The sequence below is a fragment of the Carica papaya genome, chromosome 3 (assembly GCF_054855325.1).
Source record: "Carica papaya isolate Zhongbai chromosome 3, ASM5485532v1, whole genome shotgun sequence".
NCBI lineage: Eukaryota > Viridiplantae > Streptophyta > Magnoliopsida > Brassicales > Caricaceae > Carica > Carica papaya.
Window position 1 is genome coordinate 34657267 of NC_142311.1, and position 142206 is coordinate 34799472.

The 142206-nt window shown below is 36.0% G+C and overlaps 15 protein-coding genes and 1 pseudogene across 36 annotated transcripts in view; 6 read left to right on the forward strand and 10 right to left on the reverse strand.

Annotated features, from left to right (window-relative positions):
• LOC110824635 (uncharacterized) overlaps positions 1–836 on the reverse strand; it is a 987-nt gene extending 151 nt beyond the window's left edge. Inside the window, exons 1-3 of the mRNA XM_022055172.2 lie at positions 414–836; positions 207–308; positions 1–90 (exon numbers count right to left, since the gene is read on the reverse strand). The exon at positions 1–90 is cut by the window's left edge and continues 151 nt beyond it. Coding sequence (XP_021910864.1) covers positions 4–90; positions 207–308; positions 414–650 — 426 coding nt within the window. The 5' untranslated portion in view covers positions 651–836 and the 3' untranslated portion in view covers positions 1–3. The remainder of the gene's footprint in view (positions 91–206; positions 309–413) is intronic.
• A 3405-nt stretch (positions 837–4241) lies between these two features.
• On the forward strand, positions 4242–10271 carry LOC110814740 (DNAJ heat shock N-terminal domain-containing protein). Of its 2 annotated transcripts, none has more exons than XM_088216760.1 (9): positions 4242–4570; positions 4937–5065; positions 5149–5278; positions 5654–5774; positions 7382–7463; positions 7866–7919; positions 8616–8654; positions 9299–9398; positions 9960–10271. In XM_088216760.1, exons 1-9 carry the CDS (start codon positions 4280–4282, stop codon positions 10085–10087), a joined length of 1074 nt encoding a protein of 357 aa, XP_088072886.1. In that variant the 5' UTR covers positions 4242–4279; the 3' UTR covers positions 10088–10271. The 2 variants fall into 2 exon arrangements, with proteins under 2 accessions (XP_088072886.1, XP_088072885.1); XM_088216759.1 differs by having other exon boundaries at positions 4258–4570; positions 9957–10271.
• Positions 10272–13057: 2786 nt separating this feature from the next.
• On the reverse strand, positions 13058–14067 carry LOC110814846 (DUF1685 family protein). Its single transcript, XM_022042428.2, has one exon. It carries the CDS (start codon positions 14011–14013, stop codon positions 13303–13305), a length of 711 nt encoding a protein of 236 aa, XP_021898120.1. The 5' UTR covers positions 14014–14067; the 3' UTR covers positions 13058–13302.
• Positions 14068–31845: 17778 nt separating this feature from the next.
• Positions 31846–42969, forward strand: ARA-2 (Ras-related small GTP-binding family protein). The gene is made up of 2 exons (XM_022042305.2): positions 31846–32254; positions 42267–42969. Exons 1-2 carry the CDS (start codon positions 32034–32036, stop codon positions 42700–42702), a joined length of 657 nt encoding a protein of 218 aa, XP_021897997.1. The 5' UTR covers positions 31846–32033; the 3' UTR covers positions 42703–42969.
• An 866-nt stretch (positions 42970–43835) lies between these two features.
• On the reverse strand, positions 43836–49095 carry LOC110814739 (3-isopropylmalate dehydrogenase 2, chloroplastic-like). The gene is made up of 11 exons (XM_088216761.1): positions 48857–49095; positions 48571–48700; positions 48346–48457; positions 47272–47347; positions 47087–47175; positions 46690–46776; positions 46169–46285; positions 45943–46050; positions 45758–45811; positions 45504–45656; positions 43836–44189 (listed from the first exon to the last, which is right to left on the reverse strand). Exons 1-11 carry the CDS (start codon positions 49068–49070, stop codon positions 44115–44117), a joined length of 1215 nt encoding a protein of 404 aa, XP_088072887.1. The 5' UTR covers positions 49071–49095; the 3' UTR covers positions 43836–44114.
• An 858-nt stretch (positions 49096–49953) lies between these two features.
• On the reverse strand, positions 49954–52271 carry LOC110814688 (pentatricopeptide (PPR) repeat protein). The gene has a single exon (XM_022042236.2). The coding sequence runs from the start codon at positions 52113–52115 to the stop codon at positions 50139–50141; it is 1977 nt and encodes a 658-aa protein (XP_021897928.1). The 5' UTR covers positions 52116–52271; the 3' UTR covers positions 49954–50138.
• Positions 52272–52792: 521 nt separating this feature from the next.
• LOC110814738 (ATP-dependent zinc metalloprotease FTSH 2, chloroplastic) lies at positions 52793–56838 on the reverse strand. 2 transcript variants are annotated; one of them, XM_088216763.1, is made up of 5 exons: positions 56680–56838; positions 54427–55622; positions 54042–54355; positions 53641–53881; positions 52793–53266 (listed from the first exon to the last, which is right to left on the reverse strand). In XM_088216763.1, the coding sequence occupies exons 2-5, from the start codon at positions 55618–55620 to the stop codon at positions 52925–52927; spliced, it is 2091 nt and encodes a 696-aa protein (XP_088072889.1). In that variant the 5' UTR covers positions 55621–55622; positions 56680–56838; the 3' UTR covers positions 52793–52924. The 2 variants fall into 2 exon arrangements, with proteins under 2 accessions (XP_088072889.1, XP_088072890.1); XM_088216764.1 differs by having other exon boundaries at positions 54427–55614; positions 56680–56827.
• Positions 56839–58039: 1201 nt separating this feature from the next.
• Positions 58040–60530, reverse strand: LOC110825265 (RING/U-box superfamily protein). Its single transcript, XM_088216776.1, has 3 exons — positions 59673–60530; positions 59338–59417; positions 58040–58742 (listed from the first exon to the last, which is right to left on the reverse strand). Exons 1-3 carry the CDS (start codon positions 59802–59804, stop codon positions 58100–58102), a joined length of 855 nt encoding a protein of 284 aa, XP_088072902.1. The 5' UTR covers positions 59805–60530; the 3' UTR covers positions 58040–58099.
• A 150-nt stretch (positions 60531–60680) lies between these two features.
• On the reverse strand, positions 60681–64599 carry LOC110822068 (Peroxisomal membrane 22 kDa (Mpv17/PMP22) family protein). 2 transcript variants are annotated; one of them, XM_022052076.2, is made up of 6 exons: positions 64301–64599; positions 63518–63673; positions 63282–63414; positions 63146–63185; positions 61021–61173; positions 60681–60898 (listed from the first exon to the last, which is right to left on the reverse strand). In XM_022052076.2, the coding sequence occupies exons 1-5, from the start codon at positions 64574–64576 to the stop codon at positions 61086–61088; spliced, it is 693 nt and encodes a 230-aa protein (XP_021907768.1). In that variant the 5' UTR covers positions 64577–64599; the 3' UTR covers positions 60681–60898; positions 61021–61085. The 2 variants fall into 2 exon arrangements, with proteins under 2 accessions (XP_021907768.1, XP_088072903.1); XM_088216777.1 differs by having other exon boundaries at positions 60681–60933.
• A 185-nt stretch (positions 64600–64784) lies between these two features.
• LOC110822057 (F-box protein At3g07870-like) lies at positions 64785–84970 on the forward strand. Of its 3 annotated transcripts, XM_088216765.1 has the most exons (4): positions 64786–66272; positions 66424–66494; positions 66635–66686; positions 84871–84970. In XM_088216765.1, the coding sequence occupies exons 1-4, from the start codon at positions 64939–64941 to the stop codon at positions 84878–84880; spliced, it is 1467 nt and encodes a 488-aa protein (XP_088072891.1). In that variant the 5' UTR covers positions 64786–64938; the 3' UTR covers positions 84881–84970. The 3 variants fall into 3 exon arrangements, with proteins under 3 accessions (XP_021907757.1, XP_088072891.1, XP_088072892.1); XM_022052065.2 differs by lacking the exon at positions 84871–84970 and having other exon boundaries at positions 64785–66272; positions 66635–66910; XM_088216766.1 differs by lacking the exon at positions 84871–84970 and having other exon boundaries at positions 66424–66521; positions 66635–66770.
• LOC110822077 (Nucleotide/sugar transporter family protein) lies at positions 68547–88490 on the reverse strand. 9 transcript variants are annotated; one of them, XM_088216773.1, is made up of 13 exons: positions 88304–88489; positions 86761–87374; positions 86471–86640; positions 85982–86067; positions 85797–85846; positions 82135–82202; positions 78787–78887; positions 78632–78644; positions 77290–77474; positions 77017–77103; positions 70995–71089; positions 69335–69492; positions 68547–68805 (listed from the first exon to the last, which is right to left on the reverse strand). In XM_088216773.1, exons 2-12 carry the CDS (start codon positions 87303–87305, stop codon positions 69369–69371), a joined length of 1524 nt encoding a protein of 507 aa, XP_088072899.1. In that variant the 5' UTR covers positions 87306–87374; positions 88304–88489; the 3' UTR covers positions 68547–68805; positions 69335–69368. The 9 variants fall into 9 exon arrangements, 8 of the variants coding, with proteins under 8 accessions (XP_088072899.1, XP_088072898.1, XP_088072900.1 ...); XM_088216772.1 differs by lacking the exon at positions 68547–68805 and having other exon boundaries at positions 68996–69492; XM_088216774.1 differs by lacking the exons at positions 68547–68805; positions 70995–71089 and having other exon boundaries at positions 68996–69492.
• A 7038-nt stretch (positions 88491–95528) lies between these two features.
• On the reverse strand, positions 95529–97125 carry LOC110822046 (cytochrome P450 94A2-like; annotated as a pseudogene).
• Positions 97126–100588: 3463 nt separating this feature from the next.
• Positions 100589–104794, forward strand: LOC148268602 (uncharacterized). Its single transcript, XM_088216111.1, has 6 exons — positions 100589–100888; positions 100946–101804; positions 101952–102971; positions 103689–103787; positions 103932–104078; positions 104187–104794. The coding sequence occupies exons 1-6, from the start codon at positions 100589–100591 to the stop codon at positions 104792–104794; spliced, it is 3033 nt and encodes a 1010-aa protein (XP_088072237.1).
• Positions 104795–106611: 1817 nt separating this feature from the next.
• LOC110814808 (lateral signaling target-like protein (Protein of unknown function, DUF593)) lies at positions 106612–111326 on the reverse strand. Of its 3 annotated transcripts, none has more exons than XM_088216781.1 (5): positions 111232–111326; positions 111073–111118; positions 109063–110390; positions 107502–108953; positions 106612–107114 (listed from the first exon to the last, which is right to left on the reverse strand). In XM_088216781.1, exons 3-4 carry the CDS (start codon positions 110261–110263, stop codon positions 107524–107526), a joined length of 2631 nt encoding a protein of 876 aa, XP_088072907.1. In that variant the 5' UTR covers positions 110264–110390; positions 111073–111118; positions 111232–111326; the 3' UTR covers positions 106612–107114; positions 107502–107523. The 3 variants fall into 3 exon arrangements, with proteins under 3 accessions (XP_088072907.1, XP_088072905.1, XP_088072906.1); XM_088216779.1 differs by having other exon boundaries at positions 107502–108956; XM_088216780.1 differs by lacking the exon at positions 111073–111118 and having other exon boundaries at positions 107502–108956; positions 111232–111304.
• Positions 111327–112778: 1452 nt separating this feature from the next.
• LOC110814841 (pfkB-like carbohydrate kinase family protein) lies at positions 112779–117612 on the forward strand. Of its 2 annotated transcripts, XR_015818093.1 has the most exons (6): positions 112779–113358; positions 114082–114332; positions 114472–114763; positions 116248–116400; positions 116700–117366; positions 117446–117612. XR_015818093.1 is itself a non-coding variant. In XM_022042426.2 (5 exons), exons 1-5 carry the CDS (start codon positions 113014–113016, stop codon positions 117084–117086), a joined length of 1428 nt encoding a protein of 475 aa, XP_021898118.2. In that variant the 5' UTR covers positions 112779–113013; the 3' UTR covers positions 117087–117612. The 2 variants fall into 2 exon arrangements, 1 of the variants encoding a protein (XP_021898118.2); XM_022042426.2 differs by having other exon boundaries at positions 116700–117612.
• A 902-nt stretch (positions 117613–118514) lies between these two features.
• MUG3 (MuDR family transposase) lies at positions 118515–122136 on the forward strand. 6 transcript variants are annotated; one of them, XM_088216786.1, is made up of 4 exons: positions 118515–118666; positions 118831–118868; positions 119459–119557; positions 119679–122136. In XM_088216786.1, exon 4 carries the CDS (start codon positions 119768–119770, stop codon positions 122030–122032), a length of 2265 nt encoding a protein of 754 aa, XP_088072912.1. In that variant the 5' UTR covers positions 118515–118666; positions 118831–118868; positions 119459–119557; positions 119679–119767; the 3' UTR covers positions 122033–122136. The 6 variants fall into 6 exon arrangements, with proteins under 6 accessions (XP_088072912.1, XP_088072910.1, XP_088072911.1 ...); XM_088216784.1 differs by lacking the exon at positions 119459–119557 and having other exon boundaries at positions 118515–118752; XM_088216785.1 differs by lacking the exon at positions 119459–119557 and having other exon boundaries at positions 118515–118725.
• The last annotated feature ends 20070 nt before the right edge of the window (positions 122137–142206 follow it).

The following is a 142206-nucleotide window of genomic DNA, read 5'->3' on the forward strand; positions in this document are numbered from 1 at the left end:
CACTTACGGAAATGGAATTATGAGCTTCTTTCCGGCATAAATGGTGTCCCCTGTAAGTCCATTAGCTTCCTTGATTGCATCAATCGAAACCTAAAATCACATCAACATTATCACCAAAATGCACTCTTCTTTCCGCTCATTCATTTTCCTTTTTCCTCTGAATCAATCACACACATGAAATTGGTAAAAAAGATTCGAATCCGTACCTCGTATTTTCTCGACAGACCCCAAAGCGTATCTCCTTTCACAATCTCTACTGTCCTCCCAGACGACGCTCCCGCATTTGGCTCCAAACAGTTACTCGATTTCTACAGTGTGTGAAAAAGAAGAACATATATGACGCCAGATCAGGGAGAAGTAACAAATGAAAACCTCGGATTGGGAGAGGTTTATGTACGTATGTATGGATGTACCTTGGCGATGATAGGCTCTGGAGGAAGCGGAGATGAGATATCTGGAATCGGCCGAGTCGACTCACTGACTAACGGAGTAGTTTGATTTCTGTCTTTACTGAAAGGGTTTAGGGTTTTAAGAATGCTCACTGCAATGCCCGAGAACACCACGAACCCTGCAGTCTTGGCAACGGACAAATCCTTATCGCTGCCGGAGCTTTCATCGCCGTTACCGGAAGCCGCGAGTGGGTTCGACATGGAAGCTTCTTCAACTACTGAGAGAGTTTGATATTTCTTGTCCGGATTTGGGATTTGGGATTCAGACAAGAAACTACGCGTCGTTATCTGGTTTTTATCGAGAGGGTTTCTAAATTGCAGTTTACGCGTGAGCTCACGCGTTCATAGATCCCTTTCTCGGGCGCCTGTAACTGGGAGGGAAAATCATCTGAATTCTTCCCAAAACGAATCGTTTAAAGCAGGGTGTTTATTTTTTTTTTCCCCCATTTTTAGATATTCCAATTTTTTGTTATTATCATATAAATGTATATATTAACAATAATATATTTGAATAAATTTTAGAAATGTAAATTAAAATATTATAAACTAAATTAATTTATTAAAATAGTTATTAAACATGTGATAATTAAAAATAACATCATTTATAATTTATTAATTAAAATGGCACACAAAAATAATTAAATTAATGATATAACAATAATATATTTATATTAACTGAATCATATTAATTTTTGGATACATCTAATTATATTAGTTAAATACATAATTTAAAATTACTAAACTGAAAATTTTTAAGAATGACATACAATGTATATATTAATGATATATTACTTAAATATCTATACATATATACAATGTATATATATAATTAAATTAATCAAAATAATAAAAAGATACATGCATCTAATTACTTAATTAATTAATTGTACAAATAATTAATAATGTTTTAATAATGTGATTAATTATATATATGTTTATTTCAAAAAAATCATATATTATTTACATGCATACACAAGATACAATGCATTTATAATCACATTAATTAAATTATTTAATTTAGCAAGATTAAATGTTTATGTAATGCTCAATTAATTTTTATGTAATTTTAAATTTATTTATAAATATAATTTTTTATTTTTTTATTTTAATTTAATGTAAAAAAATGAATGAAATTAGGTGAGGGATGAAATTGAAAACAATTTTGAAAAAAATGAATGAAATTTTAGATTCTGAGAGTATTTTTAAAAGAAAAATCTGAAATTGATGGTCAAAACGAAATTCAAGAAAATTGTACAACGTACGATGCCCAGTCAGCAGCCCCGATGAACCAGAACGCGCTGCGTGGCAAGGGACATTGACGTGGTGCCACGCAGGAGGCCAGGCGGACAATCCGCGTGTTTGCGATCGAATGGCCCAGATCCGCTCCCGCACGCATGGACAGCCCGGATGCGTCCCCTCCCCATACGTGATTGGACGGTTAGATTTAAACGCGATCAACGGTCCAGATCTACTTCTTATTTAATCGCGATCGGACAGTCCGGATCAAACGCGATGAGCGGTCAAGATTAAAAGGGAACGGATATCAGTAACTATCTTCACACTAAACCCTAACCCTAGTCGTCAGACACCCTCACTGGAGAAGAAGACTCAACCGCCGGGAAGGAGAGCCGTCGCCACCCGCCACCACGCCGGAGCCATTTCCAATCTCCAAAAAAGGTAAAAATTTTCTCTTTTGTTCGAAATTCAATTTTAAACACTTTTATAGCTAAATCGGAGCCAAAAGACTGGCGGATTGACCGAAAACCACAGACAAATTCCAGCAAAGCTGCCGCAGGAAATTATAAAAAACATATCTGATGAGTCCCTTCCCGATTCCCGTTATGCGTAATTCATTCATCATTGTAACCATCGTTTCCTCATCTACAGATTGACCGAAGTAAAACATCCAACTGCAAAGGTGAGCAGGCGGAGTCGTCGCATCAGAGAACTCCGCCGCCGGTGAGTTTCGATTTTTTATTTTTTTCCGGTCAACTGAGGTCCCTTAATGTATTTTATCGCAGGGATTGATGTAAAATTGACCGAAAATAGCTGACCTGAGACAAACCAACATCGCCGGAGCACAGCGGAACTACTGTGCCGGAATTTTGAAATTGGCCAAAAAGAGGTCATGACACCAATTTGAGATTTTTGGGATATTTGTAGGTACTTATAGTGCGTTTTAATTTCTGAAAAAAATTCAGGGAACTCAGGGACCGCCAGTAGGCGCAGTCAACAAATTTAGCTTTTCGGGCATCAATTTTAGTAAGAATCTCTCACCTTATTCTCTGTTATGGAACTGAAGTCAAATTAACAATAATACGATGTTTGTACAATTTAGAAAATATCCATAATTAATTACGGGTTACTAACGGAGTCAGAACAAAAAATTATTCACTGTTGATTCTGTTTATTGATTTTACATTTTAAATGCATGATAATATCTGATTGATCGATTTTATAGTTTTAAATGCATGTATTGTTTGTTTTATGTGATTACGGTTGAATTGGAAAACTGAAGATTAAGTAAACAGGGAACTGCGTTATTAAGTAAATAGATGAAACAACATACTTACTGGATATCTTGGAAGATAATGGACGGATCAGGTACATTCGGAACCCTATCGTGAATGTTGCCTCATATTGGACGGGGTATCGAGGTTTGGTTATTTGGTGCTCATACTAGAAAGGGTATGAGAACGACCCGTTTCACCTTCATACCAAATGGGATATCAAAATTTAATAATTTAGCACTCATACCGAATGGGGTATGAAGACAACCAGTTAATTAAAAATATTAAAAGAAAAGGTTCACGCGTTGTGAAAACATCCATATGAACTCCCATACATACCAGTAGACTGATAAAAGAGAAAATTGTTATTCCAACCGATTGCATATGAAATTATAAAATATGTTATGTTATTGTTTTTATAAGTTGTTTTGTAAATTTCGCAACTGTAAGTAGGCGGTAAACGATTTTGTTTGTGATAAATGAATTTGCTTAATTGAGAGCTGCATTAGCTGTTTTAATTTTTCTACCAACTTTCATTTATGTATCGGTGAGTAGTATGATATTCTTAGTAGGTTAGTGTAACTCATTCTTTTATTAACAATTTCAGATTAAGAGGATCAGGATCCAAAACCCGATCCACAAAAGGGTTGTGAGTAGGATACTAGTTTCATTTATTTTCTGTTTATTTACTTAATTTTTATTCCCTTCAAATATAATTCCCGTAACACTATTTGAGACTTTAAGTTTTTGTGTAAGAAATATAAACTTTAACTATTTATTTTACTTCCGCACTAAATTTATAATTTATTTTCTTTATAATTTCCGGTATCTTTACAGTTTAAACCCATTAATTAAGTTTAGTTTTAGTAAATTATGATGATAAATACTTTATAATAGTTGGATTTTTTAATTAGAGAACCACAACAAGATAAAAATGTGTTAAATATTCAGAAAAAAATAATTAAATTAATTAATTGTATAAATAATTATACACATATATAATATTAGCGGATTGAGAATCAAATAATTACTGAAATTTCTGAAAAAAAAAAGTAGATTTTAATATTTTCTTTATAATAAATTGTAAATTTTTATTAAATTTATTTATATTATACAATTACAGTGCACGAACAAGAAACGTGGAGGCAACAATTTATCCAGAAGCTAACACGTGCCGCACGAGCGAAGCGAGCAGGAGAGCGCAAGTTTCCAGATTCAAAGGAAAGCGTCTGGTTCTCATCTTCCCACATCAGCATTTCACCCTTCCACGCCTAATTTTCCCTCTCCTCAAATTTATTATAATAATTATTTTTTTCTCCCATGGATGAACGTAATGAAATATCTCTGTGTTTCTTTGAAAAACCAGAGTTTCTTCCATTTGGCGGCAGAAGAGACTTGCATGTGTCAATGGCTCAGTTACTCTCTCCTGTCTGCACAGATGTTCTTAAATTCTCGACACCGTGGCGCGTGCAAGTTAAGGCTACTGCTCTTCCTTGGAGCTTAACGGCCCAAAATGGCAAGAGAAGAGGCTGTGCGAGGTTCAAAGCTGCAACAAGAGATTCTGCTTCCGTCGAGAACGTTGCCGATGACTACTATGCCGTTTTGGGCCTGGTAAGAGTTGGGTTTTCGATTTGCTTCTCTTTGCTCCACTAGGAAGTGTATGAGCAGGAACATATCATGTTCTGAAACTAATGTCTGTGTCATTTCCGATTGAAGTTAGACTTGTTTTGATAAATATGGTGAGCGATTGCTCGCGATTGATCATGCGATTATAAGATGAATTGTACTTGAAGGAGCTCTTCATGTGTTTTTGCTGTTACTGGTGTATGTTCAACTGATTATATAGCAGTTTTTTCTGCTATACATGAGAGTTTAGATATTGAATTTTTGTTTTGGGAGATTCGTAGTTGTAAGCTGTGAAGTTTCAATTATTACTGTCTGATACATCTTACTTCTTGTTGTCTGTGTCTCTTATAGCTGCCAGATGCAACACCAGCGCAGATCAAGAAAGCCTATTATAATTGCATGAAAGCTTGTCACCCGGACTTAAGTGGAGATGATCCTGAGACCACAAATTTCTGCATGTTCATTAATGATGTCTACGAGGTGGGTTCTACTTTGAAATGGAGTGGTTTAAGTATGAACTTTTGTTAATGTGCTTCTGTTATAAATGGACTATTGCAGTGCAGGTGCTCAGTGACCCCGTGCAGCGTATGGTCTATGATGAAATACACGGATATGCATTAACTGCTATCAACCCTTTCCTGGATGATTCCTGCCCGAAGGATCATGCATTCGTCGATGAGTTTAGCTGCATAGGTTTGTCTCTGTTCGCATTTTTATTTGCACCTAGTTGCATATTGTATGTCCACTTGTTGGGTTTGTTAAAACATCATATCTTTCCTGGGTATTACAGGCACTGACATTGGAAATTCTTGTCGTTTTAAGTGGTGGTTAACATCTTTAAGTATTTAATATTGACTAGATCATATCAAGGAATGCCATGGCCCTTTCCAACTTAAGTTGAGGTTAATTGCAAGCTTTGTATCTCTCTTATATTTATTGTTTTTTAATTTGAAAATTATACTTGTGAAGACATATTGCTTGCTGTGCAAAACAAGTTTTATGGAGGCACAGATTATTGCAGCCAAAACCTTTAGAAGTGCTAATGAATTTGTTCTAATTTCTTCACAGGCTGCAAAAATTGTGCTAATGTGGCCTCGGATGTCTTTGGAATAGAGGAAGACTTTGGGAGAGCTAGAGTATATAACCAGTGTGGGAACCGTGAATTGGTGCAACAAGCAATTGACAGTTGGTAGGTTCTCATTTTTTATTCTTTCATTTTTCATGATACGCTAAACATACGTACATATAAAAATATCTTCATATCCAAGACAAGGTAACGCGAACTTTGTACTTGTACAGTGGGTTCAATTTGTTTTAGGTTGTTAAAGTGGAAATCTGAAACATTACAAGCTAATTTCCTTTAGATCATTTTTTCCCACATTAAATTGATTCAATCTCTGTACTTCAAATTTGTATTTAGAAGGAAAGAAAGGGGTTTATCGATTAAAATTTTATAAATAATGTATTAGTGGAAAATTATAATAAGAATCGCTAGAAAATTAGTCTGGTCACTTTTGAAAACAATGAGCACATGATTGATTCCCTTTAATAACCTGTGTAACATAAACAATTTTATTGTCAAAATTGAGCACCTTATTTGTTCCCACTATATAGCCATGTAGTCAAACTTATGATGTAATAAGATTATAGCTAAAGTTATTATCATGATTACAGCTCCACCAACTGTGTAATCACTACATCACATTGTATTGTGAAATTAATTGTACGCATGACATTGCAAGATTATTAATCCAACCAAAGTGTAGAAACTTATATTTTCTTTTGTTGTTAGTGTTGTTATTCCAAGTATTTTCATTGGCTTTTGTGTTGGTTAGAGGTTAGTGTTAGTTTTAGGGATGTTTTAACAAACGTTACCATAGAAATCAAAGAATTAATATTCTGGTGCTTTGCTTGTAATCTGTATCTTTTCTTTATCTGCTTTTGTACCCTTGTTAATCATTTTGCTCCTTCCCCTTTCCAACTTGTGAAGTCTACTAAAGTACTCTTGCAAGGGAACTCTTTTATTTATTTGTAATAGAAAAATGAGTATTGTTAAAGAGGAAAAAAGATAATTACATTTGAGGATAAGACATACTCCATGAACCTTCAAAATAGAAGATTCAATAAAAGATACATGAGAAGCATACAGCAAACAAGCAATGAAAACAAGAAGAAAGTAAAGCCCTCCCCTAAGAATTATGAGATTATCACATCCCAATTCTTGTGAACCGCAGGTGGAGCTATATCAGAAAACTTCCCATGAGCTTTTCCCCATAGTGTGGCCAAAAATGTCATTTGATCCCATAGATCCTGGCTGGGCCAGAAGTAATCATTAAAAATCTGCCAATTCTTTCAAGCCATAAAGTTAATAGTTGCACGGAAATTGCCCCCTCTCTACAGGGTTTTGGTGATCTTTGGAATCCCCTCCATGTATAGAATAACTCAAGAAGCACTCCGCCGAAGGGGGAGTCTTACAAAGAAATTCTCATCTTAGATCCTGTTCGTTATTCAAGTTTAGATAAGTTATTGATCCTTCCTTATTTTCTGACTATTAGTTTTGACAACTTAGATCAACTAGGTAAGTTACTATAAATCAGAGGTTAAGAAAATGCTAGAAAAGGTGGGGTGCTGCTGTCTTTGGTTCACAGATGATAAAATAAAGTATCATTTTCGTTTCATGTGGATACTTGCAACTAATTTTAAGCAAGAATCACTTTACATGTATTGTAGTGTCCATATAGGAAGTCTATGACAAGACGTGTACAGAAATTAACAACAGATATATTCTATTTTCAGCCCAGTTGACTGCATCCATTGGACTTCTGCTGCACAGTTGTCCTTGCTTGAAGATGAAATGCGCAGGGTGGAAAGAGTAAATGTAAGATACATTTACTTATTGGCTTCTTTTCTTCTCAGCTTATAGGCAATATTCCTCTCCCCCTCCTCCCCCTTGTTGACAAGGGCTAGGGTGGGGCCGATTTTGCATTCCCCTTCCATGTCTATGTTGCATTTTGAATCTTAATTGAAAGTTAACAGTCTATTTCTTTGTTAGGAGAGATTTGGATCATAATTGAATTGCAACTCCTTTAAAGAAGTGGTATTAGCCTGGGTTAGATTTCTCTAGTCACATAAAACGATATTTGATTGTCCAATTAAAGTTAGTACCATTTTGTGATAAGTGTATTTTCGTTCCAAATACTACCAAATGATGACTACTGCAATTTGATTTACATGGGGTCTCTATGAGAGAAAGATTTGAGGATTTCTAAATGATGATCAGGTTGCATTGATGCTTTCTGGGATGGGATCTGGATCAATTGATGTCTTCAGGATGGTAAGATCACCTTTATTGTTTCGGTTATCATTTTGTAATCCGTTTACTTATAATTTCATGCAAATAATATCTACAAGTAATAATGACCTTAATAACTTTTCATCCTTTTATGGATGGTCTAAAAAACTAAAAAGTGTGACACTAATTTTTGGATGGATAGAGTTACTTTTTTTTTTTTGGTTCAGAAAATTCTTCATTAAAGGAGATTATAGGTATGAAGATGAGATATATATAACTGGAGAAATTTCTTTGTCCTTTTTTTTATTCCATTCTTGTGTTTTGTATTTGTTTAAGTTGCTTGCACTCTTGTAGAAGTTGGAATGCAGCATTTTTATATTTCTTATTTAAGCAAACTTTGTAACAGAAACAATTGGACATTTGAAATATGATTGCCTTTTTAATTTGAGATGCTGAACCATTGTATTTGGCATCTTGGTATATGGAAAAGGCAACTATACCCCTTAAAAATTTCATTATTATACTCTTGGTACTTCTGTTGCAGTCTTTGCATGTAGCCTATGAGATGGAACTCATCTTGTGAAAATAATATTAGCACTCTTTGCATGTAGCCTATGAGATGGAACTCATCTTGTGAAATTATTGATAATATTAGCATATTTAAGTATGCATTAGTTTTAGTTGCTTATCATTATCTGTTTTACCATCTTAATAAGATCAAACTTGACTGTGTGCCAGGCAAATTCCCGGTGGGAAAAGAGGCAAGCAAAGGTCTTGGTAGGAACTCTTATTCTCATTCATCTGTATATGGTTTCAAGTTTGCACATAACACAAGTGTATCTTAGTACAAGTATTCTATTTATTTATTGATTTATTCTGCTCATAACATTGTGTAATATGCATAATAAATTATGTAACTGTGAATTACTTTGGTTTCTGTTAACAACATCTTTCAACAAATCATTAAAAGTTTTGCTAGATGTACTTGCACACTCATGCTGACATGATTAGCTTCATCTAGTTATCTATAATTAATTTTATCAAAACTCACGGCAAATTTGGAGGATGGATATGACTGACATTTACAATTAATGATAAAAATAGAAGCCTCTTTCAAACCAGTTGAATAAAATCCTAGAAATTCATAATTTCAGATTCATGTCAATTGTTAGCTCAATAAAATTTAGCAGAAGCTGATATTACAATGAGATACTGAAGTTTGGACCAAGTTGCTTAAAGAATAAGCAAGGTTTCTCTCTATTGTGTTTATTTTTGTAACAAACTTCCATCTAGGGGCTACTCTTGATAGAAATTCCCTTGGAAGTTTTTGCTGGTGTGGTGTGACTAAAGTTGTAAAATACTATCTTCTGTTTGTTACCATTACTTTAAATACTGAGTGATGGCTGCTGACTGTGTTTCAGGAGAAAGCTAAAGTTAGGATGATGAAAAAGAAAGAGACAGGTAAAGCTGACTCATACTGGAGCAACCTTTGGGGCAAACCAAAAGACTACAAAAATTCAGGTAAGAGGAATTTTATAAGGAAAATTGCAGTGTGCCGAATTTCTCAGTGGGAAAATCTGCAAGCATTTCCCTTTTGGATGTCTCTCTTTGGTAGTTTTATTTCCATTTTTTATTTTCTGCTTATAGAACAGCCTACTGCCCATATATTTATGAAAATTTCTAGTCCATTTTCTGCATTAGTATCTATCCCATGGATGCTAAGGTCTCTATTTTTTTGGTTGATGAGATCTAAAGTTTGACCTTTTGGCTCAAATTTATGGCACTCTTCGTTTGTGCTAACATTGGAGCAATAAAGTTGAAGCTATAAAATAAAAATTGCTATCCTATTGAATGTTGCTAGGTAACAATTTATCCAAATGGAGGGTATAAAACCTTTATTAGCAATAATTTCTGAGAGAGATTTAGTCAAAATTAAGCCTCTAACGCATGGCTGCTAAGCTGAGAACTTTTTTGCTGTTGTTTGATTGACTCTGTTGTTGAGCTTTGTTTCATTGGATGTAACTGGTTAGGTTTGTACTTAGTAGACAAAAGCAAAGCTCAAATATTTGTTTGGTGCAGAAGAGGAAATAAATCAAAGAGCAAGGAGAGCTGCTGCAGCTGCTCGACGATGGAGGGAATACTCTAGAAAAGGTGTTGATAAGCCTCCGACATATAAACTTCCAGAAACAATCGCCAACGAGGAAAAGTGAGTCAAATACACTTTAGCATTGTGGTCATGTAAATGTTATTTAATTTATCCATTTAGAATTCCATTGAATATCCTCATTGTTCTTTTTCATCACCTAATCATGTACGACTTATATTTCATCCTTGAACTCTGTATATATGACGAAAGTAATTATACGAAATATAGATATAATTTTTTACAAGAAACATGGAAGCTCATCCTGTTGTTGCCCTGAGTTTTCAGTGGTGGTTGCAAAATACTCTCTTAGTTGCGCTGCGTTGTACTCCCCTTCGGGTAGTTTGCTTATTTCACTGATCTAAAGTAAGAAACAGCATTCCCTCAGGGTCAAACCCTAGTTTGTTAAAAGATAAAAGGTCAAGGGACATTTTGGTAATTTCACTTTTGCATATTTCTGAGAGAGATTTAGTCAAAAGTAAACCTCTAATGCGTTGCTGTTGCTGTTAGGTGGAGAACTTTCTAGCTGTTTTTTTTTTTTTGATTGCTTGTGTTGAGACTTTGATTGGAGCTAACTGGTTAGGCTTGCATGTAGTAGGCATAGAACTCAAAACTGATATATCTGGCTGGAGCAGATACTACAAATCTCTGCTTTGGCTACCTAGCTGCTATTGTATGTCATATAAATACATAAGTATGTTTATATATAGATACCTTGAAGCATGAAAATATAAGAGAATGGAGTTCTGCGAGATCAATCTTCATTCAAGGTTAAAACTCACAGAACAAACTAATCACAATGAACGAGAGATCATGTTGAAATGCAAGCTTAGTCTTCTCAAGTTGTTTTTTTTTTTTTTTCTAATTTCATTTTTCATTGATCTATGAAGTAATCTAACATTCAGGGTGGATAACAATACGATGCTACTGTGCTTTTAGTTTCTTCTTCTATTTCTACAACCTATTGTTAGAAAATAGTTACATAGACCAGAAAATAGAATAAGAATCCTCAATGATAAGTGTCGTTGCCAATGTTTAGTATCAAAAAGGAAAGCTAGAAATCCCACTATGAAAATTCATGACTAATGGCAAACACTAAAAGGAAAAGCTTAGGGCTCGATGATGACTGTCTAAATCCTAATGCTAAACACAATGTAAAAAGTCCATGATGCAACTTAGATCGAAGGCAAACAATGAAGTCAAAAGAGTCATATGAACTCAATGATGAATGTTTAAGGACGCGTAGATGAAGAGGGTCCAAAATGTACAACTACAAGATAGAGGAAGAACCGAAGCTTAGCCTTGACAGGACATTAATGGGGGAATCCTAACTACCAACTTGAAGGCCACCATCTTTATTCTATCTACTCTATTTATGACATGATTAATCTTTCAAATTCCACCTCATCACAATCATAAATAGTTTTATTATAAAAGAAAATATATATATTTCAATAATTAATTAATATATAAATATCAATAATAATATAACTAATGATACCATAACTTTTTAGTAAGTACACACCATATGTACAGTCTAATTTGAAGTCACGCCCTCATGTAAAATGATGGAAACGTCGTCTAAAGAATGATTGATAATTAATAGTTGATTATCAATATTTAAATTTTTTAATTAATTATTATTTAATTTAATGGTTAGTTTATTAAATTTTTTTTTTTATAAGAGATTCATTTAAATATTATTTTTATTATTATTATTGATATATGTGTATTATTTAATTAATAAATGTGTCAGTTTATTTATAAAAAAAAAAATCTAAATCTTCTTACTCTTTAACCGCTTTATTATTTTTAGTATTTGAATAAAGTATTTTGATCAATATTGGATATAAAGAACAACTTTATGATTTTTTTCTCAAACTTAAATCTTTAATAAATTAAATTTATGTAATTTTTACATGGATCGTTCTAAGAATTCGAAAAGAAGAAAACTTCAATTACTTGATCTAACTTTGTCTAATGAAACTTAATATAAATTTATTTCATTATATCACCATCTTTCCCAAAGATTCTCTAGTAACCCTAATAATTTTTCAGAACCTCTATATGCAAACGAATGCCTTCGAATGAAAACCGTTGTTGTTGAATAACGTGGTTAGTATCATGTTCCACGAAACATATATCAAATTCAAATTATTAGAAAAATTACCATAGCCTTTTGCAATAGCCAAATTTTTATCTTCCTTACAATAAAAGAACATGAGTAGAGGTTTATATAATAAGACTCATAACTCTTATGAACTATAACCTTATTAACCTATTTCACATTCAAATTTTTTCTCTTCTTAGTTTTCAAAAAAAAAAAAAATTGATGGTTATATATGTTAGTTCGATTTAGCTCCATTCATTACCTGTTCACTAGTTCGATTTATTTTAATAATTATTAGATATGTAATAATCAAATAATAACATAAAATCTGTATATTAATTTAAGTTAATACACATAAATAAATAATTAATTATATGCCATGAATTTATTTACATTTATTAGGTCATATAACTTAAACACATCACTGAAATACATAAAATAAAAAGAATTAGATTAAATTAATTTTTTAAAAAAAATTGATGTAGTTCTATATGGTAGCACTTACACCAACAACTAACCTCTATATATACATATATATGATGAGATAAGATGATTTGCCAAATGGGTATTTTTTTTAATGATGAAATAAAGATGATTTGCCAAATGGGTCTGTATTTTAATGATGAGATATGATGATTTGCTAAACGGGTAATTTTCTACTACATGTTAATGTATGTTAAAACTTTGATTTCTCTTTTTAAGTTATAATTCAAATAAATGTGAGAAGAAAAACCATTGATTCCAAATGGGTACTTTGGATTCATGAATTAACATGAACACACGAGATGGTATTTTATTTTTGAAACTTCAAAAAAAAAAAAAAAAAAAAATTGAATCAAGAGATGCCCATGAATATAGAAAGTATTGAAGATATACTGACAGTTGAGTATAAAAAGGAAATAGCAGTATTGTAATGGTGTATTGCACTTGCATGGGAAAATACCTTTGATGAATCATATATTCTTTTCAATGAAATCCAAGGGAAGAGCTTTGTCTTGTTGGACCTCGCCAATTCCTATCTTCTCCTCCCTTCCCTTATCGCGCGTGTGTGTGTGTATATACATACAAATATATATGATTCTTATCAAAAGTGGAGTTCTTGACATTCGGCACATACAAACACAAACGTATTAAAATTAAAAATAAAGAAAAAAGAAGCAAGAAAAAGGAAATTATCTAACAGTGGATGCAACAGTATGAGCCCAAAACCTGAGATGATCTTTCATGTCCACTTCATTTCCCTCAGCTGGAAATCTCCAATTTCTCAATGGCTTCCTCACTATTCCTTTTCTTTTATCCCCCCACGCCTCCGATAGATACGGCCTCCTAACCCTAGAATTTGTCTCTTCTTCTTCTTTTTCTTCTTCTTCATTTATTTCCACATTGTTGCTCCTTCCCAATCGCTGTAACCCTGGAATTATAGAAACTAAGCTTGAATCCATGTCTTCCGCAGAAAAAACAAATCCTAGATCCATAAATCCCTTCACCTCCTCAAACTCCAAATCCGATAAGCTCTTACTACTTCCTTTCCTTCTCCTCCTCCTCCTTTCTCTCTCCACTTTTTCCTTTATAATTTCCACCTCCTCCGTCACTTCTTTGCCAGAAAGTATCGGTTGCAGCTTTTGCATCCTGAGAACCGAGTTTGGCGATTGAGAATCCGACGAAAAGCTCGCTCCGGAGCTTAAATTATGGTCGCTCAGAGACCTTTGATGCTGGATTGGTAAACGACGAAACTCTCTATTTGCTTCTTGTATAACTCCTTGGTCGATTTCAACCGCTGGATTTACTTCTTCCTGTTGCTCTAACGGTGATTTCTGATCTGTGAAGCTCGCTTGTCCAAACCAATACATATCGAAAAGACCTAGAATTTTTTCCGCAGCCATATTGCGTTGGAGAAGTAGAAGAAATGAGAAGCTTGAAGAAGATGATTTGAGGGAAGAGGAGGAGATACTGAATTTATAGGAGGTCAATTTACAGTAATACCCCTGATTTCATGTTAATATTACGGTTGTGTGTTATCACGTGTATGTTTAATTAATACACTCTTTGTTTTAAATTAGCAAGCCATCTTATATGACTTTTTCAACCTTTTAATAATAATTTTTTTGAATCATATTATAATAATAATTATTATATAATTACCCTTATGTTACATATTGTTGTAATGAAGTAATAAAAGGTAGTATAAATATATTTTTATTGTTTAATAGTTAAAATTTTTTATATTTTATTTGAACCTCACAAATTTAAACTTTATAAAAAATATAAAATTCGTTATTTCGTAAATATATTATAAGTTGATGGTAACTGATTTATAATATTTGATTTAATAATATTCAAAACTTAACTCACTAATGTAATGTATTTGTAGAATTATCATGACTAAATTAGACTTAGTTTCAATAAATTTATTATCTTTTTTATAAATAAATATTTTGTGATAATTAAATTCACATAATTAGAATTAAAATTAGATTTAATTTTTTTATTAAAAAAATAATAATAAATGTGACTGATTTATAATGTTTGATTCAATAAAATTAAGAATTTAATTCACTAATGTGTTGGCGAGACTGTCATGACCATAATTTTAATAAATTTATTATCGTTTTATCAAATAAAAATTTTGTGATAGCTAAATTCGTATAGTTAGAATAAAAAATTGAATTTTAATTTTTTATTAAAAAATAATAATAAATGTGACTAGTTTATAATATTTGATTTAATAAAATTAAAAATTTAATTTATTATCGTATTGGTAGAACTTTCGTGATTAAATTGAATTTAATTTCAATAAATTTGTATTTTAAAAAAAAAAATATTTTGAGGTAACTAAATTTATATAATTGAAATTAAAAGTCTGACTTAATTATTTTAGAAAAAAATAATAAAAAATGATGATAATATAATATAATATAATATATACTCGTTAACACGTAATATAAAATTTACAAGTTGGTCAAAGAAACGTGGTAAATATGTTGTGAAAGTATTTTTTTATATTCATGCACACGGTTTAGATTAGTTATGAGACGGTTGTTTTTTTATTATTATTATTATTATTTTTTTTGGAAATCTCAATACGAATAAAATTAAATTTATAATTTTGATACCTTAAAAAAATTTATCATAACTATACAATTAGCTTAAACTTACAGTAATAGATATGTTTAATATTTTTAGAAATAATATATGGTTAGCTTAGATTTTAAAAAGTCAATTCCACGTGCACCTAACTTAAAAATATTGTATTCCCACATGGGGAGATATATATATATACATATATATATGTACATATATGTAAACACGTGTTGACTAATGTGAAAAGAAAATAATAAAAGAGAAAAATAAAACTTCATTATATTCTAAAGTAGATATCCTAATTTTCCACACTTATTGTAAATTATAAATAATTAATTTATAATATTTAATTTCATAAATTTATAGATTTATTAATAGTATGATATAATTATAATATGTCTCTTAACATATCTAAATAAAAATAATAATTAAATTTTCTTAATTAAAGTAATTACTATAATTAAAAAATATTATTTTATTGTGTTAATTATTTTATAACCAAATTTATTTTCTTAATTTCTCTTTAATCCAAAAAGTTTAAATTAAGTGAGGATGGTTTAAATTTTAATTTTAATTTTATAAAATAAAATAATATTTTCATTTCAAATATTAATTTTGTATTTAATTTAAATTAACTATTTTTCTGATGCATTCTTAATGGATAAGATTACAAAATATATTATCACATAAATAAAGAATATAAATATAATTAATTCAATTATCTATAAATACTATAATTAATTTTGCAAATTAAATAATTAAATGAAAATAGAATAATGTAATTAATACACCGGATTAGTAATTATGATTAGTAAGAAGGGCTTTTTAGTAATTAAGCAATTTGGCACCTCGAATCTATAGATGCTCATAATATAAAATGGGCCCCAACAATATGTATATATATAGTTGGGGAATCATATTCATATCTTTTTTTTTTAATATATATATATATATACATATATATATATTTTGACCCCATACTCAGCCAAGAGTCGTCCCCCCTTTCTTCTCTTCACTATTTCACCAAATTACATGTGTCCCACCATTTTACTATAATTACAATTTCACCCACATATGACAAAAACTTTTGCTCTATCCCCTTATTTCGCGCTCGATTTATAGTAGACAAAACCAAGTTCATACACTTCCCACCACTTTACTATAATTACAATTTCACCCACGTACGACAAAAAAACTTTTGCTCTATCCCTTCATTTCGCACACCATTTATGGTAGACAAAAACCAAGTTCACATGTGTCCCACCACTTTAATGGAATTGCAATTCCACCCACATGTGATAAAAGCTTTTGTCCCTTCGTAAGATCACACTGCATAGATGATATACACGACCAAATGAGAACATCGAAAATTTTGGGACTCTTAAGATAATCATACAAAAATATTATAACATATTATTCACATTAAATAAAATCTATATCAGTTTCATTCATTTGGTGGTCTCACCTCTTTGTGTAACACATTTTTTTTAAATATAATATTTTTTAGGTCAAAGATAAAATATATCTTAAATAGTAAAATACTTCATAATTTGACACTTGATTTCTTGAAATTGAGCCTAGGAATGAGGCAGTCAATTTTTGTTCAAGATTTATACATACCCAACAAGGGCTAAACATACCCAACAAGTTTTAAAATAAGCTAAAACTTTATATTTAGCTACTAGAGCTTGATTAAAGATATATATATATATATATATTTATAAAGTTCAAACTACTTAGATGCCTAAGTAAAGTAAAAGTAGACTAACATAAAGAATTATATCTATGTCACCTGTTGTCTAACTGACCCTACTAGAAGTTCTTAAGAAGTTGAGTGATTTGCTTGCGAATGGTTTAGAAAAGAGAGAAAATGAATATAATATATATAGACTGAGTGGCTAACATTACTTAGATCACGGTAACTCTTTTCATTTTAAATACAATGTAATCTATATCAATCTTGCATAGATGAAAAAATAAAATTTAAATCTTTAATATAAGTAAAACCATGACTAACTATTGGACCGAAATTTATTAATTCTTGTAATACATTTTTAATGTCTTCAATATTTTAATTGATAAATTTAAGACATCCATAATACACGTCTTTAACTATAAATTATGTTTTTATATAAAAGTATATATTTTATTAATATAGTGGCATATTTATACTAATTATAGTACAAAGTTATTCAGAGAGCACATTAAAACATATAAGTTGACTCGAACCCGGTAGAAAAAGGACGTATAAATCATTATGATCAAAATATTTAGTTGGCTATAACTATATTATTGTTCCTTGTCGAGACAAAAATCATCTTATTTAGTTAATTACCATCTAAACGTTAATTATTATGATTAATTATCTTAAATTTTTGAATCAACAAAAAATCATTAACCATATCAAAAGACATCAAAATTGCCATCATTTCAATATTGAAATCATATGGATATTTCTATCAAGCAATTATTTTATGAAGGAATTTCCATCAAACAATTAACAAAGGCTTAGTGATTAATCATTATCAAACTATAAATAAATTTAAAATAAATGATAATTCAAAACAACATTGAAGCATTTCATGTATCAAGGGATTTCTGTTGAAATAATGCCTTCCTTGGTTTCAATGATGGATTTTTTTTAAAAAATAAATTAAACTTTATTTAAGAATTTAATTAGCTTATATTGTATAGCATATAAGCTAATTAATAATTATGTTTACGTACCTTAAAATATTTAATTTTAGATGGTAAAGTTAATATTTCATGAGAAATTTACTCGTAAAATTATATACGTGCAATCAACGATAAATAGTGAAATCCAAAAATTTCTTCATTGGAACAACTTGATTTTTTCTGTTATTACTATTGTAGTCTTCGTTTCTTTGTAACAATGAAAGTTAATTTTGCTCGATGAATCTCCCTAAACATTTCTATGTTGATGAATGCATATGAAACCCGTGTTAAAAATGTTTCTTCCTTTAAGACTTTCATTAAAATGGAATTTCATGAAAATTAATAATGTTTTTGTTTCATTTATTTATTTTTTAGTTTGTTTTGTAAAAGCCCAAAACTAGGAGAATAAAATAATACTGAAATTTATTAATTAGCAGAAACAGTTTAGAGTTTATGATTTACATTCCTTACACATTAAATTTGGATGCCCAATATGGAAACGAGAATGTCCCGTAAAATAGATTAAAATAACAGAAATAGAAATGTAATTAGAAACCTATAGGGTCTATGTAACGGCCCCGGTAATTTAAAAGGAAATGTATATAAAGAATATGAATGTGGAAGCGAAATGAAAGGTTCTGATTAATATCTCTTACACAATAACTTAATACGTACTAACAATATCAGAAAAATAAGTTCTCTAAAGAGAATACTAGAAATGAAAGACTATAAAAGAAACTAATAAGCATCTAGGTATCTACTCGCCGTCTTCTTGTGGATCGGGCTCGGGAACCTAGTCCTCCTGATCTGAAATGTAACGGCCCCAGAAATTAAAAAGAAACATATATATAAAAATTCTAAGTGCATAAGTGAAATAAAATATTATGATTAACATCCCTTATACAATAACCAAAACGTATTAAACGTATGAAAGAATAAGCTAACTAAAGTAAATATTAGAAATGAATACTATAAGGAAAATTATAAAATTTTTAGGCATCTACTCGCCGTCTTCCTGTGGAACGGACTCGGAAACCAAGTCCTCCTGATATGAAATAGTGAAGTAAGGAATGAGCTACACTAGCCCAGTAAAGATGTCACACTATCTCACTATCACAGAAGTAAAGGTTGGTAGAAAACAAAAACGACTAATGGAGCATAATTTATAACAAATTCATTTATCAATAATAAAGCTCTTTACTGTCCACTTACCTCGGTGAGATTCATGAAAACAATTTATAAAAACAATAACATTATAATATCATGAAATCATACGTACTCTGTAACATAACACATGTCATACTTTTAATATTTCAATCATCAGGCAACAAATTTCCTTTTTTATCAGCCTACCAGTATCCATGGGATCCATATGGGTCTCTGCTACACGTGAACCATTTACTTTAATAACTTAATTCTAGGGTCGTTCCCATACCCCGTCCGGTATGGGCGCCAAAACGATGAACCTCAATACCCCGTCCGGTATGAGGGTGAAGCAGGCCGTCCCCATACCCCGTCCGGTATGAGCGCCAAAACATTTAAGGTCTCCATACCCCGTCCGGTATGAGAGACAACGTTCCCGGTAGGGTTCCCTATGGACCCGGTCCGTCCACAATCTCCCAGGATATCTAGTGAGGCTGTCGACTTATCCATTTATCAATTCACATACATTTTCTATTCTGTTCCTAGTTTTCTGTTTCTCATATAATCATGAATATTTAAACCAGTAACGAGCATCCAATAATGCAGGCATATCATTGAATTCACAAAATCAAGCCATAATGAAGTAAACAGTGGTGTAAAAATTACATCGAACGGGAATCAGGAAGGGCCTCATCGGAGGTAAAAACTGAGAAAATTCGCGGCGGCACCGCTAGGCTTCAGCGGTATTTTTCGGCCAATTGGCCGGTGGTTTGGCTTCGATTTGGCCATAGGTGGGTTTAGCATCGAAATTCGAGCTAATGAGAGAAATTTTACCTCGTTTGGCAGTCGAAAAGTGCTCCAATGCGGCGGCGGGTGGCGGCAGTCGGTTCCCCCAGCGGCTGGGTTGTCTTCTCCGGTGAGGGCTCTGGTGGCTAGGGTTTGGGGTTGGGTGTGGATGAGATTATTTATAACCTTTCCCTTTTAATCTAAGTCGTCCATCATGATTTAATCTGGATCGTCCGATCGCGATTAAATTGGGAATGAATCTGGACCATCCATCGCGATGCGATCTGGGTCGTCTGCACGCATGAAATTTTGGTCGTTCGCACGCGCTTTTGATCTGGGCCGTCCGTGCGCGGGGGAACGGATCTCAGTCGTCTGATCACGCGCACGCGGATCACCCACGTGGCTCCATTCCGCGTGGCCTTCCGCGTTAACGTCTCTACCACACGGCGTGTCTTGGTTGGCCGGGGTTGCTGACGTGGCTGCTGACGTGGCGCAATTTTTCTAAATTACGTTTTGACCTCTGGTTTTCGATTTTCTTTTCAAAAATACTCCCAGAATCCGAATTTTCACTAATTTTTTCCAAAATTATTTTCAATTAAATTTCAAAATAATTTTACTCCTTTTTATCATCATTATTATTTTTATTTCCATTTAATTAAATTAAACTAAATTTAAAACTATATAATTATTACATAATAAATCAATTAAAATAAAATAAACTAAAAAAATAATTCTAATAATAATAATAATAAAAGAATTAGGGTGTTACATGAAATGGTTAAGTAAGAAATGAGCTACACTAGCGCAGTAAAGACATCACACTATCTCATTATCACAGAAGTAAAGGTTAGTAGAAAACCAAAAACAACTAATGGAGCACAAATTTTGAATAAATCCATTTGTTAATAATTAAATCATTTATCATCCACTTACCTCAGTGAGATTTATAAAACCGACCCATAGAAACAATCACATCATAAATATCATAAATTCATACATAACTTATATTATAGTACATATCATACTTTTACATTTAAATCATTAAACAACAGTTATCCCCTTTTTATCAGCCTACTAGTATCCGTGGGATCCATAGGGATCCCCGCTACTCGTGAACAATTCCTTTAACAAACTTAATTTTCAGGGCCGTCTCCATATCCCGTCCGGTATGAGTACCAAAACATTTAAAATCTCCATACCCCGTCCGGTATGAGACAACATTCCCGGTAGGGTTCCCTATGGACCCGGTCCGTCTATCATCTCTCAGGATATCTAGTGAGGCTGTCAACTTATTCATTTATCAATTCACATGCCTTTTTATTTTTTTCCTTAGTTTTTCGTTTCCCACATAAACATGAATACTTAAACAATCGAGCACCCAACAAGGCAAGCATATTATTAGATTCACGAAATCAGGCCGAAACAAAGTAAGCAGTTATTCATGCATTCAAAATCATAGAATAAATAAAACAGATACCATAATATATTTAAACTGTAAAATAAACCAAACAGGAACTGACAGAGAAATATATCCAGTTCGGGCTCCATTAGCAACCGTAATAAATTATGTGTATCTATATAATTCATAAAATACAGTTTTATCATTTATTAGACTTTAATCCCATGATAAGAAATAAAGTGAGGGGTCTTTACCTAATTCGAAGTCAAAAACTGGATTTTCACTACGCCTACGGGCAGTCCCAGGGTTTCTTGAATTTTTCTCCGGGAACTGAAACACGCTTATGGTACCTACACATATTATTAGAGTGCGGTGGCGATCCGCCTCCGGTTGGCCATTTTCGACCGTATTCGGTCAAACCTGCATTGGTTCCTATGAGAAAACACCCATAGGGCCCTCGATGGGCCGAAAAAAACACCGAAAACAAAAACTTACCGGCGGCGGGGCTCTCCAGTGCGGCAGCTCCTCCGGCTCGAGTCGCGATTTGGTGTTTTGCTCCTGTCAACCTGTAGAGGAAGGAACGATGGTCACAATGGTGTAAAAATTACATCGAACGGGAATCGAAAAGGGCCTCATCGGAGGTAAAAATTGAGAGAACCTGCGACGGCGCCACTGGGCTTCGGTGGCGTTTTTCGGCCAATTGGCTAGTGTTTTGGCTCCGATTTGGCCACAGGTGGGTTTAGAATCGAATTCTGAGCCAAGAGGAGAATTTTTACCTTGTTTGGCGGCCAAAAAGTGCTCCAGTGCGGCGGTGGGTGGCGGCGGTCGGCTCCACAGTGGCTGGACTGTCTTCTCCGGTGAGGAGCTCTGGCGGATAGGGTTAGGGTTTGGGTGTAGATGAGATTATTTATAACCATTCGCTTTTAATCTGAGCCGTCCATCGCGATTTAATATGGACCGTCCGATCGCGATTAAATAGGAAATGAATCTGAACCGTTCATCGCGATGCAATCTGGGTCATTCGTGCGCAATTCAATCTGCATTGTCCGTGCGCGTGCAATCTGGGCCATCTGTACGCGTTTTTGATCTGGACTGTCTGTGTGCGCAGGAATGGATCTCAGCCGTTCGATTGCGCGCACGTGGATCGCCAACGTAGCCCCTTCTGCGTGGCCTCCCACGTCAGCGTCTCTGCCACGCAGCGCGTTCTGGTTATCTGGGGCTGCTGACCGGGCAGCTGACGTGGCGCAATTCTTCTAAATTATATTTTGACCCCCGATTTTCAAATTTTCTTTCAAAAATACCTACAGAACCCAAATGTTCACCCCTTTTTTCCAAAATTGCTTTCAATTAAATCCCTAAAATAATTTTACCCCTTTTTATTAGTATTATTATTATTATTTCTATTTAATTAAATTAAACTAAATTAAAATCATATAAAAATTCATATAAAAATTACAAAAAAAATCAAAATAAAATAATGCTAATAATAATAATAATTAGGGTATTACAGTCTACCTCCGCAAGGCAACTCTGATGGGAAGCGGGATGTAAAGAACTAAAATTTAAAGAAAACGAATTCATATTTTAATGGTGAAAGCAAACAATAATGTTAAGATTTACATTCCTTATATAGTAAATTAGAGTGCCCAATAGGGTTACCGAAATATTTTTTTACAACGGTTCGTAAATATATATATATATATGATTGAAAACAAGTAAATAAATATTTTAGGAGGTTAACCTCCACTAGCACTTGATGGATCCGGGAGGTAATCTACTCACAACCCTCCTGCTGATCAGAATCTAGATCTTGGTTTTCTTTATCTGAAATGGTTAATAGAAGGGTGAGTTATACTAGTCTAGTAAGAATATCACATTAATCACTGATATGAAAATCGAAGGTTGATAAAAATCATAAAACAACTAATAGGGCTCTTAATTTAAGTAAATTCATTTAACATCAAACCGTTTATTTCATACTTATCGTTACATACTTTTCAAAATAAACCTATGAAGACAATAACTCAGATAACATTATGATTTCATTTACAAGTGAAAAAACATAACAATTTTCCTTTTTATCTCCTTACTGGAACCTTTTGGAGTCCATAGAGATATTCCTTTGCTCATGAACCCAATATTCAGATTATGTCAATTAACCCGACCGTCTCCATACCCTATTCGGTAATGGACGCCAAATACATCATCGCCTCGATACTCCGTCCGGTATGAGGGTAAACCATATCTCAAAAACCCTTTCGGTATGGGACTTCTCAGTCTCGTACGACTGATGTGATGTCCACAATAGAGTTCCCTATGTATTGGGTTTGTCCACCCTTTTTCAAGGTACCCAGTAAGCATTTCTTACATAAATTCACACCATAAACTAATTATCAATTATATACCAATATCTTATAATTTACATATCAATAGTAAGTCATGCAATAGGCGATACGTACATTAGGGAACATAATAGAGATATTTATTGCAAAACCAATCAACAAATTGGGGATATGTAGTGAGGTAAACTAAATAACCAAGAAAGCAATTAAGACTAGAAATTTAATGTACATAATATAATAGTAAGCATTTTAAGTAATAAGTGATTTTTTGGTGCGGCGACTCGACCATTCCCATCTCGCGGCTGGAAATTTTATTTGGTTATCCTGCACTAAAAAAGAGTAAGGAATACAATGGTCGGAAAATAAAAAGAAACAGAAAGGAAATTTGGGCTTACCGGAGGGGTTGCGAATGCGGCGGCTCAACTGAGCTTCGCCCTTAGTTTCTGGCTTTCTTTTCGACTTTTTAGCGTCGATATGGGTATGGGGAGGCTCAGGATTGAATTTCAAAGGGAAAGGAGGAAAAAAAAACTCACCTCACTAGTTGGGCGACGACTCCAGTGCGACGACAACGGTGGACGATTTTCCTTCCGGCCACCCTTCTTCTTCTTCTTCGATGGGGTCAAACGCGACTAAGGTTAAGGTTTTTGGGAAGCGAGGTTTGAATACCTCATCGGCATCAATTTCGATCGTCCATGCGTATTGGAGAAGATATGGGCCATTGAATCCGTTGGCACTCGGATTTCTTGCATGGATGCGTGTATGTGTGTATGCCACGCGGCACTCAGTGATTGGCCACACTACTGACATGGCAGTCGACGTGGCCACTCTTTTATTATTTTCACTTTTGCCCCGATTTTTTAAATTCTTTTCAATTAGTTTTTTTTTATTTCTACTTTGGTCTTGATTTTTGAAATTTATCTTCAAATACACTCAAAACATAATGTAATACTCTAAATTAATTTTTAATGTAATTTAAGATTTATTTATAAATATAATTTCTTAATTGTTTAATGTTTTGATTTTAATTTAGAGTAAAAATGAAGTAAAATTGATGGAGGATTAAATTGAAAATAATTTTGGAGAAAATGTGTTAAAATTTAGGTTTTGTGAGTAATTTTGAAAGAAAAATCAGAAACCAGGGGTCAAAATATAATTTAGAGAAGTTTTACCATGTAGGATGCCCAGTTAGTAGTTTCGACGAATCAGGACGCACTACGTGGTAGCGGATGCTGACGCGGGCGATCTACGTGCCTGCGATCGAACAACCTAGATCTCTTCCCGCGTGCACGGACGGCCCAGATACATTCCCTCCCTAAACGTGATCAGACGGTCAGATTTAAACGCGATCAGACAGTTTAGATTAGATCACGATGAATAGTCCAGATTCACTTCTTATTTAATCACGATCAGACGGTCTAGATCAAATGCGATAGACGACCCAAATTAAATGCGGATGGATATAAATAACTCTCATTCACACCAAACTTTAACCCTAGCCGCCAGACCCCCTTACTGGAGAAGAAGACCCAACCATCGAGAAGGAGATCGCCGCCATCTGCCGCGGCGTCGGAGCCCTTTTCGATCGTCAAAAGAGGTAAAGAAAATTTATTTTCTCAGAATTCAATTTTAAACACACCCATGGCCAAATCGGGACAAAAGGACCGATCAATTGACCGAAAAACGTGGGTAAAGCTTGTCGGCGCTGCCGCTGGAAATTTCACAAAACGCCTCCGATGAGATCCTTTTCAGTTCCTATTCTACGTAATTTTTTCACAATTGTGATCACCATTTCCTTCTCTATAGGTTGACTTGAGCAAAATACCCAACTGCAACGTGAGCCGGAGGAGTTGTCGCACCGGAGAGCCCCGCTGTCGGTGATTTTTGATTTTTTGTATTTTTTCAGCCAACTGAGGCCTCTTAACGTGTTTTCTCACATGGAATGATACAAAATTGGCCAAAACTGATCGAAAATAGCTGACTCGAGGCGGACCGCTGCCACGGGCGGTGGCGCCGTCGTCGAAGCACGACGAAGTTACTATGCTGAAATTCTGGAATTGGCCAAAATGTGCCCTAAGACTAATTTTGAGTTTGTTTGGGGCATTTATAGGTATTTATAGTACGTTTTGATTTTCAAAAAAAAAATTTAGGGAATACGGACACCGCTAGTAGGCACAATCAACAGTTTAACCTTTCGGACTTTAAATTGAGTAAGAATCCCTCACTCTATTTCCTATCATAGAATTAAAGTCTAATTAACAATAAATACGGTATTTTGTTACAATTTAGAAAATGTGCATAATTAATTACGGATTGCTAATGGAGTAAGAACCAGAAATTATCTACTTTTGTTTTGTTGATTGTTTTTACAGTTTAAATGCATGATAGTACCTTATTAATTTTTTTTTGGCTTTGAATGCATGTATGGTTTATTTTATATGTTTACAGCTGAATTGAAAAAAATAAAGATTAAAAGAAAATAAAAAATTGTGTGATTAAGTAAATGGATGAAACGACAGCCTTATTGGATATTGTGGGAGCACCCGACCGTGAACGTTGTCTCATACTGGACGGGGTATGGAGACTTGATAATTTGACACTTATATTAGACGGGGTATGGGGACAGCTCGCTTTACCCTCATACCGGACGTGGTATTGAGGTTTAGTAATTTAGCATTCGTACCGGATGGGGTATGGGGACGACCCTAATTGAGAATGTTAAAGGAAAGGTTCATGTGCAGTGGGGACATTCCTATGAATTCCCATGGATACCAGCAGACTGGTGAAAAAGGGGGCAATTGTTGTGTTGATGATTCAAACATGAAAGTATAATATGTGCTGTGTTGCCAATTATATATGAAATCATGATATATATAATGATACGTATGATGTTATTGTTTCTATAGGTTGTTTTTATAAATCTCACTACGGTAAGTGGACGGTAAATAGTTTTATTACTGATAAATGAATTTGCTTAATTAAGTATTCAATTAATTGTTTTGATTTTCAACAAACTTTTTTTTCTGTGTCGGTGAGTTGGCATGATATTTTTACTGGGCTAGTGTAGCTCATCCCTTATTTAACCATTTCAGATCAAGAGAATCAGGATCCAGAACCCGACCCATAAGAGAATTGCGAGTAGGATATTAATTTTATTTATTTTTCATTCATTTCCTTATTTCTTTATATTTTCTCCAAAAGAATGATTTCCGTAACATTATTTGGTATTTAATTTATTGTATAAGAAATGAAAACTTTGAACATTTATTTTGCTTCTGCACTTTAATTATCATTTATTTCTTTTGAAATTTATCGGATCGTTTCACATAATTTTCTTAAAAATTTTCAATTAAAAATTAAAAAATTAAAATTTCTAAATTCTTTAAATTATTTATTATTATAATTTGATTATCCTGGACCTAGGTGTTACATGTTTTGCCTTAGTTTATTTTATTTTCCGTGTGTAAAAATTTTATTTGTAACACCCAAATAAATAAAATTTTTTATTTTATTTATCTTTATTTTTTTATTTATTTGTTTGGTTTTTTTTATTTGATTTAATTTAATTTAATGAAAATAAAAATAATAATAATGATAAAATTGGGTAAAAATATTATTTGGATTTAATTGAAATTGATTTTAGAAAAAAGGGGTGAAAATTTGAATTATGAGGGTGTTTTTAAAAAGAAAATCGGAAATCGGAGGGTCAAAACGTAATTTAGAAAAGTTATGCCACGTCAGCGGTCCAGTCAGCAGCTCTGGCCAACCAGAACACGCCGCGTGGCAAGTCAATGCTGTCCAGGGAATGGGCCACGTGGGCGATCCGCGTGCGCGTGATCTGATGGCCCAGATCCGTTCCTGCGCACACGGATGGCCTAGATCAAACGTGAGCACGGATGGCCCAGATTCACGCGCACGGACGACCCAGATTCAATTAGGCACGGACAGCCTTGATTGCATCACGATGAACGACCTAGATTTAATCCCAATTAAATCGCGATCGAACGGCCCAGATTCAATCTTGATGGACGATCGAGATTAAAAGGCAAAGGGTATAAATACCCCCCCCCCCCACCCACACCTGACCAAAGAAACCCTAGCCGCCAGTGCTCGCCGAAGAAGAAGAACCAGACGCCGGAAGAGCCGGCTGCCGCCACCCGCCGCCGCACCGAGGAAGTTTCTGATCGCCGATCGAGGTAATTTTTCTCCCACTTGCTCGTTTTTCGACGATAAGTCCACCTATGGCCAAACCGGAGCCAAACCACTTGCCAAACGGCTGAAAAACCCAGCCAAAAACCAGCGCCGCCGCGGCGTCCCTCCTCGGTTTTTGCCTCCGATAAGGCCCTTCCCGGCCTCCGTTTGATGTAATTTTTATACCACTGTGATCACTGTTCTTTTCTCTACAGGTTGATCGGAGCAAAACATCAAAACACGACTCACGCCGGAGGAGCCGCCGCACCCGAGAGCACTGCTGCCGGTAAGTTTTAGTTTTTCATGATTTTTCGGTCCACCGAGGGCCCTAGGGTTGTTCTATCGCAGGGACCGATGCAAGCGTGATCGAATTCGGCCGAAAACGGCCAACCCGAGGCCAATCGCCGCCGCAAGTGGCGGCGCCGTCGCCGGAGCACGGCGGAGCCACCGTGCCGGAATTGCGATATTGGCCGAAAGGGGCCCTAGGTCTAATTTGGGATTTTTTGGGATATGTGCAGGTACCAGTAGTGCGTTTCGGTTCCCCAAAAAAAATTTAGGGAAAATTAGGAACAGCCTGTAGGCGCACTGTAGAGCTGTATTCAGACCCCGAAACAAGTAAGGACCCCTCACCCTATTTCCTATCACGGTATTAAAGCTAAATAAATAATTAAACTGTAATGTGTGACTCTATAGATGTATAATTGATTAAGGTTGCCAATGGAGCTCGAGTTTGATACTGGGTTGGTATGTTATTGTTGGATTTAACTTCCAGTATTAAATGCAGCATGATGTTTGATGTAATTATATTATGGTCCCGTATGCATGAATCATGGTTTCTTTATTATGGTCGGTATTATGCTTAACCCAATACTGTGTTGTTTTGTTTGGTGTCCATTACTGGTTTACATGTTGTGTGTGTTTGGATGATTGAAACAAAAAAAAAAGGCAAAAAGGTTATGTGAATTGATAAGTGAGTAATATGGACAGCCTGACTAGATATCCTAGGAGATGGTGGACGGACCGGGTCCGTAGGGAACCCTATCGGGAACTTGGTCTCTCATACCGGACGGGGTATGGAGACCTTATGTGTTTTGGCGCCCATACTGGATGGGGTATGGGGACGGCCCGTTTCACCCTCATACCGGACGGGGTATTGAGGTTTATGGTTTTGGCACCCATACCGGACGGGGTATGGGGATGGCCATGGAATCGGATTATAAATATTAAGGGTTCACGGGTAGCGGGACCCCTATGGATCCCCATAGATACTAGTAGGCTGATAAATGAAGAAAATATATTGTTTAATGATTGAAATGCAAAGGCGTGGTAAGTATTTTGTTATACAGTTCATATGATTTCATGATGATGATAATGTTATTATTTTCATAAGTTATTTTTATGACTCTCACCGAGGTAAGTGGACAGCAAATGTTTTTATGTTAATAAACGAGTTTATTATAAATTATGCTCAATTGGTCTTTTTTGTGTTTTCTACCCACCTTTACTTCCGTGGCGGTGAGATAGTATGATATCTTTACTGGGCTGGTGTAGCTCATTCCTTATTTAATTATTTCAGATCAAGAAGACATTGTTCCCGAACCCGTTCCGCGGGAAGATGACGAAGGGGACGCTTAAAGACTTCGTAGTTATATTTATAGTTCTTATTTTCGAGTATCTCTTTTAGTTAGTTTGTTCTTTTATATTTTGAGCATGTTTTTGGTTTTTTTGTGTAAGGGATGTTAATCAAAATTTTTATTACGCTTCCGCATTTGACATTTTTAATACACATATTTCATTCTAAATTTCTGGGGCCGTTACATTATTTATCACATTTTTACATTTTTTTAAGTTTTTACTTCAGTTATGCATGAAATATACTTTATTTCATAAATTTTTTTTCCATTAGGCTCAAGAGCATTTGGGTTTACATTATGTTTTCAAACAAATTAATAATGAAATTCAAGAAAAAAAATATTTGTAATTATTTACATAATATAGTGTGATATATATAATACAAATTTGAATGCTTACTTGTTTTAAAAGTTATGAATGCAATACAATCAATTATATATATACTCATGTGGTGATGTAAGACCTCCATATATACATGTGTGCGAGTATTATTTACAAACTACATGTCTAGTACTTTCTGAACAAAAAAAATTAGATTAAAATTTTAATTCGTTATGAAGAGCATAATTAAAAGATTTTTATTATATGTTAATTATCATAATTTTTTTATTTAAAAATATAATAAATTCACTAAAATATAATCCAATTTGATCACCACAATTCTACTAATACACTGATAAAAATTATAATATCCAGATCTGAAATTTGGTTCAAAATTAATTTTAAAATTTTTTAAACAATGTATAAAAATATAATTTTAAAAATAATAAATTTTTATTTAATGTAAAATTAGGAAAAAAATAGGTTGAAAATGAAATTGAAAATAATTTTGGAAAAAATGAGTGAAAATTTAGATTCATATGGTGTTTTTGAAAGAAATATAAAAAATTGAAGGTCAAAACGTAATTAAAAAATTATGCTACGAGTGCACCGCGTGGCAAGGCACACTGACTCAATGCCATGCGGGAGGCCATACTAGTAATCCGCATGCCCGCGATCGGACAACCCGGACGGTTTAGATCCGTTCCCTCATCAGACATGAGTGAACAATCGCGATTAAATGTGATGAACGGTCCAGACTCGTTCTTTTTTTAAACGCGTTCATATGATCGAGATCAAATCGCAATAAACGGTCCATATTCGTTTTTTTTAAAATGTGATCGGATAGTCGAGATCAAATGCAATGAATGGTCCAGATTTAAGCGAGATGAGTATAAATATCTTGTATCACATCGAATCCAAACCCTAGCCGTCAGCCTCCCGCCAGAGAAAAAAACTGGGTACATAGAGAATCCTACCGTGAATGTTGCATAATACCGAACGGGGTATCGAGAAATAATATTTTGGCGATCATACCGGACGAGATATGAGGACGACCTGATTCAACCTCATACCGGACGAGGTATTGAGGGATGATATTTTTGGTGCTCATACCGGACGAAGTATGAGAACGGCCGGTTAGTTGACAATATTGAATGGTTATTTTTATGATTTTTACCAACATTCAGTTTCAATGTCGGTGAGCAGTGTGATATTCTTACTGGGTTAGTGTAACTCACCATTTCATTAACTATTTTAAATCAAGAGAAGAAAAATTTAGATCGCAATCAACAAGAGAGTTGTGAATAAGTTCACCACTCGGACTCCCTTCAAAAGCTAGTGAAGGTTGTCCTAAAATATTCAGTTATTGATTTTTTGTTTGTTTTTTTAATTTTTGTAATTTGTTTTAGAATGGACATTTCTGTAACGCTATTGGGCATTTTAAATTATTGTGTAAGGAATATAAACCCTAAACTCTATTATTTCGTTTCTGTATTTAATTCATGACTTTATTTCATTTTAAATTTCGGTCCTTTACAAAAAAAGTACAATTTATATTTTTAATAAAATTCGAACTCATGAATTTCAAATCAAATACTAAAATTTTAACTATTAGCCAACCACTTTGGTGGTAAAATTATATATTTAATTAACACTTAAAATAATAAACGCAAGCATAACTATTTTTGCAGATAATATAGACCAATATATGACAATATCTCTATTCTTAAACAATATACTAAATTATGAAATTATACACCAATATATGAAAATACCTCCATTCTTAAACAATATAATAAATCATGAAATTATGTAAAGAAATGATAATAATGTCAAAAACTTGATGGTACATATAAAATAAAATTCCCTTCGAACATAAGTATTGATTGTAGAATAATTATATAGTTTGAAAATGATAGAGATACACATAAAGATTGTACAAATTTTCTAAATTAAAATTTAAAACATAAATGAAAAATGCATAACTCATAATATAAAGTCCTTACTAATAAAGAAACTTCCTTTTTTGATCATATAAAATTTTAAATAAATATTTATACATTTTAATAATTAAATAAACACATAATCAATAATACTACAAACTATCTTTCTGTTTTTTTTTAACTTTAATGGCAAGGTTCCAGGCTACCAAGCCCCGCACCGATCCTTGTCATTCCCACTAGAGCACCCAACTTCCCATCTCCTCCAAATTTAGAGGCCACCAAAGCTAAAACACTAGACGTCTCTCTCTCTCTTCTCTCCATTTTGAACAGCTTTTTCTGAAGTTTGAATTCCGAGTTACTGTGAAAAGAAGCAAGAAAAAGAGTGGTAGGACATGGCTGGGTACAAGCCCGAAGATGACTACGATTACCTTTTCAAGTTGGTTTTGATTGGCGACTCCGGTGTGGGCAAATCCAACTTGCTTTCAAGGTTCACAAAAAACGAGTTCAATCTCGAGTCTAAATCTACTATCGGGGTTGAGTTTGCCACTAAGAGTTTAAGGATTGATGGCAAGGTCATCAAGGCTCAAATTTGGGATACTGCTGGACAGGAAAGGTTTGGGTTTCCATTTTTCCCCCTGTTGAGATTTGTTCTTTAGGTTTTCAATTTTTGCTACTTTTCGCTTAAGTTTTTTGGTGGGTTCTTGTAGTTTGGTCTTGAAATTTTGATGGGTTTCATGTATTTGATGTTTTTGTTTTTAATAGAGCCCTCGGTCAAAGTTTCCTAGTGCTTTTTGTTTTATATATATGGACATGTGTTTTGATTCTCAAGCTGGGTAGTTAGTATTTTCCTTTGTAAAGTATCAGATGATCTGTGAACTAATTTCAGTGGTAGTATTGCTTTTGATCTTTGAACTGGATGACATTCTCTATACATGGTTTGATATTCATAATCAGGTTTTTCTAGTTTTTGTTTGAATTCTTATCCAGTTGTGTGAAGTTTTTCATGCTTTCTTAGGGTCTAATTTCTTGTCTGCGGTTGTACATATACATATGTACATGTGAGAACAATCTTTTTATCTGAATTTAGGGTTTTGCTTTCTGAACGGCTCTTGATAAAGGGTACTAGTATTCTTCCTGTTTTTAAGCCTCATCTTCTTTTAGTCTTGTTCTACTTTCTCTACCTTCATGCACCGAAATTTTATGGTTCCGCGGAGTTAGTTAACTATTTTTGTAATCGACTTCCTTGAGGTTGTTGGTTTTAACAATCTGGGTGATTGACACGTTTCCTTATTGGTTTGAGGTCAAATTTTGAAATGAAAGCCAAAACAAAATAATTAAGGGTCATCAATGATTAAGAAGAATCTATGAATGTTCCATGAATGTTCCACCACTTACTATACATTTGTTGGGATTTTGGCATATTGCAATTCAGTGTATTTGTAACGATCTTGGAAATTAAAAGAAAACGCATATATAAAATTTTAAGTGCGGAAGTGAAATAAAATATTATAATTAACATCCCTTACACAATAACCAAAACGTATTAAACGTATGAAAGAATAAGTTAATTAAAGTAAATATTAGAAATGAATACTATAAGAAAAATTATAAAATCTTTTAGGCATCTACTCGCCGTTTTCTTGCGGAACGGGCTCGGGAACCAAATTCTCCTGATCTAAAATGGTTAAGTAAGAAATGAGATACACTAGTCCGATAAAGATGTCACACTATCTCACTATCACAGAAGTAAAGGTTGGTAGAAAATAAAAACGACTAATGGAACATAATTTATAACAATCTCATTTATCAATAATAAAACCCTTTTACTGTCCACTTAGTTCGGTGAAATTCATGAAAACAACTTATGAAAACAATAATATTATGAAATCATATGCACTTTGTAACATAACACAACACATGTCATACTTTTAATATTTCAATCATTAGGCAATAAATTTCCTCTTTTACCAGCCTACCAGTATTCATGAGGATCCATAGGGGTTTCCGTCACACGTGAACCATTCATGTTAACAACTTAATTCCAGGGCTGTCTCCATACCCCGTCCGGTATGGGCGCCAAAACAATAAACTTCAATATCCCGTTCGGTATGAGGGTGAAGCGGGCTGTCCCCATACCCCGTCCGGTATGAGCGCCAAAACATTTAAAGTCTCCATACCCCGTCCGGTATGAGAGACAACGTTCCCGGTAGGGTCCCCTATGGACCCGGTCCGTCCACCATCTCCCAGGATGTCTAGTGAGGCTGTTAACCTATCCATTTATCAATTCAATCCCATTCTTATTTGTTCTTAGTCTCAATTACCCAATCAAACATAAATACGTAAACCAGTAACGAACACCAAAAAAGGCAAATATAACATCGGGTTCACAATAATCAAACCATAATAAATTAAACAGTGAATCATGCATACGAAGCCACAGAATAAACAAATCAGATACTACACTGCATTTAGACTGTAAAATAAATCAAATAGGAATTGACCGAAAAACATATCAGATTCGGGTTCCATTAGCAACCTTAATTAATTATACATATCCATGAATTCATAAAATACCGTTTTATCATTTATTAAACTTTAATACCGTGATAGGAAATAGGGTGAGAGATCCTTACTTGATTTGAAGTCTAAAATCGGTTTTTCATTGTGCCTACAGGCAGTACTTAAATTCCCTAAATTTTTTTTCGGGAACTGAAACACACTTTCGGTACCTGCACATGCCCCCAAAAAACTCCAAATCAGACCTAGGGCCTCCTTGGCCAATTTCAGAATTCCGGCATGGCGGCTCCTCCGCATGTAGGGCCTTCGGTGGGCTAAAAAAATACAGAAAATTGAGACTTACCGGGGGTGGAGCTCTCGGGTGCGGCGGCTCCTCCTGCGCGAGTCACAATTTGGCGTTTTGTTCTGGTCAACCTGTAGAGGAAAGGACGGTGGTCACAGTGGTGTAAAAATTACATCGAACGGGAATTGGGAAGGTCCTCATTGGAAGCAAAAATCGAGAAAACCTGCGGCGGCGTTTTCCGGTCAATTGGCCGGTGGTTTGGCTCCGATTTGGCCATATGGGGGTTCAGCATCGAAATCCGAGCCAAGATGAGAAATTTTAACTCGTTTGGCGGCTGGAAAGTGCTCCGGCGCAGCGGGGGGTGGCGGCGGTCGGTTCCTCCGGTGGCTGGGCTGTCTTCTCCGGCGAGAGCTCTGGCGGCTAGGGTTTGGGGTTGGGTGTGGATAAGATTATTTATAACATTTTCCTTTTAATCTGAGCCGTCCGTACGCGTGCAATCTGGGCTGTCCGCGCGCGCGTTTAATCTGGGCTGTCCGTGTGCGCGGGAACAGATCTCAGCCGTTCGATCGCGCGCACGTGGATCGCCCACGTGGCCCGTTTCACGTGGCCTTTCTGCATCAGCGTCTCTACCACGCGGCGTATTCTGGTTGGCCGGAGCTGCTGATCGGACTGCTAATGTGGCGCAAATTTTCTAAATTGCGTTTTGACCACCGGTTTCCGATTTTCTTTTCAAAAATACTTCCAAAATCTAAATTTTCACCCATTTTTTCCAAAATTGTTTTCAATTAAACCCCAAAAATAATTTTACCCATTTTTATCATTATTATTATTTTTATTTCTATTAAATTAAATTAAATTAAATTAAAACAATTATATTATTACTTAAATAATAAATAAAAGAAAAAATAAAATAAAATAAAATAAAATAATAATAATTCTAATAATAATAATAAAAATAAAATTAGAGTGTTACAGTCTTTGAGCTTATTTCATTTCATGTTGGTGAATTTTCTGACCTCTACTTATCCTCCTAATGAATATTGTTACTTGGCTTCAAATTAAATGCCATGTATGTACCATGTGCGTTGAAGTTCTAGTTTTTTGAAACTGACTGCCTGATATCATTCTAACCTGTTCTAGTCTGTTTGGAATTGAATGCTTTGTATCACATCATGTTTTCCTTGTCACTCTTTCACTTTTTATTCTGCTTAACCGATGGACTGCCTGATTTGAGCTTTATGGATTTTTTCCAAGTTTAATGACTTTACAAGCTACTATACTTTTTGGTTCTATATGTATCCACTATTTGACATGGGCGGTTTCCTTTATAACTGAACTTGGCAATCAGAATGTGTCCGAATGTAATAAAATGCTGGGACCTTGTTATAGTATAGACATACAACTGTTTTTATATTTCTCTTTTTTCAGTGTTTATCCTATAGCAGGGCTTCTGTAATTTTCATTCTTGTACTTTTTTATATATAGCATATCAACAATAATATTACATACTAAGAGAACTTATTCATAAAACATACATGATGCTGCAGCTGAAATAAGGCTCTTTAGTTCTTTTTTCTCTCCAATTTCACCATGGGAGATTCTTCTTCTTCTAGTTCAAACATCCTTATCGTCCTCTGTTCCTACTCATTTTTCTCGCCCTTCTGTCAGGGTCTCCCAACACCAAAAAGTATGTTACTGAAATCCTTGATTTTGCCAATTACTTGAACTGGAAATCTATTTTTCTCACAAGTTGCTACAAATATGGTGTTATGCAATGCAAAGATGGCGTAATGGTCAGGATATTCTCAAGATGGAAGCTAGACTTTGGAAAAAAGTTGACTCACTCGTGATAGAGATGCTTCTTTTTGAGGGTCTTGTTGGCCTATGTTGAAATTAATTCTGGTTTCAATTCCTTTGCGCAAAATAATCCAATCCAAAGCCTTCTACTTAGTCCTTCAATTCAAGCTAGTCCTCCTATAGCAGAGCTGTCCTCACGTTCGAGTCAGAGGGCAGTATACAGAATCCTATACAACCTTATATATGATGGACATGCTAAGAGATAACAGGTCAGTTACAAACATGACTTAATCAGGTATTGCAAAGGGATGAATGTTCAAAAGCGATGGAGATAAAAGTGGTAAAACCTATACTAGGAGTCCTAGTATAAGTTAGATAATTGCGCGACTACTATATGTCCCTTCAAGATTGGGGAGCCATAATAGACTCCAACATTGGATCAAAATTGCAGCAGTCAAGTTTTATTCTGTGGTTTGTGAGAAGATCCATGAGCTGGTGTTTGGGGGAGACATGGGAGACTTGAAGCTGGCTAGTTTGTGTTCCTTCTCTAAAACAGTGGTAAGTCAGGTGCAAGTTTTCCATTCAATCGTGGAAGATTGAAATTAGCAAAGAAAAAGTTGCGATATAATGTTACAAAAATCACTAGCTCGGGTGCTTGGTGCATTCTCTAGTTCATTTTGTAAGTACAATAGGTAAACTACTATTAGAAAGATAGTGATTCTTTGAGGTTTTTTTAGAGATAATAGTGATTCTTAGAGGTTACCTCACTTCTAGTATCCGGATCTGATTCTTGGACCTACTTTGAACTAGAGTCGAGGTTTTTTCTTATTGAATATACATGGGCAAAATGTGGGTTCTGTATAGGTTGCTGATCAGACTTATCTTGTGAGGTTTTGGATTCATTTTGTGGATTCTGATCTTTTGGTGAGGCAAAGGGCTCAGATAATGAAGAAAAATGTCTGAATGGCAATGTGTTTGAGGCCAGGGCAGGAACGTCAAAAAAATGAATTTCTCATTTTTTCTTTGTCTTCTAATATAGTCTCATCTTGAAGATAAGTTTGGTTAAATAATCCTCAAGTTGGGGCATGTCAGCATCTGGATGCCGAGGAAGCTGATGCAGATACTGAAATCTCACTCGGGGATTATTTAAAAAAATAGTTGGTTAAAAAATCACTCAGTCTCAGCAACAGTCACATCAATGGACACAAATTTTTTTTTGTGGATGGATGGTAACATTTGTATCCTTTTTGAGTGGATGAATATTCTACGAAGATACATCTGATTATCCTATGGTCGATTTCTCCTCTTTGATACTGATGTATGTGAACATAATTAATATATCCAAAGACACGAGGTATAAAGTTATTGGTGATGCGTACTTCTGGAAAGAAAGTAGGTAGAATTTACATTGAACTTTGAAAATCTAGTATTCTAGATGGTAATTGAGTAATAAGATATGTGGTAGTTAAGACAGCTTCTCCCTTAGTAGTGTTTATGGACATGGTTTTGGAACAAGAAGAGACATGTGGCAGTAAGCAAATGACTTTTTTTTTTTGTTCAGTGGCTCCAATTTATTATGGAGTATATATACAGGAAAACTCATGAACAATTTCTTCTTTTTAAAAGAAGGTGGTTAAGGTCTAGCTAAAGTAATCTCGAGTATCATCAGTTCTAAAATATTTAATTGTGACCTCAAATTGAGTTTTAATTGTGGTATGAAACTGAGGAATAATACGACTGAGTTTAGTTTTAGACAACAGAAAAAAGTTAGGTAATCCGAGTACAATCGTCAATAGAGGAAACAAAACCACTGTGCCCTATAGATCTAGGAATATTAGAGAGATCCCAATAAGTTAGTTGAAAGGGAAAATTATTTTATTAGTAGGAGTAAGAGTTACACGCTGGTGTTTTGCTAGTTCACATACATTATAGTGTAAACTTCCATTGTTGCAATTAGAAAATAAAGAGGGAAACATGATCTTAAGGGTGGAGAAAGAAGGGTGTCCTGATACTCTTTTTTTGTGGTACAACCATAACTTGTCTAATATGGTATGGAGAGAATGGTGCTGAGTCAGTCAGGTGTATCCAGGAAGTATAACCAGCTGAGCCTTAGCACGTTCAATCATTCTCCCCAAATTCTTGTCCTGAAATTCACAAGAGAATGAGAAAAGATCAGTTTGCAATTAAGGTAGGGGAGAAGACATAATGAGGATAACTTGTGCAAAAGCCGTAAAAGAGCTCTACTCATGTGACTAGATAACTGAACCAGCTAAGTGTATACTTCTCGATTAAATAATTCTGTAGTTATCATAACACATGATACACTACGTAATCTGTAACTTTTGCTATTCAACACTACACAGAAAAACACCTTCAACCTCTTTATGATATCAGCGTTCTTAAATACCTTCAACGAAGTTTCTTTATTCTCCACTATGTCCGGTTCTTCCCACAACGCACCCTTCTCTCGCACTCTTTCCCTGATTACTGCTGGGGCCATACCCATTACAACAAATCAAACCTTTCTGTCCATAAATGTCACAGTTAGCTCCCCCTGAAACTCTTGTTTCAAAACAACCCATCCTGGCAAGCACAATTTGTCTCTCTGATATTTAGCCTGGACCATATATATATAGGGATAGCCCCTTCTGTCAATCTTTGTATAAGTATTGTTTGGCTTATTACTTGATTCTCCATGTGAAGCCAAGAGAAACTGTATGCTAACAAATCACATGCTCCTGTGATGTATCTGAAAGAAAAATTGACCACTGCATTGTGGCTGAAAAACACTTGAGGACTACCTGAAATTGGTCAAAGCTATTACTGATGAGTTGGTTCTAAGTGATGCACTGGTCTTGGATGATGATTTGTCTTAGTGGTGCATGCGTCCAATTTAAATAAATCTGAGCAGCTGCCTGTGCCAATGGATCGCCCAACACCCACGAGGAGCTGGATGACAAGCTTTCTGCATACAGTGACTTCCTCACGCACACATACCAACTTAACCTCAGTGATGGCTTAAGTGTCTCTGCACACAAGCTCAATGGATTGCCCTAGTTAGATACTCAATGTGGAGAAAAAGGGACAACAGTAACAGAGGATTGGAGACAATAGGTGGTATATGCCAACCGGGATCATCTGAAGTCTCGACCTGAGGATAATGCAGTTTGGTTTCCTCCAACGGAAAAACAGTCCCAACAAAGGTGACATGGCAGGTAGTGTAGAGCTAACCCTGGAAAATGTCAATAAAAGTAGGTACTCTAATTCAGAGAGTAGCCAAGAAAGAAATACACACTGCATGGAACAAGGTTCAATTGTGTGTGAGTTGTATGTAAAGGCATAATAGTGGGTAGCAAAGAACGCAAAAGTCAGCAACTTAAGAGAAGGTGTTAAATTAAACAGGTGCTTGTAGGGATAGAAAAACTAGAGTATATGCAAGTAATTGATTGATGAGGTGCAAGACTACCCTAAATGCACCAAGAACCGAATAGAAAGGGCTATTGCTGCACTATCCTTGAGTTTTCGGTCAGTTTCAATGATGTGACAGTTTTTTTCGCTCAGCAGTCTCGTTTTGTTTAGTTGCGTTTGGAGTGGAGAAATGACTAATGTCATTGAATTGGAGACATTGACCAAGTTTAATGTACTTTGCATCACCATTTATTTAAAGTTTATGTGGTGTCTGTAGAGAGTTTTTTGTCTCCAGAAAGTGTTTTCACCTATAGCCTTGAACTGTGGAAATATGGAAGATATATCAGACTTGTTATTGAGGGGGTAAGCAGGCTAAAGTCCAAGTATATTTTTGTAAAATGGTCCAAAAAGAATCCATAATACAAAGTTTATCAATTATTAGAGCAAGTCACAGTCATCAGAGACAATAAGGTCTAATGGAGGCTAGAGCATTACTGATTGAAATTGAATTTCAAATGGGCACTTTGTTGACTTTTTGAGGGTTACAAGAGCACCTATCCAGATTAGACAGAGACACCAGGAAGGGGTTAGACCTAGCTAGTTTTGCTTAAATAGCAGTCGATGGATGGTCAAGACGACAGTTGTAAGCATCAAGCTTATTTGAGTAGTCAAGAAATCAAAGGACCTTGAGGTTGGCCATTTCTACACAGCATCCTACTTTTTATCTTGCAGAACTTCCTCTACTGTACTAAGATCCTTCACTGCAAAAGAAGATGGAAAGTTTCCAATTGGCGCATGATTAGAAAAGCTGAGAACAAAGATTTCATTTCTTTGTACAGAAGAGACACAAAGGACACTTTTAAGAGCTAAATTGGACAAATGAACAGTTGGAATAGGTAAACCTGATCCATTATCATCAGCAGTCACATGGTGGTAGGTTGTAGAATCGACCAGCAAGGTTAGATTTTTCTGTTGCAAGTAGAAGGGAGCAACATCGATTGTGAGGTAGAGGTATCCCGTAGTGGTGACAAGCATTACCTGAGTAACCTTGTTTGTATAGAAGTTGACAAATAATTGATGCTGAAGAGGACTAGGAACAATGCTGAGAATGTTGGTTTTTGTTGGCCCCACGAGTTTGGCTTGACCAGGAGCAGTTGTTGCAACCAAAATGTTGTTGTTGAGAGTTAACCAAGTATTCGGGCTGAAGTATAACAGCTCTTATATTTGTCGTTACTGCAAGATTCCTTGCATTTGAGGAAAGCATTATATATATATATATATTTGTATATATATGATGCTTAGGACATGATTGGATTATCACAAGCTTGAATTACAACAGTCTAGCTTCTCAAATTTAGGACCAATGCTGTTGAGCATGTTGATGGTGATGTTATTATCACACTGTTGTGCTGTGAATAACCATTGGACTGAGTATTATGATGGAATATGTAGTTGGCATTTATGACAGTGTTGTTAATGCGAGATTCCTCACTATTGAGGAAAGCATAATACTCAAATTCAGCTTGTTATTCAGTTCCTTAAACTTGATCAGGTAATTGGGGGCTTGAGTTATGACAGCAAGCTTCTTAAATTTAGGCCTAATGCATTGAGCATGTTGGTGGTGATTTCTTCATCAGATATTAGATTATGAATGAGAGCTAGTTCATCTGTGGTAGCTTTGAAAGCTTGCAGGTTAACACCATGGTATTTATTTTCATGAGAAAACAAGTCTCCTTTGAGTTCATGGCACATGATTGAGAATGATCGGTGGAGAGCCTCTCCAGTTTTTTAAGGGTTTATTTTTGTTTTGGAAGAAGCAGCAAGTGAAACAACCTTGTCAAAAATGGGGGATAATGCTGTCTTGGCAAAAGAAGAAAAGATGGCCAGGATGTCTTGTACCACTAACTACGGAGAAAGGTGGATGGGGATTAGTTCAACAAACATATAAGCGAGCAGGTAGAAATTGAACCAAAGAGTATGGAGAATCAGGGAGGATGGTTCTGAGGGGTTGTAGGCATCACGCAGGAAGGATGGTTCTGACGGGTTATAGGCACTAATTATAATGGATTGATAATTATCTCAGTTTTCGCAATGAAACTATGAAACTATGATTAGGCTGAAATCAAAGTTTTCTTTTTTTCTTTTTCAATAACAAATCAGAAGTATCTACATCGTTAATTAAACTCAAAATTTTTTCTAGATAGTCTGAATAAACCTAAAAAATACTAATAATAACAGTTATAACTATAAAAACATTCTCTAATGTTAAATTATTCCAATTTAACTTGTCATTTTGCATCATATACAAGGTAGTTTATGGAGTGATACTATCGAGGATTTAAGAAACCTTTGTTGATTTATTCCTCCTTGGTGTCTTTGTTAATAATACTGTTTATTTTTTATTATTATTATTTTTTAAAAAAGTTTGATGGGGTGACAATGAACTGATATTTATCAGTTAATAAGGGTTCCTTTACAAGTCCTACCTATCCTACCATCCCAGCAAAGCCTGGGTGGCATTATATATATATACATATATTGTTCTATATGTCATGACCTCAATGCAGTAACTGTAGTTTATGCTTCTTAGCCTGAATAATTCTTCTCATTGCTCTGATAGGTACCGTGCCATTACAAGTGCTTATTATCGTGGAGCTGTTGGTGCTCTACTTGTTTATGATGTCACAAGACATTCTACATTCGAGAATGCAGCAAGATGGTTGAAGGAACTGAGGGAGCACACTGATCCAAACATTGTTGTCATGCTCATTGGCAACAAATCAGATCTTCGACACCTTGTAGCAGTTAAAACAGAGGATGGGCAAACTTTTGCAGAGAGGGAGTCCCTGTATTTCATGGAGACTTCTGCCTTGGATGCAACTAATGTGGAAAATGCCTTCACTGAAGTTCTTACCCAGATATATCGTATAGTGAGCAAGAGGGCTGTTGAGGGAGGTGGTGATGGAGCTTCTTCTGCTGTTCCTTCAAAAGGAGAGACAATAAATGTCAAAGATGACACGTCTGTCCTCAAGAGAATCGGTTGCTGCTCAAGCTAGGGTTTGTCTTGGATTCTGGTTGATTTCCCAGCATCGGTTTATTTCTTTTTTATACAGTCACAGGGAGTATTGACGTCTAGAATGGTAGTCTTGTATGACAGTATTGTCTTCAATGATAGTCCCAGAGGCTAGATTGCAGAAAAAGTGACTATAATAACCAGACTTTGTGGATTTCTTCCTTCTGTACTTGAATTTAAGCAGTCATATCTATTGTTTTATAACATCTTTAAACCCCTGAGGCATAAAGGTTGGGGTTTCAGGTTTTAACCCTCAAGAGTCTTGGACTGTTTGCTATTTTATTTAGGTTTTCAGATTTTAACCCTCTTAAAGGTTCTTGGATTGTTTGCATCCAAGGCAGTTTTAGTACACGTTATACAACTGAATTAGTTGGTAGGAGGATGAGTTTGAGTTTAAATTTTCATTTGATAAAATCAAAATTGGAATGTAGTGTAAATGAAAGTTAATTTTATGGATAATTTTTGTGGTGAAAAGTAAAAATATAAATTTGAAAATATAAATACAATTCAGTATAGGTTGTATTTTAAATAAATATTATAACTAAATAAATTACATATAGAAATAAATCCATTGTTTTAATATGTTAAGAAAGATTATTGTAAAGATAACATATAAAATCTTAAGAAACTACTGTAATGGTTATAATATAATATGAGAACATGTTTTGTTGAAATCACAATGTAGCCAAATTTTGTAGTCCCTCAATCTCTACTTGGTAGATTGAAGACTTTCCAGTTGAGGATTAGCAATCTTTATATGGCAGAGCATTTCTATTCCAGATTGAATGAAATGTAAACTAATGATTCTAAAGAACAAGAAGGCACCTTCAAAGATAATCTCAAGATTATCAGGTATAATATAACAGCATGAAGAAACTAGGGTATCAACCAAAAATGACAGCACCAGAGAAAACTATCCAAGTAAAGAAGAAACAACACGAAGGAACTTGGAAGAGAGAGAGATAGATTCCAGAGGCAGCAACTGAAACTTACTGAAAACAAACAACAGTCATAATAATTTTTTCGCTGCAACCCCTTTTGTAATTTGCAGGTACTGAAGCTGCTTGAAGAAACTGAACCCAAGAGTTGAGGAGCAGCTGACAACTAGAGGCAAGCTTTTGGTCTAATAGTGCATTTGTGTTGGCAATGGAAACACTGGTTCTCGTTTTTATATTAAAGGCTTGTTGTTCACTAATAATACAAGGTTTCAGTTTCAGTGAGAAATGAGGAGAAGACCAATCATACAATTTCGAAGTGCTAGGAATGCTGAAAGAATAAGATAAAGTGAGGAGTGTACTTCCACTTTCACTGGGCATAGTGGGCTTCCCAGTATATGAGTTTGAGAAAAACCCAAAATCAGAGGAAGTACCGTCATATAGTTCTTCTGGTCTCAATTCAAACAGCAGTGGGGACTGGGGAGTCTATTGATTTCAATACTTCTTCACCCATTTTCTTGCATCCCACCAATTTCTGCTCAAGCAAAATGGATGCCATTAATAATCATCAAAGCAATATAGTAATGTTTGAATGCAACTGCTTCTAAGTACTGTAAAATAAATCACAGGGATGCAAATCTTTATCACCTAACAGAAAATTTCAATCACCAAAATATGATTTGTTTTCATCAAGACTTGTTCCATAAAACCAGAAGAAAGAAAATTTTTTATTTTGCTCGAAATCAGAAAGACCTCAATGGTTTCCTTCTATCAGTTGGTTACTGCCTTCCCAGCACCCATTACCCCAGACAAGAAGTTATCTTGTCAAGCAGACCATCCCTGAGTTGCTGCTTAACATACAACATGAGTAAATGAATATACAAAAGACATTCTTTTAGATACTGTTGGTTCAATTTTCATTCAATTCTTATCTTATTCCTTCATTTATTATATTGATAAGTAGGATTAAGTTATTATATTCATATGTGAACTACGTCCAGTCTCACCTTCAATTTCTTGGATGAACTTTTAATATCCATTTTGAAAAGCCAGAACAGAGAACCTATCTCCCAAAGAATTCAGGAATGGCATGGAGGATTTTTTAATATAATTTCTTTTTAAAATAATTTTTTAATATAAAAATTATAATGTAATCTTACCTAATGAAGTTATAAATAAGGAAATGAATTGGAGTAAAGCAAAATGGACATTAGTGGCTACTCCCATCTTATACATAGAAAGGTTAGAACTTTGGGTGCTGAACTTTATACATAACTTGTATGGAAAGAATCCAGGAAAAATAAAGATGGCTGCTTGCTTGATATATGTTTAGTAACAGACAAATAAGAAGAATGAAAAAGAACAGCTTGGCAAGAGAACATTCAAGATTGACAGCGCCAGAAAGAAAAATTAGGCAATAGATGGATAAGAAGAGCGAAAGAGAATTGCTCAGCAAGAAAACATTCTGGATAGACAGTACTGGGAAAAATATGTTAGGCAGTAGGCAGACAAGAAGAGTGAAAATTCTCAGCAAGATAACATTCCAGAAGGACAGCATAGGAAATAGGCAAGAAAACAGTAACAAAGAATATTGATGAGCTTGTTGTGACAAACTCAAAAATTTGCACTTCAAAACCCAGATGCTTCTAAGAAGTCCTATGTTTATTATAGAATTACCGATAGAAACGACAAAAGGGAAAGGCAGAAAAACTCAACCATCTTAGTGCACTATTCTGATCCATTTCCTTGGCTCCAGCAAAATGCTAGAAAGCATTGATGTTTTTTTAGCTTATCAACAAAATGAATTTGCAAAAAGCAAAAGCACAGGATTGGTATTATGAAGACATACAGTTCCAGCAGAATAAATGTCACCCGTTCTAAACCCTCGATTCAGAGCATCCAAAACAGCATTCTCGATTCTTTTTGCAGCACTTTCTTCTCTCAGTCCATACCTCAAAAGCATTGCAGCACTGAGCATTGTTGCCAATGGATTTGCCTTGTCCTGCATATTTCATTTGTAATCTATGTTCTCCCTTTCTCTTTTTCTTTCAAATAAAATTTAATAAAATAAAAACCCTTTTTATTTTGGAGAGAAAATGTTACCTGTCCGGCAATATCAGGAGCAGAACCATGTATGGGTTCAAACAATCCAGGTCCCTGTTTCATGGAAGTTTTAATTGAGCAAAGTGAGATTAATATCTCCTTAATGAAGCCTGCTACAGCATTTCTTTTCAAACTCCCACAAAAAATTTGGGATTGGTTCAAACAAGATAAATAATTAACCATACAGATTCACCAAGACTAGCAGATGGCAGCATCCCTATACTTCCAGTAATCATTGAAGCCTCGTCAGATAAAATGTCACCAAAGATGTTGTTCGTCACAATTGTGTCAAACTGTCATATTTCATTGTTTAGGCATCGTTAGATTTCCCATTGCAATAAATAAAGCGCTGGATCTTCACTCCAGTAACATAAAATTAAAAGAGTTTACGAACTTGCTTGAAATACAAACCTGCTTTGGATTGCGAACAAGCTGCATTGCAGCATTATCAACATACATGTGTGAGAGCTCAACATCAGGATACTGGGAGGCTATTGATGTAACTCTCTTCCTCCACAACATTGATGCCTGGATAACGGTAATACACATACATATGTTTGCATCTTAGTTACCATTCTGTTCTTATAGGAAAAATTAGTGCATTAAAAACAGCCATTAGGATATAATGCAATCAAGAGGCCTGATGACCATGTTATTTCTGTATAGATACAGCCTAAAGAGTGTTAAAGAAGTTTCCTGAACATGGCCTTCGTTATAACCATCAATTAATTTTTTTTAATAAAAACTATAATTGAAAATTGCTTATCACAAATTTATCATAATTTTTTTTACTAATACTATTAAAGAAAAAAGAGAAATAAATTTGCTTCTAGACATAGAGAATGATGGCCAAAAATTTCAAGGTGTTAAAGAACATAATTTAACACCCAAAAGAAAAGCTCAAGAAAAGTAGTTCTGCAAATAAAACCTGCCTCTAAGACATTAGCTTTATCAACTGAGCAAAGTTTGCCAAGCCGCTTCCGGGCAGTCTCAAATGCAACACGAGCAATTCGATCCACCTGCAATGCAAGTACTTGATAATAAAATAAAAACTGACTTGAGACTAAGCTAACCATTCAAACACCTAATTTGACATCATTTTAACGAATTATATGACACTTATAGGAATGAAGCGGAAATGACAGTAGCAGCAAAGGGATTCAGGGAAATGCCTACAATATCTCAGGTAAAAACATGTCCAAGGCAGAGTATTAGTACATAAATCAGCACTACTCTTGATTTACACTCCTCATCCAGCAACTACTTGTATCAGAGGCCTACCTTTCACATGAACATTTATAAGAAAACAAACTTATATCAGATGAGTACCTCATGGCTAGCATACACCTCAGTGTTGAAGCCAATCTCCTCACCACTTTCATTGGTGCCAAAACCCCTAGGCTTTCCAAAATAAATACCTATTTTGAGGAAAAAGTATTTGGACAGGGATTATCGAAAAGGAGAAGGATGAAAGTAAATCCATTTAATTCCAGTTACAGTCAACGTATACTGACCTCCAGTGAGCTCTCTTACAACCATGATGTCAACCCCCTCAGCAACCTCTTTCTTCAAAGTTGATGCATCAACCAACTAAAAAGCAGACAAGAAGAATAACCCATTTTTACCAAGATCGATTAGAAACAGAACATGTATACATTCAGGCAAGCACACAAATTTAAATGAATACTTCTATAAAAAGCAACACAATATCATCGTAACAAATTTTATTTAATAGTGACCAGCTCTCTCTCAACAGTCGCAAATTTTAGAAGATTGATTATCCAGAGCAATTTTATTACAGTCTATAGCAGGTTTTTCTCAGTCAGGCTGACTTCATCATCATAAAAACTTATTTAATAGCTATAAGCTTTCTCTAAAGAGTTGCAAATTTTAAAAGACCAGCTATCCAGAGCAATTTTATTAGAGTCTCTACCTGGTTTTTCTCAGTCAGGCTGACATAATCACTGTAACAATCTAAAACTATAATCATTGTAACAATCTGTTTGATTGATGTTTGATCAACACACCATGCAGAACTTGCAAGTTATTCAATCATGACCAATTTCAAAGCCCAACATTCAGCAAATCAACTTTTGAGACAGTTTTTAGACTTTAAATAAGTTGTTCGAGATATTCTCCAAATTTCATAAACTTTATTAACTACAAGCAAGAAACAATTGAATTCCAAGTTTGGGCTCTAGTAAATATGACTTGCTAGATAGTGCATTGGACTAACTATAACAAAATGGTTCAAGATCATATTCCCCCTAACTAATGTTGAAATTCTTAATCAATATGTTGAGCTCGTATATACATCATTGTAACATAAACTCAATTTTCTTGCGACTTCTTTGCCAATGAGAAAGACAACAGAATAATCAACTTAAACATGCTACGAAATAACTAATGACTATGACCATAAAAAATGAAAAGGATTACTTGATAGAAAAAACAAAATTCTAGAGACTCTTGTGAATTTGATAAGCTCTAGATGCGAAAGAGAATGCTCAATGCTCACAACATTCCATTTTTAGCACAAAACATCCAAATTATATCAGCTATGCTCCCAGTAAAACAGAATTATTTACCTGAGGCAACACAGTAGCCGGTCTCAAATTCGCAAAGACTTTAAGACCTTCACGTAGCTTAAGCAACCCAGTCTCTGGCTTCAAGTGCTTCTCATTCTTATCCCATTTATACCTTGAATCACAAAAACCATCAAAGAAAATTAACAAGTTACTTGAACCAAAAAAGAAAAAATGATAAATTTAATAGTCAAACAAATTTCAAAAGAGATTTAGAAAGACGAATACCCTCCAATTGCTCCAAGTAGCACTGCATCAGATTGTTTTGCCACTGAAAGGGTTTCGTCTGGCAATGGGACTCCTACCAAATCCAAGGCAGCTCCCCCCATAGGCATCTCCTGAAAGCTAAATTCAATCCCTAACGTTCGTGCAAAAATACACAGACTCAAACACAGATCATCGTGATTCTAAATAACGCAATCCCTTACCATGCACAATACTAGGAATCAGAGAAAACAAAACAAAGAGAAGCTAAGAAAGTTAAAAAGGAATGAAATGTTAGCGGGATCCGAACCTTCGAGAGAACCAGCGAGCTTGAGAACTTCCTTGGAGACGGAGATGACTTCGGGGCCGATGCCGTCGCCGGGAAGAAGAGTAATGGCGTAGCGCTTACTAGGTGTGGTGGCGGCGCACCTGACTCTGCTGGATCCCAGGAGCTGTTTGGTAACTGATTTAGGTAAGAACGGGACCTTGACAGGATAGAAATGCAGCTGCATGCCGGCCGCCATTTTCGGGAGGAGAGAGATCCTCGCAGTTGCGGAGCGAATCGGATAGTGACTGATAGAGGACAACAGACGGGAAAGGTGAAACAGAGTGGAGTCGGGAAGATAGCTGTCAGATTAATGTTACTGTAGTGTCAGCTAAAACGACGTCGTTAAATGTTTCTGTTTTGTGTAATTGCTCATTAATTTTCTTTTTAATAATTTGGTTCATAAATTTATTTAATATTAAAATTAATTTTTTTTATTATAGCTTAATATGTAATTTTATAAAATTATCTTTAAAATAAAATAAAAAATTTTATATTATATTTGAATTATATATATTATCATTAAAAAAAAAGGTAATTCAAATGTATATAAATAGATACTATATTTACATTGAATCCAGAAATTTTAAAAATGAATTAAAACTTAACATTTAAAAGAGTTTATATTTTAATTTAATCCACATAATTTAATTAATTTATTTGTCTGTTAAAATAATTAATCCATATTATTATAATTTTTAAATTCTGTAAACATTAAGGAATAAAATATAGATACTAAAATTAATATACTGGTAAAACATATATATATGTTTTTGTAATTAAATATTGCTATTTAAATCTAAGAGTCCAAAAAAAATATAATAGTTTGTATATTTAAATTCTTTTCAATTTTCTGAAATATTTTGGTATTTGCAGTCTGCAATTTTACTTTTGAACTGAATTATTTGGCACGAATTTATTGATTTATTTTTAATAAGATTATCATCCTCAAACTCATATAATTAGATTTCCAAATTAACACAACAGATACAACTTTAAGATTTACATTATGTTTGGAAGCAAAGACAGAAAGAATATACATATATATATATATATGAAACTATTTATTGCAAGAAAAGATATAATTAATCCATTGCACTTCACTTTGAATCCTCTAGATTCAACTAAAATCTGTGTAGTTAAGGTTTAAAATCCAGAATGAACTTTCCCTTCTGTGTTACAGTTAAATAAATGAGATCAAAATCAGCACAGGGCTGAATCAGAAAGACAATGAATAATCTAAATATACAGATGAAAAACCCTTCTCTTACCAGTAATCACCACAAGAACATATCCCATTTTTGAAATGGTGGAATCTACTAGCATCTCTCACAATAATTTCTCTGTTTCTGATCTTCGATATGATCTTAATCGCAACATGGCAATCTCCGCAGACCCGTAAATTTTTCATCACTCTTATGGGTAAACCTGCGGGTATATTCATCAGACCAAAAGCAATTGCCAACTTCTCACTGTGATGAACCAAATTATATTCCTTCTCCTCACTATCCATGTCATGTAAAACTGAGCCTGTATCCGGCACGTAACCCCTTAACTTCATCTCCGAAGTCAGTTCTTTTAGGTACAATTCTATCTCCTCCATATCTGGATGAGATTTATCAGCCATACAGAACTGATGTATTTGATTCTTCACTTCCAACCAACTTATACCAGGTTCTTTCTTCAAGTTCCTGTCCCTCATGGCTTTCCTCACCTCAGAAACTTCCTGCCACCTCTTAGCCGAAGCTTGAGTGTTAGAAAGCAGGACATAAGAAGCTGAATCCCGAGGATCAATCCTAAGAACTTCTTCAGCAACTATTTTCGCCATGTCTGCATTCTTGTGGAGTTTGCATGCAGATAACAAAGTTTTCCATATAATGGCATCTGGTTTTACTGGCATTGATCTAATCATAGCCTCTGCTTCATCCAAACACCCAAAACGACCAAGCAGATCAACGATACACGTATAATGCTCTAAACTAGGCTCCACTCCGTACCCTTTTACCATCAACTCAAAAAGTTCAAGCCCTTTCTCCTTCAGTCCACAATGACTGCAAGCATATAGCAAACTCAGGAACGTAACATCATTTGCTTCGAATCCACTCTTCTCCATATCCTCAAACAATTCAATCGCCTCATCTCCTCTACCATGAAATCCATAAGCAGCAATCATTGCACTCCACAAAACAAGATCTCCAACCTCATGTTCCACGAAAACTTTCACAGAATCTTTGAGACATCCACATCTCGAATACATGCTAATCAATGAACTAATGACTGCAACTACTGTATTAGCCCCAGCCTTGATTGCTTCAGCATGAATTTGCTGACCCTGTCCAAGAGTTGCTAATTCAGAACATGAACTTATCACGCTCACAAAAGTAATCTTATCAGGTCTGCAACCTGCCATTTTCATCATACTATAATGATGTAAAGCTCCCTCTGGGTATCCATGTTGAGTTTTTCCCGCAATCAGAGTATTCCAAGCAACCACATTCCAAAAGGGCATGGCTTGAATAACTTTTTCTCCATCCCCCAAGCTCCCACTCTTCATATACATATGAGCCAAGGAGCTTCCAACGACCATATTAAACTCAAACCCACATTTGATCACGTAATCATGAACCTGCCGCCCAGCGTGCAGAGCTCTTAAACCTGCACACCCTCGAAGAACACTACCCAGGGTGAACTCATCCGGAAAAAAACCCAGCTCATGCATTTCTCTAAACAAACTCAGACCTTTTTCATTATATTCAAACTGCATCAGACCCGCAACAATGGCATTCCAAGTTGCCACGTTTCTCTCAGGCGTTTCATCAAACAGCTTCTGGGCACTCTCCAGATCGCCACTTCTCACGTACCCATTAATCAAAATATTACAAGACATGAAATTTTTCTTTGGCATCACGCCGTATAAAGAAACTGCAGTCTGCAACTGGCCGAACTTTGAGTACATGTTCATTAGGTGGTTGCATATGAACTTGTCTGAGGAGCACCCAGATGAGATTATCAAAGAATGGAGTTGTCTTCCTAGCGGAAGTGAGTTCCGGGATATGCATGATTGTATAAGGTGAGAGAAGAGAGATGGGTCTGCCCATATGTGGAATCTGAGCTTCTCAAAAGCTTCCTTTACGAGTCCTTCTGAGCAGAAACTGATTAAATCAGCGGCGAGAGTTGCAGTGGTTGTGGTGGAGAAGAAACGCAGGGAAGAGAAGCTTACTTGACCAAGACCAGAATTTCCCATACATCATAAGCAGGATTTTGCCTCGATGGGCCTTTGCTGGTTGGCTATATAAACAGGATTAGTTGTTTACCATGGCGGCCAATTATAATTAGATTTCAAAACCAGAGATATCCTTGTAATTTCTTGTAGAATTTAATTAAAATTTGTACATACGGATTATAATTACACTAATTTTGTATATGTCTCAGTTCTATAATGATATATTTATATATTTACTGTAAGAAAGAAATTGCATAAACATGAAAAAGAAATTGCATAAACATGAAATTTAAATTGAATACAAAATCAAATAATATTTTAGTTCAAAATCTTCTTATTATTTTATTAAATTTTCAATTTAATTCCATATAATTTTAACTTTAGCCAAATCCAAGATATAAACTTATTGAGTCTAGGGATTTCTAATTCATTTACTGAGAAGATAATGATTGTAACTTGGATCCTGCACAATCTTACTCAAATTGTTTGGTGCAAATATTTTCTTAAATATCAGGTAGATTCTCAGTATAGTCATTTATCACATGCGGAGGAGCAGACTTACTTCATATATATACATATATGTGTGTGTATATATATATTTTTTAAAAAGACTTACCAAATTTCTTAGAACTTGCTGCAAAATCTGATGAATTAATCAAGAAAAATAGCTACCAAAAGAAAGAAAAGAAGCAAAGATATAGCAAATAATGGCACTTTTGCTCATTTCTAAACTCCTACTACATCAGATCAAAAGATTACACATTATTATACATTCAATCAATTCAAGATGTATGGTCAAGATTTTCTGTATTTGCAGTTTTATCATATACTCAGACGGAGACTGGTGTGGGTACTGTTGGAGGAACCCGATTTTCGACTGGGATTTCGACAAATTCTGAGAGGATAGCCCTAAATTCATCTCCTGTCATTGTTTCCTTCTCAAGGAGGACTTCCACAATCTTGTCAATGGCTTCACGGTTGTTCCTGATGTGTCTCAAGGCAATCTCGTATGCGCTATCTGATATCTTCTTGACTGCTGTATCAATGTCTTCGGCTAGCTTTTCTGACATTGAATTTCTTGCCATCATTCTCATGATGACATCAGCACTTTGAGCTGATGCATCCATGAGTGACCATGGACCAATTTCAGACATCCCAAAAGTAGTTACCATCTGCATCCGGTGAATAGTTATCAATGTCATTCACATATTCGGTAGCGTAAGCAAAGGGTTATTCTAGCTACAGATGCCAGTACAATTGTCTAAACCTAGTAGCGGAGGACCTTAGAAGAAAATTTTCAATTAAGAATGAAATTTAAGTAGCTTTCAAAAAATTCATTTTGAATTTAACCCACGCAAGATGTTGTATCAATTAAGTAATCTTGAAGGAAATATATAGGGGAACGTATTTGGACACAAAGAAGAAAAGCTAATTTCAAGTATAGTTATATGCTTAATAAATTCAATTTTCCAAGAAAAGGAATACATAGGTGACAGCAAGAGGTTATAGAATTGCTCCAAGTGAAATGCTTTAAAACTCCAGTTACCTGTTTAGCTAAACCAGTGATCTGCTGCAAATCACCTGCTGCACCCGTCGTAACCTCAGGCTCACCAAAAATGATTTCTTCAGCTGCTCTGCCACCAAGACCACCAACAATTCTTGCAAATAGTTGCTGCTTTGAGATGAGGGTAGGGTCATCTCCTGGAATGAACCAGGTCAGCCCGCGTGCCTGACCTCGTGGAATTAAGGTGACTTTTTGGACAGGATCATGCCCTGGGGTCAAAGTTCTGGACCAAAAAGGAAATAAAAGCCTTTAAGTTCTGAATTAGAAGTAAACCAAACATGTAAAATAAGCAAGCGATAAGATCAGTTCGAAGTTGAGAAGAGAGAGCACAAACTATAAGAACCCAAGATGCTTCCAGAAACTGATAGGTTCTTATTACTTACCCACAAATTGCATGGCCAACTTCATGGTATGCAACCAAGCTTTTGCTCTTCCCGTCCGTCATAACAGTCCCCTCCATGCCAGCCACAATCCTATCAATGGAATCATCAATCTCTTTAGATGAAATGGCTGTCTTCCCGCGCCGGCCGGCCAATATAGCAGCCTCATTCAAGAGGTTTGCAAGATCTGCTCCACTGAAACCAGGTGTTCTCATGGCAATCACATCAAGTGACACATCAGCATCAAACTTTTTGTTGCTTCCGTGAACTTTTAGGATCTCTGTCCTTCCTCTTATGTCTGGAACATCAACAGTAACCTACACAAAAGCTTCAGAGTTAATATTTCTTCTATGTTGGAAGAGGCATAAGAACATGATTGTGTTCTCACCTGTCTGTCAAACCGTCCTGGCCTCAACAAGGCAGAGTCAAGAATATCTGCCCTGTTGGTTGCTGCTATGACTATTATTCCTGTGTTGCCCTCAAAACCGTCCATTTCTGTCAAAAGCTGGTTAAGGGTCTGTTCTCTTTCATCATTTCCTCCACCAATTCCAGTTCCTCTTTGCCGCCCAACAGCATCAATTTCATCTACAAAGACTATACAGGGAGCATTCTCCTTGGCTTTTTTAAAAAGATCACGAACTCGAGAAGCACCAACACCAACGAACATCTCAACAAACTCGGAACCAGAGATGGAGAAAAATGGCACACCAGCTTCACCAGCAATTGCCTTGGCAAGAAGGGTCTTTCCAGTACCTGGTGGACCAACAAGAAGAACACCTTTAGGGATGCGAGCTCCAACAGCAGTGAATCTCTCAGGCTTCTTCAGAAACTCCACCACCTCCATGAAATCCTGCTTGGCTTCATCAACTCCAGCAACATCATCAAATGTCACACCTGTGTTTGGTTCCATTTGGAATTTTGCCTTTGATTGACCAAATGCAAGTGGGAAGCCAGGTCCACCTGGACCACCCATTCCTCCAGATGATCGTCTTGAGAGAAGGAATAGTCCTCCAATCAAGATCAACGGGAACGCCAGATTCCCAATCAAGTTGAATAACAAAGAACCAGAATCTTCTTGAGCATTATGGGCTGCAAAGTCAATGTTCTTTTCCCTGAACTTCTGAAGAAGCTCCTGGCTAAGTCCTGGCAATTGAACCCGAACTCGTTGAACCCGATTTCCCAACTCAGGTGAAACAGCCTCCACTATAGCTATGGTCCCATTTTCAAACAAATCTACTTTTTTCACCCTGTCTTTATCCAAGTACTCCAAGAACCTAGAGTATGACATCCTAGAGGAAGAAACCCCTTGTTCGTCAGCATATGCTTTCCCACTTCCCAGTAAAGCTTGTGCACCGATTCCTACATTTCCAAGCAATAGCTTTAGAAAGCCTCTTCTTCCTTCATGTTGCTTCTGGTCCAAAGATGCCTTCACAAGAACCACCTTTGATGTCTTAGATGATGATGGTAGGCTTGAGGACAGGAAAAGCTCCCTGCCGTAGAAACTCTTGCTCAATTTTGGTCTGTTTGTGTGGATTGATAAACCATTTCCTACGAGACAGGTTGATGACGCTGCCATCTGCATTACTATCAAGAAAATTGCGATTGATATTTAAATAACTTACGAGTGAATTCATAAAGAAGTGTATAAATATACATAAACATAGTCACTCAGATAAAAGTAGCAAATTGAGAATTAAATTTTTAAAAAAAAAAAGATCATAGGAATAAAATAATTTTTGGATTTGTTTTTGGCTGGCAGCAAAAACAAAAATTAATGCCAATTCTTCTAGAAACACAGTACGACTTCTATAGTAATATAAATGAGACAGATAAAAAAAAAGTCTTATCACGGCATAAATAAAACCAGAAACAAACTCAAGATTTTGTCAGGGAAGTAAAGAAAATCATATTTAGAAGGAAAAGACTTTGGAAGAAGCAAAAGCAAATGCATGAGTCTTTCTAACGCTTTGAATTAATTCTAAACTATGTTCTTTTTTATTCTTCTTCATTTTTTTGACCTGCTCAAGACAAGTTTCAACATGATGTTTCAAATCTTATTCCGAACTTGCTTTCATGAATAACAGTTTAGCTCTCATCATGTTTCAAATTTTTTTTCTTGATATGAAAGATTATGTCATCCATAATCATCTGAAGTTATACAATTCAGAAATCAAAGTTGGACTACTAACAACAATTGGAAAGCAAATATGTAAAAGACATTTCAAACAAATCTACACATAATAATAGAAACCCTCAATTGACTTGCACAAATTGGTTAATCTGACTCCCCACAGTTTAAGCAAAAACAAAACTTCAGAAACCACTGAAGGTGATAACACAGTGACATTTGCTAACGGAAATCGATCAAGAGCGCGAAACTAACACAGTATAAGTGACCGGTTTACTTTCCTTCCTACCAGAACTACTTCCTACACCATCTTAGGGTTTCCAACTCATGTATTGCTTCATGCATAATTTTCAAAAACTAGTAACACATTACACACCAAATTGATACGACACTAGAATTACACACAGTTCGAGCTCAGAAACAAAACAAAAAATAAATTTGAATTCGGATTTGCAAGTAAGCCATTAGAACAAATCAGAGAAACAAGGAGCGGAAGAGGAAATGAGTACGTACCTTAAAAGTTGAGGGATTTCTGAAAATAGAAGGAATAGCGGGGAGCCGTAGCCTGGGCCTTTTTGGCGCAGTAAGACGAGAAGAGAGAGGCGCTTGTGTATTTGAGAAAACGGATGTGGCTTGGAAAATGTGTACGTGGCGCTTTTCTAGTGGCTACAAGTTTTTCTGATTTTTTTGTTTCTTCGGTCAGCTGTTCAGACTAGATTTTTTTTTTCTCTGGTTCAGATTTTTGTTCGAGCTTCAGAATCGTTAGCTTTCTATTTCAGTACGACGCCGTATTATATCGAGTTTTGCCTATAATTTTTTTTTTTTTTCAGTCATAAAAAAATTTTAGTACAACTTTTTAGACATGAAATTAAGTACCAAATAAAGTCTCCAATATTTAGAATTTTATTTACATAATTATAAAAATTGAGAATATAATCACAAAATTTTATAAATTAGTTCTAATTTCATATACGCAATCCTATTTTTGAGATAAAATTTATAAATTAGCAAACAGTCATCTGAAATTTTCTCTCATTTTCTCTATTTTTTCATCGGATCATTTTAAACGGGTTTAATTAATTTAATAATTTTTTATGCACAATAATTTACACACAAACCCACATGATTAATTAAAACTCAACATTAAAATATTATAGATCAATTTTTGAATCCAGCAATATTAATAACAATAATAATACAACTAATATAATGATATAATAGTTAAGATTCGTTCACTCTACTTGAAGATTACAATTTTAAATTTTATTAAAAACTTAAAAATCATTACTTACAAAGTACATTATGAGTTAACGTTAACTGATTTACAGTGTTTCATTCAATGTATCACATGATTTAATTATTAATATCTTAATAAATTTATAGTGATAAAATAAAATCTCGTTATGTTGAATTATAATGTATTTAGATAAAATTAATATTTTGTATACATTAAATTAAAAAATAATAATAATAATTCCACAAGATAATTTTTTTTTTTTTTTGAAAAATGGAGAAAATGCATGGTGCTATTATTGACACGATCAAATACTCCTTGTCATTTGTGTTTTTCTTTTCAAGTACATCCTTGTCCCTAATATGTATCATGATCTACATTACACTCTTTGGTTCGAGCAAATTGTTGCTCCCAATATGTCCCCTATAACAAATTTATTTGTAATAAACAATTTGATTTCTACTAATTAAATTCGAGATAAAATTATTAGCCGTAATTACAAATAAAATCTAAAAATGTAAAAATTAATTTCAATACCATTTTAATTCAAGCACATAAAAGCTTTTCTACATAATTAATGTAGAAATAAGATATTAATTTTATTGACTTATATAACATTCGCATCTTCAAGATCGCTAATTAGAGAAACCATTATTTATCATTCAATTATAAGAAGTATACACTTATAATAATCATACTTCAACGTGCTAAATTAGTAAAAAAGAGATCATGCTCGAGGGCAGTTACAATCGAAATTAGATCTATCAAAGATACATTATCATTTGTTACCAAATTTACCGTAACATCACCAACACCGTTGGTATTCATGGTCGATGAATTTCTTGATCTAGTTGGCTCGTAAAATACGGACCTGCAAACAGGACAACAACCTTGTTCCTTCACCCATGGCACGATACATTCCTCATGAAACATATGTTTGCATGGTGTGACCATAACCACTTCTTTAGCTTCAAAATCCTCTAAACAAATTGTACATTTTTCATTATCATCATCATGATCATCGCGAGTTTTCTTTTCATTATAATCGTTACTTTGGTTGTGATTTCTGTAATACAAGCTGAGTCTTTTTGAAAGTTTTTTTAGTGTTGGATTATAAACTGATTTTTTAAGTTTTGCCAAAGCTGATTTTTTCTCATCTTGCGTTAGTCTTGAGTCTTCATTATGTTCTCGTAAAGTGTATGCATCTCTTGGTATCCGAGTAGCCTCTCTTTCAACTCGTGAAGAGAATGTACGAGGTGGTATTTGAGTAGCCTCTCTTTCCATGGTATTGTTAAGGAGAAGTACTTGAAATGGAGGATTTGGTTCATGATCAACATAATGTCTGTACAATTCTGAGGTTAATAACAAAGACTACAATTGTAATTTGATTATTTTTTATCTATCAGACTAAATAATAGATGAGTATTTTTTATTAGTTTAATATTTTTTCAACAAAAATAAATTATTTCATTATTAAAAGGAGACATTTAGAGTTTAAATCTCATTTATTATCTTATTTTTAAAATAAATTTTTTTATTCTAATCGATTTATCACTGATATTATTAAAATTAAATTTTGTTCAAATTTTAATTTTATAAAATAAAAATAAGAAATAAAATAGAAATAAGATATAAATTTGAAATGAAAGAGTGAATTAGGTATGAAGTTAATTCTATATACAAATTCAAGATATTTGATAATTTAAATATATGGTTTGTCGAATAAGAAAAAAATGAGCGAAATTAATCAAATTATGAATCGATATATAAAATTACGATTAAGTTTTACGAAAAAAAAGATTGAAGTTTAAAAATTGAATGAGAGTGATTTATAGCCAAAAGCTATGAGAAAGAAACAGAAAATTTTCATCTTCACTTGAATAAGTTGCAAAAGTAGTATGAATCAAAGACTGTTTGGGTGAAAAGAAACTAATTACCTCCCAAATGAGGTGACAGGCACTCTTGTTGCCTCTCTCTCCTGATGCAAGTGCCATGGAGGCATATCACTATGAATTATCTGAAAGACATAGACATGCATTAGAGCATCAGCAAAAACTTATGATCTGGGTGTGTGTGTGTGTGTGTATATATATCTGAAAGACATAGACATGCATTAGAGCATCAGCAAAAACTTATGATCTGGGGGTGTGTGTGTGTATTTATATATATCTGAAAGACATAGACATGCATTAGAGCATCAGCAAAAACTTATGATCTGGGTGTGTGTGTGTGTGTGCGTATATATATATAATAGAGCTGAAGTGATACTTACAGAATCATCTCTGAAGGAAAAGCTTCGAGGGTAAACTCGATTTCGCGTGCTGATATTGTTAGGGAGATATGCAGGAGCAAAGTCCGGTTCATTCCAATTTCTGGATGCAAATCGGTGTCTTCCATTGCTCATAGTGAATCAGAAGGAAACGAATGAAGTTGATATTTTTCCAGAAGAAAATGCAGCTGCTCACGTTTAATCCTTTGAATTGAAATGAAGGGCTGTCTTGGTTCAGTGAGGTTCTTATATGTTTTATTTCTTTACTGTTTAAAGATCATTTAGTGTTGAGTGAATATATCCTTCTAATTTTTATGGTGTGATGTAAAGTATATTTTGTCCTCTGAATAGATGCTTTGGTTTGGAAGCTGATGCTCAAAGCCTAAAGGGTAGTACAATAGTAATGAAGCAAGGAATAAGATTCTAACCACTTGGCATATTTATCTTCACTTAAAAGATATGTGTGTGTGTGTGTGTATCTATATATATATATATATTCTCTAGTTGAATGCTCTTCCTGAGATTCAAGGGTTGCCTTCGCTTCTACGTGGCATATATAATTTGCTTGAAATTGAATTTTCTTTTCTATATGTAATTGTGTATATATATATACACACACATATCAACGTATATATCAAGGAAAAACTATACATGTTTGGGGAGGCTTTGCTTACCCATTGACATAAAGGGCCTCGGTTCATGCACTGACACTTGGCTTCATTAGAATGTTGCCACGCTTCTCTTTTATACTGCATATCCTCCCTCCATGCATAGATACACACATATATATATGTATATATATAGGGAGATAGTAAACTGAAGCTTTTCTAGATCTCAAAAATTTGACAATAATAATAAACCACAAGTTGCTCGCAGCAAACAATCTATCCAGTCTCAGTCTTTTCTTAATTAATTCATTCAATTGAGAAAAGTTCCTTGAAACATTTCTAAAATAAATTGCATTTGTTCAGGTTGAAATGAACATTATAAAGTAAAAGGGCAAAGGCTCAATTAATCAACTATGAAATTATAATATCATTCAACTTGCTTGTCTATGAACTATAAATACATCTCTACTTTTTTGTATCACAAGTAGATAAATAATCAATGAGAAACAGATTTCTACAAAGATCATTCAATGCACTGGACATGTAACCTGTCAACGAAGCTCAAAACTTGGCGAGTTTGTGAAAGACCGAAATAATTGCTGTCTTCTTTTCTTCCTTGATCTGATGTTCACCCAATTTTGGGTTAAGAGTAAATTCTTATCATACAAAAAAAATGGTGGAAAAGAATTATAGACGTAATCGGACACCCTTAAAGGCAATAAAATCAGGAGGAAGAAGCATACCTCAAGCTCACAATAGTATACAACACTTGTAGCAGATGATTCATATATCCCCTGTGCAGATGAATCTACTTGCTCATAGTTGAAGATAAGCAGAAATTCCAAAATATGGAGCCCATGGACATGAAAGCTACACGGGCTTGAAGAGGAACCACCCTATAAATTGTGTTAAGTAAATGATTTAAAATGTTACACACTACAAAGAAACTAAACTACTAAAAGTAATAAACATTACTTGAATTTTGTCAATGACATGAGCATAGGGAAGTAAATATGTACCATAAAAACGTAAGTATTTAGTAATTTATTTGGTGCTATGTTCTACCTCTAATCATCATGATCCACCAAACCATCCAAAACAACCAACAACCTTGATGGTTAGAGGAAGAAAAATAGTCCACTATATATCAGCAGATTAACGATCCAAAGCAATAAAACCATAATTTTCAGGCATTTGCTTGCGATCTATCATGTAGCAATTCCCGTGTCCACTCCAGTGTTAATGTGTCAAATGATTAAGCAAATCCGAGAGAACATTCGGGAAATGATGTATTCTTATTAATGCTTATTAATAACCCTTAATAAAAGACATGGATAGAAGCATTAACACCACGAAAATAACTATAGAAAGAAGCTTCATGTCCATGTGAAAAACCACAAAAAGATAAAAACCTTTAGTCAGATTACATGCCCAAAAAAGTATCCACTTGACCACATTATATCATTAACTTTTAAGAATAAAAAGGAAACGCATTAGAAGGCATCAGGGGCAGACCATCCTGGAACAAGAATATATAAGATAGGCCAGAAGACAGATCAATAGGGTTTAGTTAATCTGAATCATCAAAATAAGGTGACTCTTAAACTAAGAACAGAGGTTCCTAAGCCAATGATCCCAGATACACTAGTGAGAGGAAGAAGTCTAAAATGCTCTTCTATTCGTCTCTTTCAGATGACTGTAAAAGTAACTAAAGGCATAAGAATAAAAAACTTTGTTCTGGACTTGGCAACCAGGAGACTATCCCAAGTCCGCAGCTAATTTTACTTACTAACCACCAAATAAGATAATTTTATATGACGTCTTCATGGCCCGAGCTATAGGCTTGAATTATATAGGCTGTGGAGTAGGTAAGAGGAATGTATCCACTCCAAGAAGAGAGGTAGGAAACACATAAGATGAACATCCCACATTCTGTAGGTTGAGAGCTTCATGAACTCCCATACACGCACCTTTATGTGTTTCATTCGCTCTTGGTAATCTTGCTGCTCAGCATGCTTCAGCTGAGGTTTGTTTCCAAGGATGAAATGCTTCCAAGACCTCGTAAAATTTCTTTCTGGAAAGATTTTACAGTTCTGATCAAGACACTGCACATTTTCATCCAGACTTCGAATGCTATTGTTGTTAGATATTGCAGGTTTTGCTTAAGAGATAAATAATAAGATCTAAAAAAGAGGAACTAAAGAAGAGGGTTGGTTCTTGGTATCAAGAACAAGAGGAAAACAATTGGTTAAAAGGAGAGATTTAGAAAGAGAACTAAGGGTTTGGAAGCAAGAATCTTAAGCCTCTTGCCAATCAAAAAAAAGCCAGATCAAGTGGCTGAGGCTTTCCTTTGGCACCCTGGTGATGCGGGTCCTATGCCCATCTTCAACTTTCTCCTGGAGATGTGTCCTTCTCTAATGGAGCCAAAAAAGTAAAGAACAAAAGGAAAAGAATCTTAAGGCTCTGGGGTACCAAATTGTGAGTCCCTACAAATAATTCCATCAATGAGCTTAAGATGTAGAAACTGAGAGACCAGAAGAGGAAATCAGAAAGCATAGTAGGAATTTCAAGAGATGAACTGGCAATTGATATATTTGTACTGATGCTTAATAAAGTAATAGTACAACCTAAATTCATTATAGTCTCCTCATGCCACTAACATAGACTCAAACAAAGGACTCAAACAAATTACAACTAACTGACTATTATGACTAGTTAACAATCATATTGGCAAAATATGCTTATCTAATTCCTGAGACAACTTGTCAACTGAAACCAATACTTCCAGTTCCAACTAAACAAGTAATTGCACTGAGATTGGAGGACCATATACAAATATAATTTTGGGTCATTGAGAGAGGAATATACCAAAAATTCAATACACTAACAGGTATCCAGAACCTGAAACCTGCACAACATTCATCAAAAGAATGTCAAATTAAATAAATGAAAACTGAACCACATTATCAAGCTAATAGAAGGATTGATTGGAAGAGGTTTTTACCATATAGAAGAGTGGGAAGAGCATCTTTCTGATATTTTTCTGGAAGCTGTGAGAGCTTCCCTTGCCATAAGTTATTCCATGCAAACACAACAGCAATCACAGTTGGACCAAGTACTATTTGATTCAATAGAACCTGGAAAAACACAAAAGTAGTTCAACCTTTACATTGAAAAATTCTTAATGCTACCAAGATTGTCATGTTTTGGAAGTCAACTATGAAAGCTAAAGGATCACACCTTCAACATTAAATTTTCCACTGTTTGCTTTGGCAAACGATGATCAAGATACTGATACCATGCATAAGAACCAGGGCCGTAGAGAAGAAACCCGTATGAAGTCATCCGCACGGCACGTAGCCAATCATGGTTCTGAAGAAGGGACCACAGCTCATCCTAACAGGAAAATAAACTAAAACTTTCAAAACATCCACTTGGGGTACTTAAGTACCAAAATGAAAACATTACAGTACTCCCTCCATCCCATATTGAAAAATTGACTCTTCTTTTAAAAATTAAATAACTTCTTTCTGAGAAGTTTCAGTAATTTATGCCTTCAACACTGTAGAAAACATAATCATTGACAGGGGAAACAGCGAAACGAGATACTACAAGACAAAGACAATATCATATAAAGTATAACATAGGAAATGCTATTGATAATTGAGAATATGTTTCTTTTAGTGACTGAAAGAAAGTCAAAAGGAACAAGATTTTAAACAGAAATACATATGTAGGTATTGAAGTACAACTAGTAGCAATATCTACAACTGAAACAGTAAATCAGAAACATTTCATGAAACACCGAAAAACATACTCTTAAGACAGTAAATGAAGCAAGATACAAAAATAACTAGACGGCTGGCAGCGTACAACAAGAAATTATAAAGAAAAAGCAGTCTCACGCGATCAGAAACGGTATAATCAGACTAATCACATCAAAAGAAACTTACAAAAGTTTTCTCAGCAACCAAACAGGAAGGAATATAATAGATAAACGAACATTAAAAAACAAAACCTGACCTTACTTAAACGACTGGAATCAGAATTCTCCAGTGCATTTCGTTTCCTCCACCTATCCGTGACCTGAGCGATCGTGTCGCCGGTTAGAGCAAGAGAAGCCGCTGTGACGGCTTGCTTGAATGGAAAACGATAACCAGTTCTCCCAGTTGCGTCGACGGAGTCGGAGCGTTTGGAGTTTGATCTTTTACTTCGAGAATCAAACTGCTTCTTATTCTTATTCCTCTGTGTAAAGTTCCATCTCCAGATACCGCCATTGCCACCTCCCAACGCTTCCATCGTTTACTATCTTCCTCGACCTAAAGAAAAATAAATCATATATATCCGTTTCACTCCATTCAGGGTTGCGCGTGAGGCTTGCTACGGCGTCGTTTCAATGGTTGGCAAAACTGGCATTGAAACGGCGACGTTGAACTCAGTAAATCCTTTGTGGGCTTGGATTAATTTTGAGTCAATCAGGTCCATTAGATTTGGATTTGGGTTGTGTTTCCCGTTGGTTCTCGGGTTTGGATGATCCGAAAAGCCTTTCGGATCTTAAATTGTTGAACTGCTGACTGTCCAGGTTCATTCCAGTTCAAGGCGGAGAACATGAAGAATCTTTTCTCGAGTGACGTAAAATCCTCTTAGACGGTTTCTTCAAAATGACCTTCTTCTCCAATCACCTCACCGAAAATTTAAATTCAAAAAATCTCAGAAGAAGCGTTACAAGGAGACGAATGTCTCTAGGAACAGCGCCACAGATCGCAAGCAACCTTGACATGGAGGATGTAGACAGAGAATTGCTGCAACAGCGAGCACCGAGAAAGGAAACTCACATACTCGACCTGACGAGTCACATTGTCGGCAACATACTCTCCAGACTCCCTATCAAGTCGATTTTCTGCTGCAGGTGCGTGTGTTCAACCTGGCGATCTGTAATCGCTGATCCTCTTTTTACTAAACGCCGTTTGGATAGAGCAGACGAGGACATATTTCTTCGAACTGATTCCTCAAGAAGAATCTCTGCATTTGTTCATTTTGTTGATATTGAGAGCATTAGAACTACTGTGCCTCCTTTAGATTTGTGCGATAAACTAGAGACTCGTATTGATATGCGATTCGCTCTCCCAAACTGCAATCAGAAAGATAAATCAATTGCAATGGAAAAACGTAAACTCGATGTTGTGAATTCATGCAGTGGATTTCTATGTTTGCGTAAAAATTCTTTTAAAAGCCCTTCTATCGTGTGCAACCCTATTACTGGCGAGTTCGTAATGATTCCAAAGCCCAAAAAGTATCAGACTATCAAGAGCATGATTGTCTCTGGGTTTGGTTGTTGTTCTAAGAGTGACGAATACAAGGTGGTGCGGCTGGTTTTCCAGGATTCAGCAACCGATCGAATAGCAGAGGTCTATACACTCGGCACGAATTCATGGCGAAATGTCGGATGTGCCCCAGATGACCCTACACAGGGCTCGTCTGCTACCTATTTGAATGGAGCTATTCATTGGCTTTGTGATGGTAAAAGTCCAGATATCATAATGGCGTTCGACATTGAGGATGAGCAGTTCCGGGTGGTTCCTCCACCTCCAAACATTGGTGATAAGCAGAAAGCTTGTGTGAGGTCAAATTACTTGACCATGGGACTGCTTGGAGGATCACTTTTTGTATGTGATAATACTTCATTTGGTTGCTTTCACATTTGGGTAATGGAGGATTATGGTGTACAAGACTCATGGATGAATAAGTTCTCCATTGATTTCTACTTGTGCGGTCACTGTCGACCAATTAAACAACTGCATAACGGTGAATTGGTTATGATCTATGATGCATCTTCATTGGTATTGTATAATTATCTGGGAAGCTCTATCAGAATTTTTAAGATACGTGAGGCCCAGTCTGCATTGTTTGAAACAATTGCTCTTACTCCCAACTTCGCTTCACTTAAGCGTGCGATGGTTGGAGATTGTTTGGAGGTGCAAAATGTCAAACCAAGGTAATCCTTCACAACCTTTTACTTTTTAGCGTTGATGCACCAATCCCGAATATTACAATGTAAGTGATCATGGGAGATTTGAAATGGAGCCCAAATGGTGTTGCCTTCAACTAGTGTCCATGTTGTCATATGCTTCATGTACATTTGACAGGGGGAGTGAATCGGAGATCCTGGAAGAAATTGAAGCCGTTTCTCTTATGGAGGAAGTCCCAGTGTTACATGGTAATAAAGGGCATTTAGATCAGTAAGGTGTATTCTCAAGTTTAGAATATTAGTGCTGACTGAGCCTCCGATTCTCGAGTTGAGTTCCTTGAAATTTTATTTTGTAGTTTGATGAGTTATCTTTCTTTCTATGGTTTCAGCGTTAAAATCTTTGGAAAATTCATATGGAAGCTTAGCATGGAAAGTGAAGAGGTATGATAAAGGGACTATAAACGGCTTTCAAGATCATAGCTTGAATATATATTCAAGTTGCAAATGGAAATATTTTTCAGTTTTTATTTTCTTTGCGGTTTACATTTTTATTCAAGAAAGTATAGAAGTTTTTTAGAGAACACTAAAAACTATATCATTTTCAGTTTTTTCTTTCCATTAGCAACTAAACTATACAATTATATGCATGAAATAGTTTTTACTTAGTTCCCCTCCTAATTAACAATAGAAGCTGCAGTGATGGACTTGTGAAGACCATGTGAATTCTCTCTGTCTAGCCTCTTGCATGTACGTACACTCCCTAACCTTCATATGGATTGCAAGCTGATTACTAGAAGGCCCAATACGCACGGATTGAATTGCGATTATCGGGCCATTTCAACGACAAACATCTAATTTAGGACCCAAACTTGTATGTTAAAATCAGGATTTAATTAGCTAGCCTACATGACAGGATGAGTAAGTTGCATTATTTTCTTCTGAACCATCTTAATTTTTTTGCCTTAAAGTAGCATGTTAAGTTAAAGCTAGAGTTAGAATCTTAGGATAGTGAGGCCAATGAAATATAAACAAGATAATTACCATTGTGATTTGAAAAAAAAAAAGTAGCTTACGTTGAATTATAAGATGATAGTTGACATTGAAATGAACACATACCAAGGATCTGAGTCTAATTAGCCACTGCCCATACAGACTTACCAATCTCTTGGCATTACTGCTGATCAATTTTTTAGAGAACACTAAAAAAAACTATGTCATTTTCAGTTTTTTCTTTCCATTAGTAACTAAACTATACAATTATATGCATGAAATAGTTTTTACTTAGTTCCCCTCCTAATTAACAATAGAAGCTGCAGTGATGGACTTGTGAAGACCATGTGAATTCTCTCTGTCTAGCCTCTTGCATGTACACCTACACTCCCTAACCTTCATATGGATTGCAAGCTCATTACTAGAAGGCCCAATACCCACGGATTGAATTACGATTATCGGGCCATTTCGATGACAAACATCTAATTTAGGACCCAAACTTGTATGTTAAAATCAGGATTTAATTAGCTAGCCTACATGACAGGATGAGTAAGTTGCATTATTTTCTTCTGAACCATCTTGATTTTTTTGCCTTGAAGTAGCATGTTAAGTTAAAGCTAGAGTTAGAATCTTAGGATAGTGAGGCCAATGAAATATAAACAAGATAATTACCATTGTGATTTGAAAAAAAAAAAGTAGCTTACGTTGAATTATAAGATGATAGTTGACATTGAAATGAACACATACCAAGGATCTGAGTCTAATTAGCCACTGCCCATACAGACTTTAACATCTTGCATGAACTACTTTATTCTTATGTCTCACATAGACACTGTGTCCATACAGACTTACCAATCTCTTGGCATTACTGCTGATCAATTTCCTTGGCTTCTTATAAATAAACTGTATGTTAATCATTGATAATTTCATGTAAGATTATTTTGTTTTAATTTTTTTGTTGTAGCTATTATCCTCCATTGAGGTATATGATCATTGCTGCTTTAGATAAAGAAATACCATTTTCTCAAAAGAACATTCCATTGTTTACTTCAGCTCTTCTACGTGTTGTTTTATTTCTTTTCCCATACAAGTTTTGTATGAGGGTTATAATATATGCACAGCTTAATTACTTGCATGAAATACATTAGTATGATGATAAATTCATTATTTTGAGAAAATTGGATCTGATCGAATTTAATTTTGTTTGTAATGTCAATCTTTATGTATAGTGATTACAGTTTCTAGTTCTTTCTCCATATTGTACCAAGCTTCCAAACAAGTCCTTGGAAGAGTCTATATAAGGGACTCTGGTAGTATAATTTCAATGCTTCTTAACTTTTATAACTCTCATTGTTCTCATTGTTCTCGCATTATTCAACCTCCCAAGTTGTTTCTTAAACTATTTATGATTACAAATTTATCTTTAATTTCTTTCAAACAAACAAGTTGACATAATTAGTTTCATTGATTTCTTCACTATCATAACACATTCATAGTACTAGCTACACAAACTTGAATTTGAAAGTAACCTTTGCCATAGGCTTGTCTCCGGATGTCTTTACATTCTCATCTATAAAAATAAATAAATTCTTGTTAGTTCATCAAAAAGATACAATTAAAATTTACCCTACTGTGGATACTTGAATTATTATGTTTTTTTTTTTAGGATAACAAGAATGCTATTAGTATTTTTTTTGTTTGCCATTTCACCCGAGGAATCATAAACGGGTTTTTACAGCAAAACAAATATGAGATGAATATTTGACGACAAAAAGGTAGCAACTTTTTAACATATGACATGCCAGAAATATACAGCTGTACTGCCTCAGTAGTAATGGGTAAAGAATAAAGACAATTCAATTAACAAAATCCTCAATGTTGAAGAAAATGTATAACATAAACATCCTATATATTCTCAAGGAAAACCCTTGAGGCAGCTTCCATAGCAAATAGGATTTTCCCATTGATGCGGATAGGTTAGAGGAAAAACATTCCTCTAGGTTTTCCACCAATTTCCCAAGCGGTTCCAACAAGTAAAATGGTTGACGATTTGATATATCAGCAAACGTCAAATATCTCAAGTTGGTGGCGAAACTTACTCGTTAAGTCCATAGCAGCTTATGGCTGAGGCTCTCAATCACCATCATTGTCATGATCATCCATCTCCTCGAGGATAACGTATTTGCCAGCAGCATTCGATGTAGATGATATTGCACCCTCGTCTCCATTTGATTGACCCTTCTTAAGCTTTTCATATCTGATCAAAGACGAAGTTGATAAAACATAAATAATAATTTTAATGAAAGATTATCGTGAATGGATGTTACTTATACAATAGAGACGGCAAAATCTGTCAACCACCTCCTCCTGTGATACCCTCTCTCATACTGCCCTGGTGTTTGACTTTCCGTCTCATGGAGGTGAAGCAGGTTGTGTGCTAGTTAAGTTGAAGAGAGATAAGGACGTAGCGAGACATCCATGGGGAATAAAGGCTACAACAAGAGCTTAGATCTCATACATTTGGGTAATTTTGGAGAAAAGAACTTTTGAAGCCACAGAATTGTCTTTTGACATAATCAAATTCCTAATTCCAGACCTTTAGTTTTTTTTGGAAAAGAGTTATCCTCTTTATTCTGTGAGGACCCCTAATTGATATGTTGAGAGACTTGTTAAGATTTTGTATACAAGTAGCATCCCTTTAGTAGTCTTTTATTTTTTTACTTTTTTTTTTCAAAAAATATTTTTTATAATATTTATCAATAAGACACCAAAGGGATACAACTCTTATACAAAAAAACTTTAGTACAAATATGTGAAAATATCAATAAGGTTTCCTAAATTCTTATAAATGCAAAGAGAATAAGCATTCACTAAAAAGCCTAGAGTCTCAAACGAAATATCCTTAGTTATCTCAAAAAAGGAATTATGTATCTTTCAAATTACTCGAAAGGTAACAAAAGGAACAAGGCTAAGTTTTTGTTATAACGCTTATCCCATTAATAACTATCCAGCTCTTTAACAGAGCCGGCCATTGTCCACTTTATCCGCAGAAGGCTATAGGCCATAAACCAAATCCAATAAGCAAAATAACACTAGAGGAGAAGATGGTTCTCAGACTCGGCAGCTCTCTTCCAGAAGTAACACATTTCACAATGATGTTTTGTTGTTTAAATACAACCCCTTGCCACTTCCCAGACAAAGAAAAAGTCGCTCTCTGTGAAGCATTAAACTTCTAAATCATTTTTCCAGAGTGCGTACATATATTAGTGCCTTATAATTATTTAATAGAAATAACTTCCTAAATATTAAGCATTTGATGCCCATTCGATGAGCAAACAAGCTTCGGAGAAAACCAAAACTAATGTTAATTGAAAGGTGTACAACTAAATAAAGATTGGAATCTATAATCAAGTTTACATATTTCCACTTTTGTCCAACGAAATCAGAGGCACTCACTTTAAATCCAGAGAAGATCATGACTTTTTACGAATTTTATCAACAAATGGACCATCTGCACATTCCTTAGTCTAATTAATTTGGCTGGAAGCCAGGAAACTTTTGGATATTGTGAAGAATAAAAGAACAGGGACCATATAAAAACAAAACGAAGTACATTCATTTCGGCCGCTCCCCAGGAACCAAAAAAAAAAGATGTTTTAAGCAATTGAAGAAAACAACCATAAGAAGAAATTATTTTCAATTTCAAGGGAAAGAGCAGAGGAGTTAGCTCAAACACATGGAGAAAAAAAGATAACTTACTTGTACCAGTTGAACAAACTGACACCAATCATAATTGTGACCAGACCAGCACCTTTCAACCAGGTAAAATCATCATGGAAGTAAAACACTGCAACCTGAATATTTCAGTTAGGGAAAAATCAGAGAACAGTTCCTAGCAATAAGAAGCACTCCCCCCCCCCCCCGCCCCAAAAAAAAATACCAAGCATAACCAGCTCAGTGACCACTAACATCACAAAAATATGATTGTTGCCTTCATGGCTCTTTAGTTCATATAGATTAAAAAGTGAATCAAATATCTCGTGGTGCAACAGAAATAAGAGCTTGTATGTCTTGACAGTGAATAAGTAGATAGTTGGCCACCAGCAAAAATGGCAACCCCAGTGCTTGTAGAATGAAGAGAGCAACAGAGAATGGATATGACTAGTGGTAAGTTACACTTTTCAAGTACAACCACTATTTCAAGAAGAAGCACGGAACACCAGAAAATTTCTCTAAACATCCAACTCATGGGGATAAAATTTTGATTTGTGACTTCTTGATTGATGAGGGGTGAAATTGACTCCAATAGAAATCAATTACAAATATGCCTCCAAAGTTATGGCAAAAATTACAAAATCAAGCTCCACATGGTAGCGTAGCACTTTAACTCCAAACATCCTTTAATCTCTTGGTCAAGAAACATAATTGAAAAGCAAGCTCCCATAATACAATAGCACTCAGCTCAAGTATTATCTGTCACACCCTCAATACCCAGTGGGAGCTTTGCTTGAAAATAACAACCTCAGGCAATAATCACATGCTGATCTGAAGTAATCAGGAGATTTTGTGGTGACATGCTTTTAGGAGGCCATTCTGTGCTACTGCCTTCTAGATCTCTTTTCTTGTTTTCTACCTTACTTTCTGTTCATCTTGTTGGAGGATGCTTTATCCTTGCTCTTTCTGTAATCTCGCCCACAAAGAAGCCAAAAACAAATCCACCCCCACCTCCCCCCCCCCCCCCCCCAACCATCCCAATTAAGCATAGAGCAACATGTGCATTTACTGAAAATTTCAGCATTGTGTCCCAACCATAATGCCAAACCCAGCAATCTAATGCAATTACATGTGATATACCATTTAAGCCAAAAACACTCTCAAGAAAACCCCCTATGGGGGATCAATTCTCATGCTTCTGGTAGCAAATAAATTAAGATTTATAGCTGACCATCATTTAGTCCTAAATTATAAGCTGTTGAATATGATATTTTTTTTATTTTATTATTTAATTACTTTATTATTTAATTAGGTAATTTCATATAATTAGAATTATAGTTAAAAAAAAAATTTCATTAATAAATTTTAAATTTTATAAATACTTTAAATATAACAACTTAAAAGACGAAAAATAAAATTATTATTTTTTCTCTCCAAAAATCAACATGGTATTAGAACAAAATAAAATTATTTTAGAATTTTAATTTCAAAATTTTATTATAACCTTAAAATAGCACAATAGACTAGATTGGTACCCACTTACAGAGTTACCCTCTTCACCCTTTATTTTGGGGTTTTAATTTCAAGATTTTTCTACAAACCCTAAAAATAGCAAAAATGAGTCATATAAGAGGGAGAGAAGCCAGATCAAAGGAAGAGAGGCCGGATTGCCGCCAGACTACTGACAAACCACTGCACCCCGCCACAAAGTGACTAGAACTCACTGGAGAACGCTTCGTGCACTCAGATCCGACACGGATCTAGCATAATCGTGTTGGAAGGAGCTGTGAATCCGCAGAATCGCGCATCGGGCCTCCGTGCGCCGATTGTCTTCTCTGGCCACTCACCGCCATGCGCTTCTTATTCTTTGCAGTCTGGTTGCATCTGGTGCAGGGATGGTTGGTCGCTACCGTTCTCCTTTTGCGCGTACTAGATCCGCCTCGCCATGCCACTTTCGCGATCTGCCTTGTCCAGATCAGATCCGTCATCGACCTTCTTCTTCTGCCGCGTGTAGACAGGAAGTTTTTCTGGCCACAACATGTCGTGCAGATCTGCACGAACTAGTTTAAGCCGACTTCGAGCTATTTTTGATCCGACTTCGAGCCGTTTTTGAACCGATTTCAAGTCATTTTGAGCCAAATTGAGTTGCTACCTTACCAGACATATCTACTTCCTCAGTGCGCAAACCGCTACGACCAACCTTTTTTGGTCCTTTTTCTAGCTCCTTTGTGCATATCAGCCTCTGATTTCGCAACCAGGCCTTCTTCATATGCGAGCCGCTTTGACCAGCCTTTTCTGCTCCTTTTTCTGGCTCTTCTGTGCACGTCCACCTCTATTTTCGCGATCCGGCACAGATCTGCTTTTTTTGAGTGCGAAACACTCCAACCATTCTTTTTTCGGTTTTTCCGCACGTCTACGCCTCGGGTTTGCAACTTGATCTGCAAGTTCGACATGTGTGATATCTCTGCACCAACTTGAAGGGAAGGGTTGAATATGATATTTTCTTATTTTATTATTTAATTGCTTTATTATTTAATTAAGTAATCTCATATAATTAGAATTATAACAAAATAAGAATTTCTTCATTAATAGGTTAAAAATTCTATAAATACCCTAAATGTAACAACCTAAAAAACGATAAATAAAATTATTTTTTCTCCATAATCAACATAAGTTTTTTTACAAAGTTAATACTATATCTTCTTCGTTTCAATCAAGTCATTTAGCTATCTGAAATATTTAAATCAAGATTTTTTTTGTCATTTTCAAACTAACTAAGAGACCACATAGTCTGAGTTGAAATGTACAGCAGCTTCAGAACCTAAGAAATATTTGAGATCAACAAGTAACAGAGACTATAGTTTTAGGACTAAAATGATAATCAACCTTAAATTTTATGATCAACCATAAGAAATATTTAACATAAAAAAAAATGAACTCATCATGCATAAAAGAACTAAAAAGACGTGAATTCCACTAGTCTAGCATTCTTCCAGTCCCTAATAATGTGAATATGGGGAGAGCACTTACTAACTCATCCAACCCAGTGAATATCGGAGCATTATCAAACAACTAACAACCATTCTCTCCCAAGTACCTTGACAACCATGCAAAGTAAGGATGCTCTTAGCTATAAGAACTAATTTGTTTACTCAAATAATAAAGAATAACAACTGTCTCTTTTCTTTCTATGTTCAAAATTGTAATATAACTCCTAAATCTTTTGGTGCTGATGGGGCTGGGGGTGTGGAATGTTTTAGTTATGCGGAACCTTAATGATTGGAAAATTGCGAAATACAAAGATTTATTTTAGCTGATTTCTAGTGTGCAAGTGAATTTGGATAGCGATAAATTGTCGCAGAAACCTAAGAAAGATGGTCAATTCTCTGTAAAGTCTTATTATGATATATTGATGGGTACTAATGATCTTGGGATCATGGATTTCCTTTTTAAGCAAATTTGGAGGGCTCAAACTCCACCAAAGATGGTTTTTTTGCGTGTGAAGTAGGGACGGAACGTATTTTGACCATTGATAACTCGATGAAAAATGATAGAGCGATGGCCAACGTGTGCTATTTACGTAAACAAGTGACTAAAACTTACAACTATCTCCTTTTATGGTGTCCTATAGCTTATAGTCCATGGTCTATGGTCTATAATCTTTTGAGTATTAGTTGGATTGGGGCAGATTCGGTGAGGGAGGAGATTTGGGGCCGAGGAGGGGGAGAGGGGGTTATGAAAAGATTAAACGTATAAAGTTCATTCCTTTGACTATTCTTTGGGTGGTGTATAAAGAGAGAAATATGAGAGTTTTTTATGAGGTGGAGAGAGATATGTCTAAAATTAAGAATAGATAGTTTCATTATTTTGACTCTAAGTTTTTGGGGCATGACATATACAGGGTAGAGGATTTTGGACATGTCATACACAGTCTCACTGAGCTATAAATATCTTTTGTACATGGTTTGCACCCTTTTGGTGCATAGCATTTATTATTATTTTTAAATAAAAGTGAAGTGTATTATTATAAACATCGGTATCAAAGGAGTACCGTCCGTATACAAAATAATTACATATCAATCAAGTGATCAATAACTATCTCAACATCTTCTCAATCTCTAATGTCATAACTCAACAAAATAGAATCAAAAGTGTTGATTCATCTCTCATTAATGTTTACAAAGTCAGTTTCAATTCCCTCAAAAACTCTCATATTTCTTTCCTTCCGCACTACCCAAGAAATAGTTAGTGAAACTAAAAATAAATGTTTTTTTTTACATATTCCTGCCCACGCAGATCTCCTTACTAATAATACCCGTTATAACTCAATTCATCCCATAATCTCATAAACAGTGGTCTAGATAGTGTATACAGCCAGGCAAAAAACCAAGTAAACCGTGGTTGCAAGATTCCTCACCTGCTTTACACAAATAGCACCTATTAACCAAAATGTTACCTCTCCTCCTCAGCATATCAATAGTCATGATACTTTCTCTTGAGACTTCCCAAGCAAAAAAAAATATTCTAGGGGAACTTTGCATAGCATTTATACACTATTTATATTTTTATCTCGAAAAAAAGGTTATAACTCCTATATGCACTCACCATAAAGTTACCTAAAATGTAATACATTTGGATCAAGATATGGTGTACAGGTACAAATTACAGAAGATTCAAAATTTAGGATCACAAGGAACTAGGCTTAGCAAGCAGTAAGCTATTTTTGGACAAAAGTCCACAGAACCATTTTTATATTCAAATGTTAGATCACAAGAAAGAGGTTAGAAATTTTTTTGGGAGAAATAAACAGTTTCCTTTCCTAGCATACTTTGTGGTCAAACTGTAAATACTAGATCAGCCTTTTTTTGGAGAGGAAAAAGAAGTATCAAAACATTAGATCAGAAGTGAGCAAATAGATAACAGAGTTGTTGATATGCTATGAGAAGGAAAATCCAAATTTTAGTAAAAAGTTAAACCCCATAAATTTGGTTATCGAATCTCATCAATCTAAATTGGGAACTATTTAGAGTCCTATTTCTTCTCCTAGAATCTCAGTATAAATAAATAAATAAGGATCACCCTTATCTCTCTTAACTCTTTTCCTACTGCCCAAATTCTGCAGCCTATATTCAGTTCTCCAATTTCTAGCTTTCCAAGTCAGGAACCATAAAGTCCTATTTCTTCTCCTAGAGTCTCTCAACAAAACAATATTCTTTCTATTAACTCTGAAATCATCTTGGCTAAATCTTTCCCCTTAAATTAGCTTCTCCAAGCTCAGCTTCCCAATCAGGGAACCAAGTAATCCAAAAGACTATTTTACACTGCAATCTAATCAAACTTTTAAAATGCAGATTGGAAAGGTTGTAAACCAACCCTAGTTAACTTTGCTCACTACAAACTTTTGAAATCTTTATAAATTTGAGGCATATCACGTTGATTTCCAACCTCTCAACGCTTTGAGATCTTTTAGAATATATTTGATACAATTCATAGATGCAGATATTTCAGTTTCTCAAGAAGCATCCAAAGATGTTGAATTTTATAGAAGGCAAACCTTTAGTCTAAAAAGGGGCAAAAGTAGATGTAAAATCTATTAAATATCAAGTTCTCCAAAGAACTCAAACATGCTCCCATATATGATACGATAAAACCTAAACCATTATGATTGTTAGTTGTTACTCCCAAGATTATCAATATATCCTTGTAGATACAGAGATAACCTGTGTCAATCTGAGAAAGTAAATTATCGAAATAGTTATCTACCTAATATTATGAAAATATATGTGAGAGAGAGAGCATAACATGACCAATTGTATGCACCAAAAACTGCATAAAAACAAATATGCAAATAAAAAGAAGAATGGCCCATAAGGACGAAGGAAGAAGAGAATGGAGGGAAGATAACCTCCTACATGTGGGACCAACGCAAACATAGCCACTTAATTAGGGACACTCAAATAGAGCTAGTTTTATTTCTTTTAGCATGAATTGTTCTCTTCAATGACCATGGAATTGCAGATTGAGAAGAAAATAATAACACCAGGATGATCAAGAGAAGAGCATATACCAATATGGTGACTGCCTCCTTGACAACACCTGCTATTGTGACGGTAACAGCGCTAGTTACAGATATTAGTATATATTCTGTTAAAACCTGCAAGGAAACAAAACTATTAAAAACCAGAGATTTTAACAAACAAAATTCAACTGAACTTACAGAAACTACAAAGATCCAGAAAAGAAAATCAAAACATCTCAAGCTGTTTCAAGGTTCAGAACCTTAATAGCTTGCAGACTCCACTCTTTAATGTAAACTTAGACCGGTTCAGTCAATTGTTACCATAAAAAAAGCAAGTGTTCCACCAAAAAGCATCAAAAAGCAACTTCGAGTGATATGCCACGAACTATCAAAATAATTGTTTCTTCGGAATTCATTCCATGGATCCAGGATAAGGGAAAGAAGACCAGTTGCCAAAGCCATGACAGGAGTCACATAGCTCATGAAGGTAAGCGGATTTTTCAAACCTTAAAAAGAAGCATAAAAAATCTTAGTGTTGTATACCATAAATAGCAAAATATAATATTTTATAAAGGCAAAGATAAAACTAGGGGAAAATGGTTTACCATCAAATCCAGGTCTTGACAAATGCTAGAATGCCTAATTTAACATTAAAAACTCATATCATCACAAAGCCAGCCTGCTTAAATTTGAAACTGGATCAGAATCCTTTCTAGTAAACAAGGCCATTTGAACTGGAAACTGTGGAGTTATTAGCTTGTTGTTCAAGAGTAACAAGTAATGACACCCCACATGACATAATTGCTACATCTTCAACATGAAAGAAATAAAACTCCTTGATAGCTAGCTCACTTCAAGGTCAGTAATGAGTATTCTATGAGTTTTTGGGCGCACTACCAGTAAAGTGTCTTCGGCCTTGCTAGAAGTAAAGAGGCCCTACCAAGTGATTACATGGAGGTGAATGGTTCCAAGAGGTTCTACCTATAACATTCATCTTTTGAGGCATTTAATGACCGGTAGATGGATGGTCTGTTTCATTATCGGTTCCCTCGGCTATCTGCAAGTTGTTTCCAAACCGATGGGACATCCTAGCATGGCCTCTTTCCAGCATGTGTGTTCTAGGTAATTTTTTATCAGAATCATGTTGCATCTTAAGTCTCATTGGAAAGATAGATGGAAGAAGAAAGCTCCCCCTCATGATAGCTTTCTTTCTATTAGAAGCCCACTTGGGGAAGGATATATACCATTGACAACCAAATGAAGGAGAGGAAGAAATCAGATCAATGGCTACAGAATGTGTCTTTCTGAAAATGAATCAGAGGCTAGTATGGAAATCTATCTTCAGGTCTCCTTAACTTATCTTGGGTTGTTAGCAACATAATTGTTGATGAGATTTGGGGCTCAGATGGTCTAGGATGTAAAAAGTCCGTGACAAAGCTCCTTTACAGTGTAAAAGTTTCAGTAAGAAGGTTCTCTAAGAATATTTCCTTTTTCATCAAAAAGAAAAAGAAAATCTTTTTCTGAGAAGAAAGTGAATAAAGAAATAATTTAGAGAAAACCTAAAGAACACGAGATATTATAAAAGATTTTGGGAAAACGAAAAGATCTCAAAAGATTTCATAAAATTAACATAAAAATAACAATTCAAAAGAGCTGCACCCACCATAGGCTTCTTTCTTTATGTTGTTTTGGTATTGCCCAAGCACCACAATGTTGCAAAGTCAAGATCCAACGAAACAAAAAAAAGTAAGCACTTAGATTATCATAGAAAGAATCACTTAAAACTGGATTTAAAAAAAAATTAAACTATAGCCAAACCTGCAGAAGAATTTGAGTCATGCACCAGCGAAACCCAGACATAACAGCAGCAAGCATAACAAAAACAAAACCCCAGAGCTCAAACTCTGTCTCCTTTGCAACTGCAAGCAAAAGGATAAAAATACAGGTGAAGAACAGTATGTAGATACTACGACACTATGCTTGTGAATGCAGTTAATGAAGTTTTAGCCAAAAAAAGAAGGCTAAAAGAAAGAGAAAAAGCAAGTAAATCAAAAGTCGGAGCCATTGCAACCTAAAAGAAGCATGAAATGTATAAGAACAATATCACATAGAAATTTTCATGAAGGCGGCGTCATTGCAACCTACTAAAAGCATGAAATGTATAAAAAAAATACCATATAAAAATTTTCATGATGTGATCAAACATGATAAAATGTACAACCAAGTCTTTATAAAACAGGACAATCTACATTACAAGGGCAAATTCTTTGAGCATGTGATATCCAGAAAGAGCAGTTTAGAAAGTGAGAACTTGCAAAGTAGTTCAAGGGGTGCATTCCATACATGGAGAACAAAAATTTTAGGTTCTTTTCAATTACATTACTTCCTGACTGGCCAACTGAAGATATCAGCGAACGATGCCTTCTTCCTTTTCACTAGTTCAAGACTGCACCCAGGATACTTAAATACAACAGTGTTTTGCGCCACCTGGGGGAAAGATTCTCATTCAATCGTTTTCCTTTTTCCCCTCAACCACACCGGGGAATCCATTTTCACCCCAGCGATTTCATGGACGACATCCATTAATTTCCACCAGCCTCTAGCCCGAACCCCCTTTGGGAAAACTAACATATTGGATCTCTCTCTATTGCCATCTTTACCTTTCGATAATGCCAGAAATCTTCCTCGCTTATTGCAGCTTAGTACCAAACGCAACGTTCTCCAACAACTTCTTTGAAGCCTACTCCAGACCACCTCTCCTTTCTCCCATCTGAACTCTCTAAGACTATTTAGAAACCATTCAACATCTTCTTTCTAGAGAAAAATAGACCTCCGAGAGCCCTTACCATTTTCCTACACTCTGATACCGCTACCTCTTCCACTACATTGAAAGATTTCTGCTCAACAACAAAAATTTTCGCTGGCCCACCAGCATGGTTAGCCGGGGTGCCGAACGCCCCAAGCAACAAATCACTCGGAGGACCCTACAGATACAGGAATTCCGTAGACACTATTTGGAGCTCGTTTTTTTTTTCTTTAAAGAAGTTAAGATATTAAAGAGAGGAAAAAAAAAAGCAAGAAGCATTTAGAAGAGATGTATAGTGTCGTTGATCACTTATCTCAAAAATAACCAATAAAGTAGCCAAAGGAATAAGGCCAAATTCTTCTAGAAACACTTAACTCCATGGATGCCTCTCCATGTCCAAATCTCCTTTCTTAATGATCCAGGCATACCCAACTAACCTGCATAAGACTGTACGCCATAGACCAAAAGTGAAAAGCAAAAAGGAACATTACAACTAGATGATTTTTGGACTCCGCACCTTCCATACGTAAATACACAAGATTGGTGTTACATTCTAGTACCTCCATTCCAGCATCTATACAATCTCAAAGCATGTTCTGCACTTCTTAGAAATGTTTCTGGTCAATACCCACCATCTCTTGGGCCTGGTTCAACCTAAGAACTTTTCAATTTCTGGCTGCAATAACAACTTCATGTTTGTTCTTTGGCTTTTATGCCAAATTGAAGCAGGAGAGATAAGGTAGTTTGGAGATTGGGTTGTAATATTCAAAAATTAGATCAAATTCTGGTTTGCTTGAAAAAGTAGAGGACACACATCTCTTCAATGGGTTGATCAGTCTATTAAAGTACGACTTCTCAAGAGATTACATGGATATATATATATATATTTTAAAGAGTAAACAGCTAATTAATCTTTCCTAGGAACTTGCAAGATAAAATCCTAATCGTTTAGGACTTTTACTTTGGTCCTGCATCAACTAATGTACAGAAGGGTAGAAAAAAGCAGCTGCAAAAGGAAAAGGGAAAAAATATGGAAGGATGCATTGATTAAATGTTTGGGAGAGGGAAGAGGAGAGGGACAGGGAACGGAATAAAATGGAGTACTGCGAGAGAAATATTTCCTTTTGTTTGAAAGAATATTCACTAATGGAATGGAACAAAATGGAACAAAATGAAGTTGAATCATTTTTTAAAATAAAAGTATAATGTACTCAAAAGCACCGAAGAGTGCAAACCGGTACATAAAAATTTTCATAAACCTAGCAAAGAAGTTAATTAGATTCCTTAAATTATAGCTAGAACATAGTGTATGAAGCCTTAACAAGAAGAGTCTGGATGAAAAATCCTTAAATTTATCAGAGTTCTACATCCTCAAAAGCCTTTCTGTTTCCACCTTTTCAAATAATCCAAAAGGTAACCAAAAGTAGAAGTCTTAATCTCTTATCACCTTGGATGCCTCTCCATGCCTATATCTCCTTTTTTACTGAATCTACCACCACCCAACTCTATGAAAAAGTTCGCCTACACCAAATCCAATAAGCATATGCAAACTATAAAAGAATGCGATTGCACGATTCTACAGCACTGTCGCATAGGTTGCATGATTTCTTGGCATAAATGAAGGTGAATCATTTCCATCTATTCTCACTCAACGGGCCAAAATTTTTCTCTCCAATAAAAGAATGGAAATTGATGTAAAAGTTTAATTTGGGTGGTTGATTAAATTACTCTCGGTCTTTTATCATGTTTCTAAATAATAAGATAGCATTGCCTCTTGCACATTAATCATTTTATTTTTCTCGCTCTTTCACCTCCTATCCAGAATTGTGAAATACTTTACAATCATTTTGATTACTATTTTTTTTTAAGATAAAAGAAGATTATGTTAAGATACGAAGGAGGTGCAACACCTATGCAAAAAGATCGTGTTACAGATTAATCAAAACGTCAAAAAGATTCCTCAAGTTCGCACCAAAAGCAAGAGGATCACCCTTTCAACAAAATACTGCTGGTTTGGAACCATAAATCTTTACTCCTACCAAAAGAAGATGAGGCATCATTAAAAGTCCTTTCCTTCCAAATTACCATAAGGCAGCCAAGGGGGTCAGGAAATTGTGTTCCTTCTTCTCTCATCTCCAAGGGAGTTTCCTTACCATTTTATCCAAATAATGTAAAATATTTTTGATTCCGTTCTAGTCCACTAATTCTTTTCCTTTAAAGAAAATTCATTCCATTCTATTCCATTCCATTATTTAGCTAACTCTCTGCCCCTCTCTCCCAAACAAAGCCCAAGTAGAAGCAAACAGATGCATATGGAAAAGTTAATTGCAAACTCTTCATAGAGATGATAAACAGCATACCTGTTAATAAAATTCCGATGGAGATTATTATGATTATGCCAAAAAGTTTTACGCTCGGATACTCCAACCTTTCAAACAAAGGTTCATTGTCAAATGGCTGAATAATAAGTGAAACGGAAAAGAAAACAAAAAACTAAAAAACAAAAAGAAACTTGTATTAGGTCCTATATCGAAACACAATCCCACGACTCAGCCTATCACACACCCACTCCTACAAGAGTGGATAAAGAGGTTTGTTTTTTAGCATATATGATGGAAAAGAAAGACACTAGAGTATAAGTATTAACTTAGACTGTATCACAAAAGTGTATGGTACACTGATCTTAAATATATTTGAGCTTTTTTAATTGGTCACATTAGTATATAATCAACAATCATACAACAACCTTTTCATACTTAAAACATGAGAATCATCAGTGAGTCACAAGGTTCACTAAGAAAGGTAAGATCAGAGCGAGCTATAAAGCCTACAAGATTTTTCCCATCTAGTCGTATAAAAACTTTTGTAGCCAAACAGCATAACTCATTTAAAGAATTTGTTTCATGAAGAAATTATGGTTGATGTAATACTCTTGATTAATTAATTTTAATGTAATTAAAATTAGTGTATAAATATAAATTTTTTTAATTTTTTTTATTCTTATTTAATGTAAAAATGAAGAAAATTAAATGAATTATGAAATTGAAAACAATTTTGGAAAAAATAGGTGAACATTAGGGTTTTAAGGGTATTTTTGAAAGAAAAATCGGAAACTGGAAGTCAAAACGCAATTTAGAAAAATTGTCACGTAGAACGCCCAGTCAGCAGCCCCGACAAACCGGAGCGTGCCGCGTGATAAGGGACGCTAACGCGGTGCCACGCGGTAGGCCACACTGACGATCCGCGTGCCAACGATCGGATGGTCCAGATTCATTCCCACTCGCACGGAAGGTCCGAATTCATTCCATTCTCAAACGCGATCAGACGATCACGATTAAACGCAATGAACGGTCTGGATCCACTTTCTATTTAAACGCAATCGGACGGCCCGGATCAAATCGCGATGAACGGTACAGATTTACTTTCTATTTAAACGCGATTGGACGATCCAAATCAAATACGATGGACGACCCAGATTAAAAGGAGACGGATATAAATAACATTCTTCACACTAAATCCTAACCATAGCCGTCATACCCTCCCTTGGCCGGATAATAAGAGCCAGTTGCCGGGAAGAGAGCCGACCGCCGCCGCCGCCGCCGCGGTGCCCGAGCCACTTCCGACCGCCAAAAAAGATAAAAAAAATTCTTTACTCAAAATTCTATTTTAAACACCCTCATAGCCAAATCGGAACAAAAGGACCGGCAGATTGACTTAAAACCGTGGGTAAAACCCGGTGGTGCCGCCACGGAAGAAAGTAAAAACTACCTCCGATGAGACCCTTCCTGATTCGCGTTTCGTGTAATTTTTCCACCATTGTAAGCACCATTCCTTTCTCTACAGGTTGACTGAAACAAAACACCCAACTGCGAAGGTGAGCCGGTGGAGCCGCCGCACCAGAGAACCCCGCCGCCGGTAAGTTTTGGTTTTTAGACTTTTTTCAGCCAACTGAGCCCAACGTGTTTTCTCGCAGGTATTGGTACAAAACCGGCCGAAAATAGCCGACCCAAGGCAAACCACCACCGCGAGCAGCAGTGCCGTCGCCGTGCCAGAATTCCGGAATTAGCCAAAAAGGGTTCCTAATACTGATTTTGGATTTTTTTGGATATTTCTAGGTATTTGAAACGTATTTTAATCGCTGAAGGAAAATTCAGGGAACTCGGGGACCACCAGTAAGCGTAATCAAAAGTTAACTTTTTGGACATCAGTTTGAGTAAAAATCCTTCACTTTATTCTCTGTTATGGAATTAAAATTTAATTTTAAATAATATGATATTTTGTAAAACTTATAAAATATTCGTAATTAATTACGGATTACTAATGGAGCCGGAACCGGTTATTTATTATTGTTTGCTGTGTTTAACTGATTGATTGATTTTACAGTTTCGAATGCATGATAATACACTGAAATTGATATGATGATGTGATTGTGTTTTTTTAATGCATGTATTGCTTGTTTTATGGAATTACAGTTAAATTGGAAAACTGAAAATTAAAGGTAAATGGGAAATTATTTGATTAAGTGGATGGATGAAACGGCAGCTTTACTGGATATCCTGAAAGATAGTGAACAGACCGGGTACATAGAGAACTCTACAGTGAACGTTACCTCATACCGGACGGGGTATCGAGATTTGGTAATTTGGTGCTTATACCGAACGGGATATAAGGACAGCATGTTTCACCATAATACCGAACGTGATATTGAGAGATGGTATCTTTTGGCGCTCATACCGGACGGGGCATGGGGACGACCTGTTAATTAAAAATGTAAAAAAGATAGTTCACGCATAGTTGGAACATTCCTATAGACACCCATAGATACCAGTAGGCTGATAAAAGGGAAGGTTCTTGTTCCGATTGATTGTATATGAAATTATGATATGTGTTATATTATTGACATTATAGGTTGTTTTTGGTAATCCCGCTACGGTAAGTATGCGATAAATAATTTTATTTATGACAAACGAATTTACTTAAATTAAGAGCTCCATTAGTTGTTTTTATAATTTTTACCAATCTTCATTTCTGTGTAGGTGAGTAACGTGATATTTTTACTGCACTAGTGTAATTCATTCTTTCATTAACTATTTCAGATCAAGATAATCAGAATTCAAAACCCGATCCATAAGAGAGTTGCGAGTAGGATGTTCAGTTTGTTTACTTTTAATTTATTTATTTAGTTATCAGTTGTTCTTTTATAAGAGTTATTCCCGTAAATCATATTTGGTACTTTCACTTATTGTGTAAGGAATGTAAATCTTAATTTATTATTTTGCTTTTGCACTAAATTTATAATTTATCACCTTTGAAGTTTTCGGGATTGTTACTGTTGAACAAGCAATTATGAGCAAATTATTTAACGGTAGTTCAATGTTAATGAAATATATGCCTTTTCCCTCTCTTACTTTTTAGGATGAGAAATCTCTTTCTTTCTTCTCTTTTTTCTTTTGTTTTCCATTTACAATGGTCAATCCACTGGCTCCAGACCAACTTTTGTTGTCGAAGCAAACTTTGGGCCTTAATTCATATTGGCCTCTCCTACTAGAAGATTCCTTATCACAAAAAGGAAGTCTTTTGACATAATTTGATAGGAGAGAAGTTGAAATGCATCAGCTTAAGCGAGGGTGGGAAGGTTTCTATTTGACGATAGTTTTTATGGAAGAGGAAGTTGAGAGGTTAACTAAAAACTTTTGACAGTTTTTCTGGGAGAATGATACAGGTTCATGGGTTATAAGCATGGTGGAAAGGAATCACACCCTTTGAGCGACTATAGGCCTTAATGAGGAGGCAGATTTCTTGCCATTACGAGAGAGAATAAAAAATAGGCTAAGGACGATTTACATCCCTGAGGAAACAGAGGTGAATAGGTATTAGAGGATGGCGAAGGCTGTGTTATGTAGGCCTGCAAACACATTCATTAACATCCTAAGAAGGAAACACAATCCAGACAAGATACCCACAAAACTAGCAAAAAGAAGAATGCCAATGAAAATGAATATGAAGCTTAAAGGTCGATCACCTGAATGCAAAAGCAAATATAAGAAGAAATATTGGAGATGCAGATTTACACTGCAAAAACAGAAAGTAATATGTGAGCCCATAAGACAGCCCTCTAAAACACATTTCTCAAACATATCCATAATCAGAAATTTCATGTCATCTTATGCATGTAATCAACAGATGGAAGATAGGTAAATAACTAACCATTGTGGCAAATGTAACAGAGATGAAAACAAGGGATGCATTACTCAGGTTGATATCCAGAGCTGTTCCAAGAGCTGTAGGTACAACTGTGAAAGTCAAAGTCCATCTGTAGCATTAGTTGATAGACAAGTTAATATAATAAGTTACATAGAAGTTGATAATTATAATGCAAAGAGCTTTTTTTTTTTTGAAACTGTAATCTATATAAGGAGAAATTACATAATTATAATCGAAAATTTAAATCTGCAATCATAACAACGTCTAAGAAGAACTACAATTCTATTGCATGTTATCATAAATTACTTCAGCTTGATCATGATGAAACTACAAAGACACAGTAATCAGAAAAACTAAAGTCAAATTAAAAATATGAAGCAAAAGTAAGAGAACAAATGGATGAGAATAGGGCAGAGAACTTCAAAGTAACTTGCAATAACTAGATTGATATGATAAATACAACAAACTGAAATAAAATGTGTCATTACATACCTCTTATAAAATAATCCCTCCATGACATGGCAGCACTAGGTTGAAATCTATGGGACCAGTACCATGTTATTCCCTTTGATAAAACAGCTTGCATTGCAAAGTGAAAAGTATTCATCAAAAATGGAGCTGGGAATTTCCCTAAATCATCTCCTAAGAGAGTTTTATTATACCTACAGAAAGAAAAAAATCAACGTTAATGTCAGGGGGTGGAAAGAACACATTTTCAGCGATAAATAACTGACATTAGATGGCATATGCCTTTTAACTGATCAAGTAAAAGATGAACTTACAAGGTCAAAAATGTGCTGAAAGTGTACCATACAAGTATAAAAAACAATGTCTTTAACACATCAGCAGCAGAAATAAAGCTCTTTGAAGTTGGTGACGACATTTCTTGCTTAGCACTAGAATTCAAGCCACCAACACCAGTGTGTGAGAAGCCCCTGTCCCTTAAGAAGCCATTTTCGACATCAAAAGGCACAAACTTCCCATTTTCATTTCCACCTTCACGAATAGAGGCATCATCCATGATAATGCCACCATTCGAGTGCATTATATGCTCCTTAAATTTACTATATTTATTGTCTTGCTTTCTTCCCCCTTGTAAAATCGCACTTTCCAATTCACCCTGGCGAAGCAAATGCAATTGAAAATCAGGGTCCTCTATACTAGAATCAGAACCTTCAGCTACTTGATCAAAACACACTCTCCCATCTTCAACACACCAGCGTGAGAAAGAAGGCTCCCTTAAAAGCCCGAAGCCTTGATTTCCACTGTGAGTGGGGTCTGGTCCTCCGTCCTGAATTCTTTCTATATCCAGATCACTCTCCACCATCTCCTTTCTTCTTCTAAATTAGATTGCTCTACAGAAGGCATTGAAGCCAATGGACTGGAAGGCAGACCACTGCATTGAATATCCATAAATTCAAGAGAAACTTGACTTTGTGATGGTGAATAATACCGTAAGTGCTCATGATAATATAATGACACGGAGTTCGACACACTCTAAAGAAACTCATGAAAACTGGTCCGGACAAAGTAAAAATACATTGAGCAAGAAAAGAAAAAGGATACAATATCCATATTTGTGTCATATTCGGGAAGATATAGAACCCGCTATAATCAAGCCGTATTTGAATCAACGAAGCAAGAAAAAGCAAATCCACATTACCACTTCCATCGACAATTCGAATCTAACGTGTTAATCAGTAGTCTCCACGAGTAAAATAGACGCTAAAACCAAACACATCAAGAACCAAAAGAAAATCATCCGCCAAATAAATTCTAACTCTCCAAAATGCAGATTTCCTTCTTGTACTAAAAATCAAATCAGTAGAAAACTAAAAAGACAAGAGAAAATCGGTACCAGTTCCATTAAAAAATAAATCAAATTTTAGAAAGTTTAAAAAGAAAATCAAGAATGCACAAGAAATAAAATAGAGATATAGAGTCAGCTATAATCGAGCTGTATTTGAATCAACGAAGCAAGAAAAAGCAAATCCAGAGTACTATTTCCATTTAGAATATTAATCTAAGATATTCATCAGTTGTTTCCACGAGTAAAATACACAGTAAACCCAAACACATCAAGAACCAAAAGAAAATCATCCGCCAAAGAAATTCGAACTCTCCAAAACGCGGGATTTGCTTCTTCATACTAACCATTAACTTAAAAGAAAACTAAAAAGGCAAGAGAAAATCGATACCAGTTCCATTAAAAAATAAATCAAAACTTTAGAAATTTCAAAAGTTCAAAAAGAAAATCAATAATGCACAAGAAATACAACAGAGACCATAAAATGAATCTTTACATAAATCCGCTGCACCACATACCTAGACGGTTGTCAGAGTACAAAATCAACGAAGATTAGACAGATAATCTATAATTTGACCTCAAAATTTATAACATAGAAAAGATAATCGCAGGTGTTTGCAGATGGCGATGAACAGAAGTCGATCTATGAGCTGTAATGAAGGTGTAGATGTCAAGGACTATGCCGGCCTCCGCAGGTTGAACCAATCTGGGCTTGGGCTTTATAATTACTGGTAGCGGGTTGCGGGCGTCTGGTTTCGGGTCATCATCAGGTGGGTCCTACACCCAATTACTTCAAAGCAAAGTAGTTATACTTTTTTCCTTTAAATTAAAAATTATAAAGAAAATTACTTCCTTAAGCCAGTCATATTTTTAATATGGAAATATATTAATACATGTTGTAAAATTTATTTATAAATTTATATTTTAGTTTAATTAAAAAATATAAATTGAATTAAGGTAATAAATATATTGAGTTCATAATAATTATGTTTCTCCAATTTTTATCAAAATTTATAAAATTTATCTTCAAACATAATTTTATTTAATTCAAGTTAAGAATTATATAAATTTTATTATGATAATAAATACAATTGACATTATGTCGATATAATTTAAAATATATTATTCAAATTTTACATAAAATTTATACAATATTATTTTTTATTATTTTATAATAAATATTGTTATTATTTAATTTTTTTAATTTTTTATGGTCTTACTATATATTTCTTATAATGCACTTCTAAATAATTGATAATATTCTATTACAATCCTCAATAAAAACAATAATTATTACAATATAAAGATTAATATGACGTATGAGATACATATGATAGTGAATTCCAATAATAACTTATAAACTATTATTACCTAGATAAAAAAATATATAATAAAAAGAACTGATGAAATTTTATTTATTGAATTATTTGATTACACGATATATAATTATAATTGTATTATTTTTAATTATTATGAGTACTTAATATGAAATATAACACTGGTTGTGCAATTAATATCAATGACAAATCACCATACAATGACATGTATGTTGATTAGATTCATCAGAGCATGTGCAACTCATCGGCATGTACCTTGGACCTAAACTTCTCATAATTTAAAGAATACATCGATCACTTCCTTTCGGACCACATTCACCAAGAAATGTCCTCGTTTTAGGACAAAGCGGTGGATTTACAAAAAGAATACAAACTTACATATAAATATGATCTGTGAACTCTAACATATCACATGTTTAAAAAAAATTAAGGGTTGACGAGGTTTCGAGATTACCTCGAGCAAGGCTAATTTGCAAACTTGAAATTAGAATACAAAAAACAATCAAAACCGAGATTACCTTGAGCAAGGCTAATTTACAAACTTGAAATTAGAATACAAAAAACAATCAAAACCGCTGCAAACCTCATGTTGATATTTTGAATTCTCGCTACTTGTGTATATTCCCTTTATGAATAACCTCAACTAATTTTGTTTTGTATTATCGTGAAAAATTGTGTGCTAACTCCACGTTAATATATAGTTGTTTACCGAGAAAAATATGACAAGACATTTAGGTATGAAATAAATATGTTTGAACTGGTAATATTATAATTTGGATTCATATATAAATAAACTAATTAATATATTAGTAATTAATTACATTTCATAAACCTAGCATTCTGGTCAACATGCTGACTTGACATGCCCAATTATTAGTCAAAATTTGATGAGTATATCCTTAGTAGTTCTATTGCAAATAAATCATTCAAAAATTCAATTTAATTTTTAATGAAGCAAATTAAAAATTTGACCCTCTATAGATAAGCACTAAAATGAAACTTCTGTAAAAATATTAATATAGTCAACAAATAATTAAATTAAATAAGTTAATAAAGTAAATTGGTAAATAAAATAGTGACTACAATGAACTATGTTGTTGATAATATTTTGTAGTTTTGATAACCAATGATTTTTTGTTAATAAATTTTATGTTTGAATATCATTTAATATTATGGAATTATTAATGAATGTGACAAATAATGTAATATCCAGTTTTAAAATTTGCATTTTGATTAATTTTAAAATTTTTTTAAAAAAATATAAAAATATAATTTTGAAATTAATAAATTTTTATTTAATGTGATATTAGGAAAAAAAAATAGGTTGAAGATGAAACTGAAAATAATTTTGGGAAAAAATGGTAAAAATTTAGGTTCGGATGGTGTTTTTAAAAGAAAAATTCGGAAACTGGAGGTCAAAACGCAATTAAAAAAAATTGTGTCACGTAGGATCGTCCAATCAGCAGCCCCGATAAACCGGAGAGCGCCACATGGCAGGACTTACTAACTTGGAGCCACACGGGAGGTCACGCTGGCGATCCACGTGCCCCGCAATCGGATGGCCTAGAAGTGTTCATGCGCACGTAGACGATACAGATCTGTTCCTTCCTCATACACGATCGGATGGTCACGATTAAACGCGATGAATGGTCCAGATTCGTTCTCTCTTTAAATGTGATCGTACGATTGAGATCAAATTGCGATGAATTGTCCAGATTCATTTTCTTTTTAAATGCGATCGGGCGGTTGAGATCAAACGTGATAAACGACCCAGATTTAAGTAAGGCGAATATAATATTTCACACCACACCGAACCCAAATCCTAACCGTCAGCCTCCTGTTGGAGAAGAAGAACCAATCGCTAGAGAAGGAAGCCGACCATCGCCCGCCACCGCACCGAAACCACATCCGACCGCCAAAAAAGTAAAAATTCTCCTATCTGCTCAGAATTTGATTCCGAGCACCCTCATGGCCAAATCGAAGTAAAAAGAACGGCGAGTGAGTCAGAAACTGCGGACAAAATTCAGCGATGCCACCACAGGCAAAACCTAAAACCTCCTCCGATGAGCTCATTCCCGTTTTCCATTTTGTATAATTTTTCCACCATTGTATTCACTGTTATATTTTCTATAGGTTGACAAAAAAAAACACCCAGCCGCGTAGGTGAGTCGGCGGAGCTGCCGCATCGAAAAATTTCGTCGTCAGTAAGTTTTTATTTTTTGACTTTTTTTAGCCAACCAAGACCCCTTAACGTATTTTCTTACAGGGATGGGTATAAAACCAGAGGAAACTGGCCAAAGTTGATAACAAATAACTAGACCAAGGCAAACTGCCACTGTGGGCGACGGTGCCGTCGTGTCAAAATTTTGAAATTAGCCAGAAAAGATTTTTAATATCAATTTTGGATTTTTGGAGTATGTTTAGGTACGTGAATGATGTTTTAATCTCCAAAGAAAATTTAGGAAACTCGGGGACTGCAAGTAAGCGCAATAGAAAATTCAGTATTTCGGACACCGATTCGGATAAGATCCCTCACCTTATTCTTTGTTATAGAATTGAAGCTTAATAATCGGTAATATAGTATTTTGTGTAATTTAGAAAATTTTGAGAATAATTACAGGTTACCAATAGAGCTAGAAACTAGTTAGTTATTTATTTGTTGTCCTGTTTACCTTATTGTTAAATTTACAGCTTTAAATACATGATGATATACTAGAATAATTAAATGATTCAATTATGCTTTCTTGACATATATATTGCTTATCTTGCGTGATTTACGGATGATTTGTGAAATTGGTGATTAATATGCAAATAGAAAATTAGTTGATCATGTGAATAAATGATAGCATTACTGGATATCGTAGGAGATAGTGGACAAACTAGTACATAGAAAACCCTACCATGAACGTTGCCTCATATAAGGCGGAGTATCGAGGAATGTTATTTTGGTGCTCATACCAGACAGGATATGAGGACGGCCCGATTCACTCTCATACTAGACGGGGTTTTGAGGGATGATATTTTTGGTGCTCATATTAAATAGGATATGGGGACAGCCGGTTTGTTGAGAATATTGGATATGAGTTCACGTGTAGTGGGACATCTCTCTGGGCCCCTAAAGATAGTAGTAGGCAAATAAAAATAGAAAATTATTGTTCTTACTGTTTTGAATATGAGATTGGAAAGTTATTTGAGTTATTATCCTATAGGTAGATTTTGAAAATTTTACACGGTAAATATATACAATAAATGGTTTTTCTTATAATAAATAAATTTACTTAAATTAAGAGTTCTATTGGTTTTTTTATGATTTTTAACAACCTTCAATTTTTATATCGGTGAATAGTGTGATATTCTTACTGAGCTAATATAACTCACCCTTTTATTAAATATTTCACCCTTTTATTGAAATTAGGCGTCCCCTTCGCCGTCTTCCTGCAGAACGGGTTCGGGAACAATGTCTTCATGATCTGAAATGGTTAAATAAGGAATGAGCTACACCAGCCTAGTAAAGATATCACACTATCTCACCGCCACGGAGGTAAAGGTGGGTAGAAAATACAAAAAGACCAATGGGGCATAATTTACAACAAATTATTTTATCAATAATATAATCATTTACTGTCCACTTACCTCGGTGAAGTTCATAAAACAACATACGAAAGAAATAACATTATCATCATCATGAAATCATATGAATTGTATAACAGAATACTTACCACGCTTTTGTATCTCAATCATTAAATAATACATTTTCCTCATTTACCAGCCTACGAGTATCCATGGGAATCCATAGGGGTCCCGCTACTCGTGAACCCTTAACATTTATAACCTGATTCTAGGGCCGTCCCCATACCCCGTCCGGTATGGGCGCCAAAACACATAAGGTCTCCATACCCCGTCCGGTATGAGAGACCACGTTCCCGGTATGGTTCCCTACGGACCCGGTCCGTCCACCATCTCCCAGGATACCTAGTCAGGCTGTCCACATTATCCGTTTGTCAATTCATATAACTTTTTATCCCTTTTTTCTTTAGTCACCATCATCAAGTCACACACAAACATGCAAACCAGTAGTTCATGCCAACAAGACAACACGCAACATTAGGTTCTCAGTCATTCAGTCCATAATCAATGAAACAGTGATACATGCACACGAAACTATGAAATAAAAACATCAGACATCATACTGCATTTAAAATTGTAAAATAGAACAAACAACAACTGACCGATAAATACACTAGACTCGGGCTCCATTAGCAATCTTAGACAATTTCACACAGCTATTGATTCATGAAATACCATTTTATCATTTATTGCACTTTAATACCGTAATAGGAAGTATGGTGAGGAATCCTTACTTGTTTCGGGGTCTGAATACGGATCTATAGTGCGCCTACAGGCTGTCCCTAATTTTCTCTGAATTTTTTCCGGAGAATTGAAATGCACTACTAGTACCTGCACGTGTCCCAAAAAATCCCAAATTAGACCCAGGGCCCCTTTCGGCCAATATCGCAATTCCAGCACGGCGGCTCCACCGTGCTCCAGCGACGGCGCCGCAGCTTGTGGCGGCGATTCACCTCGGGTTGGCCGTTTTCGGCCACACTTGCATCGGTCCTTGCGATAAAACAACCCTAGGGCCCTCGGGGGGCCAAAAAATTACGAAAAACCGAAGCTTACCGGCGGCGGTGCTCTCGGGTGCGGCAGCTCTCTGGCGTGGTTTGTGTTTTGGTGATTTGGCTTCCATCAACCTGTAGAGAAAAGAATGGTAATCACGGTGATATAAAAATTGTATCAAATGGAGGCCGGGAAGGGCCTCATCGGAGGCAAAAATCGAGGAGGGTCGCGGCGACGCCGCTGGGTTTCGGCCGTGTTTTCTGGCCGTTTGGCCGGGAGTTAGGCTCCGATTTGGCCACAGGGGAACTCAGCATTGAAAAACGAGCCGGGAGTATGAAATTTACCTCGATCAGCGGTCGAAAAACTCCCCGGTGCGGCGGCGGGTGGCGACGGCCGGCTCCTCCGGCGTCTGGTTCGTCTTCTCCGGCGAGGGCTGGCGGCTAGGGTTTTTGTGGTCAGGTGTGGGGGGTTTATTTATACCCTTTGCCTTTTAATCACAGCCGTCCATCTTAATTTAATCTGGGCCGTCCATGGCGATTAAATCTGGGCCGTCCGTGCGCGTGTATCTGGGCTGTCCGTGCGCACACTTGATCTGGGCCGTCCGTGCACGCGGGGACGCATCTGGGCCGTCCGATCGCGCGCACGCCGATCGTCGGCGTGGCCCGTTCCCAGGTCGGCGTGGCCTTGCCACATGGCAGGTTCTGGTTGGCCAGGACTGCTGACTGGGCCGCTGACGTGGCGCTGACGGGACACAATTTTTCTAAATTGCGTTTTAACCCCCGGTTTCCGATTTTCTTTTCAAAAATATCCCCATAATCTAAATTTTTACCATTTTTTTCAAAAATCAATTTCAATTAAATCCAAATAATATTTTTACCCAATTTTATCATTATTTTTATTTTTATTTTTATTAAGTTAAATTAAATTAAATAAAATAAATCAATTAAAATTTCAATAATTACAAAATAAACTAAATAAAATAAATTAAAAATTAATAATAATAATAATAATAATAATAAAAAATTAATGGGTGTTACATCACCACCCGGACTCCTTTCAAAAATTAGTGAATGTCGTCCTAAAATATTTAGTTATTTACTTTTTATTTATTTCTTTAATTTTCGTTCGTTCTTTTAAAATGAATATTCTCGTAATTTTATTGAATATTATAAATTATTGTGTAAGGAATGTAAACCCTAAACTCTATTATTTTGCTTACTACTTAATTTATGACTTTATTTCTTTTTAAGTTCAACACCTGTACAAATAATTAAAGTAAATAAGTGAAAAAGTAAATTGATTAATAAAATAATAATTATAATGAACAATGTTTTTACATTTTAAAATATTTATATCGTGGTTTCAAATCGTAAGCTTTTAAATCTTAAATTATTTTTTTAAAGGGTATAATCTTTATAATTTTTATATTTTTATGTAAAATATAATTTTTGCAATTTATTAAAAAAGAGTTATGTTTTACGAACAAGAGCTACAAATATGTATGGTAAAAAATAGCATAATCGAAGATGATATCTTTTTCAATAATGGGTTTAAACTCTTCAAAGTTTAGATTTTATAAAATTTCCATTTTCATTTTCATCTTCAAGAACTTTATGAATGAACATCACAATCACGTACATACATATTAGTTTATTTTTAAACTATATATAAAAATAAAAAAATTAATGTGACATATGATCTTATTTCTAATAAGACTAGTGACTATATAGATTTTAAAATTAAATTTTTTTCTTTTGTATGGAGTTTTGTTCTACATTACTACTACTAGTTAGCTATAAATCTCAAACTATTAGAGTCAACCCACTAAATCCAAACATGAGAATAAGCAACACCATGAACTATACATACAATGAGCTTACCTAGCCAAATCTAGTCAAACCATGGGCAATCTAATTACAATAAACCAAAAAATAGTAAACTAGAAATTAGACCATCTCTCCTGAATTCTAACCGGAAACCCACCTATCATCTTTGCTGTCAAATGAATCAAAAACTCTGGTTCCCCACTATCCACCATGGAAGGCACCACTTTGAACCTTGAAAGAACAACAGCCATCACTCTCTTCATTTGCAAGAAAGCCATATCTTTCCCTAAACAAACCCTTGGCCCTGCCTGAAATACAGGATACATGTATGGATCTTTCCCTATAAACCTCCATTTTCCACTTGTTGCTTCTCTTTCCAACCATCTCTCTGGTTTAAACTCTGCCCAATCTGCTCCCCATATCTCCTTCATCCTCCCCATTGCATATGGATGATAAGTCACTGCCATCCCTTTCTTCACCCTTGTCCCATCTGGCATAATTATCACCTTCTTATGCTACTTTAGTATCCATTGGTACTAGTGGGTAAAGTCTCATGCTTTCACAAAGAGAGGCATGAGTGTAAACCATATTCTTTACTTGATCAAAAACTGGAAGATTGGGTTGTATCCCCTTAATCTCGTTAAGAATTTGGTTTTCCACATCTGGGTTTTTTGAAATCAACCAGAAAAACCATGTCACGGCCTGCAAGGATGAAACTAATGACAATGTCTATGACAAGTTTTTATCTGAAATGTTAGAGATCAAGAATCTTGAGAGCAAATCAGCAGATTCTAAAGATGGGTTGTTGATAAATTCCTGCTTCTTTTCTCTGACGATGGTAGATGCTAATTTCCGGATTTGGGATAATGAAAAGTTGAGATCTTTTCCTGATCCAATGGTTAAAAGCCTCTTGGTCTTCCATACTATGGGAAGAACCTTGAAGCGTTCACTGCTAAGTTTCACAGCTTATCAAAGGCTTCTGCAAACTCAGCTTGTGGAAGAGATGGCGCCAAGCATTCCGGATCAAACCCAAAAGCAATCTCACATATATTATTAAAAGCAAATCTTTGAAGAATATCTTGAAAATCCAATACCCGTTCTTTATTATCTGAGAGTATGGGGATTAAACGGTTAAAAATCTCAGTATCAACAACAGTTTCAATGAATTTACGGAGAGATTTAGTATAGAATTCATGGCTTGAAATCTGTCTCTGGAACTTCCAAGTATCCCCATCAACACCAAAAGATTCCATTACCTAAAAAATCATGCAGATTTCCTCGAAAAACCCTACCTTTGGTGTAATAGGGGAAATGGCTTTTGAGAATGTGATGAACATTAGCTGGGTTTGCAGTGAATAATTGGCGAATACCCAGTGGTCCATGTATGACGAATGTTGAATTCGGCGAGTTCTGGAGCATTTCAGTTATCCATTCTGCCTGTCGATGCCAACTGGATAAGACGGCAAGATGGGAGCCAATGAAAGAGTACAATTTTGGGAGATTAGGGTTGGAGTAAGGAAGATGAGAGTGATGAACAGGATAAACGACGCCGTTTGTAGGTCAAGTGAGATGGCCAAAAGCAAATTTAAGCAGAGTTGTAGGTGACTGCTTTCAAATGTGTATGTAAAGCTGTATATATCTATCTAAAACATATATTATCTACATAGATATATATATATATACATGCATTTATATCTGTACATACATATAATTAAAAAAATGAAAATCTTTATCTATCTGTATTTGTCTAAGTATATCTGCAAATCCATATATATATCTATATATACGTTTGTACATATTATTAAAAATGGAAAACTTTATCTATTTGTATTTACATGAGTATATCTACAAATCTATATATATATAGATATATATATCTCTATCTATGTTTATATATATTATTAAAAAACAACAAAAGAAAGAAAAAGATTAATTCTCTTAACTGAATGCTAGCTCCTAAATCTTCTTATTTTTTGAAATTCAATTAATATTTATTATGTTAGAATACATATGTTATGTATATGTATAGGTATATGTATAAGTATATGTATAGAGTTAGGATAAAGATCAGCTTCAACGGATTAAAAAGTTATATCAACTATTATAATTATTTATTTTTTGATATTTTTATAAAACATAAACAATAAAAATAATTCTATTAAATAACAAAATTTAATATTTATGATTTAAATTAATCGGACCTTGCAAGCTTAATTTAAATTTAAATATCAAATTTTGATTTTTGTACTTATATATAATATATATTTTATTTAATATCAAAATTAATTAACACTCATGATTTACCACAAATGACAAAATTATTTTAAAATTAGATTATACTTTGTATAAATGAATTGTAATGTAATTATTATTCTAATTATTAAATAAGCTGTGATGTGTAGTGACTAGAAACAAAAAAAAAAATGAAAAAAATAATAATAAAAAATATATATATATAGGTAGGAAACGACACTGTTTTAAAGAGGAGAAAAAACGACGTCGTTTTGGGATAGAGGAAAACGACATCGTTTTGAGTAAGCTGGTAGGGTATAAAGAGAGGTCGGAAAAGGGAGAAGAGGGAAGAAAAAAAAAAGAGAAAAGGAGAGAAGGAAGAGAGCGGGAACGAGGAAAAGAAGAAGGGAATGAAGGTTCCAGAAGGAGAGAGAAGAGAGTCAGAGCGGAGGGGAGCGAGAAGGGAGAGGGAAGAAGGCCGTGGACGGATGACGATACCGGCAGAAGGAAGGAAGATGGAAACGGGAGGTACGGTGAAAATTTCAATGGCTTTGGTGTGGTGTGAGTTGTGAACTTTTTGCAGGTTGCGGAGTCCGTAGGTGGTGTGACGGAGCTGAGAGGTGGAGGTAGGCGGTAGAGTGTGGGATTATTCCGCACATTCGCGGAGGAGGCCGTGGGAAGCGAGAGGATGGCGATGTTTGGGGCGTACGGGGAACCGTGGGGGAAAATGGAGGTTGTGCGAGTAGCACAGAGGGAGGACCACTGGGAGGAAGAGTGAGTGAGAAATCTAGTGAGTGCGGGGGGAAAAATATGAGATGACAGAAAGAGGTGTGTGCGTGGGTGGAGGCGCGGAGGGAGTCGCGAGCGGAAGGCGACGTATTCAATGAGCGTAGGGGTGAGTGTACGGATTGAGACAGAGTGAGTCGAGAGGTTTCTAACCGCCATAAGGAGGCAAAAGTATAAAGGAAGCGGGAGGAGGCAGAAGGATAGGGGAAGTGGAGCGTGAGGGCGGTGGGTGAGAGAAGAGTACTGGATTGTACAGTGGAGAGGACTAGGATATAGGAATCGGGGAGTGATGAGGTTTGGATGAGGGAGGAGGTGTAACATAACAGTAGTGGGAGGTAAGTTGGAGGGGGCGGAGAGTGTAGTTGCTTGGGATTAGAATGGCGCAAGAGTAGATGGTAGCGTGTGGTTTAGATGGGAGAGTAGGGGCATGTCGGTGAGGTATAGTGTGAGTCGCCGATGTTGGTGACGTGAGATGGTGGTACTTGTGTGAGTGCGTGGCCTGATGAGGTCGAGAGGTGGAGGAGAGAGTATGAGTCGCTGATGTTGGTGACGTGAGATGATGGCACTTGTATGTGTGCGTGGCCTAATGAGGTCGAGAGGTGGAGGAGAGAGTATGAGTCGCCAATGTTGGTGACGTGAGATGATGGTACTTGTGTGTGCGCGTGGCCTAATATGGTCGAGAGGTGGAGGAGAGAGTATGAGTCGCCGGTGTTGGTGACGTGAGATGATGATACTTGTGTGTGTGCGTGGCCTAATGAGGTCGAGAGGTGGAGGAGTGAGTATGAGTCGCCGATGTTGGTGACGTGAGATGATGGTACTTGTATGTATGCGTGGCCTAATAAGGTCGAGAAGTGGAAGAGTGAGTATGTGTCGCCGATGTTGGTGACGTGAGATGATGGTACTTGTGTGTGTGCGTGGCCTACTTAGGTCGAGAGGTGGAGGAGAGAATATGGGTCACCGATATTGGTGACGTGAAATGAAGGTACTTGTGTGTGTGCGTGGCCTCATGAGGTTGAGCGGTGGAGGAGAGAGTATGAGTCGCCGATGTTGGTGACGTGAGCTAAGGATACTTGTGTGTGTGGGTGGTCTAGTAAGGTTGTGAAATAGTGTGGTGAGTGGGGGTAGCCGATGTTGATGATGTGAGGTGTTGGATTGTTGTTGTGTGTGTGCTATTGATTGCCCGAATTGTTTCTTTGGGGTAGGATCTTGATGGCTAGTTGTAGGGGAGTTCTATAATTTGTTTTGGGTTGGGTAGGATAATTGCATATAGACATTTCTGAATTTCTTATCACTGCATACTACACCTGCAACTTGATTTTTATCGTATTAAGTTATGTGAACTCACTTCTCATCATTTACAGATGGAGTAGGAACGGAGCCGGGATTCGAGTTGCTGGTAACGGAGCCCAGTCTGTAGTGCCATAGGGCACAAGTTTTATTTGTGGCATAAAGTAGTTTGTAAACGTTGTCTTAGTATGGATATTGATTTCTGGAAATGTATGATATTATGTTGCCAGGTGATGTAGAAGTAGAATTGTATGTACATTTGGTTTGGAATAATGAGCTGTGGACAAATTTCTCTTATGCATAATTGGAATGACATGGGATTTGCGTGTCGAGTCGTAGGAGTGTTTTATCTTATGCCATTAAGGGAAAAAAAAAAAAAACAGGGTGTTACAGTTGGTATCAGAAGAAACTAAGAATACCTACTAACTGGTATAACTATCCTGCAGGTGGATCAAGGGAGGTGACGAAGTAGGGACCGGGCCGACCCCGTCGCGAAGTTGTTTCGGGGCTGCAGGACTCACCGGGAGTCCCGTAACGAGCACCAGGGTGTCACCAGGTACCACTCACAGCATTTCACGGGGAGCTCCCGTATCATGCAGTGCCCCCTCCCACACAACCGAGGCCCGCTCCTGGCCCAGCGGTAAACCAGGCAGGACCGCCTGGCGTGCAACAGGAAGACTTTAATCGACTTTGCAGGGTAGTTGAGAGTCTGGCCACGATGATCAGAGATAGAGAACTACGGGCGGAGGCAGCCTCGGTCCCACAACCGGGGGTTCATCAGGGTGTGGTGGATACCAGCAATTTTGAGAAATATCGAAGGTTAAACCCTCCTGCTTTCAATGGGGGTGCTGATCCATTGGTGGCGGAAGATTGGATAAAGGAGACCGAAAAACTATTCGAAGTGATCACCGTGACCACCGAGCAGAATGTACAACTGGCCACGTTCATGTTTAGAGGGTCCGCCGAGCGTTGGTGGAAATTAAAAAGGAGAGCCCTAATTCCCCCAATCACTTGGGAGGTATTTTTGGAAGCCTTCAATGCAGAGTATTTCTCGGATTTCTTGAGGCAGTGAAAGGAAACAGAGTTTGCCGAACTGAGACAAGGAAGGTTATCAGTGGTGGAATATGCTGAGAGGTACATAGATTTGGGGCGGTTTGCGCCCGAGGTGATGATGAATGAGGCCAAGAAGGCCCACAGGTTTGAAAAAGGATTACGGTCGGAACTGTATCGTCAGGTGGCTGTGAATGCATTACCCTCATATCAGATGGTGTTAGAAAAGGCACAGTTAGTGGAGGCACTGTATAAAGAACAAGTTGAGAACAGTAAAGGGGAGTCCAACTATAGACGTCCACCACCCCCCTTTGGCCAAACAGAGAAAAGGCAGAGGATGACACCGGATTTCGCCCCAAGTCATCAGGTGTCCCGAAGTAAACCAAACTTCGCGCAATACGGTAGAAATCACGAGGATCGACCATGTATGAGCGGCGGTCGGGGTTGTTATCGGTGCGGGAACACTCAACATTTTGTGCGTGATTGCCCGTTGCCGAAGGAGCCGGGTAAACCATGGGTTCAAGGATGGGTGTTTGCCACGACAGCGCCAGAGGCGGCCGCCACTTCCGAAATAATACAAGGTATACTTTACATTTTAGATATTCCTGCTAAAGTACTAATTGACCCTGGTGCCACACATTCATTTGTATCGCCTATGTTTGCATCTAGAATAGGTATAGAACCTCGGGTGTTAGATCGTGTGTTAGTAATATCTACGCCAACTAATGGCATTTTATGTACTGATGTAATGTTTAATTCCTGTAGGGTAGATGTAGAGGGGAGGAAGTTAAAAGTAGATGTAATTTTGCTAGACATTAAAGATTTTGATGTAATACTGGGAATGGATTGGCTTACGGCCCAACATGCCCATGTAGACTGTTTCCGTAAGAGGGTAGTGTTTAAGATGCCTAACGAAGAACCTTTTTCTGTATGGAAAAAAGGAAAAAATTTCAATGAATAAATGAGTTTTATATTAAAATGTGCTAGAAGGAATATGTATATGGATTACAATTTTGTCTATGTCTTGATAGGTAACGAGAGTAAGAGACTTACACTTCAAGAGATACCAGTGGTAAGAGATTTTCCATACGTGTTTCCAGACGACCTTCCGGGATTGCCACCCAATAGAGAGGTCGAATTCACCATCGAACTCCAGCCCGGCACCCAGCCAATCTCCAAGGTTCCATACAGGATGGCGAGATCAGAACTAATGGAGTTAAGTAGACAGTTACAAGAGTTACTGGATAATAAATTTATTCGGCCGAACGTATCACCATGGGGAGCCCTGGTATTGTTTGTTAAGAAAAAGGATGGAACTATACGAATGTGCATTGATTATAGAGATCTGAACCAAGTGACAATAAAGAATAAGTATCCGTTACCTAGGATCGACGATTTATTTGATCAATTGCAAGGGGCACAAGTGTTTTCAAAAATAGATTTGCGTTCGGGGTATCATGAGCTACGGGTAAGAGCCGAAGACATTGCTAAGACAGCATTCCGCACCAGATATGGTCATTATGAATTTCTGGTGATGCCTTTTGGACTAACGAATGCTCCTGCAGTGTTTATGGATTTGATGAATCGGGTGTTTCGACCTCTGCTAGATCGCTATGTCATTGTCTTCATAGATGACATATTGATTTATTCAAGGGATTCGGGAGAACATGCAGAACATCTAACTACGGTGCTAGGGATGCTTCGGAAAGCTAAACTGTATACAAAGCTTAGTAAATGTGAGTTCTGGTTGGATCAAATTACCTTTTTGGGCCATATTGTGTCGAGAGATGGGGTATCAGTAGACCCAGCGAAAATAGAAGTAGTGGTAAAGTGGGAAAGGCCAAAGACTGTCACAGAGATCAAGAGTTTTTTGGGTTTGGCAGGATATTACCACCGGTTTGTGCGAGGGTTTTCGAGTATTGCAGCACCTCTTACCAAGTTGACAAAAAAGAATGTGAAGTTCGAATGGAATGAAAAGTGTGAGGGTAGCTTTCAGGAATTGAAACATAGACTGACTACTACTCCAATATTGGCCATTCCATCGGGAGAGGGTAATTTTGCAGTGTATAGCGATGCATCTCATCTCATGTTGGGTTAGGCTGTGTATTAATGCAACAGGGGAAGGTTATAGCGTATGGGTCGCGACAATTGAGGACACACAAAAAGAATTATCCAACACACAATTTGGAACTAGCTGCAGTGGTTTATGCTTTAAAACTGTGGCGACATTACTTATACGGGGAAACATTTGAAATTTACACAAATCATAAAAGTTTACAGTACTTATTCACACAGCGGGAATTGAATATGCGGCAGAGGAGATGGATGGATCTGTTGAAAGATTTCGACTGCAGAATCAGATACCACCCCGGACGGGGAAATGTTGTGGCAGATGCTCTCAGTCTAAGAGTACCAGGATGTTATCTCACTTGATGGTGTCTGAGTGGTGTGTACAGGAAGCCATGCAACGATTGAGTATTCAAGAGGGGGACAATGGCAGATATGTGGCTAGTTTAAGGGCACAACCTACTTTGGTTCAAAAAATAAGAGAGGGGCAATTGGTGGACACTGAAATGCAGAGGATCCGGGAGGGAGTGGAACAGGGGACAGTGGGAGATTTTGAGGTGAAGGATGATGGGATACTCATATTTCAAACCAGAATGTGCGTTCCCAGTGATCGTACGATACGAGAAGAGATACTCAGTGAAGCTCATGACACCACATTTGCTATACACCAGGGAAGTACTAAGATGTACAAAAATTTGCAGAAAAGCTTCTGGTGGAGGGGCATGAAGAGGGATGTGGCCGAGTATGTGTCAAAGTGCTTGATATGCCAGCAAGTCAAGGCGAACACCAGCGGCCTGGGGGTTTGTTACAGCCCTTACCTATACCCGAGTAGAAGTGGGAACATGTTTCCATGGATTTTGTGACAGGGTTGCCAGGTAACCGTAAGAAACATGATAGTATTTGAGTGCTGGTTGATCGTCTAACTAAATCTTTTCATTTCTTAGCAATGAAAGTGACCGATTCAGTGGAGCAGTTGGCTAGACTGTATGCCAAAGAAGTAGTGAGATTACACGGCATTCCCGTGTCGATTGTCTCCGACCGGGATTTCCGATTTACCTTCAGATTTTGGAGAGGGTTGCAACAAGCTTTGGGTACTTAATTGAGCTTTAGCACAGCTTTTCACCCACAAACGGACGGACAGACGGAGAGAACAATACAAGTATTGGAGGATATGTTGAGAGCCTGTGTCATCGAAGCAGGAGGAGATTGGGAAGACATACTACCCTTAATAGAATTTACATACAATAATAGTTATCACACTAGCATCGGCATGACTCCTTATGAAGCTCTGTATGGTCGACCCTATAGGTCGCCGGTGTGTTGGAGTGAAGTGAGGGAAAGACAGTTGTTGGGGCCGGAGATGGTAGAGGAAACCACAGCTAAGGTGCGACAGAAGGGGTACGCAGACAATCGCAGGAGAGAATTAAGCTTTGAGGTAGGGGATCATGTGTTCCTGAAAGTTTCTCCCATGAAAGGTTTATTGAGGTTTGGGAAGAAAGGGAAGTTAAGTCCCTGGTTCATAGGGCTGTTTGAGATTTTGGAGAAGGTGGGGGTGGTTGCGTATAGGGTAGCGCTTCCTCATCGGTACAGTGGAGTTCACAATGTATTTCACATATCACTACTACGGAAATACCGTCCGGATCCTAATCACGTTCTAAAGTATGAATTGTTACCATTGGAGAAGGACTTGTCTTATGAGGAGGAGCCAATCCGAGTTCTCGAACGACAAGAAAGGAAGTTGAGGAGCAGAGTGATACCTATGGTGAAGATACAGTGGAGACATCATGCCAAGGAAGAGGCAACCTGAGAACGGGAAGACGAAATGAGACGAAATTATCCGGAATTGTTTGGAGGTAAGGTAACAAAATTTGAGGGACCAAATTTTCTTTATAGGGAGAAAGTGTATGTAGTGACTAGAAACAAAAAAAAATAATAATAATTAAAATAATAATAATATATATATAGGTAGGAAACGACGCCGTTTTAAAGAGGAGAAAAAACAACGTCGTTTTGGGATGGAGGAAAACGACATCGTTTTGAGTAAGTTGGTAGAGTATAAAGAGAGGTCGGAAAAGGGAGAAGAGGGAAGAAAAAAAAAAAGAAAAGGAGAGAAGGAAGAGAGCGGGAAGGAGGAAAAGAAGAAGGGAAGGAAGGTTCCAGAAGGAGAGAGAAGAGAGTCGGAGCGGAGGGGAGCGAGAAGGGAGAGGGAAGAAGGCCGTGGACGGACGACAATACCGGCAGAAGGAAGGAAGATGGAAACGGGAGGTACGGTGAAAATTTCAATGGCTTTAGCGTGGTGTGAGTTGTGAACTTTTTGTAGGTTGCGGAGTCCGTAGGTGGTGTGACGGAGCTGAGAGGTGGAGGTAGGCAGTAGAGTGTGGGATTATTCCGCACGTTCGCGGAGGAGGCCGTGGGAAGCGAGAGGATGGCGATGTTTGGGGCGTACGGGGAACCGTGGGGGAAAATGGAGGTTGTGCGAGTAGCACAGAGGGAGGACCACTGGGAGGAAGAGTGAGTGAGAAATCTAGTGAGTGCGGGGGGAAAAATATGAGATGACAGAAAGAGGTGTGTGCGTGGGTGGAGGTGCGGAGGGAGTCGTGAGCGGAAGGCGAAGTATTCAATGAGCGTAGGGGTGAGTGTACGGATTGAGACGGAGTGAGTCGAGAGGTTTCTAACCGCCCTAAGGAGGCAAAAGTATAAAGGAAGCGGGAGGAGGCAGAAGGATAGGGGAAGTGGAGCGTGAGGGCGGTGGGTGAGAGAAGAGTACTGGATTGTACAGTGGAGAGGACTAGGATATAGGAATCGGGGAGTAATGAGGTTCGGATGAGGGAGGAGGTGTAACATAACAGTAGGGGGAGGTAAGTTGGAGGGGGCGGAGAGTGTAGTTGCTTGGGATTAGAATGGCACAAGAGTAGATGGTAGCGTGTGGTTTAGGATGGGAGAGTAGGGGCATGTCGGTGAGGTGTAGTGTGAGTCGCCGATGTTGGTGACGTAAGATGGTGGTATTTGTGTGAGTGCGTAGCTTGATGAGGTCGAGAGGTGGAGGAGAGAGTATGAGTCGCCGAGGTTGGTGACGTGAGATGATGGCACTTGTGTGTATGCGTTGCCTAATGAGGTCAAGAGGTGGAGGAGAGAGTATGAGTCGCCGGTGTTGGTGACATGAGATGATGATACTTGTGTGTGTGCGTGGCCTAATGATACTTGCATTCTTCTATAAAAGATTACGAGTTCGAATTAGATTATAAATTTTGTTATAAACTTGTATTACAATTATTTTTCACGTACCAACTTCAATAACCCTTGAATAAAATGAGAAATTCCGAATCACGAACAGTGGTTGAAATCTCGATTTTCTCGCAGTGAGTTTAATTTTTAATATCTTGATTGTGCTCTCAAGAATCTTCAATGCTGTTTATTAATCTGCACACAACAAAGAAAAAGGAAGAAGAAGAAGAAGACACAAGTCAACTTTTCAATGGGAGGCACCAGAGTCATGCATGCTGCTAAACAAGAGTAGAAAAATGTCTATGCTGCTTTTTAAATCTTCACAAAAAGAAAGAAGAAGAAGAAACGACTTAACTTTTCAATGGGAGGCAACAGACTCATGTCTGCCGGCAAAAAGTGTAAAAAAAAAAAAGTGCTATCTCCTCTATATATAAATACCAAATACAGATAGAATCAGATGGAAATGTACAATTTTAAGTTGTTCAGCTAATGGGAACCAATCTCAAACATTGGAAAAGTTAAATACACCAATCTGCAAAGGTCTCATCTCTCAAACCTGCAGTCAACAAATACTCCTTTCTGAACCTAAATTCGTATAGCAGCACAAAATCCATCCTGGTAAGGAGGGGACACTGGAGGGGTGCGCTTCTTTCCTGAATATGATTTGATCGATCCATGGAGTCATACAAATCCTTCGGAAAAGGAATTTTGTTCTGTTCTCATTCGATTTTAAGGTGGTACATTCAAGCAAAATCTTATCTCGACTCCTTAAAGTTGTTGGCAAAGGTAGAGCAATACAGCTTGAATTCTTTAGTCTTTGCACACAAGTTTTCTTTTTCCCTCTTTTTTCCTGATAATGCACTTTAGGTTTCCTTGTTAGTACCTTCACGTTCGGAGTATATCTGGAAAATATTAAGTTATTGTTAGAAGTTAAACTCCAGAATATCATAAGAAGAAACATGTAGAATCCAACAATTAGTCATGCTAACTTAACCCCAAGTTGTACATATAATCACTTTACTTGAAAGACGAGATAACAGGAGGAGGACAGTGGCAAGAAAGTATTCGGACACAGATGCAGCATAACTAAACTATCAGCAAGAGGCACATTAAACAGTTTCTGAGGCCACCAGTTAAGGCATTTATAAATTTTGTGCCTCGTGCGGAATTTGCATGAAACTAGTATATCTAAAAAAAGGGAAAACAAAATAATGTAAACAGAAGGGAAGCCTGATCTCTAACAATAATCAGTAGAGAATTATTTCATATATAAACAATCATATATATACCTTTAGCTTGTGCATTTAAAACTCACGGAACAGGTAATTTTCGCATTATGCCAAGTTTCCGTAATTCTTGCAGCTGAAAGGCAATATGTCGTATAAATATGAGCCCCTCTTCTCCATTTTCAAGGTAGTTAAAAGAGCGCTCAAGAAAATTGCAGTCAGCCTCAAGTGCCTCCAACCTTTCACTGAGGTCTGAGATTTCATTTTCCAAAGCGACCAATTTATTGTCTCTATACGTGGAATCTTTATGCTCGTTGGGAATGCAAAGATTCTTTTCTTCACCAACAACTTGATTTTTTCCATTTGAAAAGGTAGACCCTTCTTTGACAAGAAGCCCAGGGTCAGGCATGGTTAAGTCTTTCTGAATTAAAATTCCATTCTCTTTCATCTGACCATTTATCTCAATTCCATCACCATTGGGAAAATGTATCTTTCTTTCAATTTCTTCTTCAGAACCCTCCGCATCAAATGCATCAGTTAAAGTGCCATTATCAGCACATTGATAAAGTTTCCTCTCCAAACACTTTAAACATTTTGCAATATAAAGCTTTTCGTTCTCAATATCAGGCCATGAAGAGCGTATAAAACTAGGCTCGTACATGCCTTCGATGGTACTAGAACCCGTAAAGTCAAAAGGAGCCTTTGGATTTGCTTTTGCAGGAACAGTCTCACCCAACAATTCATCAGGCAACTTTAACTTACAAATTTCTAGCTCTGCCTCCAGATCTTGTATCTCCTTTTCCTTTTCAGCGAGAAGGTCGTTAGCTTTCTCCAGGGCATCTACATCATATTCAGCTTGCTCTTCCATCATTCTTAAGTACTGCAGTGCCTCCATATGCAGTGCTGCCTTCTCCTCTTGCAACCTTGTTATCATGGCCATTGCTTGATTTGCAGCAATAGCAGCAGCATTTCTTTCTTCTTCTAACTCCTTATACAAAGCATTAAGGCATCTTCTGTCATACTCAACTTGTTGTTTCAACCGCTCAACAAGACTTTCGCCTTCCATGTCACTTAAATTGCTTCCATCAAATGATGTAAGGTCAGCAGAGTCATAAGTTTGTTCCATCAAGTCTGACTGATGCATATCCAGGCTTCTGTTTGAGATAAAAGCATCAACTATTTGTAATTGATCACCAGCATGGTCTGGCACATGTGGTGTTAGATTATTTAACAATAAATCAATCCCTTGTGTGGAAAAGTTTTGTGACAACATTAGCTTCAAAGCATCATTAGCTCCATTTTCATTAACGGAAGGGTGTTCTGCAACATCATCATACAATTTTCTCTCCTTAATACTGACAACTGACCCATTTATGTTAGTTTGAGCTCCATAAGGTAAATGTACAGGAGCAAGGCCATTGATGATTCTTGCTCCAGTTGTAGTTGCCAACTTCAATATTTCCTCATCCTTATCATTGGAAACATTTTCAACATTACTTACTCCAGTAACATCTGCTGCTAGAAACCATTTCAAATAGGATGAATCAGTTAAAAAACACATAGAAACATGTAAAAACGGAACCATGGGCAGCCACCCTCACACAAAAAAGAAAAAAGAGCTTACAGTTATTGGATGATTTTATAACAGGAACTTCCATGACATCAAATGATGGGCAAACATCGACTAGGGAAATAAGCTCAGGGATAACAGTAGGGTTTGATTCCTGAGAGAGAGATGAACCTCCAACAGGAATTTCAACTGGACTGGATGGTAGAGGAATATCATCTAGTGAAATAAGCTCTGATAGCAATGAGGTACAGGTTTTCTCATCAGATTGCTGTAAGTTGTGCTCATCCAAGTTGTGCCCAATAACAACATCTGGGGTCAAACATCTCACATCACGAGTTTCAGTCACACAAGTCTGAGGGCATGAATCCATAGGTAATGATCCAGCATTAGCACAATCGTCGATCATCTTTGTTGGCAACACATCATCAAATGTTCTCTTGAATGGAATTCCAGAAGTATGAATCGTCGTAGACTGATCTGGCCCAGGAACTACACTTTTAACATCATCATCATCAGACAATGGAAATTCAGACTCAGAATCAGATGTGATCTTGAGCTCTGTATATCCTACATGGGACATGGGATCACCTTCACTTTTTCCAGCATAATGAGATGAAGCAGAAAACTTATCTCTCATCTTCTTCAAGCTATCACGACGACTGAGACGACGTGGCAAAGGAATATTTGGTTTATTAACTGCATTCCCAGATAACCTTAGCTGAAGCAACCTTTGGACATTTTGCCTAGATCGCCAAGGCTTATTGCAACATGAACACAACCTTGTGCCAACAGACGCAGGAGTCAAATCCCGGTTCAGAAACTGGCGTTGTAAGCCATGAGGTCCGCAGCCACAAATATCGACCCCAATCTTACCCAGGAACAACCTGTGCATATCGGGGTTTGGTTTATTATTGGTGCTGAATGACAAGAGACAATTGTCGCACATACCACGGCCATCAGCAAGCTTACTGTGAACCTGACAAGAAAGTAGAGTTGAAATTTCGGATGTGTGGTCACTGCAAAACAGTTTCCGGTAAAAATCAGGTTTCTCTTTGCCCCAAGAATGGTCAATTCTGGAACACAAGACGCAAGGTATTTGCAAATCACAGTAACGTGCAAATTTTGTTGCAAGATACGAGAATACAGCATCAATGAGCAACAAAAATATCAAGAACCATTCACAAGCTGCAGATTTTAGAATTGCTGCAAATCCCTTCCTCTGTACTTTAACATATGAAGTCCCATTGGAAGCCATTTCCACTTGATTCTCACTATAAGAACATAAAACTCAAAACTGGAAGGAAGAACAAAAGCTTTAGTTGATCCAGAATGTAGAACTTTGGATCCTCCCTGCGCAAAGTTCCCCAGTTCAGCATAATGTTCTGTGTTCCACCAATAGAAAATGAGTAATTGATGAGCTATAACATATTTATACACACATACATATAGAAATACATCTAAGCAATAAAATGAGCAGAAAAACGGAAACGTTAAGAAAGAACAGTAAAAATTTTAGATCAAAGTCAAAGGTAAGAAACTAAATAAATCAGAAAATCAGAAAAGATAAGCAAACACCATACAAATTACCAGATTCTCATTAATGGATCAAAAAAGCAAAAACAAAAAATTCAACGCAGTGGGGAACAGGTTGAATAAAAATAAACGTAATGACGCCATGTCATAGCCATAAAAGCAATGAAAGAAGACAAATTGACAAGTACAAATCATATTGAAAATAAATGATTGCAAAAGCTGTGACCAACCAACCATCTAATATAATGCCAAAAACAACCAACAATAATATACTTTTCTCAGTAAAGCCGAAATCAACCACCTAACCTCTTGATGTGAGAAACCTAATTTCAATTTAAGCTCATTGACTCAACAACTTGTAAACAAAAGCAAATGAAACAAATGCGTTCCCAAATCGCGAATCGATCTACATAATTTCCAGAAAAAGAAAACGGCAGACGAATGTTACAGGTTATGAATTTCACAGAGATTACATCCATCAACAAAGATCAAATAGCGAAAACACATTAGAGGGAAAATGAAAATGACTACCTGCACTGGAGCTCGATGGAGGATCCGAAGAGAGGAAAATTCAAAACTAAAAACACATCGAGAAATTCAAATTTAAAGAATAAATAAATAAATAAAGTGAGAGTTTCAGAGAAAAAAAAGAAGACAAGGTGAAAGAAAATACAGAGAAGAGAAAATTACCAGAGAGACCGTGTCGGGGCGTCCGGGAAAATGATTGACCGTTGAAGCTGGTAACTAACAGTTTTGATTTGTTTGTTTCCTAAAATAAGAAAAAGGAAACAAGCTTTGTGGTTGACCAATTTAAAATACTTTTTTTAATCATTATCATAATAATTTTATCATAAATATAATTAATTAATTAAATTATAATTGCATTTTTTTTTTGCGTGAATAAAATTTAAATTTTTATTATTTTCGTTAAATTTAAAATTAATAATTTAAAATATATTTAAATAAATTTATATTAAAATTAAATTTTTTTAAAATAATCTATCACTATTTAAAAAATACACATAAATTAAAATTTTTAAAAAATAAATTTTTAATAATTATATAATATTTAAAAAATAAAATATAAATTAAATATAATTAAAAATAAAATTTTATTTAAATTTAAATTAATAAATAAAATAAATTATAATTTCTACGTTAATATTCAACAAATTAATTTTTATTTTTTTTAAATAAAGTCACGTAATTATAAAAACTTCGATAAAAAAAATATTTGGCATCAAATACTCTCTCCATTGTTAGATTGACTGAAATGATTTTTGAAAAACCTTAGTTTTAATTATCATCAATTGTTCGTCACTCTTAATTTACGTCTCGATTAATGTTATTTCGTGAATTTTATAAATACTACCTAATTGAAATAAGATTCACATCTTTATTTATTTTATAAGAAAATTTTATGAATAATTTCATATTTATCTTTAAAAATAATAGTTATTTTGTAAAAATTTTGAGTAAGAACTAATAAAAAATATCGGACTAGTTGACCATCAAATAACGTGGCTACTTACTCTAATATAAAACAAGATAATAAGAATAATGTGATTATAGTGTAAGATTAAAAAATTATTTATATCTTAAGACCCATCAAGAAAATGTAGAATCGTTTAATTTTAAGTAATATTAAATTTAAATTTTACGAAATATATTGTATATACCTTTAAAAATAATAATTGTTTTATAGAAGTTTTGAATCAGATCAATAAATAAGTGTTATATTAATTGACCATATAATAATATAGCTACTAATTTTAGTATAAATTAAGATATTAAAAAAATATGATTATAGTATAAAATTTAATAATTATTTATACTTAAAATTCATCGAGAAAATGTAGATTTAATACGATTCTGATTGATATTAATTTATCGATGATTAATTGTGTATTTTATAATCAGTTTTTAAAAATCTAAACATAATATATGTGTAATATAAATTATATGATTCGAACAGTTAGGGATTAAAAATTATTTTTTAAAAAATTAAAATATATATTTAAGCCTAAAGAAAAAAAATATGAAATTAGAAAAGAAGAAAAATATATATATAAATCTATATTTAAAAAAAAAAAATATATATATATATATATATATATATAGAAGTAATAGCAAAAAACACGGCGTGAAATCTATATTAATATAATTAATTTTTAATTAATTGTAGTTTATATAATAATTAATTTTTGAAATTATAAATTAATTATGTATAACACGTCTAGAGAAATTGCAGAGAATCCCCACTACGTCAACCAATCCCTGTGCCTCAACTTGCTCTGTTAAGCCTGACGGAAAGGAGGAGGGAGTTACAGTCTGAGCGGAACTCATCATCTCTTCTTCTTCTTCTTCTTCTTCTTCTTCTTCATTCTCTCTCACCAATCGCCATTCTCATCCTCTCTCTCTTTCTCTTTCTCAGACTCCATCTCTGTTTTCTCCTCCGGAGCTGTCACCTGAATGCATCATCAAACCATAGCCTATAACTCCTCCATCTCTCAACACCATGTCTCATCCGCTCCAAACCTTAAACCTCTTTTCCTCCCGTCAATTCCACGCTTCATCTCCTTCCGTTCCGTTCTGCACTGCCGGAGACCTGAAATTTCCGTTTCAATCTCCTCCTCAAACCCTACAGTCCACCGCTGGACTCCTAATACTGCCACCTCCTTCAACAAAACAGTAGATGTCGCTACTCTTGGTAACCTCTGTGTCGATATTGTGCTCAATGTTCCTAAATTGCCTCCGTCCTCCTTCGAAGCCCGCAAGGCTTACATGGAACGTATATCGGCTTCTCCTCCTGATAAGGTTGGTTAAGCTGAAATTTGACTCTCTGTTAGTGATTAACGCTTTTTCTTTCTCATTTTTCCCTTGTATTTTTCTTCTTTGTCTCCAATCTATGAGCATATATTGTTTAAAATTAAGATATTGTTCACAAGGTTGACAAACTCGGTTATGCATTTTCACTATTAGCAAGGGGAAAGAGCAATAGAATGAAGAATGAGCCGTAACATACTTTTTTTTATGCTACCGACTTGTTTATGACCTGAGGATCAGTAGATTTTTCAGTGCTATTTGAATATCCTGTATTTGATGTTCCTATATTATCAGTTTGAGATGGTCAAACGCTGGATTTTGCCAGTCATATGCCCTAGTTTTGTAATTGCTATTATCTCAATTTGGCTGTACCTTTCAAGATATTTTAAGCTTATGTTTCGAACTAATGAAATTGATTTGTGGAATTCATTTGATAAAAAGTGATAATTGTGACAAATTCCATATGGAATCGAGGGAATATTTTAACTTCCACCAATTTCACTTGAAATTTTTAGGAGGTCAGTTTTTATTAGTTTGTGAGAAATTTGCATTTTCTCGTAGTTAAAATAGATATAGATTTCCAAATGAAGTTCATTTATTCAAAATATGGCCTAAATTTATATTCTTATTGTTTTTAAGAAACACTTCATAATTGTTTTTTCTTTTTGCTAAATTGCAACATCTGATACAGCAATAATGTTGTTCTGTGCACAGCAATACTGGGAAGCTGGTGGCAATTGCAATATGGCTATTGCAGCTGCCAGACTAGGACTTAATTGTGTTGCAATAGGTCATTTGGGTAACGAAATCTATGGGAAGTTCCTTCTTGATGTCCTTCATGATGAGGGAATTGATATGGTTAGGATGAGGGAAGAAACTGATACCATTTATAATACTAATGCCTGTTATGAGACACTCTTATGCTGGGTCCTAGTGGATCCTTTGCACAGACATGGATTTTGCAGGTAAAATTATCATTTTTTTTTGTTCAACCTAAAATCCTACTAGGATTTAGTGAAACAATTGCCTCCATGGGCTTTTTGTAGTTGATTGGTATATAGATTTTTTTATCAAGAATAGGTAGCTGAATATTTTGCTTTTCAGTCGAGCTGATTTTACCAAGGAGCCAACCTTCAGCTGGCTGAGCAAACTATCAGAAGAAGTAAAGATGGCCATCAAAAGGTCAAGAGTCCTTTTCTGCAATGGCTATGGCTTTGATGAGCTTTGCCCTAGTCTTCTAACATCAGCACTAGATTATGCTACTAAAGTTGGGACAGCAGTCTTTTTCGATCCTGGCCCACGTGGAAAGAGTCTTTCAAATGGGACACCTGCAGAACAAAGAGCACTTAGCCAATTCTTGAAGATGAGTGACGTTCTTCTTCTGACATCTGATGAGGTTTGAATAGTTACTCTAGTTCTCATAGAATACATAATTTTCTTCTCTATCTACTGAGCATGTATCTCTTATCAATTTTTTTAATTGATGAGATTGTGTCATTTGTTTCCGTCCTCTATGATCATACTCATTCCCACCCTCTGCAACTTGGTTCACTATTCTCCCCTAACAGACGATCTCTCAGTTACCCTGTTTTTTTATCTCCATCTCCTACCTCTCACACGCTGTCCCTAAAAGAATTATAGACAAAAGTGGATATTTTATGACCTGAAGGTGCTTTTTAATATTTAATTGTGACTTGCCTGTTTTGTCTTTGTTCTATCTGTAGGCCTACATATCCATTTCCTCTTTTGTACTGAAGGTTGACTGCAGTGGTATTCTTTGATTCTTGGATATTCATTTTTTTTTGTTAGTTCCCCAATTGAATGACCCCTCCCACCCACCTTCTCGCCGTCTCAACAGCTTATAATTCCCTCCTCCCTCAACCGCATAAAAACTCCCCTCCGTGGAACCATCTCCATCTCCATCTCCCACCTCTCCCACGCTGTCCCTAAAAGAATTATAGACAAAAGTGGATGTTTTATGACCTGAAGGTGCTTTTTAATATTTAATTGTGACTTGCCTGTTTTGTCTTTGTTCTATCTGTAGGCCTACATATCCATTTCCTCTTTTGTACTGAAGGTTGACTGCAGTGGTATTCTTTGATTCTTGGATATTCATTTTTTTTTTTTTTTGTTAGTTCCCCAATTGAATGACTCCTCCCACCCACCTTCTCGCCATCTCAACAACTTATAATTCCCTCCTCCCTCAACCGCTTAAAAACTCCCCTCCGTGGAACCACCCAAAGTCTCTTGCTACCTCCTTCATGCCTCCAATCCAGAAAATGAAGGGGAAAAGGGATTTTAAACATGTCTTGAAGAAAGCAGAATTGTGCACTTAAGTGACTGAAACCAAACTTCAAAAAACTTGTTGCATATAGAAACACATCTTTACAGAAAGTGTTGATCTAGTTCATCTAACAAGAGCTGGAAGCATTTTGTGTCACTTTTTTCAGAGTTAGTGTTTTGTGGTCCTAGCTCAATTGGATCATAACCCAACTTTTCAGTTTCAAAATTCACAAGTCGACGAAGTAATCTTTAGATTGTTTGTTACTTCTGAGAAAGATACTTGATGCTTTGGAAAGTATATACCACTGTGTTTTTGTACTAAAATTTGAGATGGATGCCTTTAAAGAAGACTTAGACATGGTGAAACCCGTAAATGTTGATTGTTGTGCTATGCATTTTTTATTTTCCCATTTGATCATTAGGTGTTCTCCTAGGAGTTGTCGGATTCTTATGGCCTTTTGTCCATTTTTTCACTGACTAAAATTGAACAAGTGAAAACAGTCAGGGCCCCATTGTTTGTCATTCATGCCAATTGGTTTGTGTTTATGCACTTCTTTTCTAAGTCCATCTCTCTCTACTTCTTTTGATGATTTCCAGGCTGAATCCTTGACTGGCATTGAGAATGCTGTGCAAGCAGGGCAAGAGTTGTTGAAGAGAGGGGTACGCACAAAATGGGTGATTGTGAAAGTGGGTCCCAAGGGCTCAATTCTAATCACCAAGTCAAGCATATCTTGTGCACCTGCATTTAAGGTATGAGTTACTATGTTACATTATTTCTCCAGTTAGTTTGCTAAAGTACTCTTGACTGTCCTTTAAATTGTGCTTTCCAGCCAGTATAATTTCACACGACTACCTGAATAAACATATCTCTGAGACATTGAGCATTTCTCCTCAAGACTAATCTGAAATTTGTTATTTTACATCAGAACATTCCTTTAACTTCACCTTATTTCAAGAAAAAAAATCTTTTAACTTCACTTAACTAACCCTTAGTGGATTATTTTCTTAAAATTATTATTTGACTGTTTGATCTTTGAAAATGTGATCAGGTGAATGTCATTGACACAGTTGGATGTGGAGATAGTTTTGTAGCTGCTATTGCATTTGGTTTTATACACATGTTGCCGCTGGTTAACACGTTAACAATAGCAAATTCTGTCGGTGCCGCAACTGCCATGGGTTGTGGGGCTGGTAGGAATGTGGCAAGACTTGAGCAACTGATCGAACTCATGAAGGCATCAAATCTCAAGGAGGATGATGAATTTTGGAAAGAATTACTAGACAAAAATTATGATAATCAACAAATTTCGGTTCTTTCAAAAACTACCATAAACGGAAGCAAAAATATGCTAAACCACCTTAATTTGCAAAAGGTGGTTTCTGAATTGCTCCCAATGCTTGAATCTGCTAGGTGCGAAGGAAAATTGCCACCGTGATGCACTCTAACTTGTTCTACCTTCTTAGCATAGATTTCAACTTTTCAGGCAGAATTTGAGTTCTCATCTTGATCACCTTGGCCCCCTTAATGCCATGGAGTCTTCTTATGCTTGGAATGCGAGACGATTATCCGTTGGGGTTTGCTTCCAGCAGAATTGTATATTGAGGTAAGCTTTATTCAAGCGAAGACTGTATGCTGACAGCTTATAAGAATATGGTCTTTTTAGGTTATAGTTTAGAGGTAGTGATGGTGTGGCCGGCAGCTGACTTCCAGATAAGGTTCTCCCAGCAGCCCTTCTTTACATACCTATACTGGGTAAAGATCATAAAATTTATGTCATTTTTTTTTCTTTTGCAGCTGAATTCTTCTCAGCTTGAGATCTTTTTTATGTTGTGACTACAAAGTGATACTTGTGAGAGGTACAAAGAAATTTCTTTTGTAGTGATTGTATTGGCTTTTTTCTTTGTTTGCCCATGTGGATCATGAAGATACAGTACAGATTGCAATTGGAAATCTTTTAGACATATATTTCTGTTAGTATATATATATATATATATATATGTGGGTTTGTTGTATATATAGATTTCACCAACATTTAAAGATGCAGAGAACAAAAATACCATATATCTAACATGTTGTAATACTTTAAGGAGTCACCAGCAGAGAATTTACAACAATACTTGTAAATTTTGTGTTAAATTTTCATGGATATTACTAGAAACATAAATTTCATGAAAATTCTGTAATGAAATATAATTAATTATTCGTTATTTATTTAATATAATAATCAACACCAATTAATTAATTATTAGTTAACATGTAGAATTCTCTCTAAATTCTAATTATACATGTAATTGCGTGTATATTAATAAAGGAATTAAATTAACAGAAATTATATAATCTAATACATTACTATTAGATTCTCCTTAAATTCAACTATGGTTAAAAATATTTTATAATAACTGTAGCTTAATATGTAATTATTAAGTATTAGATATTTATTAATTAATTTTTTTTCACGTGAAAAAAATTAAAGGAATAACTTTTTGTAAATTTTTTTTTTAAATTTAGAATTACACTAATATAATCATGCCTAAAACAGAAAAAAAATATACATATTTATATATATATCGTTATATCTTAAATTCAAATTCTGATATAAAAAATTAAAAGTAATAACCATTTAATTATAAAGAAATTTATTTTAAAGTTACCTTAATTTAACCTCTAATTATAACTTAACTTTATGTTAATTTCAGTCATTAATCAATGGGCGTCCGATAGTATGATAGTCTTCCAGTGGGACCCACTGAATATATATATGTATATGCACATCGGTTGGTTATGAGGAGAAGGGTATTTTGGGGCTTTTCTAAAATATAGGAAGGAGAGTCAGGAAGGAAATGACATAAATACCCTCAAACTTTGAACCCTAGGTCGGTGCCCCTTTTGCCTCTTCCCTTTCTTTACCCTTCTCTTTTCAAGCTTTTCCCTTTAACACCCTCCACCCCGCCAAGCTCTTAACTTAATCCTCATCTTCTCTCTCTCTCCTTATTCAAATTTCTCAACCCCTGAACAGTAATGCTCTTACCTCTGATCACCCACTTGATCAAACTTTTTATGGGTCTTCTTTTGATGTTCGTTTAATCAATTTCTTATCGCCGGTTTTTCCTGTTCCTTTTTCTTTTTTTGTTTTTAGTTTGTTAACTCTCTGTTTTTGATGAGTTTCATTTTTTCTGCAGGTTGGGTTGTTGAATTCCTGAATGAGTCTCGTTTTAACGTGAGTTCTATTATTATTATTTTTTTTTTTGGGAATTTGTTATCGTTTTCGTGTTTATTATGGACAAACTCGTTTTTGTTTGGTTGCTGAGAAAAAGAGAAGGAAAACGCAAGAAGAAAATAAGTGTGTCCGACACCCATGTTGCATGTTTTGTTCTTTTATTCCTTAAAAAAAGTTGTGAAAGAAACTAATGTTGCGAAATTTAGTGGCATTGGGCTTCGGTCGAGAGTTCCGGGTTGTTTTTTTCTCGGCCGTTGCGCTCTGTTTGGTTGCTGAGAAAACTGAGGTTGACGAAACGAGGATATACTTAAATGACAAGAAACTGCAATGTAACTAAGGTTGTGTTTTGAATTAGTGTAATTAAACTCTCACTCATATGATTAACAACAACTAACGGGAAAATAGAAACAGGAACCAAAACAAAAAGTGAGATCTTTAGGACTCAAAGTTTGGATAGCTGTAATTAGGGGTTATAAGTGTTGATATGTATCATGTTTATTTATTTGTCTTTTATGATGGGAAAATCTGTTCTATGATTTTCACTTGCCTGCTCTTGTTTTTCTTATGTTTATTTGTTATTTTTTTGAAAGCTTGGTTGCTTGGAATCCAAGCATCAAAAGAAAACTGGGGCATATTGGATTCATTTTTCTCCTGATTTTTCACTGAATGGAATGAAGATTTGGATAATGGTATAGTTTAGTGTAGTGTTTTTATGTTCTCCTACTATTACAAGCTTGTCTGTATTGTGTATTTTCAGTTCTTAGAGGAAAATGAAGATGTTGATTCACATATATTTTATCACATTAACAGGTCTTCTTGATGCATACACATTGTGGGTGGAGGTCTCTTCTGGATAGTACTGGAAATTGTGGTAACTGTGATTGATTGTTTGAATAGTTATGGCAAATTCAAAGTTGCCAGTCGAGCAAAATTTGGATTCATCATTAGTGGCAGATGGGTATGAGGGGATTGGACATGATCACAATTTGGCTATGGATTCGAGTCATAATTCAGGTTCGGGTGACTTGCATATGGGTACTCACGGTAACCCCAACTTGGGTTGGGAACATGCAAATGGTGATGGACTAGAGCTTGGTTATACCAAGGAGAATCACATAGCTCCTCAAAATCCATACATTCATCAGGTTAAAGATGATGGAGAATATTTAGATAGAGTTGATAATCCTGCTGGTGTTAACAACCTTAATGGCGATATTCAGGCCTATGATAATCAACTCGCTCTTAGTCATCACTTGGCTTTGTCAGAGAATCATGAAATGACCAATGTTGGTTTCGGAAACCAGGATGTTGCTGAGAATGTAGATGTAAATATGGAGGAAAATCAGGAGAGGAGTAATGTAGTGACAACAGAAAGTGTTGAGCAGGCTGAGTTAGTGTTAGATCCTCCTGTCCTTCAAATCCGATCTTTAGCTCAAATGGAGAACCATGAATTGACAATTGGACAAGAGTTCCCTGATGCAAAGAGCTGCCGGAGGGCAGTGAGAAATGCTGCAATTGCTCTGCGGTTTGAGGTCCAGACTTTCAAGTCAGACAAGACTCGTTTCACAGCTAAATGTGCAACAGAAGGATGTCCTTGGCGAATCCATGCTGCTAAGCTTCCAGGGCTTCCTACCTTCTCAATTAGGACTATCCATGACCATCATACTTGTGTTGGGATTGCACATTTGGGTCATCAACAAGCCTCAGTTCAATGGGTTGCAGATACATTGGCAGAACATATCAAGCAAAATCCCCAATGCAAACCAAAGGAGATACTCGAAGAAATTCACCGGGTTCATGGGATTACACTATCATACAAGCAAGCCTGGAGGGGAAAAGAACGGATCATGGCTGCTATTCGCGGCTCATTCGAGGAAGATTATCGCCTTCTTCCTCAGTATTGTGATCAAGTTCAAAAAGCAAATCCTGGGAGCATTGCACTGGTTTATAGCAACCCTAATGATGGCAGTTTTCAGCACTTATTTATTTCCTTTCAAGCATCAATCTATGGGTTCCTAAATGCCTGCCGACCCCTCATTGGACTTGATAAAACTTGTTTGAAAAGCAAGGACCTTGGCAGCATACTTCTTGCCACTGGTTTTGATGGAGAAGGTGCTGTTTTTCCTTTAGCATTTGCAGTGGTTGATGAGGAAAATGATGATAACTGGACGTGGTTCCTCTTCGAGTTACATAAGCTGCTCGAGATCAACACAGATAACATGCCAAAGCTCACAATTTTATCAAACCGGAAGAGATGTATCGTGGATGGCGTAGAAGCCAACTTCCCAACTGCATTCCATGGATTCTGCTTACATTATCTGGCTGAAAGTTTCCACAAGGAATTCAACAATTCAATACTACTTCCCCTTTTTTGGGAAGCTGCAGCTGCTCTCACAGTCATCGAATTCGAAACAAAAATCCTTGAAATTCAACACATATCACCAACTGCAGCCTTGTGGATTCAAAACATTCCTTATACCTTATGGGCAACATCACATTTTGAAGGAAAAAGGTTCGGACACCTAACTGACAACGTAGTCGAATCACTTAATACTTGGATATCCGAAACCTCAGGCCTTCCTATCATTCAAATGATAGAGAGTATCCGTAGGCAAATGATGAGTTCCTTCAACAAACGTCGCGAAACAAGCCTGCAGTGGACTGGGACGCTGGTGCCTTCCGCAGAAAGACATGTATTTGAAGCTGTGGAACTAGCACAGGCTTATCAAGTTATCAAAGCAAATGAAGCAGAATTCCAAGTTATAACTGACAATGGAAGTTTCTTAGTAGATATTCGTATTCGACATTGTTTATGTCGCGGATGGCAGCTGTGGGGATTGCCCTGCACACATGCTGTAGCAGCTCTACTTTGTTGCAGGCAGAATGTTTATAGATTTACAGAGAGTTGCTTCACAGTAGCGAATTATCGAAGGGCTTACTCGCAGTCAATATACCCAGTTCCTGATAAACGTTTGTGGAAGGATAAGAAAGAAGATGTTGGAGATAATATGATTATAAGGCCGCCCAAATCAGCTCGGCCTCCGGGATGGCACAGAAAAAGAAGACATCGGTTGGAGACCAGTGGTAGCAACAAGCGAGCGGTGCATTGTAGCCGGTGCAATCAGGCTGGACATTTTAGAACGACATGTCCGGTTTCTATGTAGATCTAGTTACAAATTTTATATCGAGAATATATAAAAATGTACAGTCGATTTAAAAATAAAATTACTTATAAAAAAAAAATATATATCAACTATTTTTTTTATCATTTTAAATTTAAAAATATAAATAAATTTACATAATTTAATCATAAATGAAGGTAAATCACTGGGAGAAGGCAACTTGTGGGCTACTAAGGGGACTGTAGAAGGAATGAGCATTAAAGTTGGTAAAACACAGAGAATTAAGTTTAATATAAAGTGAATTGAATTTCTGAGTAATTTACTTCTCATAAAACTGCAAAAATTTGCAAATGGCAATATATGACTGATTAGATATGTCATAGGTCAAAATGTTGACTGGAATATTAGGTTTATGGAGATATAATTAATTACTTATATACTAATTAGCTAATCCGTATATCAATTTTAATTATGGTCTTAGCGGTCCAAATATATTTATTTTAAAGCTCGATATTTTGTTAAATTTATTTTATTAAAATACTATATAATAAAAAATAGTAACACGAAGTTCAGAATGTTTTTCATCGTTTTATATATCATCGTTTGAATTCTACAAATCAATCTCGTTTAATGTAATCTCAAAAACTAATCAATTCTTATTTTCTTTAACTTATAATATATTCCAGAGTGTAGAAATAAAATTTATATTAAAGTTTAAATTTTTATTGTATGTTTTTTCTAGAGCCGCCTCGTTGTCCTAAAACGATGACGTTTCATTCTGCGTGCAGTGCAAATGGAAGTCAACAATGTTTACTCGATGTTATTAGTAGGAGCATTAAGTAAATATTATTGACTTTCACTTGTACCGAATGTACTAACAAAATGTCATCGTTTAGGAGGACGAGGTGGGTCTAGAAAAATACACAATAAAACTCAAAACTTTAATATAAAATGCCATTTGTATGTATGTGTGTATATATATATATCTCGTTTTGAACAGATGCACAACCCTAAGGGTTAGAGAAACATGAGAAAATTAAATTGAATAAAATAAAATAGTATAGAGATAAAAAAAAAATATTTAAATTAATATCACGTGTTAAATCTAGTGATATATATAGTAAATATGTTAATAATGTCAATAAAAATTTAATATATATAATTTTTAAAAATAAATAAATAAATATTTATTAGGTTTTTTTTGTACGTAAAAATAATTTAAATTTTTTAAAAATAAATTTATATCAAATTTAAATTTTTTTAAAATAATTTACTATAATTTAAAACATAAATATTAATTAAATTATTTTTAAAATAATTTTTTATTAATAATATAATATTCAAAAATAAATATATTTTAAATTTAATTAAAATATAAGGTTCTAACTACAAGGTTAATTTTTTTTTTTTTTTTTTTTTTGCTCCTTTTAACAATTAGAAGTGTGTTTGTACTTGATAGATGGGTCCTAATTTTGTTATGTGATTATGGAAATTACTTATGAATCTACTTTATACTACATATACATGTATGTATATATATATATATATACATATACATGTATATAAGTGTTTGTATAATAAGAAAAACTAATCCCTCAATCAAAACATGCATGCTTGAAATGTGGAAACACAATGCTATGCTAAAAGGTGCTTTGACTTTAAGCTTAATCTTTTTTGGTTATAATATAATTTTTTACATATATATATATATATAGGGGTAATGATTCCATTTGCTTTTCTCTTGTGTTTTCTTCTTTAATTGATTGGTGAGCTGATTAATATATTGATGTTGAAATATATATATATATATATATTGATATGTATGTATGTATGTATGTATATATTATATCATGGGTTTTCCAAAACAAGGTCCCAAAAAGCAGATTTTGACTCCATATTTTGCATTAAAACTTGTTACAAATTGGTTTTTCTTTTCTTCAACTAATGCAGATTTCTGGGGCCAGCCAGCCGTACAGAAATAAGTAATTTCTTATGCTTTTGTTGATAATATATATAAATATATAATATAATATAATATAATATATGTAAAGCTTTTGTTGATAATATGTATAGATATAATAATATAATATAATATATATATGTGAATTTTATGGTGGTAATCCATAATGGCTAATGTCCATAGGAATGTGAAAACTTAGCTGGATCTCATATATAATAATAATAATAATATATATATATATATATTTGCTGAAATGGGTCTGATAATAATTGTAATAACTTGGCTGTCTTTGCTTTTTATGTCTTGTATGTATATATGTATGTATACTCTGATTTGCTACTGGAATCATATACAGTTGATTATCTCAATCATGACTGAAATGGAATGTAGCACCCGGAAAGGAGGAGGAAAAAAAAAAAAAAAAAAAAAAAAAAAAAAAAAAAAAAAAAAAAAAAAAGAAAGAGGGGGGGGGGCCACGTCAGCAGCCACGTCAGCAGGCCCGGTCAGCAGTCCCGGCCAACCGGGGCCTGCCACGTGGCAAGATCGCGTCACTCCGAAAGGAGCCACGTTGGCGATCCGCGTGGGTGCGATCCGACGGCCCAGATCAATCACGCGATCGGACGGCCCAGATTCAAACGCACGGACGGCCCAGATTCAATCAAAAACGAACGGCCCAGATTAAAACGAAACGAACGGCTGTGATCAAAAGGCAAGGGGTTATAAATAGAACCCCCACACCAGACCAAAAACCCTAGCCGCCAGCCGGTAAGCTCCGTTTTTCCGTGATTTTTTGGCCCCCCGAGGGCCCTAGGGTTGTTTTCTGACAAGGACCAATGCGAGTGTGGCCGAATTCGGCCAAAAACGGCCGAAAACAGTCAACCCGAGGCGACTCGCCGCCGCCAGCGGCGGCGCCGTCGCCGGAGCACGGCGGAGCCGCCGTGCCGGAGTTGCGATTTGGGCCGAAAGAGGCCCTGGGCCTAATTTGGATTTTTTTGGAACCCGTGCAGGTACTGTTAGCGTGTTTCAGTTCCCCGGAAAAAATTCAGGGGAAAATTAGGGACAGCCTGCAGGCGCACTGTGAATCGTATTCGGATCCCGAAAACAAGTAAGGACCCCTCACCCTATTTCCTATCACGGTATTAAAGTTCAAAATGATAAAACAGTATTTCTTGAATTAACGCATGTGTGAAATTGCTTAAGGTTGCTAATGGAGCCCGAGTCTAGTGTGATTGATGATTTACTGTTATTTGGCCTGTTTACAGCTTTAAATGCAAAATGAGGTTTGATGTGTTCATTTTACAGATTTGTGTGCATGTACTACGTTTTTATTAATTATGGGTTGAATGACTGAAGAACTGATACTGTATGTTGTCTGTTCGGCATGAATTACGATTTGCTTGTTTAAATGTGAATTGATGATGCTTATTGAGGAAAAGGGAAATGAAACATTGTGTAGACTGATAATTGTATGATGGGGTCAGCCTGACTAGATATCCTGGGAGATGGTGGACGGACCGGGTCCGTAGGGAACCCTACCGGGATTGTGGTCTCACATGCCGGACGGGGTATGGAGATCTTATGGTTTTGGCGCCCATACCGGACGGGGTATGGGGACGACCAGTTTCACCCTCATACCGGACGGGGTATTGAGGTTTATGGTTTTGGCGCCCATACCGGACGGGGTATGGGGACGGCCCTGGAAACTGATTATGAATGTTAAAGGTTAACGGGTAGCGGGACCCCTAGGGACCCCCATGGATACTAGTAGGCTGGTAAATGAGAAAAAAAAGATATGTTGTACAATGATTGAATTACAAGAGGCGTGATAAGTGTTATGTTTTACAGCTTAGATTATTCAATGATTATGATAATGTTATTGTTTTTCTCATATTGTTTTCATAAATTCCACCAAGGTAAGTGGATGGTAAAAGTTTTATTATTGATAAAAGGTTTTGTTGTTAATAAACGAGTTTATTGTAAATTATGCTCCATTGGTCTTTTTGTGGTTTTCTACCCACCTTTATCTCCGTGACGGTGAGATATCGTGATGTTCTTACTGGGCTAGTGTAGCTCACTCCTTAATTAACCATTTCAGATCAGGAAGACATGGTTCCCGAGCCCGTTCCGCAGGAGGACGACGAAGGGGATGCCTAGAGACTCTGTAGTCATACGCATAGTTTATTTTCGAGTTTTCTTTCTTAGTTAGTTTAACCTTTTATATTTTAAGTACGTTTGTTTAGTTTTTCGTGTAAGGGATGTTAACTGAAATTTTGATCTCGCTTCCGCATTTGATATATTTAAATACTCATTTCATTTTAATATCTTCCGGGGCTGTTACAGTTGGTATTAGAGCCGCATTTCCTCGGACCCATCCCTTACACTATAGTCCTTTAAAGAAATACTCACCGATTGGTCGTTACTCAACCATTCCTTGTAAATGCAGGTACACAGAAATGAGGAGAGGAAGGCCCCCACTAAACCGAGCGGCCCAAGATAATTCGCTTCGGGAGGATTTGGACAGATTATATGAGATGGTGGAAGCTCTCGTAGCTGCTCAGCGAAGGCAAGAGGAGAGAAGAGAGTTACCCGGACCTCCTCCGCTAGCGCAGGTTGAGCCCCCGTTACAGCAGGCTGATCCCGAGCCACCCCGGCAGGAGCCTGTTCCTCCACAGTACCACCCGGCACCACAGCCGCGGTACGACCCGGTACCACAGCCACGGTACCAACAGGTACCGCCACAGCACATTCCAGTGCCCCCACCCCATCAGCAAGCGCCACCACAGGGTCCCCCAGTTCACCCTCAGCCGGCCCCAGTCCCTCTACCTCGGGACCCCGCTCCCTCCTTGATCGACCCTGGCTTCATAGAGAGGTACAGGAGACTGAACCCTTCTACTTTTTCGGGGGGATCCTCTTTTGAAGAGGCCCAATACTGGCTGGCGGAGACTGAGAGAGCCTTTGAGACCTTGGGAGTAATTCCTGAGCAGAGGGCTGCCATTGCCTCCTACATGCTGGTAGGGGAAGCAGTACGCTGGTGGGAGCTCAAGCGGGCCACCCTGCCTGTACCAGTTACTTGGGAGCAGTTCCTAGCGGCTTTCCATGCGGAGTATCTCCCTAAGCACATCCAACATTTAAAGGAAATTGAATTTGCTCAGTTGGTCCAGGGTAATATGACAGTGTCGGAGTATGCCCGCAAGTTCCTGGAGCTGGGCCGACATGCCCCGGAGACATTGTTGGATGAGGGCCGAAAGGCCAGGAAATTCCAGTGGGGTCTCCGCCCGGCGATCAGACAGCACTTGTTGGTGATGGAGCTCGAGACATATTCGGCAGTCCTGGCAAAGGCGCAGATCATAGAAAGGAGCTTCGACACCCGCCCTCAGCTAGCGGGAAGTTCTCGACCTTCAGCCCCGCTCCGCAGGCCAGCGCCTACCATGCCGGTCCAACCCAGCAAGAGACCCAGGCCTGCCGCTCAGGGCCCTCCTCAGGCTATGGGGGCAGCTCGTGAGAAGATCTGCCAGTACTGCGGCAGGGATCATGGGGACCGACCCTGCTACCGCCTCAACAACACCTGTCGCATATGCGGCAGTGCCCAGCACTATGCGAGGGAGTGTCCTAGGAACCAGAATCAAGGGAGGCCTCCAATCCAGGGCAGAGTTTACAACCTTACCCAGAAGGATGCCGATGCAGACCCGGACGTGGTACATGGTATGTATACTATCTCTGGCCACATTGCTCATATTTTGTTTGATACTGGTGCATCACATTCTTTTATTTCACATGTTCTTGCTTCCAAAATTTGTGTACCACCTGATAGACTTGATTCATTATTGTTTGTATCTACCGCTGGGGGGGAGACATTACTAGGAGAGGTTGTCTACAGGGCATGTGCCGTGGAGATAGCAGATAGGAAATTGAGGGTAGACCTGATAGGGTTAGACACAGGGGATTTTGATGTAATCCTAGGAATGGATTGGCTGGCGGCGTATCACGCCACCATAGACTGCTTTAATAAAAAGATTGTATTTAATCCTCCCAACGAGGAGCCATTTACAAGTTAATAAAATTATTCGGTACTGATTCTCCCTAATGACAAATTCTTTTCTTCTTAATTCCCAGTGCGTTGATATTGTATTTTCCCTAACTAGGTAAACCCAAGAAGGAAGTTTGTATCCAAGAGATTCCAGTAGTCCGAGACTTTCCAGACGTATTTCCGGATGAACTGCCCGGTCTACCAGGGGACAGAGAGGTCGAGTTCACCATAGACTTACAGCCAGGAACCCAACCCATCTCGGTAGCTCCTTACCGAATGAGCCGCATCGAGATGGAAGAGCTAAGGAAACAAATCACTGAGCTACAAAACAGTGGCTTCATTAGACACAGCATTTCCCCATGGGGTGCCGGGGTTACTTTTGCAAAGAAAGGAGATAGAACGTTGAGACTGTGTATTGATTATAGAAGGATAAACAAGGTAACAATTAAAAACAAGTACCCTCTCCCCCGGATTGATGACCTTTTCGATCAGTTGCAGGGTGCACAGGTCTTTTCTAAAATAGATCTACGATCAGGTTACCATCAGGTAAAAGTGAGAGCAGAAGACATCCCCAAGACGGCATTCCGAACCAGGTACGGACACTATGAGTTCCTGGTTATGCCGTTTGGGCTAACCAACGCCCCGGCCATCTTTATGGATCTAATGAACAGAATCTTCAGAGAGTTCTTGGATAAATTTGTCATCGTGTTCATCGATGATATCTTAGTCTACTCAAAAAGTAGAGAAGAACATGCTCATCATCTTGCCCAAGTCCTCCAGGTACTCAGGGAAAAGAAGTTGTATGCAAAGTTGAGCAAGTGTGGATTTTGGCTCGAGCAAACCGCCTTCCTAGGACATGTTATATCGAAGGAAGGGGTGTCGGTGAACCCCGAAAAGGTTGAAGCGGTACTTGGTTGGAAAAGGCTGACAACAGTTAAGGAAATTCGCAGTTTCCTAGGGATGGCGGGTTATTACCGCCGGTTTGTCGAAGGGTTCTCCAGTCTAGCGGCCCCTCTAACCCGACTCACAAAGAAGAATGCAAAGTTTGATTGGAATGAGAACTGCGAAAGGAGTTTTTCAGAATTGAAGAAGCGACTGACTACTGCACCCGTGCTGGCTCTACCGAGTGGATCAGGAGGGTATACAGTTTATAGTGATGCCTCCTATCTGGGCCTGGGTTGTGTCCTGATGCAGCATGGAAAGGTTATAGCATATGGGTCTAGACAGCTAAAGAATCATGAGAAGAACTATCCTACCCATGATTTGGAGCTTGCCGCAATCATACACGCCTTGAAAATCTGGCGCCATTATTTGTATGGAGAGACCTTTCAGATCTACACCGATCATAAGAGCTTGAAGCACATCTTCACTCAGAAGGATCTCAACATGCGTCAGAGAAGGTGGATGGAACTCCTCAAGGACTATGATTGTGACATCCTATACCATCCAGGTAAGGGCAACGTAGTAGCCGATGCCCTCAGTAGGAAGAGTGCAGGCACCCTAGCCCATCTGATGGTTTCGGAATGCAGGTCCATTGGGGCTACGCAGCAGGTTCAACTGCAAGATCTGAAGAGGGCCACATGTTTGAGCCACCTAGCAGTCCAACCCGAGCTAATCCAAAGAATAAAGGAAGCCCAGTCAATCGACTCCGCCCTAGTAAACCGCAAGAAGGATGCAGAACAGGGAGTGAACTCAGAATTTCAGATCTCTGCCGACGGATTGATTCGTTTCAAGGACAGAATGTGTGTCCCAGACGACAATGAATTAAAAAGAGACATCATGACAGAGTCCCATAGTTCAAGGTTCGCCATGCATCCAGGAAGTACAAAAATGTACCAAACTATGCGTCCCCGATTCTGGTGGAATGGGATGAAGAGAGATATAGCCGACTTTGTATCTAAGTGCTTGGTATGTCAGCAGGTCAAAGCAGAACATCAACGCCCAGGGGGGTTGCTTCAGCCTTTACCGATTCCAGAATGGAAGTGGGAACACATCACCATGGACTTCGTATCGGGACTACCCAAGGCACGATCGGGACACGATGCCATATGGGTAATTGTTGACCGACTCACTAAGTCTTCCCACTTCCTGGCCATCAGAATGACTGATTCGTTGGACAAGTTGGCAAGAATGTATGTCCGGGAAATAGTCAGACTGCATGGGGTCCCAGTAACAGTGGTATCCGACAGGGATCCCAGATTCACTTCTCGGTTTTGGAATAGTTTCCAGCAAGCTATGGGAACAAAGCTGTCCCTCAGTACTGCCTTCCACCCCCAAACCGATGGACAATCAGAGAGGACAATCCGTACGCTGGAGGATATGCTCCGAGCTTGTGTCCTTGACTCCGGAGGCCATTGGGACGACCATCTACCCCTGATAGAGTTTGCCTACAACAACAGTTACCAAGCAAGCATCGGCATGGCCCCATACGAGGCGCTATACGGGCGTCCGTGCAGGTCACCGATTTGTTGGGAGGAAGTGGGCGATAGAAGATTGTTTGGCCCGGATTTAGTGGAAGAAACCACGTCCAAGATAGTTAAGATCAAGAAGAACATCCAGACAGCTCAGAGTAGGCAAAAGAGCTATGCTGATACCCGGAGGAGAGACCTGACCTTTGAGAAAGGTGACCGGGTGTTTCTTAAAGTCACCCCCTTCAAGGGAATTAGTAGGTTCGGCAGAAGGGGAAAATTAAACCCCAGATACATTGGACCCTTTGAAATCTTAGACAAGATTGGTACCACTGCCTACAGACTTGCACTGCCCCCTGAGCTCTCCCGGGTTCACAATGTGTTTCATGTATCTATGCTGCGCAAGTACAATCCGGACCCTTCTCATGTCGTGGCTCATGAACCGCTCTCACTCCGAGAGGACTTGTCTTATGAAGAAGTACCGGTCAGTATCACGGACCGAGAAAGCAGAATACTCCGTAACCAGGAAATATCATTTGTAAAAGTCTTGTGGCAGAACCACACGCCTAGGGAGGCGACTTGGGAGCTGGAATCAGAATTTAGGGCCCAATATCCTCATCTGTTTGATCAAGAGTAATGAGGCAAATTTGGGGACCAAATTTCTTTATGGGGGGGAGAGTTGTAGCACCCGGAAAGGATGAGGAAAAAAAAAAAAAAAAAAAAAAAAAAAAAGGGGGGGGCCACGTCAGCAGCCACGTCAGCAGGCCCGGTCAGCAGTCCCGGCCAACCGGGGCCTGCCACGTGGCAAGATCGCGTCACTCCGAAAGGAGCCACGTTGGCGATCCGACGGCCCAGATCAATCACGCGATCGGACGGCCCAGATTCAAACGCACGAACGGCCCAGATTCAATCAAAAACGAACGGCCCAGATTAAAACGAAACGAACGGCTGTGATCAAAAGGCAAGGGGTTATAAATAGAACCCCCACACCAGACCAAAAACCCTAGCCGCCAGCCGCTCGCCGGAGAAGACGAACCAGAGGCCGACTGCCGCCACCCGCCGCCACTCGCCGCCGCACCGGGGAAATTTCCGACCGCCGATCGAGGTAAATTTCATACCCCCGACTCGTTTTTCCCCACTGATTCCTCCTATGGCCAAATCGAAGCCGAAATCCCGGCCAAACGGCCGGAATACGCGGCCGAAGCCCAGCGGCGCTGCCGCGCCCCCTCTCGGTTTTTGCCTCCGACGAGGCCCTTCCCGGCCTCCGTTCGATGCAATTTTTATATCACCGTGATCACCATTCTTTTCTCTACAGGTTGACCGAAGCCAAATCACCAAAACACGAACTTCGCCGGAGAGTCGCCGTACCCGAGAGCGCCGCCGCCGGTAAGCTCCGTTTTTCCGTGATTTTTTGGCCCCCCGAGGGCCCTAGGGTTGTTTTCTGACAAGGACCAATGCGAGTGTGGCCGAATTCGGCCAAAAACGGCCGAAAACAGTCAACCCGAGGCGACTCGCCGCCGCCAGCGGCGGCGCCGTCGCCGGAGCACGGCGGAGCCGCCGTGCCGGAGTTGCGATTTGGGCCGAAAGAGGCCCTGGGCCTAATTTGGATTTTTTTGGAACCCGTGCAGGTACTGTTAGCGTGTTTCAGTTCCCCGGAAAAAATTCAGGGGAAAATTAGGGACAGCCTGCAGGCGCACTGTGAATCGTATTCGGATCCCGAAAACAAGTAAGGACCCCTCACCCTATTTCCTATCACGGTATTAAAGTTCAAAATGATAAAACAGTATTTCTTGAATTAACGCATGTGTGAAATTGCTTAAGGTTGCTAATGGAGCCCGAGTCTAGTGTGATTGATGATTTACTGTTATTTGGCCTGTTTACAGCTTTAAATGCAAAATGAGGTTTGATGTGTTCATTTTACAGATTTGTGTGCATGTACTACGTTTTTATTAATTATGGGTTGAATGACTGAAGAACTGATACTGTATGTTGTCTGTTCGGCATGAATTACGATTTGCTTGTTTAAATGTGAATTGATGATGCTTATTGAGGAAAAGGGAAATGAAACATTGTGTAGACTGATAATTGTATGATGGGGTCAGCCTGACTAGATATCCTGGGAGATGGTGGACGGACCGGGTCCGTAGGGAACCCTACCGGGATTGTGGTCTCACATGCCGGACGGGGTATGGAGATCTTATGGTTTTGGCGCCCATACCGGACGGGGTATGGGGACGACCAGTTTCACCCTCATACCGGACGGGGTATTGAGGTTTATGGTTTTGGCGCCCATACCGGACGGGGTATGGGGACGGCCCTGGAAACTGATTATGAATGTTAAAGGTTAACGGGTAGCGGGACCCCTAGGGACCCCCATGGATACTAGTAGGCTGGTAAATGAGAAAAAAAAGATATGTTGTACAATGATTGAATTACAAGAGGCGTGATAAGTGTTATGTTTTACAGCTTAGATTATTCAATGATTATGATAATGTTATTGTTTTTCTCATATTGTTTTCATAAATTCCACCAAGGTAAGTGGATGGTAAAAGTTTTATTATTGATAAAAGGTTTTATTGTTAATAAACGAGTTTATTGTAAATTATGCTCCATTGGTCTTTTTGTGGTTTTCTACCCACCTTTATCTCCGTGACGGTGAGATATCGTGATGTTCTTACTGGGCTAGTGTAGCTCACTCCTTAATTAACCATTTCATATCAGGAAGACATGGTTCCCGAGCCCGTTCCGCAGGAGGACGACGAAGGGGATGCCTAGAGACTCTGTAGTCATACGCATAGTTTATTTTCGAGTTTTCCTTCTTAGTTAGTTTAACCTTTTATATTTTAAGTACGTTTGTTTAGTTTTTCGTGTAAGGGATGTTAACTGAAATTTTGATCTCGCTTCCGCATTTGATATATTTAAATACTCATTTCATTTTAATATCTTCTGGGGCTGTTACATGGAATGTTTGTTTTATGATTAAATAATTAAATAAAAAATAATAATAATTTAACAGTCTTAATAATTGTAAAAATTTATAATTTATTAGTTAAATAATATATATATATATATGTATGTATGTATGTATGTATGATGTATGCAAACTATAATCCAGGCCAACTCAAAGAAGGCTAGAAGAGATAATAAATGGAGAAACAGAGTTTGTAAATTATGTTTTTTTGGGTTTTTACTAATTTTTTTGAGAGAAAAATATGTATTTTCACCTGAATTCCATCGATTGAAGAATATATAATCATAATAATTTTTGTAAAGAATAAACTAATCCTCTGCGTTATACGAAACTACGATAATATTCGAACTTGAGTTATTAATTTTAATAGAGACATTAAAAGATTATGAGATCTTCGTAAAATTATATTTTATATTAAATATATTAATTTTTAAAAAATAGAATAAAATTTAAGATTTAAACTCACGACATTTGCACATTTAGATATTACTACCGTGTATTATCAAGAAAATTTGACGGTAAATTCTTTAAACTCCATATCAATTATGCTCAAACCTCAAAATCGTTTGGTGAGGAGTGTTATGAAATCGCAAAGAGTTAAGCAAATCTTACAACGTTACAAAGAATTTCGTAATATTATAACTATAATTGGATTGAACAAATTATTTTTAAAAAAAATCGCTTAACCTTAACAAAAGCGTGAAGAATTGAGCATTTTTAATCACAACCCTTTTTTTTACAGCAAATGTATTTACCGATTCTTCGAAAAAATACGTTGGTTTACGAGAAATAATTAGAGGGTCTAAATATGAAATAGTATGTAAAATTCTTTTTTTTTTTTTGTTTTTACACATTTAAACCATTCTAAAGTCATGGGTTTAATTTATTGGTGTTATGAAAAGGAAATGAACAGAAATGGAAGTATGCAAGTACTGAAATTAATATCATAATCCTCCATTAATTAATTTCAAAGCAAATAGAAATAAAAAAGTTGTAATCCAATAAAAAAAACCAGTGATTAAACATAAATTAGAAGGTAAAGACAAAAATTGGCAGGTCATTAAGCACACAAAAAAAACTTTTACATTTAACTTTTGCTTTCTCTCATTACTCTTTTTCTTCTTTTTATTCATGTATTAGTACAATATAACATATGACTTTTAACAGGTTAAGCTTGGAATTTAAGCTTCACAATTCTGAAATCTTGCTACCTCTCCATCATATATCCCCTTTACCTTAGTGGCAAGCAAAAGACATATCCTTTGCTTCACTACAGAGATAAATGACAAGGCTAGACTAATCAAACCCACTAATTATCTCATTAGTTACTGTCAATTATTAAGCAATATGGCTTACTGGGTATTCTGTAGGTATATATAATATTCTTGGGTTGAAATTTAGGGTAATTAACTCAGAGGGTAATTTAAGAAGATGCCAGTTTTTTTGGTTGACTTCATTGTTTCTGATAGAAACCTGTATTGATGACGGAGGAAAAAGGAAAGTGGGTTAACTTGTTCATCTTAAAATTCAATTTTTTGTTGGAATATTTTTCAGATTAGTATATATTTTTTTTTAATTTACCCTTAAGCTCCATCGAAGTGTGAAAAGCAATTAAGTAGATTGTGAGGGAGGTGTAGAAAGTGGACTCCAAGTCATGTGACCAATCAGACAATCTCTCCTCATCACTATATAGATATATAAGGACCCCATGAAAAAATAATGCATGGCCAAATCATAAAAACTCAATTGCTAATATCTCTTTATGTCTCTTCCCCTTGTGCTCTTTTTCTCTCTTCTTCTTCCTCTTTCGCTCTCTCACTCTCTCTCATGTATGTATATATATATATACACACACACACATATGAATCAACAGTTGAGGGGAATGTCGTCTGGTTCGAGATCATTCATGTGAAGGTTCGAGATCGTTTCTTGGATGATTTCGGACCAGGCTTCATTCCCCCCAACTTAGCTAAGAGCTTAATTTCGTTAATGATGTGAGATCATGATCAAGATTCATTTTGCAGCCGCTTCACATATCATATGTGTAAGAAGAGGCCAAGATCATGAATGAAGAAATGGCACATGATAAGTTAGAAGCAGCAAGAGTAATAGGTAATGAAATATATATATATATATATACCACACACACAAAACAGATTTCACTGTAGTCTTCAAGATCTTTTAATCTCCATGTTTCTGACATGTTTCCATGGATTAGTGTTTTGTTTAATATGAAAATCTGACTGCAAAAGTGGGTCTTCCTTCATCTTTTTGGTCTAGCTGTTATATTCAACTTCTTGGAAATTGGGGAGGAGTTGATTTCTTTTAAGTGTCTTTTCTTGGAGCAAGTTGCAAAGAATACAAGATATCTATATATACATATGTTTATAAATATACAACTTGTGTATAACTTTTATTTTTTCAGCTGTATGCATGTTATGATATGAAGAAAATGGAGAGGGAGACAAAGAGAGGGACAGCATAAAAGTGAGCTTTAAATTTGCCTCTTCTGCTTCTTCTTTTTCTATCTTCAGAATTCATCATAACATCTTCTTTGTCCTTGCCAAACTAAATCTAATCTGCTGGTGGGTCAGGTATTAGCATTTTGTGTGTCAACTTTACATGTAAAAAATAAATGAATAAATCAACCATAAGGGTCAGATTTACATGTGAAAAACTGAGAATTTGAGGTGGGTCAGATCTGGTTGAACTTGTCATATATACACATACACATATATATATATATATATATATGCAGATCAGCAGCTGTAACTATATTTACACCCATCCCACCATGGCTGCTGCTTGGTGCTGCCTGGAGAAGACAATGAAATTATGATAATCTGAAAATAATGAAACTTGAAGTTGCATCATGCAGACAGATTAATGATAGGGAAGAGGACAATATTATGAACATGATCTGCTATATATATGTAAAATTTTTTATCATCTTGTTTTTGTTTTTAGAATGGTTGTGATTCTCATGTTGAAAATCAGGTTGGGAAACAGGAAACAAAGTACTTGTTTTTGGAATCTAATAGGACTTTAGGTATAAATAATTAGGGAGAAGAAGATTTGGAACAGAGAAAAGAGAATGGTTTGTCTGTTTATGTGTTTCACATGTTTTGGTAACTTTTATTCATGCATTAATAATAATGTACAGGCCATAGTCCTTGAGTCATCAAATTAAACCTACAATATATATATATATATATATATATCTTTCTACTTGGCCATGCATTAGTTTCTGGTCATTGTTAATTCATTCATATTAATGACTTGGTTGTACATGTTTAAGGTGATTGTTTCAATTTGTTAAGTGATTTTTGATTAATTATACATTTATACATGCATATATATACACACTGATAAAAATATGTAGGTTAGTTTGCCTATTTTATTTGAAAACACAGACTGCATGCTATCTTCTTAGTGTCATCATGCATCTATCTTCTTAATGTTAATATCATCACTAGTTATTATCCCTACATATATATATATATATATGTATATGTTGCCTCTTCTGCTTCTTCTTTTTCATACTTGGAATTTTCTTTTTTAATTCTCTCTCTTGATTTTTGTTCAATACCAAATTAACGATTTACCTATTATTTTGATTAAAGATTCTTCATTTTCTATCGAATCAAACCACATCCTTTGTTACTTGTGGGATTAAGATCAAATGTATTATCACAAAATTTCATTTTCTTCGATAAGTTTTCTAAAAGAAAAAAAGAAAAAAAACTTAGAAAATATCTGAGAGCAAGACTTCGATGTTTTGAGAGAAAAATTTCGGAGTTCGAATGAAAAATCATTAGAGGAGAGAAATTTCTTAATAAGATTTTATCGTTCTATAGTAATGTGTAAGAAAAGCTTTTGTGTGAGGATGTAGAGTTTAAGACAAGTTAAATATTGAAGTGTATAAAACAAGTTTGATTTGAGATGTGTGTAAGATAGATTTTATAAAATGGTTGCTATAAGTAGTTTCCATTTGATCTTACACCAAAGTATGCAATGAGTTGTGAAGAGATCTTGAGCATATTTGCTATTTCTTTTTCGTCAATTAAGAATAGTAATTTTGATTTACCGTGTATGATGTTTATTTTATTTTTTAAGAATTACGTAATTTCTTGTCTACGTGTAAATCTTATTTTTACGAAAATAACATATTATTCTTTTTAACACTTACTACGATTAAGGAGCAAGATTTTAATTTTTAGGTTCTGAAAATGAACGCGTTTTTTGTGACTTATAATTTCTTATATACTATTACTCTGTCAGATTAAACGGGATGAATTCGAATTAGGTTGTAAGTCACTTAATTTGTATTTTTTATTTTTTATAAATATTGATTATTTTTTTTATGGTTATTAATTATTACTTTATTAATTTTTATTTTTATTTTAAAATTATATCGAATCTTGAAATGAATCAAATAGAATGGATGGAAGAAAACCTCATAACTCAAGTAACTAAATTGAGCTCCAAAAAATGCAATATTATTAGCCTAAAGTAATTTTGTACTAGCTAACCTAACCCATTTGACATATATATGTATATATATATATATATATGTAAAATTGAGATTGTAATCAATAATTAGTAGGTCAAATAACATAGATTGATCTTGAATCTTATTAAAAGTTAATTCTATTTTCTATAAATGGGTATTCCACTCCTACCTCATTCCACCTAATAAATATTCTCAATTTTGTTACAAATTTATAATATTTACATTAAATGGATATTTCACTCGATAAATTAAACGACCCACTAATATACTAATCACATACAATTTTTGTTACTTTAATTTCTATTTAATTCATCTAAATCTTACCTTTAATCTTCGTACTAATCTCGATACATAGAATTATGATATAATTCGTATGCTAATTTTCACCGTACCTTTGAATAAAAATTTAATTTTTTTAATTTAAACTGGCGACTATTTTCGTGTCAAAAGAATTCTTTTTTAAGTAACAATCCCTTCCAAAAAAAAAAAATCAAGGTTGAATGAGATGGGATAAATATAAAATTGAAATGAAATAGAAATAAAATAAAATGTGTGGTGTTTAAATTTTCATAGATTATGTTTTTCTAACAATACTTTTCCATAAAAATATTATATGTATATATATATTTATTTTGTACTCCAAACCAAAAGGGCCCATTGTCATATCTACCTCAAGATACCATCAAATTTTCTTTTCTCTCTTATCTACTTTTCTCTTAAACCATCCTTTTTTGGTTTTGTTTTTGACAAAATTCATTCTTACATCCAAGAGGCATTTCCAATGCATGTTGAAACAAATGAATCTAGAGATTTGCTTATTTTTTCTTTTCATAAAATCTAATTCATCGTTTACTCAATTTTTTTCAATACGTGAATCTGTTCTATAAAAATTATTAGATAAGACATCTTGATATACATCAAAGTAAATTCCGATGTACGTTAAAATAAATTTTAATATGTTTATTGTGTTTTTAGAATAAAAGAACATTCTGTATCGATTAAATTTTTTAATTTACATAGTTATAATAGATTAAAAATCCGAACCAAATCTTTTTATTTATACATATCAATATATATATATATGTTTATAAAAAGGAAAAGTAAACTTTAACTTGTGCCAGTAGACGCTTCTCTCTTTTCCAAGTAGTTATAGATTAGTCAAAAAGGGGCAAAATAATTTAGAAAGCAGTCACTAGTCTAATGTGACTAAACCCAAGACAAATTAGATTAGACCTAACTTGCATCTCAAACAAAACTAAGAACAGGAGAAGAAAAGAAACTTATAATGGCAATTCTGTTTACCTTTTTGACTTGCCAAGCAATGATGATTAGAAAAAGTTAGGAACAGCAAACACAAATATCAATTCTGATCACAAACCAACCACACCCAAATCAAAATTTTGATAAATCAAAAACATAATTGCTTGTGGAACTGTGCTCTGTTCAATCATTTGGGTTTTATTTTTAAGACATTTACATGTTCAAAGATTATAATGTCAAGAAGTTGGTAGAAAAAGAGAGACATCATAGAGGTTGGTCCATATGGATGGTTTTGTCACTTGGGTTAGGGTTTTTAACAGGGAAAAAGTTCATGCAAAGACGTGTAATCTATAAAATACACCTTTTGACAGTGAGATTGTTTTTCTTTTCTCTTTATTGGTGAAATAATGGTGTGGTGAAGTTGTTGGTTTGATAATTTCTTGCTCAATCCATTGTTTGAACAGTCTGATACAGTTGTATGTCAAGAGCAAGAAGTCAACAGATGAGTTTTACTTTTAAACCCAACCAAAGTAGAATTAAATCCTAATTAGTAGATCTAGAAACATGTCAAGATAAAATATAGGTAAGGCATTGAGTGTGTAATGTGGGACCTGGGTGTGTGATAAAATACATGGTGCTGTGGCTGTGAAAATTTGTGAGGAAAAAATTAAAGTCTGAATGACAAGAAAAAGCTTTAAAGAAAAATGATTTGGGTCCAAAATTTCATTGGGGAGAAGGATAGGGAAGTGAAAAAGAGAGAAGTAGGCAGTTAGGTATGTAGGTGAGGGTCAGATTCTTTTAAAGATTTTGTCCAGACCCCTTTTTGTAGCCAAATTCCATCCAAATCTATGAAAAGAAAAATGTGCTTCTTGAAAAGTGTAGGTCACATTTACCTATACCGGGGTGTGTAAATCTGTATAACTGAACATTCACATTCTCTTTTTTAGCTGTCAAAAACAAAAAAACCCTGCAAAAAATTTGCAAAAAAGATCATCAGAATCTCATGATATTTTCAGGCTTCAAGAATAGTGATTATAATGTAAGAGTCCCTTGTTATCAAGAAACCAAGCCCATAAAAACAAATTAGAAAATCCAAAAGAAAAAGAATTTCTTTTAAGGTGAACAGAGAAACAATAGAAGCAAGCAGAGACTGTTAAACCCATTGTAGAAAATTATGGGGAAAGTTAAAAATGTGTACTTTTGGCTTGAGGGCAAGGGGGGTTGCTGCTCCTTCTTGCTTCCTTGCTTACACACTGTTCCTGCCCAAGTTCAGACACCCAGTTCTTCAGATACACAGTTCATCATGCATGTAAACCCATCTGGCAACTGTCAATTTGCATATATGATTGTCCTGTATTTGTTCCAAATCAGTAAAAACAACAGCATCACTCCAACCAATGTCTCTGTGCTACCAATCATCAATTGATGCTACAACCTACACCCCCTACATCACAGCTCTAGATTTCCTAAAAGTAAAAACCCATTAAATAAAAACGTCTCTCCACGAAAGCCCATAAAAAGTTTCTTAACACAAGTCCTGTAGAGAGGAGAAGCAAACACATCACTGAATATAGAAGCAAAAACTGTAATTTTATGATCATTTAATGGCTATGTGAGTTTTCACAGACTTCAAGAATCAGTAGCAGTGTTTTTAACACTAACCAATAGTTTGTGCATGACACACAACATGTTCACTCCTAGAGAACTGTAATTTATGGCTTGCTTGACATTTGAGATGTTCTTTTCAGAATATTCCAACCATCAACATTGCCTATCAAACATTCACTTTATTTATTCTCTCCATTTCACGCGTGGCAAGCAACTTTTATTGCTTTTTACATGATGCACTCTCAGCAACCTGCAACAGTAATGGCATAAACTTATATCTGCAAATAAGTTCCTTCAAAACTTAATCAACAAAGTTATGAATCTCATCAGAATTACTCCAATATCTCAACTAAACTACACATCGGTTTAAACTTATTTCTGCATCATTACTAGAGAATATATGCCTTCCTTCACCTTACTGGACGGCTTCATGCAATAGAAGTAGAGATATACAGCTGAAGGGGGCCATACATTGCCCATCATTATGATTCATTCAATTCGTCAAATTTATTTATCTACCATATGATCTAAAAATTAGAAAATTTACTAAAGAGACTAAAATTATTATGTAATTTGAAAACTATTAAATAACAATTAGTGTGGTAAAATGTGGTTTTACTAAAATTTGAGACTTTATTAGATAACAATTATTTATGAATACAAAATGCAATAGTTATATATGTTAGGAACAGATGCATTAAAATACATGCATGTGTAAGTGCAGGTAAAAGATAAATACATGCACATATTCATGACAGATAAATATATGTTCATCTCCCATTTCCAGATTCCTCTGGCTCCATCATTGCTTCACAAAACCCTGCCATCAAGACACTGTCACAAGCATCTTCTAATAAGTAGCCATCTTATGTATTTACCAATAAGTTTTTGTAACTTCCAGCAAGTTGCAGCCTGTAACTATGATTCATGACAGCATCAGCATAGCATAGCTGCATTCTGCAACCACAATTCATGATCACTTTTGTTTATTCACAATTACATTTGTATCCTATTAGTAGCAAAGTTTCTCTTTGTGACTCAGTTTTCAAAAATCCAATGGACGGCAGATTAAATATATGTTCGCTTCTTCCTCAAAAACAATATGGTAGCTTCACTTGTCTTGGAAGAATATCATGTTACATCCATAGTTTTGAATTTTCTTTTTCATTAAATCCTTTTATCTCCTGTTGTTTTTTAATAACTCTGTAGTATAGTGCTTGGTTGTTAACTGATTAGTCATAGGCATAAATTTTACTTGGAAAAATTTGATTCACTATCTATTAAAGAATTTAGAATACGATTCATTTAAGTATTAAAAGTAGGTAACCCTCTTCTCATGTTCTTGTTTTTGTGCCTTCCATCTCAATGAATCACGTTATTTGAGAATCACAGGCAAGTACCCTGTGTACGTTTAGGATAATCTTTTATTCCCTAGTTTTGGGACTATTTACAACTATCCAATTAAAAAT

Bases quoted from the DNA above. Each gene is read 5' to 3' on its own strand.
- LOC110814740 (XM_088216759.1), top strand. From the start codon at position 4,280: ATGGATGAACGTAATGAAATATCTCTGTGTTTCTTTGAAAAACCAGAG. The intron at 4,571-4,936 runs GTAAGAGTTGGG...TGTCTCTTATAG, and splicing joins ACTATGCCGTTTTGGGCCTG to CTGCCAGATGCAACACCAGC. The intron at 5,775-7,381 runs GTAGGTTCTCAT...TTCTATTTTCAG, and splicing joins CAACAAGCAATTGACAGTTG to CCCAGTTGACTGCATCCATT.
- LOC110814846 (XM_022042428.2), bottom strand. From the start codon at position 14,013: ATGGCTGCGGAAAAAATTCTAGGTCTTTTCGATATGTATTGGTTTGGA.
- ARA-2 (XM_022042305.2), top strand. From the start codon at position 32,034: ATGGCTGGGTACAAGCCCGAAGATGACTACGATTACCTTTTCAAGTTG. The intron at 32,255-42,266 runs GTTTGGGTTTCC...TTGCTCTGATAG, and splicing joins GATACTGCTGGACAGGAAAG to GTACCGTGCCATTACAAGTG.
- LOC110814739 (XM_088216761.1), bottom strand. From the start codon at position 49,070: ATGGCGGCCGGCATGCAGCTGCATTTCTATCCTGTCAAGGTCCCGTTC. The intron at 48,701-48,856 runs GTTCGGATCCCG...CACGAACGTTAG, and splicing joins GCTCGCTGGTTCTCTCGAAG to GGATTGAATTTAGCTTTCAG. The intron at 47,176-47,271 runs GTCAGTATACGT...TCCTCAAAATAG, and splicing joins TGTAAGAGAGCTCACTGGAG to GTATTTATTTTGGAAAGCCT.
- LOC110814688 (XM_022042236.2), bottom strand. From the start codon at position 52,115: ATGGGAAATTCTGGTCTTGGTCAAGTAAGCTTCTCTTCCCTGCGTTTC.
- LOC110814738 (XM_088216763.1), bottom strand. From the start codon at position 55,620: ATGCAGATGGCAGCGTCATCAACCTGTCTCGTAGGAAATGGTTTATCA. The intron at 54,356-54,426 runs GTGAGAACACAA...GCTTTTGTGTAG, and splicing joins CAGGACGGTTTGACAGACAG to GTTACTGTTGATGTTCCAGA. The intron at 53,882-54,041 runs GTAAGTAATAAG...TTTTTGGTCCAG, and splicing joins GTTGGCCATGCAATTTGTGG to AACTTTGACCCCAGGGCATG.
- LOC110825265 (XM_088216776.1), bottom strand. From the start codon at position 59,804: ATGAGCAATGGAAGACACCGATTTGCATCCAGAAATTGGAATGAACCG. The intron at 59,418-59,672 runs GTAAGTATCACT...TATGTCTTTCAG, and splicing joins TTTCCTTCAGAGATGATTCT to ATAATTCATAGTGATATGCC. The intron at 58,743-59,337 runs GTAATTAGTTTC...AGAATTGTACAG, and splicing joins CCTGTCACCTCATTTGGGAG to ACATTATGTTGATCATGAAC.
- LOC110822068 (XM_022052076.2), bottom strand. From the start codon at position 64,576: ATGGAAGCGTTGGGAGGTGGCAATGGCGGTATCTGGAGATGGAACTTT. The intron at 63,186-63,281 runs GTAAAAACCTCT...AATGTTGTGCAG, and splicing joins TCTTCCCACTCTTCTATATG to GTTTCAGGTTCTGGATACCT. The intron at 61,174-63,145 runs GTATATTCCTCT...CACAATTTATAG, and splicing joins GTTAGTGTATTGAATTTTTG to GGTGGTTCCTCTTCAAGCCC.
- LOC110822057 (XM_022052065.2), top strand. From the start codon at position 64,939: ATGACCTTCTTCTCCAATCACCTCACCGAAAATTTAAATTCAAAAAAT. The intron at 66,273-66,423 runs GTAATCCTTCAC...TACATTTGACAG, and splicing joins GTGCAAAATGTCAAACCAAG to GGGGAGTGAATCGGAGATCC. The intron at 66,495-66,634 runs GTAATAAAGGGC...CTATGGTTTCAG, and splicing joins GGAAGTCCCAGTGTTACATG to CGTTAAAATCTTTGGAAAAT.
- LOC110822077 (XM_088216767.1), bottom strand. From the start codon at position 87,305: ATGGTGGAGAGTGATCTGGATATAGAAAGAATTCAGGACGGAGGACCA. The intron at 85,847-85,981 runs GTTAGTTATTTA...CTGTTTTTGCAG, and splicing joins CTGTTACATTTGCCACAATG to TGTAAATCTGCATCTCCAAT. The intron at 77,104-77,289 runs GTAACAATTGAC...GTTTCCTTGCAG, and splicing joins GAACACTTGCTTTTTTTATG to GTTTTAACAGAATATATACT.
- LOC148268602 (XM_088216111.1), top strand. From the start codon at position 100,589: ATGATCAGAGATAGAGAACTACGGGCGGAGGCAGCCTCGGTCCCACAA. The intron at 101,805-101,951 runs GTAAGAGGGTAG...ATGTCTTGATAG, and splicing joins TGCCCATGTAGACTGTTTCC to GTAACGAGAGTAAGAGACTT. The intron at 102,972-103,688 runs GTAATTTTGCAG...AAAAATTTGCAG, and splicing joins GGCCATTCCATCGGGAGAGG to AAAAGCTTCTGGTGGAGGGG.
- LOC110814808 (XM_088216779.1), bottom strand. From the start codon at position 110,263: ATGGCTTCCAATGGGACTTCATATGTTAAAGTACAGAGGAAGGGATTT. The intron at 108,957-109,062 runs GTAAGCTCTTTT...AATGGTTTCTAG, and splicing joins TATAAAATCATCCAATAACT to CAGCAGATGTTACTGGAGTA.
- LOC110814841 (XM_022042426.2), top strand. From the start codon at position 113,014: ATGCATCATCAAACCATAGCCTATAACTCCTCCATCTCTCAACACCAT. The intron at 113,359-114,081 runs GTTGGTTAAGCT...TTCTGTGCACAG, and splicing joins CGGCTTCTCCTCCTGATAAG to CAATACTGGGAAGCTGGTGG. The intron at 114,764-116,247 runs GTTTGAATAGTT...GATGATTTCCAG, and splicing joins TTCTTCTGACATCTGATGAG to GCTGAATCCTTGACTGGCAT.
- MUG3 (XM_088216783.1), top strand. From the start codon at position 119,768: ATGGCAAATTCAAAGTTGCCAGTCGAGCAAAATTTGGATTCATCATTA.